This window comes from Rattus norvegicus, chromosome 4 (assembly GCF_021556685.1).
Source record: "Rattus norvegicus strain SHRSP/BbbUtx chromosome 4, alternate assembly SHRSP_T2T, whole genome shotgun sequence".
Classification (NCBI taxonomy): Eukaryota; Metazoa; Chordata; class Mammalia; order Rodentia; family Muridae; genus Rattus; species Rattus norvegicus.
The window spans coordinates 139267392-139411570 of NC_141537.1; positions in this window are offsets into that span (position 1 = coordinate 139267392).

Sequence of the window (144179 nt, forward strand, 5' to 3'; positions counted from 1 at the left end):
AAAGGAGAAGTGAACAGAAGAGAGAAGAGAGGAGGGGAGAAAAGATAAAAGAAGGCAGGGTGGGAGAATCTTTGAACTTGATAGGTTTATTATACCCCATTATTTTTCTAGTAAGATATTTTCAGATGACATGTTAAGGCATAAAATAATGGCTGATTGCATTCAAAATACTGCTTAGTGGAAATATTTTTATATAGTTTTTCTTAGTGTTTGAGAAACTCATCTGTGCAGATAATGTGTTTTGATAAGTCTACCTCCAAACTGGCCTCCTGTTCCTCCCCATACCATGTGACCTAGTTGTGCTGTTCTTGTGCGTATTCCTGAAGGATTGCACATCCTGCCATAAAAGCTTTTGAACACCCATATTGAAGCTGCATTCACCATCTCTGGAAATGGAAGCAGCCTAGATGTCCATTAACAGAAGACAAATAATAGTGGGGGTGTCTATATGCACCATGGAGTATCATTTTTCTGTTAAGGAATTCTCTAGGTGGAGCTAGAAATAGTCATTCTGAATGAAAGTAATCCAGACACAGAGCCAAATACGTCATGCACTCTTACATGTGTGGCTGAGCTTTAAATGTATAGATACATGTACTTAAATTGCAGAACCCACAGAAAAGGAAACTAGTAGCATTAAAGGAGGAGGTCTAAAGTGAACGGATGGAATATGGCTGATATAAGGGGAGGAAGGAGAGTGGCAGAACAGGAAAGGTAAGATTAGGTGGGAGATGGGAGGGCCAAGGAGAATGGAGGGTATGTGAACGGAGTACTAACATTAGTGATAGTTGAAAAAAAGCCTTGATGAAACCTACCATTATGGAAGCTTCTCCCGGTATACACAAACACATCTATACAAACAGTTCAACGTGAATTATTAACTAGTACCAGGAGAATGCCTCTCCCCAATACTATCAAATATAAAAGATGGAGTTTTAACATTAACAAACACCTTTTTAAAAAAAATTCATATAGGTGTCTACTCACTTTTCTTTGTAGATCTTCTTGCAGGGTCTTCTTGAGAAATTTGTCATGATTTCTAGTATGATTCAATTAAATATACTGTGTAATGCTGCAAAAGGAATTACAGAATAATCATTAGAGCATTAAGTGACAAATAAACAAAACCAAGTTGAATACTTTGTAAGGTATGGTGAATAAATATTGGGCCTTTTCAGACTTAAACGAGGCACATCCTCACCTAAAGGCCATCTTTTTATTTGCCTAGGAAATATTTTCCCCCTTTTATTTAAGTATCACTACTCACCACTTGAAGAGTTTTGTTTCTTCGATGAAGGAAAAATATGAACTCAAAATTAAACTTAAAAATTGATTTTAAAATTTCATGTCATATTTTTGAACCTATAAGTTATAAAAACAAAAGTATTCTTGGAATTTTTATCTAGTAATATAAATTAGTCATTAGAAAACCCTGATGAACCGGTAAACATGTCAAAACTGCTTTAAGATGATTGTCATTTAGTATGCTTTCCTGTACGCTCTCCCTCCAATTAGATGTTCTTCACTGTAAGAAAGGTGCAACAATGATTATTCATTAAAGTGGATGTTTCAACAAGATTCATTATTCTAAGATTTCAAATATATGGGATATATATGATGAAAGTATGAACTCGAGAAAAGATATGATAACTTGATGACTTTACCTTGAGTGTGCTACGATATGGTGGAATGGTGGGAAAGAACTGGATGAAAGATGAACAGTATTCATGCTAAAAAGAAGTGACCTGCTCTCCAAGAGTAGAAATGCAATGTCATAAACCAAGACTGCCAGACATCTTTCATCTGTTTTAGTAATTCCTTGTGACACTATTGCATAATTATCAGTTGATTGTATTTAACACACCATTTGGCTCAGTAGTAATTACCAAATATTTTTGGCCATTAATCATATAACTACTTGTGTTTGCCAGGGTCACCGTATTTAGTATTGATCATCAAAGTTTACTTTTTGATTCAAATATTGAAATAGAAAAGCTTGATCTTCGGAAAGCCAATGGCTGGCAATGGATTGAATTGTAAAGGAAGAGAAAAGAAATGGAAAAGAAGCTATACCTACAGAGTAATTCAGTCCACAAAGTTGAAAAGGACAAAGCTGAGGTCAATAGCAAAAAGAAAAGAAAAGATGACTGGGAGAAATTAAAACAGATTTCTGTCATGTTAATGTAAGTTTGTAATGTTGCTGAAAATTTTGAACCTATTGGAACAATTTCTTTAGGAATTAAAAGCCATTAATTAACATGAATGGTTTATTAATTAAAAGGTCTTAATAATAACCATAAGTCAGGATGTTCACCATAGAGAATTACAGAATCACATAACAATTATATAATTGTATAATAGTATCTGCCCACAAACTCCCTCTAACATCTATTAAGTAATTATATTTTAGACCCTGGATCATGAATGCAATCATCTTAACTTTTGCTTATTTGTTTGTTTGTTTATTTTGAGGTAGAAGCTTGCTGTATAGCTTTTGCTTGCACGGGACTTCTGAAGTTCACCTTGAGTTCCTGCTGTCTGTGCCTTCAGAGTCCTGGCATTTCAGGCCACCATGCCAACCTTTAAATGATATGTGTTAATTCATTCATTTCATTCTTATAAAATTTCAGAAGTTGGAGCTATTTATATTGCAGCCATGCAAGAGAAGAAACCTGGGAATGGAAACATAAAACTTCAAAGTATATGCTCTATTGGTGGTGCTAGCATTCCAAACCTGGTGATCTAATGACGTCTGGTTCCATTTATTCTTTGCAATTCTGTTTTGCATCTTTTGCCAATTAATAATCTATGCATCTTCGGTTGTTTTGTGAGTCAGTTGAGGATGCCCTACGAGTCCTGTGTAAGGAAATGTGGCTTTGAAAACTCATTCACAGTTCAGCTATGGCTGTCAAGTAATTGCGGGTCAGTGATTTATACTCTTGCTAAACTTGCTAAATTCCCTTATTTCTACCTCTGAAACAAATCAGCGTTAAGTTTCCCTGACAAATCACTGGAATTTTCATTCCCCTTGAAAATATATATGAGTTGTTGGTAATGTATATTAAACTTTCAGAAAAGTTGAGTTTGGATTTTCTTATAGTGTTTAAATCTAGAAGAGAACAAAAAAAATAATCACCAATTTATTGTCATATCTTAAACTTTCCTGTAGCTGACCTAGGAGCACCCACCCAGGAGTATAAATAGGGACATTTATATATCTGCATGATGATTACTTTTGTAATTTCCAGTAGGAAACACAGAAGCTATTTATTTGTCTCTGGGATTTAAACATTTAAAAGGAACCGCTCGCTATATTTATCATCCTTTACAGGAAGCGCAAAGCTCTTTAAGACAGACGATGAACAGATAGGTTCATAAAAGACACTGCAGATTTAATAAGCTATGCTATCTTTGCTGCTCTCCATTTACTATTCATGAGAATGGGATTTGGGTGACTTCTCTTACATTTTCTAAAAGGAATTTCAAAGGAATGAATGGAGAAAAACAAGCCTGAGCTTCATGCATCAGGAAAGTAAATTTTTAATTCACTTTCTCATTCTTTTAGCTCTATCTTTTATAATCAGAATCATACTTCCTTAGGGTGAGCATACTAAGAGTTGATATAGAGAATTGCATATATGAATATGGGTGCACTTGATGAAAACAATAGGTACACTTGGGGCATAATTGTGTGCTTCTATAAACAAACAAATATATGTGTGTGTATCATTAATTATACACATATGTGCCACAAGTTAATATACATTATATATTTATTTAATATATAAAATAATATATCATATAGTATTACTTTTATCTGTATTTGTAATATATCATTAGATATATAGCATGTATATGTCAAGGTAAAGGAATATACACTCCTTTCCCTTGAAAGGAGTGACAACCAGTCCACTCACATTTGTTCAATTTTCATTCACTCTCAGTGTTTTAAACTTCCTGGTTTAAATAACCTTTGAAACTATGAGATTTCAATAAATTTATACAAAAATAATGAACACAGGATGTCAGTGAAGTTCTGTTTCCTGTGTATAGAGGAAAAGCATGCTTCTTTTCTAAATACTGTAGCACACAGCATCTTTTTAAAATTCAGTTTAATGTTTATTTTTACACAGACTTGACAGGTCTCATCGTCAACATCCTAGAATATCTTTGATTTCCATTCTTTTTGACTTTGATTCATAGGATATTCCTTATTAATGTAAAATCCTGAAATTGATTGTTAAAATTTTTCTTAAATCAACTTCATTAAACATACCATATTTTAAATATTAAATATTTATCTAGTTTCTCTGGTTATGTAAGTTACCGTATAATTATCTTTTAGTTAATAGCTAATATCCACTTCCAAGTGAGTACATATCAAAGAACATTGGGAGAACTGAGAGGAGGAGAGAGAGGGAGGTTGTTGTCAGGATGTTTTGTATAAGAGAAGAATAAAGAATATGAAAATTTCCTTTTTCTTCATTTGATGTATAAGGCTGTTTTGCCTCCCTATTTATCTGTGTATCTCTGTGTGTCTGATGCTATAGAGACCAGAAGAGGACATCACATCATTAGGAACTTGAGTTAGAGATAATTGTGAATCATCATGTGGGCACTGGGAATTAATTGTATCCAGTATTCTTAAGCACCAAGCCATCTCTCTGGTCCGAGATTCCCATGTTTTTTAATGTCTGCAATTATTATAACCTCTGAGGTTATTTATGAAATAATATGACAAAGAGAAAATCAGTTGTCACTTTGCATGCCTCTGAAATTAACTGATGAAATTGTACATAGTAAAATGAGGATCATGGTATGAATCTTTTCAATTGGTTTTCTGATCTGTCAATCAAGTTCACTATAGCTTTTGGATTATGAGGTAATAGCTGATTAGTATTTAAATAACATCTGAAGTTTTACTCTTTGCCATTTACATATAAATTTTGACATATACTGAAAATAAAATTGACCAAATTGATACAATTTGACCCACCCACACACAGATTTTCATTTAAAATATATATTGATGTTATTAAAGCACTGTTTATTGTACCAGAGAAGAAACTATCACAATCTTTAAAGTTTAGAAATGTGGTTACCAAAATTAGGTCATGATTCCTGTTTATGGTAATGGGTTACACAGGGCTGGAGCTTCAGTTCACATTCTGAAAATTTGCCCCTTCCTGGTAGAACAAAAGAGACAATGTCTGATTACCATAATTACCAGCTCTTTAAACTAATTATTTCAATTTTGTTTATGTGGTACTTTTATTGATTGGGCTGTTTTAGGAGAATAGGGCTTCTGCAAACGGACTTAAAAATACCCACATGATAGCTTGTAACTGTCCGTTTGGATAAGCCCCTCTTCTGAACTCCACAGTTACTATGTATACCCATGGTACACATGTATATACATAGGTAAAACACTCACACAAATAAAATAAAAAAATAAATTTCAAATATGCCTGATGTTACTGTTGATAATGACTGAGGGTTTTCAGCAAGTGACAAAACTATTAAGAACTTGGGGAACACGAAGAGATTTATATTTTGATCCTTAAATTGGGAATTTATTTTCATTCAGGAAGATTATTGAATGTAGGTTTCATTAGTAGCTTTCTCATGAAATGTGGAATTTAAACACTGATGATAAAATTTGGTAACAGGAAACAGTAATTCAAATCTCACAGTTTCGTGGAATTTGAGAAGTTCAGAAGTCATTTATTTAAAGGCTAGTAATGGATCAAATTCTTTCCTTCCTTCCTTCCTTCCTTCCTTCCTTCCTTCCTCCCTCTCTCCCTCCCCCCTTCTCTCTCTCTCTCTCTCTCTCTCTCTCTCTCTCTCTCTCTCATCTTTATATTTTTTTTATTTTTTTTATTTTTTTTTATTTTTTTTTATTTTTTTTATTTATTTTTTTTATTAACTTGAGTATTTCTTATATACATTTCAAGTGTTATTCCCTTTCCCGGTTTCCGGGCAAAATCCCCCTCCCCCCTCCCCTTCCTTATGGGTGTTCCCCTCCCAACCCTCCCCCCATTGCCGCCCTCCCCCCATAGTCTAGTTCACTGGGGGTTCAGTCTTAGCAGGACCCAGGGCTTCCCCTTCCACTGGTGCTCTTACTAGGATATTCATTGCTACCTATGGGGTCAGAGTCCAGGGTCAGTCCATATATAGTCTTTAGGTAGTGGCTTAGTCCCTGGAAGCTCTGGTTGCTTGACATTGTTGTACTTTTGGGGTCTCGAGCCCCTTCAAGCTCTTCCAGTTCTTTCTCTGATTCCTTCAACGGGGGACCTATTCTCAGCTCAGTGGTTTGCTGCTGGCATTCGCCTCTGTATTTGCTGTATTCTGGCTGTGTCTCTCAGGAGCGATCTACATCCGGCTCCTGTCGGTCTGCACTTCTTTGCTTCATCCATCTTGTCCAATTGGGTGGCTGTATATGTATGGGCCACCTGTGGGGCAGGCTCTGAATGGGTGTTCCTTCAGTCTCTGTTTTAATTTTGCCTCTCCCTTCCCAGCCAAGGGTATTCTTTTTCCTCATTTAAAGAAGGAGTGAAGCATTCACATTTTGATCATCCGTCTTGAGTTTCATTTGTTCTAGGGATCTAGGGTAATTCAAGCATTTGGGCTAATAGCCACTTATCAATGAGTGCATACCATGTATGTCTTTCTGTGATTGGGTTAGCTCACTCAGGATGATATTTTCCAGTTCCAACCATTTGCCTACGAATTTCATAGACTCGTTGTTTTTGATAGCTGAGTAATATTCCATTGTGTAGATGTACCACATTTTCTGTATCCATTCCTCTGTTGAAAGTCATCTTTATATTTTAATATGAGCCTCCAACTCTGTGAAGGGGAGGCCTTCTTGGTATCCACCCCAATCCCCAGCATTTTAATCACTGCAGGACTAGGCATATCCTCTCTCATTGAAGCCAGACAAAGGCTCCCAGTTAGAGGAATGAGATCCACAGGCAAGCAACAGATTCAGCGAAAGCCCCCTGCTCCATTTGTTGTGGGACCCTCGTAAGACCAAGGTACACAGTTGCTGCATATGTGTTAGTGGCTGTGGGTGGGGGAGTACGGGGTTAGGCCTAGTTCCTGTTTGATCGTTGGTTGGTGATTCCATCTCTGTGACTGATTTACTCAATGAAATACTGCTCAGCTATTAAAAACAAGGATATAATGAGTTTTGCAAGCAAATGAATGGAACTAGAAAATATCCTGAGTGAGGTAATCCAGATCCAAAAGGACATGGAAGATATGTACTAACTTATAAGTGATTATTAACCATAAAGTAGAGGATAACCTTGCTACAATCCACAGATCAAATGACCCAATCAGCAAGAAGGGCCCAAGGAAGGATGGTCTTAACCCAAGAAGGGGTACTAACATAGTAATCCAAGGTGGATGGAAGGAGGGAACTGGGTGGCTTGAGGAGATCTGGTGTAAGGAGAACAGGAGAGAGAGAATAGATATCGGCAGGAGTCATAGGGGTCATCTCTAGGGCATGCCAAACACCTGGGTTGGGGAAGTCCCAGGGTGGTTATGGAGGTGACTCTAGGTGAAACTCCTTGCAGTAAGGGGTATGGATCCTGAAGTAACCCAGATCCACTTCCTGTAGAAAGGAGGATTCCCTGCGGAGGGTGGGATAAGAACAACAATCCATCTGCAAAACTTCCCACCTTAAATATGTCCTACCTACAAGAAGTGAAGAATTGAGAGACCCAAAGTATACAGGGACTCCACAGTTGTGAGACCAAATGTATCAATTTATCTGGACTCTTAAGGGATCAAAAAAATTTAAAACAATGTGTCACACAGGGTAGAGCTAAAAGTATTAGTTTACTGATTCTGATTCCTAATAACTCCAGAACGAAATTGCAGTCATATTTTTTATTTATAATGGTTCATTCACACAATAATGGGGTTCAAAATAAAAATAAATCTTAAAAGAGCATCCACAGCTTTATTGAAATAGTAGTCATAAAAATGGGTGGGGAGGATGTCCTACCTGTCTATTTTGAGTTTTGCTAGAGCTGTCAATAATGACTTTATTCAATGAGTAGAACACAAGTTTAAATGAGAATGAATTTGTACACAAGCAAGAAGTGCAATTCCTTTCAGAAAATGTGTGGTAGCATATGTAGCAGACATGCAGTTCAGTCTTTATGGCTACCCTGCCTGGCCCCAATTAGAGAGGATGCACCTAATCTGACAGACACTTGATGTCCATGGTGGGAGAACATAGAGTCCCTCTCTCTCAGAGGAGAATGGGAGAGGGTCTAGGGGAAGGGATTTGGTGATGGTTGCAACCTGCAAGGGGAGAAGAGTATTGGATGTAAATAAAAAACAATAGTATAAGAAAAGCTGTGGTTAACAGGAAATCTTTTCTTGAAAACAGGACCAATACACAGCTTGTAAATGTACTCTCTAATAACTTGCATTTCTCATTATCATCTATTCTGATGGAATATGGGTCAGACTGCTTCGATGCCACTTTTCAAAGCGCCATCATTTCTGGCCAAATGAAATGTCCCACCCTCTGTCAAAACTCTGCACGATCAATGATCATCAAAGGCAGTGAAAATCAATGCAAAGCATTTCCTGTAGGGTAGTAATAATAAGATGGCCTTCAAGTTGAAGCCATCGTTAGGAAAGCTGTGTCAGCATGGATATAAATCATTCTTTGCAAGACAGTTGGGGCTTGTCAAGATGGAGTTATTCAGCCGGCTCCATGTTGGAAAGTCTTCCTTTCCATGGGTGATGGAAAAAGAATGGATAGAGGAAGACTTAACTGTTACCCTGCCTCTAAATATCAAAAGTAAATGAGTCAGTGTGATGTAGCAAAACAGAAATGAGAGTGATGGAGAAATAATATTTGTATCAGTAGAGAAGATGTATTTTATGGTGATAATCAAAGTCAGCCATTCTGCACACTCCTGGAAGGATCTATTCTATGGGATAATTGATTTGTCTTAGTCTGTTTGCTGTGTCTACAGTAGATTACATACAACTGGATAGTCTATAAAGGATGGGAGTCTATTTAGTATATTGTTGTGGAAAGTGAGAAGTTTATGAGATTTTCTAATAATGCTACCTGAAGAATATAGAATCTATCTTCTGTGACAGAGGTAGTCAGTCATGTACACATATATATGCATACATGTATGTGAATGTTCATATGAATATCTGAACCTGGGAAGATTGAGAATACACATAAGCACGTTTGTGTATGTACAGGACAGAGATCAACCTTAGATGACATTCCTCAGACGCTAGTCACCTTTATATTTAGAGTCACATTGCCCTGGAATTCACCAAGGAAGTTGTACTTGCTGGCCAGAAAGTCCCAGGTCTCCACCTGCATATATTTCCCAATCACTAGGATTATATGCCAATTCTGTCTTTTTAAAAAAAATTAGTTGTGGGGGATCAAACTCAAGTCCTGCCTCTTTTGTGGGAAAGCCTCTTATTGATAAGGCTACCACTCTGTTTTCTAGATTCACTTTTGTAAAATCATTCTTGTAATAACTAACACATTCCCATGATAATAACATGTTGGCATGAATCCATTAATATAGGCAGAGATCTAACCATGTCTGAGTAATCTCTACTTCTCAGTACTGTGAGTGTACAGAAGGCAGAAAGATGAGGGCGAACTAAAATAAGAAGTAGTTGAAACCTTTTCTAACCGCCTTGTAACCACTAGCTATAATCCACTGGAGAGAAATTTTTAATTCAAGAAGGCATTGTCTGAATGCTGTCAAATGCCTCTCTCACATACCCCTCCACACACAAGCTCTGGGCTGATAAAGTATTCTAGAAATGCATGTTTGCGGATACTTGCACAGTAACTTAGCATCCTATGGGTCATGAGAATCTTCTCAAGAGGAATTTGGAACAACATTATCTCTGTTTCAGAACCCCTTTACCTTTAAGGGGTGTCTTACTTTGGATTTCCTGTTGTGAACAGATAATGTGACCAAAGCTGATCTTATAAAGGACATGTCATTGGGACTGGCTTGCAGGTTCAGGGATTCAGTTCGTTATTATCATTCCAAGAAGCGCAGCAGCATCAAGGCAGGCATGGCACTGGAGGAGCTGAGGATTCTACATCACCATCTAAAAGAAGCCAGGAGCAGGCTATCCACAGGCAGAGAGGAAGAGGGTCTCAAAGACCAATCCCAAAGTTATATCCTTCCTCTAACAAGGCCACCCCTCCTAATTGTGCCACTCCCTGGAAAAAGCATATTCAATCCACAAGAAAGTGAATTAATTATTTTCCTTCTTTGAAGTACAAAAAAGTATTGTAGTTGTCATCACTCTTGAGTAGGTGCAGGGAGGTGCTTGAGTCCAAATTGTTTATCTCTTTCTTTCTCTCTGCTTCCCATTCTCATTCTCTTCCACTCATTTCTCTGTCTCCTTGCATTTCTTTTTCCTTCAGAGAGATGTTAGTGCTAAGGAAATCCCATTTCTCATTTATTTCTTTATTGTAATTTAAAGTAATGCTACATTGAATGGAAAAAAAAACATAGAAATCTTTTAATATTCCCCCAGGAAGTGTTTACATTTCAGAAGAAGTGTTGTACTTCTCAGAGCTTATTTAGTTTCTGTTTAATTTGTACAGGGATAAAACAGGTTTCAAGAGTGTCACTGGGACAATTATGTGAACATCTAGAAAACAAAGCAAGAATCTTAGCTACTACAGAAGGGAGAATGGATTTTATATTGTATTTTTACAAAGAAAAAGAAATCTCCCTTCCTAAGTAGGATTGCTACATTATCTTCAAACCAAGGAAGACGACAACAACAACAACAAAATACAGAAAAGGCTGTGTTCATTTAGTTCTGAAGACAAATTTGTAAAATGACAGATTCTTTTCTACGATTTTAGAATTACCTGATCAAGGAGTTTGTATTTGAAAAAGAAAGGATATCAGTTGAGGTATTTTAGACCATGGGATGGGGTCTAGAAGATGCAAAAATCATCTCTAGAGAATTTTAAAAGTAACTCATGCATGTCAGTGCCTTTACAAAACAAAAGCACAGTTACAGCACCAATTCTGGATCAACTATTGACAGATAACACATTATTCTAAATATATGGAGATGTGCCAGAATTAGTGGAGACAATTAAAGAACAATTAACTATGTGCACATATGGAAAATGTTTTCATTCTTTCGATGTAAATAACAAAACACATATAAAGTTACAACTAGAAGATGCCATTTTAATATATATGGCTTGTATAGATTTTGTATGCATTTACATATACTTATCAATCACAAATACCTAGTGAGGCCTGGCTGTTATAATGGACCTGTTTTGCAAAAGTGTAGAAGTTGGTTCAAGAGGGTGTGTGTGTGTGTGTGTGTGTGTGTGTGTGTGTGTGTGTGTGTGTGTGTGTGTAGTGCTATCAGAGGATGAAAGATGAAATACTGCAGCGAGGTCTTACAATTTTAAATCAATTCTATTTCCTCTGAAACACACTGTTGCTTTCAATTTTATTTTATTTTGACATCTGCATGGATGAATGAATCTAGGGTCAACGGAAGTTACTTGGAGTTTAAAGAACAGTGAGTATGGATGGATGTTGAACAGAGGCTCCCAACATTTTTTATTCTTGTGGTAGATATGTGTACTCATGATTACTTCATGCTTCTATGTCTGTTCCTCCTGATATTTGTATCTTACTTGGCCATCACCCTTGATCACTGGCTCTCTGTCCTATCACCTAATAATGCTTGTTTCTGGTATTGAGCTAAATTTATGAAGATCCTAAGCAATGACTGTAGTAAATTATGTGATGGTTACTAGCTACTCATTCTTGATGTCCTGTAGTCAGTAGTGACTATTTCCATACATAGATTCAGGGTTTCATGTTAACCATCCTCTTCTTGAAATAAGTCTCCTTTCTCCCATCTTTTGCCGGTCTCCCCTTTACTTCCCTTTATTAGCAGGAATATCCTTATTCCCTACATAATACTTGGTTTATCTAGTCATTGACCTAAACTGTCTTTTTCAAATATACATTACTGCAAAGTCTGATGTCTCTTCTCATCACTGACTTTCTTAATCAGGAATTTTTCCTTCCTTGAACTAAAATTTAGGATATCATCTTCCAGCTCAACCCTAGTTCAATTCTCCACCTGAAACTTTCAAGATTTAACATGTGTCATAGATGGCTTCTCTCCTCATGACTGCACATTTACTTCTCATTAGCAAGTAAATGTTGAGTTTGTAATAAAAGATATTACTTTCTTTTCCTCCTGTTTTGAACTCACTTCTGAGTTGTACTCTAATGTTTAAGCTGTTATACACCCTGAGAGAAGGGTTATTTTCCTTTAATTTCTTATTAGGCTTAAATAAGATCTTGCTATATTGCTTCCTACTTAAGATACGTGTCATATCTTGAATGCCCTGGGTTTACTATGTTTTCCTTATTTTCCAACTTCTCTTGGACTCCCTGGAGATCACAGTCTTTTTCTCTTTGATCTTCCTTTTTAAGTACTTCAATGATGACAAGGGACTTGACTATAGCAAATTAATATTAGCAAATGCACACTTATACAAAACAACAAAACAGATGGCTCAAATGGCATTCAGCTTAAAATACGATTTCTGAGTCATTCACCGAGAATATAAAATTATACTTTCTGAGGGGGGACATTTGACAATTTTATTTATGCTTTTTAAAATGTATGCAGATGGAGAAACGGCTATTCCACCTTTGGGATTGAATACATGAGGTTATTTTCACAACTGTACATAGTAAAGGCCACAGTTCGTAGCATTAGCCAACCCTATGAAACTCTAGAAATAAGCTAAATGTTTATAGTGGGATATATATTTCATAACATAGCACATATATATGAGATTATTTTTTGTTATTCTATGTTCTTTATGCTTTTTAAGACAGCTGCCCCTCACCGAGTGCCCATGGCTGGCCTTGACATTAATAGGTTGCTCAGGTAAGTCTTGAAATTCCATTCTTCCCTCTCTGCCTCTAAAATTCTAGGATTATAGGTGTGTACCACCATGTTTAGTTTATGAAATGAAGTATTACCTAGCACATTTTTGATCAAATTATTTTAATGGGTCTCCCAATCATATTAAGACATCATTGTAGCAATCATGATTTCTGATATTTTTGATACATCTGATAATTACAAACATCAATAAGACTAAGTTATGCTGAAACTATGTTTTGGCTTCCTCGTGCTCCTGTGGCCTATTTCTGTAAAAAATTTAGAGAAGCAAGACACTAGTTTGACTGAAAATTAGGGGAGTAAACAGTAAGTTAAAATTCTCACTGTGATCACAATGGAATAAGAATGGGCTTGAGCACTTGCAGTAGAATTGTATCTAATTTATAGTGTAGATCACTTATGTGAAGTGTCACATTGTCTCCTAAGAGTAATTGAGAACTGTGGTCAAACATTTTGCTACTTTTATAAAATTGTCCTTAACAATTTAGGAAAGAAGAGTCTTTTAAAGTCAGATTTTACAGAAATTTTGTGAGTGTAAATTATCTATTATATGCAGCAAGATCTTTCCCTTTTTCCTGAATTTTCATCTACAAAGTCTCACGATTATCAGATAAGCCCTGGAAATATCAAGCAATCAGCAGTGTTATGTTGTGAGCCTAGATGTTCAGGCTCAAATTAGAGTATTTAATTCAAGAAATATTACTCAAGCTGTCAGAATCTGGGGATTTGGGAAACATTTGTTATTTATTGATTGATTGGTTAGACAGTTCATTCATTTTCATAACAGCCCTATTTCTTTTTTAAGGGATCACAAGAGTATTGTGAGAGCTGCCCTTAAACCCTGTCCCCATTTTCACACAATCTCTGCACCATTTCTCTTCAATCAGAATCCATTGTACACCATACAACTTTCTAATGAGCACACATGTGACCAGTAGAGCCCTATATTACATGGGTGTGTTTAACATTCCTATCAGATTTTGTCTGTCTTCTTCTGGAATGAATAAACTCTTGTGAATAAATGCACTTTAGCTTCATCTTAATGAGTGACAGGATGTCAATACAGTGGACATTACTGTTATTACTACTACTACTACTACTAGTAGTTTAGTAGTACTAGTTTACTACTGTCTTCAGGGATATTGTTATAAAAATATAACCAAAACAGTTAATTAAAACTCCAATGTCTAAGAATTTAGCATATAACCTTTAATTAGAAACCTTGTGCATATAACCCATTATAATGTAGAGGAGTAATTTATTGTTGATAACCGTATTCCCCAGACACAGGCAAACTGGATGCTATAGTAAACCAACCAAAGTTAGCAAAATGACAAAAGGATCCTTTCTGGGACTGTGAAGGGATGGTCTTTCCAACATCTTGCTTTTAGACTTCCCAGTACAGAACTATTGGAAGACAATTATATTATATTAAATTACTAAAATGTGTTACTTTAGAAAGTAACTGTAGAATACCAATACAAATTTATAACAGAAGTAAGTCACAACTATACTTAACTATGACACATCATAAGATTTTGATGATCTTTCTTTGATGAATAAGGTTTAGGTAATCTACCAATTGAAAATTTCTCATTAATTTTTGTAAATTTGCTTTGATAAATATAATTATTCTTCACTGTGCATTATGCTACTTTAGTCTGCAGAATATCTTCTCTGTGCCAATTGTCTGAGTATAGACAGCGTTCTGATCAAATCTTCATGTCCATTGTTTTCATGAAACTTAAGCAGATGGCATGCCCACTCCCCTCACACCTTTCCCACAGCCATTATTCTCAGGCAGAATGACTCAGATCCTACCATGATTTGCTTAAGATGTATTTATGGCCACTGCAAATGCTGGGATCCAATAATCCCATATACTACTGGAGATCAACCCTTTGCTTGCAAGATAAAATTTATTTTATAAATATCCCAGCTTCCATACTGAAGAGTTTCTATACCATTAACCTGAGTTTCTTTCCTGAAAAGGAACCAAATTTTCCATTGAGTAACAGTCTTGTCAGTTATACATTTAAATCAGATTCTTTCCTTCCTTGAACATTGTTTTTTTTTCTCAAGCACTTATTGAAATATCCAAAATAAGTTAGATGCAAAAGGCAAGGAGAGAAGCAGAGGTCAGGAAAAAGGGATGCTGCTGACTTATCTTAAAAAGTTTGTAATCAGTATGGAAATACCCAGAGATGCTTTCTCTATGGTACTGCTTACCTGTAAAGACTGATATTTTCTTACCTAAGAAATCACATCACTTAGTATGTTTGCTATTCTTAACGTTATGTTTTGAATGCATTTGGAAATAGGATCTGTCACTTTAATGTCAAGAGGTTTTCTAGGAGGTTTCAGAGGACAGTTTGCAAAATTAATGAATTAGGAGATATTGTTCAGTTTTAAAGCTATGCACTCACTGTGGTATGCTTTAGGATATTAGGATTCATATGGCAATAGGGAAGAGAAAAGAATGGAAAAAATAGACAAGAAATGTGGTATTATATGCAAGCAGTACATAGATTTCTCCACACTACATGAGGAGTATGGCATCTTATGCATAAAAACAAAAGTTTCCTTTTGTAAATGACAATGAGAACACTCTCCCAAGTTTACTCACGTGAATAGGTAAAACAGATAAATACATCTTTAGCATGTATTGAAAAGTTATGTAATTTTCAAGGCCTCAGAGACATTGTCTTGTTCTTTATTCACTCATTATGTGAGACACTGATAAAATTCTAAGGGAACTAGAAGGATGACGAATTACAGAAGGATTACAGGAGGGAGTATAATGCACAATAATGAGCACAGCAGAGGGGTTTATAAAATATTATCTATGAGGACAATAGAAACAACCATGGATTTCAATGATGAAGTTATAGGTAGTTGTTTACATGAATATTTAAAGATGATATATTTTTTAATAAAGGAGAAGGAAAAGAATTTCAAAGGAAGAAAATTATTTCTTTAATTAAAGAAGAATATTTATTGCAATTAAGATTCTGCTGAAATCATCACATTCTGGACTGTAATTTACAAGATTACATAGGCATTTGAAGGATTCGGGGTCAATGTTTACCTTTTTCTAAATTATATGCTTTATAAGGACCTGGATCTACTCAGAGTAAGGCAATTAAAACAGACAAGATTAATTAGTCATGAAATGTACAGATAAGTTAACAGGCTAAGAATGGATGAATGACCAAATGAACAAATGAAATAATATAGAAATACTAATCAATGAGTCAGCTTGTGTGTACACTGTATATTCAATCAGCTGACACTAAAGAAGAGAGTTGCAGAGTAGCTCAGAAGGTGAGACTACAAGTCTGGCAAGAGGTTATCTTGTAAAAATACCTATTCTGCTTCTTAGTTGTTTATCAAGTTGGGAAAAGATTTTAACTCAATGAATTGTATCCCAATAGAAAAAAATTAATGATTACAGTAGTGGTTGACTTAATGTGTTATGCTGAGGCTTGGGATATAACATTTTTAAATAAAAAAAATTATGCCAAGTTGGTTCTAAGTAGCCAATAAGATAAATAAGAAGAAAAATGCAAGCTGATATTGGGTGAGCAAACATTGTTGAGCAAAGCTGAGAACAAAAGCAATTAGGTGACAGCAAAACTGTGTCCTTAAAAGGATTTTCTCTGAGGGAATTTATAACAACGAGGAATCATGACATAGTAAATATGTTTTAGCTGTGTGGTAACTATGTTCTCCTATGACTTATGAATGCATATGGCAACAGAAAAGACGAAGGAAAATGTTTTAGGTATTAATATGAACTTGTCGAAGGTGAACAGGACATATTTGTCTTTGTCACCTCAAAGTCTAACACTCTAGATGGAATGAGGCTGCCGTGACAAGCGTATGTTATGATTGGAACACTTTTATAAGTGTACAGAAATGAAAAAAAAACTGAAGTAAAATGAATTCCATTTGGAATGTGCTAATCAGAATGCCATTCATATTGAAGACCTACTGAATGTTATGTATAGACCAGATGTTACATGATCCAAAACTTACAGAAGGAAAACTGCTGTCATTCAGAGAGGTGCATAGCTAAATGTATGAATGTGATAGATAAAGGGTAGATGCAATAGCCATGGCTCACCCTAGATGGACATAGAAATTTACAGGCATGAATATTAAAGGCAGATTTAGATGCTCGACAAAGCTTCTCTGTTTTCTTCTCTAACATATTTCTGAGTGGAAAGCCATCAAAGTTTTATACAAATGACCAAACGTGCATTCCCTCAATGGAATCCTTATTGTTGCTCTCTATCATGTTTAACTTGCACTCCGGGCCATGTGTGAGGGAATACCAATTACCTGACCTGGCTGTCACAGGATTGCTTTCGGTTATAGTTCCTCAGTCCCATCAACTCATGTGTTTGACTCATCCAAAAGGCTGTTTGTGTTACTTTAAACTCATAGATCTTAAATGTTTCGAATGCTTAGCCTCAATGTCACATCTGAAAAAAAAAAACAAGGAAGAAATCCCACTGTGTGTTTCTTTGTAACATCTCTGCAGCTACCAATGAACTAACACAACATGTACATATTAACAACACAAACACTTTAAAGATATAAAAGCATACTTCTCAACATTCTTTATGATAAACAGCAAACATGTGGCTTAAATCCACAGTGTATAGTGACTCCTTCCTTCTCCTTTCAGGATTGTCTGCCTTATCCTTCTGCCTGCTGTCTTCTTCCCTTATGAGTATGATGCTATTCTGCCTCTTTTCTTCTTTAAAAACAATTATTTCTATTCCAATTTTGTTTGTGGTTTAGGTTGTATAGTCACTTAGATGGTCCTGTAGTCATTAGAAGTGCCCAAATCACATAGTATTTGTGATCGTACTTAGATTCAACCCTGACTTTTGGTTACTGTCTACTTCTTAATCCCTGCCAAGAACCATTGACAACAATACTGTTTCCTTGGTAAATAACATTTTGTTTGTTGAGTCTGGGTCTAAACTTTTTTTACAGTCACTGTTAACTTTCACAGCTGGTCACTTTCCCCACCCACCCTTATCACTTCATGTGACTGTTCTTCCATGATATCATCAAAGCTTCTGTATGACATGCCATGACACAAAATACCCCTCAGATATTAAGACTGTGAAAGCTGTCCAAACATTCCTAAAATAGTAGCTGCTTTCTGGCTGTTCGGAATCCAGGATAGAGTACCACGATATATAAAAGAAGGGACTTGGGGGTCAAAATTGTGTGGATCAAATCTGCATTGACATGGAGAATGGACAGATGGATCGCCAGGTAAGAGCACGGACTTCTCTTGCTTAGAACTTGACTTTATTTACCAGCACCCAAATAACAGTTTGCAATCATTTCTAATTCCAGTTCAGAGAATCAGGTGCCTTCTTGTGGCCTCCACGGGTATCCATGGAGCACATACATACATTTTGGTAGAATATATTTCACACAAAACAAATTTAAATTGATCACTTTTTAAAAAATTCCATTTCTAATATTTACAAGCTATTTGACTTGAGAAAAGTCACCTATCCCCTTTCTGTTCAGTTCCTTCTTTTTGAAGTTAGTAGAATATTCTTAGTTTTAGAAACATTGATATACTAAAATAAAATACTACAAATTTGACAATAGAAACTAGTCAATTGGAGCTAGCTTGCACTAATGTGTATAATGTTTTGGAGATTTGACTCAATGGCATATCAACAATAACTTCCTCTTCAGATAGATAGTATCAAAGCTATATAAGGCTTTTAAATTTTTTAAAGTTATACAGTATTTACATTTCAATAATTAGAAGATATCTGAACTCATTGTGAATAAAAGACAATTTCTGGTCTCTGACATGGGGACATTTATCAAAGACACAATGGCCTTTATTTATTGCTCATTTGTCTTCATGGTTCATGAGCTTATAATGATTCGAGCTAACTAAGTATCTATTATCAATATGTATGCAAAAGCATAGAGTTAAGCATGAAAGGTATGTATTCTAGTATTACAGTTCCCCTTTTCTTTCTTGCTCACAATTATGTACTCTTTTTGAAGAGGAGGTTTGCTGTGGTCTGAACAAAGATTATGATATAAAATTAAATGATCATTTATGTCCCTTACTGTTCCACTCATAAATTATCTCTCTAATGATGATACTCTTTTGTATTCAGTGGTACATTCTAATATTCTTCTCTGGGTATAATTCATGCAGGGTATTGCACATAAATAGCTTGTCTTTTATAGCTGAAATGTGACTTTAGTCCAGGCCATAAGTGATAGAGAAGGAAAACGGAGTTCTTCTCCACTTCTAAACGTTCTGTCACTCATTGTTTCTTTTCCACATGAATCTGCATATATCATCAATAGTAGTGATACCAATAAAAACAAAGGAAAAAGCTGTTGGGTAACAAGATGAAGAGGGCATCTGTATGTTATAATCATGGTCCTCTAAAGAAAAAGAAACCAATGTGTTTGCTTCATTTTTTTAACTCTGAAGTAAATTTGCCAAGAGAAGTTGCATATTACAAACAACCTGAAAATTAAAAAAAAAATCTGTGAGTAAAACTCTGCTATATTTCTTACTTTTCAATTCTTTTTATAATTACAATATTTAGGCAGTTCTGGGACCATAGTTCTAACTCATCACATGCATTCAATGAATTCAGTGCAAAACGGCCATACCATACTTGCTGGAAATGCGAAAAGCTTGTATAACTAAAGGACTGTTAGTTTCTTTGGACACCACTTAAAGATCAGGCAAATTTGGTCATGAAGTCATTGCACAATGTTGAGCTTTAGGAAGAAGTTATATAATTGGTTGTGCAGTAATATATGTGAAAGAGAGTGTATTTGAACATGTGATTGGAGCAGAAATTATTGAATTATAAGGGGGTAAGACTGAATTTTTTTTAAATGAGCAAACACAGGACCAAGAGACTCCTAGAAGGGGAATGCCAAGGAGATGAGTTAGAAGTGGGTAGGTTTGTGGGGGAGCACCCTCAGAGAAGCAGAGAGAGGAGAATAAGATAGGGGGTTGTGGAAGGGAAACCGGGAAAGGGGTTAATATTTGAAATGTAAATAAATAAAATATCCAATTAAAAAAATTTTTTTCTGTACCCAGATCCTGCCTAGAGAAATCCTGTCTCCAGGAGCACTTACACATTTGAGAGCAGAGGTAAGAACACCACTTCTGCTCCAAGGGAGCTGCCCAGAGCCCTCAGGACACAGGAACCAAGGAGCAGTCTGTTACAGGATCCTCCCAGTTTCTGTAAATAGATACTGTACACAGATATCATGGGGAGAGAGCTGGTTTCTCATAAGTGAAAACAACACTGAAAGCATGGATGAGACCATCACTTCTGTTCAGATTCCTGGCCCAAAAAGAGCCCACGTAGAGCCCTGTGGACCCAGGAATGGAGGAGCAGTCTGCAACGGGATCCTTCTGGTATTTACCTGTGTGTGGAGCTGACACTGGGACACAGTTCTCTGTACCCAGGTCCCACTGGAAGAAAGCTGTGTTCAAGAGTGATGACACAGGATTACAAGGGGTCAAGCCACTGTCAGAGACAGCAAGACCAGCTAACACCAGAGAAAAGCAGATGACAAGAAGCAAGGGCAAGTACCTAAGAACAGAAACTAAGGCCACTTGGCGTCATCAGAACACAGTTCCCCCACCAAGCAAGCCCTGGAAGCCCCAATACACAGGAAAAGCAAAATTTTGGTTTAAACACAACTCATGATGATGATAGACGTCTTTAAGATGGATGTAAATAACTTCCTTAAAGAAATACAAGACAACACAGGTAAACAGATAGAAGCCCTTAAAGAGAAAACACAAAGATACCTTAAAGAGTTACAAGAAAATACAATCAAACAAGTGAAGGAATTGAACAAAACCATCCAGGATCTAAAAATGGAAATATAAGCAATAAAGATGTCATAAAGGGAGAGACAACCCTGGAGATTGAAAACCTGGGAAAGAGATTAGGAGTCATAGATGCAGGCACGATCAACAAAATACAAGAGATAAAAGAGAGAACTTCAGGGGCAAAAGACACCAAAGAAAATATTGGCAAAACAATCAAAGAAAATGTAAAACATAAAAAACGCCTAACCCAACACATCTAGGAAATCCAGGACACAATGAAAAGATCAAACCTAAAGATAAAATCCAAGGACCAGTAAATATCTTCAACAAAATTATAGAAGAAAACTTCCCTAACATAAAGAAAGAGATGCCCATAAGCATACAAGAAACCAACAGAACTCCAAATAGATTGGACCAGAAAAGAAATTCCTCCTCTCACATAATAGTCAAAACACCAAATGCACAAAACAGAGAAAGAATATTAAAAGCAGTAAGGGGAAAAGGTCAGGTAACGTATAAAGACAGACATATCAGAATTATGTCAGGCTTTTCACCAGAGACTATGAAAGCCAGAAGATCCTAGGCAGATGTCAATCAGACACTAAGAGAACACAAATGCCAGCCCAGCCTACTAAACCCAGCATATGTCTCAACTAACATAGATGTAGAAAACAAGGTATTTCAAGTCAAAATTAAATACACACAATATCTTTCCACAAATCCAGCCCTACAAAGGATAATAGATCTAAAACTGCAACACAAGGAGGGAAAATGCACCCTAGAAGAAGAAAGAAGTAATCTTTTTTCAAATAACCCAAAAGAAGATAGCCATGCAAACATAATTCCAACTCTAACAATAAAAATAACAGAAACAACAATCATCGGTGCCTAATATCTCTCAACACCAATGGATTCAATTCCCCAATAAAAAGACATAGATTAAAAGACTGGATATGGAAAGAGGACCAGCATTTTGCTGCATATAGGAAACACACCTCAGAGACAAAGACAGACACTACCTCAGCATGAAAGACTAGAAAACAATTTTCTAAGCAAATGGTCCCAAAATGTAAGCTGGGGTAGTCAAAATATTATCAAATAAAATCAACTTTCAACCAAAAGTTATCAAAAAAGATAAGGAAGCATATTTCATATTCATCAAAGGAAAAATTCACCAAGATGAACTCTCAATCCCGAATATGTATGCTCCAAATGCAAGGGTACCTACATTCATAAAAGAAACCTTACTAAAGCTCAGAGCACACATTGCACCTCAGACAATAATAGTGGGAGATTTCAACAGTGCATTGTCATCAATGGACAGATCATAGAAACAGAAACTAAACAGAGAAATAAAGAAACTAACAGAAGTTATGAACCAATGGATTTAACAGATATCTATAGATATTTCATCCTAAAACAAAAGAATATACCTTCTCAGCACCTCTTGGTACCTTCTCTAAAATTGATCATATCATCGGTCACTAAAGAGGCCTAAACAGATTCAAGAAGATTGAAATAATCCCATGCATTCTATCAGATTACCCTGGACAAAGGTTGGCCTTCAATATCAAGAAAAACAACAGAAAGCCCATATACACATGGAAGCTGAACAATGCTCTACTCAAGCATAACTTAGTCAAGGAAGAAATAAAGAAAGAAATTAAAGACATTTTGGAATTTAATGATAATGAAGGCACAACAGCCCCAAACTTATCGGACACAATGAAACCAATGCTAAGGGAAAAGTCAGAGCTCTAAGTGACTCCACAGAGAAGCTGGAGAGAGTGTATATTAGCAGCTTGACAGCACATCCAAAAACTCTAGAACAAAAAGAAGCAAATACATCCAAGAGGAGTAGATTACAGGAAATAATCAAACTCAATGCTGAAATCAACCAAGTAGAAACAAAAAGAACTATACAAAGAATCAACAAAACCAGGAGCTGGTTCTTTGAAAAATCAACAAGATAGATATATCCTTAACTAGACTAAGAAGAGGTTAGGGAGAGTACATTCAAATTAACAAAATCAGAAATGAAAAGGAAAACATAACAACAGAATATGAGGAAGTTCGAAAAATCATCAGATCCTACTATAAAATAATATACTGAACAGAATTGGAAACTTAGATGAAATGGACATTTTTCTAGACATATACCAGGTCTCAAAGTTAAATCAGGATCAGATAAGCCATGTAAACGTTTCCATAACTCTTAAAGAAATAGAAGCAGTCATTAAATGTGTCACAACCAAAAAAAGCCCAGGACCAAATGGCTTTAGTAGAGAATTCTATCAGACATTCATATAAGAACTAATACCAATACTATCCAAACTATTCCACAAAGTAGAAACAGAAGGAACACTACCCAATTCCTTCTACAAAGCCACAATTATGCTTATAACTAAATCACACAAAGACCCTAAAAAGAAAGAGAACTTCAGACCAATATCCCTTGTGAATATTAATGCAAAAACACTCAATAAAATTCTCTAGACCAAATTCAAGAATATAAGAAAATCCAAGAAAACATCATCCATCTTGATCATGTAGTTTTCATCCCAGAGATACAGGGATGGTTCAATATATGGAAATCCATAAATGTAATCAATTATATAAAAACTTAAATAAAAAAACACATGATCATCTGATTATATGCTGAGAAACCACTTGACAATATTCAACATCCAATCATGTTAAAAGTCATGGAAAGATCAGGAACTCAAGGAACATATCTAAACATAGTAAAAGCAATATACAGCAAACGAGTAGCCAACATCAAACTAAAAAGGGAGAAATCCCACTAAGGTGAGGGACTAAACAAAGATGTCACTGTCTCCCTAACTATTCAATATGGTACTTGAAGTCCTAGGCAGAGCAATCAGACAACAAAAGGAGGTCAAAGGGATGCAAATTTGAAAGGAAGAAGTCAAAATATCACTATTTGCAGATGATATGACAGTATACTTAAGTGTCCCCAAAAATTTGCACGGAGAACTCCTAAACCTGATAAACAACTTCAACAATGTAGCTGGACATAAAATTAACTCAAACAAATCAGTAGCTTTCTTCTACTCAAAGGGTAAACAGACTGAGAAAGAAATTAGGAAAATGACGCCCTTCACAATACTCACAAATAATATAAAATACCTTGGTGTTACTCTAACCAACTAAGTGAAAGATCTGTATGGTAAGATCTTCAATCCTTTGAAGAAAGAAATAGAATATATCAGAAGATGGAAAGATCTCTTACGCTCATCGACTGACAGCACAAATATAGTAAATATGGCCATTTGCCAAAAGGAATCTAGAGATTCAATGCTATCCCCAACAAAATCTCAGTTCAATTCTTTATAGAGTTAGAAAGAATAATGTGCAAATTCATTTGGAATAACAAAAATCCCAGGATAGCAGAAGCTATTCTCAACAATAAAAGAACTTCTGGGGGAATCACCATCCCTGACTTCAAGCTGTATTGCAGAGCAATAGTGCTAAAAACTGTGCGGTACTGGTTCAGAGACAGGCAGGTAGATCAGTGAACTAGAATTGAGGACCCAGAAATGAACCCACACATCTATAGTTACAAAGGAGCTAAAACCATCTAGTGAACAAAAGATATCATTTTCAAAAATTTGTGCTGCTCAAACTGGATGTCAGCCTGTAGAAGTATGCAAATTGAATCATTCTCGTTGCCCTGTACAAAAGATCAAGTCCAAGTGGATCAAGGATGTCCACATAAAACCACACACACTCAAACTAATAGAAGGAAAAGTGGAGAAAAGCCTCAAACTCATGGGCACTGGGGAAAATTCCCTGAACAGAACACCAATGACCTATGCTTTAAGATCATGAATCAACAAATGAGACTACATTATTTGGAAAGCTTCTGTAAGGCAAAGGACACTCTCATTAGGACAAAACAACCAACAAATTGGGAAGATCTTTACCACTCCTACATCTGATAGAGGGCTAATATCCAATATATACAAAGAACTCAAGAAGTTAGACTCCACAGAATCAAATAACCCTATTAAAATATGGTACAGAGCAAAAAAAAAAAAAAACCTGAGGAATATTCAATGGCTGAGAAGTACCTAAAGAAATGTTCAACATCCTTAGTCAGGGAAATGCAAATCAAAACAACCCTGAGATTCCACCTCATACCAGTTAGAAAGTTTAAGATAAAAAAACAGATGCTAGCATGGATGTGGAGAAAGGGGAACACTCCTCCATTTTGGGTGGGATTGCAAGCTGGTATAACCACTAAGGAAATCAATCTGGAGGTTCCTCAGAAAACTGGACATAATACTTCTACCTGAGGACCCAGCTCTATCATTCCTAGGCATATACCCAAAAGACTCTCCAAAATATTTCAAGGACACATGCTCCTCTATGTCCATAGCAGCCATATATATAATAGCCAGAAGTTGGAAAGAACCCAGATGTCCTTCAAGAGACATCTGGAATGGATACAGAAAATATGGTACATTTACACAATGGAGTACTACTCAGCTGTTAAAAAACAATGACTCCATGAAATTCAGAGGCAAATGGATGGAACTAAAAAATATTATCCTGAGTGAGGTAACCCAATCACAAAAAGTCACACATGGTATGCACTCAGTGATAGTGGATATTAGCCCAAAGGCTTGAATTACCCAAGATACAATCCACAGACCACATGAAGTGAAGGATGACCAAAGTGTGGATGCTTCAGTCTTTCTTAGAAGGGGGAACAAAAATATTCATAGGAGGAAATAAAAAGACAAAGTTTGGAGCACAGACTGATGTAAAGTCCATCCAGGAACTGCCCCACAAGGGTATCCAGCCCATATACCTACAGCCTCCAAACCCATACATTGTGCTGATGCCAAGAAGTTCATGCTGACAGCCTGATATAGCTGTCTCCTGAGAGTTTCTGCCAGAGCCTGACAAAAACAGAGGCGGATGCCCACAGCCAACCATTGAACTGATAACAGGATCCCCAATAGAGGAGTTAGAGAAAGGACTGAGGTAACTGAGGGGGCTTGCAACCCCATAGAAGAATAACAATATCTACCAACCGGACACCCAGAACTTTCAGTGACTAAACTACTAACCAAAGAATGAACATGGAACGTCCCAAGGGTCCAGCGGCATATGTAGCAGAAGATGAGACTTGTTGAGTATTAATGAGTATAGAGGCCCTTGGTCCTGTGAAGGCTTAATGTCCCAGTATAGGGGAATGCCAGGGCAGGGAGCCTGGAGGGTGTGTAGGGGAGCTTCCTCATGGAGGCAGGGTGTGGGCAGATGTGTTGTGGGTTTTCCAGAGAGGAAATAGGATAACATTTGAAATGTAAACAAAGAAAACATCCAATAAAATAAAAAAAAAAACATGAGAACTAGGAAGAATAAGTGATGTGGCATAGCTCAAATCCTTGGACATCTATCACTAGATATCTGTTACCTAGAAGTGCTTGGCTAGAATGGATCAAATCTGAGGTTGGAGTCCAGTACTTGTGTCACTTAATCATGATAGAACAAAGCAGTGCCAATGGAAATAATGTGAAATACAAATTCCTGGGGGTCAACTCATAGAAAACTCACCATGGAAACATGGTACTGTAAGGAACATTGGTGAAATTGTAAAATCTTCAATGAAACTGCCAGAGAATTCGTGACACTTTTTTTCTAAGTTATCCAATTACACTGAAAAAAAAAAGTGGGAAAGTTAAGAAAACTGCCAAAGTGTGCCCATTCCTTAAGTAAATTGCTCAGTGAGACTAGAGTCAGACCTGAGTTCAGACTAGAGAGTGTCTTCTTCAACTAGAGAGAGAAAATTTCAGCTTAAAAGTTTCTGAAACAGGAAAAAGTAAAAACTTTTCCTCTCTGAACCAATTCTCTCTAAGGGGGAAGAAAGGGAATTGAGTTTTGCAGAGTTAAAACGACAAGAAAATAAAGTTTGCATAGAGATGAATAAAAGAAACAAGTTATAAAATACAAAAGAAGTACAAATCAGGCATATATAAATATAACAGGACTTATCAAAATCTGATAGACAAATGTGACAAAGCAGCATGACACATAATGTCATCATTATAATCTTTGGTGATTTTAATGAGATCACCAACAGAATCTCAAAAGGCATTGTAATATTTTCTTATGAAAGCGGTGTTAAAATTCAATAATTTATGTGAGTCATAAAAATACCTCATTCTCTATGTGGTTCAGATCTTACATCAAGGTACAATACTCCCAAATTTACTTTATAGAAATGAGAACAAAAAAGGAAAGAAAGAAATCATATCTAGTCCAAATGAAATAACGATAGCAAAACATTCGCACTATTAAGCCCATATGTACATATCCTCATTAAAATATTGGGAAATGGTTGGAACTGGAAAATATCATCCTGAGTGAGCTAACCCAATCACAGAAAGACATACATGGTATGCACTCATTGATAAGTGGCTATTAGCCCAAATGCTTGAATTACCCTAGATCCCTAGAACAAACGAAACTCAAGACGGATGATCAAAATGTGAATGCTTCACTCCTTCTTTAAATGAGGAAAAAGAATACCCTTGGCAGGGAAGGGAGAGGCAAAGATTAAAACAGAGACTGAAGGAACACCCATTCAGAGCCTGCCCCACAGGTGGCCCATACATATACAGCCACCCTATTAGACAAGATGGATGAAGCAAAGAAGTGCAGACCCACAGGAGCCGGATGTAGATCGCTCCTGAGAGACACAGCCAGAATACAGCAAATACAGAGGCGAATGCCAGCAGCAAACCACTGAACTGAGAATAGGTCCCCTATTGAAGCAATCAGAGAAAGAACTGGAAGAGCTTGAAGGGGCTCGAGACCCCAAAAGTACAACAATGCCAAGCAACCAGAGCTTCCAGGGACTAAGCCACTACCTAAAGACTATACATGGACTGACCCTGGACTCTGACCCCATAGGTAGCAATGAATATCCTAGTAAGAGCACCAGTGGAAGGGGAAGCCCTGGGTCCTGCTAAGACTGAACCCCCAGTGAACTAGTCTATGGGTAGAGTGCGGCAATGGGGGGAGGGTTGGGAGGGGAGCACCCATAAGGAAGGGGAGGGGGGAGGGGGATGTTTGCCCAGAAACCGGGAAAGGGAATAACACTCGAAATGTATATAAGAAATACTCAAGTTAATAAAAAAAAATATTGGGAAATGAATTATAGCCAAGCCTGACAGTGATGGATTACCATTATCAGGTTTGTGCTGTTCATCAAAATAAAGGTTTTGAATGTTTGAAAATAAACTAGTTATGTCCACTATGCTCAATTATTTAAGGAGTGACCTAGACAATTATTTTAAAAATGATTTTATAATTTTGTCTCTACAAATCATCACTGAACATCAAAAAGATCTTAGCATGCCACAATAGAAGGGAACACCTTTGTATTCATCAGAAAACCCTGTGTGAAACAGTTCATTTTATCAGAGGAAGATGAAGAAATTTCTCTTTAAATCAGTAACAAGGAAAATGAGATTATTATCAGGTCAGTAATCATCATCGTATATCAGCCCTAAAATGTCCACTGAGGCAAACCTAGTGAACTCTAAAATGTACAAATATTAGAACAAAATAATAAGAAATAAGTTATGTAAATATTAGAAAGGAAGAAGAAAATGCCATCCATTTCAGAAAACAGCAAAATGAAATTTTCTGTAATGTTATTGTATGCTTACAAAGGAGAGGCAATACAATAAAAGATAAGATCTGCTGCACAATGGCCACAAACCTATAAAATTCATAACGATTACCCCAGTAAGAAATAAGCAAAGGGGTGGTATGGAGAGAACTGTAAAATTTTACTAAGGGCATAAAAGAAGATTTAAATAAAAGGTGAACCAAGCCATACTGTGAATGGGATGAGTTAATATTATAAAGATAAGGATATTTCTCCAAATTAATCTATAAATACACTGAAGTGTAATAAAAATCCTATTTGTGTTATTCATGAACTCAAAATGTTCCTTGTAAATTTAATTTAGAAGAGGGAATGTGCCAAAGGAAGTTTATGTAAGATAAATGAGGAAGGGAGCCAGACTTACATTCTATATATCAAGGCTTGTAATGAGAATGGGATAATTGAGAAAAGGTAAAATTACTATGGAAATAAAGAAGAAAAGCATGGTTCACAAGAGACCTGTGAGAATGTGGGGCAGAGAAGGAATGTATATTGAATTATTGGGAAACTAGTGCTCCAGCATTAAACATTTTTATGTAATTTTTCTATCAATTTGCTGCAGAAAAAAGCACATAATACATGTATATAAACTTTGAAATGTAAAAAACCAAAAATATAAGACCTTGGGATGGAAAGGTATCTCAGTGGGTAGAGACGCTAATCTGTGACCTCTAGATCCTCAGGTCACACAAGGTAGAAGAGACATACTGATTTCTGAGGTTTGTCCTTGGAACCTAAAACAAATATGTATGGCATGAGTCAACCTGTAAACACATGCACACCCAGAACCAGTCATACAAACATAGGCGCACGCATGTGTACACACACACACACACACACACACACACACACACACACACACACACTTTAAATTCACTCACAGTGATGCTTTAACCAGTAATTGAGCTGTTAAGTAGAACACTCCCTAAACAAGACTTCGTCCCCACTTAGAAGTTAGGTTATATGAATATATAATCTGCATGCAAATACATAAATGCAACCCATGTCATACAACATATACATTGTTATTTATACATTATAATTATTTAACATCAAATTATCAGGGTATGGTAATATTTTACAGGGTTTTTTCATTTTTTATTAGTTATTTTATTTATTTACATTTCAAATATTATACCCTTTCCCAGTTTCCCCTCCATAGACGTCCCCCCACTGCTACCCTCTCCCCCTGACTCTATGAGGGAGATTCCTCACCTGCCCACCCACTCTTGCCTCAGCGTCTGAGCATTATTAGCCTTCCCTGGTTCATCGAGTCTCCACAGGACCAAAGGCAATCCCCTGCTACATATCCAGCTGGAGCAGTAGCTCCCACCACGTGTACTCTTTGGTTGTTGGTATAGTTAGTCCCTGGAAGCTTACCATTCTTGTGTACATATTCCATAACATTGATTCTTTATCCATATCTTGGCATTTATATTTTAAGCCACCTCTAAGTCAAAACATTTGTAAAAATTTATTTCTGTACTAAACATCTTGAAACTATTTAGTAACTGTTCCCAAAAGAGCATCATACAACATATAATTTCTAAGCATTTACATTATAGTAAGTACAAAGAATGAGCTAAGAATTAGAGCATATGGCAGAATATACATAGGTAATATGAAAGTGCAGAATTTTCTTATTTCTAAAACTACAATCTTGTATATAAATATGAATCTATATTTACGTATTCACAAAACCATGGAATGTAATTTTTCTTCTTCATGTCCTCAACAGATCCTGAAATATATTTCTTGAGATAATTTTTATTGGCTATTTTATTTATTTATATTTCAAATGCTATCATAATTCCTAGTTTCACCTGTGCAAACCCTCTATCCCATCCCCTCTTCCCCCTGCTTCTACCAGGGAGCTACCCCACCCAACCACCCACTCCTGCCTCACTGCCCTAGAATTTCCCTTCTCCAGGACATCAAACCTCCACAGGACTAAGAGCCTCCCCTCCCATTGATGCCCGATAAGGCAATCCTTTGTTACATATGCAGCTGGAGCCATGGGTCCCTCCATGAGTACTCTTTGGTTGCTGGTTTAGTCCCTGAGAGTTCTGGGGGGAGCCTGGTTGGTTGATATTGTTGTTTTTCCTATCGAGTTGCAAACCCCTTCAGCTCCTTCAGTCCTATGCCTAACTCCTTCAACTGATGTGTTCAGTTTGACAGTTGGCGGCGAGCATCTGTATCTGTATTGGTCAGCCTCTGGCACAACCCCCGAGGAGACAGCTATACCAGACTTCTTTCAGTTAGCACTTCTTGGCATCAGCAATAGTGTCTGGGTTTGGTGTCTGCATATGGGATAGCTGCTTAGGTGGGGCAGTCACGGATGGCCTTTTCTTCAGTCTCTGCTCCACTCTTTTTACCTGCATTTCCTTTAGACAGGAAGTACTCTATGCTAATATTTTTGAGATGGATAGGTGGCCCCATCCTTCAATGTAAAGTGTAGGTGTTTCAGCCTTACTGAGAAGGGGGAAGAAAATAATCATGGGAGGTAGAGAGAAGGACTTGGGAGGGAGAGAGACAGGAGTGAAAAAGGTGGACAGGATCAAGTGTAAGAGGAGACAGCATTGGGGAAGAGAAGAAGTACTGAGGATCAGGAAGTTGAACAGAGATGTAGGGGATTGGGGAACTGGAAGTAGCTACTAGAAAGTCCCAGATGCCAGGAAAGCAAGAGGTTTCCAGGATGCAACAGGAATGACATTAGCTGAAATACCCAACAAAGGGGAAAGAGAACTTTTACAGACCATATCCAGAGGTTTGATTGAGATTTATATATATTTTTTCTTGATTCTCTGCCAACTACCTCTTCTAAGCAGAATATAAATTTGAGAAGAACGTAATTCATACTAATTTGTTACTAAATTGTTCTCAGTACCTGGGATACTGAATTAACAGGTAATGTTTTTACAACATTCATTAATGAATTGCTAACACATTTGGTGAGTAATTAGGATTGGTGACTCTGTAATGACACGTTATTATACACTGCATAAACACAGTATCTGTTAACATGAACTTACCACTAGAACATGCAAGTATATCACACACTCTTATCTATCATGAATTGATATCCATCTTTTCAAAAATTTCGATCATATCTATTTTGCTTAACCAGCGTATTTTGGAGGAATATGAAGGCAGAAAAGAAATAATATTTAAAATTATTAGAGCAGAAGAATGATTTATCTTTATATACTAAAGAAACTGAATTCTGTAAAATTTGTAATGAAGTAGCTGGATTCTAACTTTACATTGAGCAGAACAAAAAAGAGGAACGTCTAAGGATGATGAAGAGAATCAGGGTGTCTAGTTGGTGGCTTTATTTAAATTCCATTCTGATATGTCTACATTTTAAGAAACTTCGACACTGACAATTAGACATGCCACCAACTAGAACCCCCCAGTGCCAGGCACTGGCTACATGTGGTTGAGTCACTGATTCCAAATATTCCAGACTGGGACCAAGGCTACAGGTTGGTATTGCTAAAGACACAACTTATTTATGTAACCGAATATGGGGAAGTCAGGGCGGTGCCCAACTAAAGGCTTCATCCTTACTGACTAGTGTTTACAGTGCTGGACGCTACTTTGCGTCCTACTGGAAGAGAAGGGTGTACACATAGCTACAAATTCTGTGACATAAAACAAGGTCCTTTCTGAAAGGTAGACTGGTGCACTAGTAGCACAAATATAATGAAAACAAGAAACCATTCTTAAAATTGGACTAAAACCCACTCCATGAGACTAAACTTTCACCTGACACTGCTTAAGTGACTAAGAATCCAAGACTATCTAGATAATGGGCCTTAGACAAAACCTGTTACTATTATTCTTCTAAAGAAAAGTAGAACAAAAAAGTCCTAATGACATATTTCTATATATATAAATTAGTGTCCTACTAAACACTTATCAGAGAAGCTTCTTGAAGTACTTGGTAATTAACACAGAGATGCAAAACTGGAAAGTGTGCAAAGATTGGAAGATTCTGGAGTATTTAGTGTTGAAAATGCGTTGTCCTTATCAAATCATTTGCTGAAGGACTGGTGGTGTAGAAGGAGGAGGAGGAAAGACTTTAAGAGCCAAAGGTGATAACTAAAAAAAAAAAAAAAAAAAAAAAAAAAAACTGTGCCTTTCAGCCCCACAAGAGAGAAGCACTATAATCTCAAGAAGACTGTGGAATCAGAAACAATACATGCAAGGTTCACGCCAAACAGTTTCTCTTTACTAAGAGTGTGAGGTAGAAACAGGGTACTATCCCTAACTGAGAAGCTGTTTTTAAGTAATACCTCTGACAAAGGTAACTTTTTTTGTTGCCTAAGAGTGTGGCAAAGTATTATTCACATTCCAGAGTCAGTCCCACGCCCAAGAGCAGATGACCAACTGAAAACAAACTCCTTGATTGTTGTTTTTTTTCCCCGTATGCATGTTGGTGGTTGTACAAAGGTTGAACTTTTTGTTTCCTTTAATTTTTAAAATTTTTGTCTGATTAGGTTTTGTATTTGTTTCGTTCATTTTCATTGCTGTGGATTTTTGCAGTTTCGTTAGAGAGAAAGAACAAAGCATTGAGCGGGTAGGAAGAAGGGAAGGAGAGATGGGTCTTGAGGTGTTGAAGGATGGGGAAAACACAACCAAAATATAGTGTATGAAAAAATTTTAAATAAGAATACATCTAAGAAAGATGTCTGTGTTGTGTATGATTTAAGAAGTGACTTTACACACTGTCACCACCTTTGCATCTACAGGAAGGACAGGAAAGAAACTTCCAGAGTTATTGGAAAAACAGTAATGTGTTCTTGTTTTATTTACTATATTCTAGTTTAGAGTTTATAAAATACAAGCAGCCAAAAGGATTCAAAGGAAGCTAAGATACGAGTTACAATACTTACCATCTCTGTGGCTGTAATTTGGGGAGAGACATAATAGATCTATTACCAGATAGTGTAAAAGATTTAAATGGTATATTTCAGGGAGAGAGGGAGGGAGGGATGGGAGAGAGAGAGAGAGAGAGAGAGAGAGAGAGAGAGAGAGAGAGAGAGAGAGAGAGAGGTCAATTAGATTATTAATTATGAGAGTAGCATATGCTATAGCTTTAATACTGAGTGTTCCCCATATACTTATAGTTAGAGGCTGTGTCCTCAGATTGACTGTATTAGGATGAGATGGCACTTTTAAGAGCTCGCCTTAGGCGGGAGGGCACACCTATGGTCTTTTCCTTTCCCATAGCACATGTTCCTATGCTTTGACACATCACTTCACAGTAGTCCGCAAACTCATGGAGATACCCAGTGCTATAATGAAGCCTCTGCAACTGGAAACACAAATGGTCATTTTCTAAGTTGGTAATCTCAGGTGTTTAAGTTTGTAGAACTAGAAAACCGGTTAACATGATATTAACATGTGTCTCATTGACAGAGTTTCCCATCCAAACAACAGCAGTTGAGGTGGAGAAGAAAGAGCAATTTAGCCTAAGCTGAATGTCCTCAGTTATGATCAGAGCAGAGGACTAAAGTATGGTTAGATTTGCATTACACACACACACACACACACACACACACACACACACTTCTGATTTTGATTCTGCCTATTTAAGTACATGAAAAAGTTATGTAAGTGCGTAAATAATATTAGCACCAGAATAACTCAGTAATTTGAGAAAATTTCTTAAATATGCTTCAATACCATTTCTTTGACCACTGAAGTCTAACAATAAATGCCAAAGACATGTGACTCTTTTAGAGAACCTGTTTAGAGATAAATGTGACATTTACTGTTTTCGATGCTTTTCATCCATTTCTCACTGTGCATTTGAATATTAATACATTCTTTTACAACGAGAACTCTGCAAAATGTGGTACAAATTTTTAAATGGAAAAACTTATTTACCAAAATGTGGAAAAGCAGAATAATTTTCCATGTACTTGTTAATGTAGAGAACATGTTTACTGGGAGAAATCATGATGCTAGTGTATTTGGAGAGTGGGTCTGAATTTTTGAGTGAATAGACTATTCAATCCTGTCCCAGTCATTTGTTTGATTTGTGCTTTGCTTATTGAAGTAACAGTGCACTTAGCTGACCACAATCACAAGTGATCTGAGCATTCTGTATGGATACAAGTGGATACTTGGAAAAGATGTGTGTGTTCATATATATCTCTGTATGTGTATGGTATATTTATGAATAATTATTAGTAAGATCACCCAACAAAATTAGCTTTTGAACAGGCATGAAACTTTGGGTAGCAGATATCCCTGATCTATGTGCACAAATATGGCATTTAAAATTATGTTAGTGGATAAATCACCGGCTTTGTAAAAAATCAATGCCAAAAGATAGAGAAAACAGCCGCAGTTTGGCAGGCAGATGGAGAGTGAACTGTTAGGTCTCATCCATCTCCAATTCCTATGATTATATGATTAAATATTAGTGTCCAGAGACAAGCAATGGAAATGCCAGCCCTTGAAATACCAAGTATAGGCCAGAAAATACTGTGAATAAATACTTCATTGGATGATGTCCAGAAGATTAATAAGGTGGCCAAAAGCACAGGAAAGGGCTGTTTCCCAGGTAGCTAATTAGAAGTTTCTCAGAACCTGAAATTGAATGAATAGGAAAAAAGGTTACTCAGGCAAAGAAAAAATAATTTTGATATAGAATTGATGGCTAAAAGTAATTTTTGTCAACAAAGATTATTTCATGTCTCTTATATTTTATTTATTGCTGCACAGAGAAAAAGGAGACATGATATATAGACAGGTAAACAAACATCTTCTAAGGGGATTTATGAAGCGTGCCATAGACTCATCAACTCCATTCTGCCTGTTAAGGGGATTTGTAATCCTTGGGCTGAGGGAGAGAGCAGGATGGGAGTCTGGTGGAGGCTTTGTCCAGTCACTGTTATCTTTTATTCAGACTGTGGCATGTCCTGTGGCAAAGACTGTTTGCCCTTCTCCTCTTTGATTCCTATGGAGACCTGATCAGTAATAATATTATTGTAATGAATGCCTAAACCTTGCAAAGACTTCTTAAGTAGTCATCTTAAGGTTGGTACTTTGTGTAAAATGAATTTTTGGTTTAAGGGATTTCTTTTTTGTGATAAATTTTCATGTATCCCAAGCTGAAGATATCCTTGAACTGCAGGCCTTCTATGCATCTAATAACAATGTGCTACCATACTGGTTGGTATATACATAGTATGTGTATATTATATATGTATTATGAGTGTGCCATATATATATGTATATATATATATATTATACATAATTGCTATAATAACACTAGGAGATACATATCCTTACCAAAACACTGATGCTGATATAGTTTAAACAACCCAACCACCATTTTGGGTCATTAAATAAGCCAGGAAGGACAAAAATCTAAATTCAGAATATATCTTTGTGTCTATTGTCTTGTACTTAAACATATTTTGTTGGTAGAAATAAGAAAACTGAAAATTGAACATGACGGTATAAGTTAAATAAACTGGATACAACTTAGCATTGTAAGAATACAAAATACCACAATTTCTTAATATCTCAATAGGCTATAAAATTCCCGTGCAAGTGACCTCTGGGCTTTCAAACTCAGCACTGACTCTGTTAGTGTCTTTTGTTATTTATTCAACTTAGGTACTTAATAAAACCACTGTAGTCTTCTGCTCACTGTCTTTCTGCCTCTCCAAGTATCCCTAATAAGGGAACCCGTTATTTAGAGCTCTTTTCCTGGATATACACACATGCCCCCCATAGTACATAAACATACAAACACATGCATATACATATACAATACATACATATATACAAATGCAGGCACTCATATACACAGATATATACATACAAATTCAGATACACACACACACACACACACACACACACACACACAGAGTATCCTGATATTCTCAGTTTCTAAGACTTGAGACAATAAGAATTATTTTATTATTTGTATATGTCTCTTCCAGTCACATTTGTGCATTCATATTGAAAAGTTTTCTAAGGGCTTCCTAAAGGGAGTTTGCTCCTCCATTTCAACAAATATATGCACATATGGGTAAATTGATTAATAATTGAGAATGTCCCAAAATAAACATATGTATATATGTAAAGTTTCTATTATTCGCAGTTTTATTTCATTTATATATGTTCAATTAGAAGCTATATATAAAGCTTTACATTGATATAAATTATATATTTTATATACAATTAAGTACATAGATTTCTTCATTCAGGTTTATGAATAATGTCATAGTTCTCTGATTTTAAACAATGCTTCTAGAATTACAGCATTAAAATAATGTTAAAGTTAAATTTCCATGATCTTCTGAGATAGACATGGATGGAAAAAAATAAACATCCCCAAACCATTGGAGTCACACTGTAAAGCACAGTGTTTAAGCAATCTTAAACTTTGCCATTATAATTGCTCCAGAGTTTATAAACTCACACAAAATAATGACAGTTATCCGAATTAGCAATGCCATAACTGTGCTTTAAAACCGCAATGTAAAGGGTGAAATTCTGTTTGATTTATTTATTCTTACATTCTTATCTCTCTAATATATAAAAATATCAATGATGTCATATTTCTTTTCCCCCTCTTCAACTCCAGTATTAAATTTATTATTACTTAAGTTTTCTTATAATTACAGATGTTAGACCCTTTATACTCATCTTATTATATTTATTTATTTAATGTGAAAATACATTTTTTCACGTTATATAGTCTGAATATATGGCTTCTTCTCCACTGCCTCCAAGACCCTTCCCACTTCTCCGTCCACCCAAATCCATAACTTTGTCTCATTAAAATACTTACGTTCTTTAAATTCCTTATGTAGAAAATTCGAGATTGTCTTTAGGATAGCATTCATTGTTACATTGAACTCTGAATTGATTGTGTTCATGGAGTTGGTGGTATAGCTGTTCACTCTATACATAACATTTCCATTGGCTATGAGCATTCCTCACTAGAATGATGTGGGATAGGAACTTCATCTGAGATTCCAAATACTACCCCTTCTATCTTTTATGTTTAAGGTCTTTAACAGAGTTCTTTTGTCATATAGACTTTATTATAGATCACGCTTTAATTTTATTTATTTTTAATTTTGCGCATGTGGGTGTATTGGTATGTGGGTTTGTGCACAGGTGAGGGTGTCAAATTCCCTACATCTGGAGCTGTGAGTACTTACAAGCCTCCTGACGGATTCTAGAAGCTGAACCCAGGTCCTCTTCAAAATCAGTAAGTGATTGTATATCCACAGTCTCTTCTTCTGCCTCATAATTTGTTATTGTAATACTAATATTATGAATATATTTGTATGATTTATTTGGTCTTTTATAATAATCAAAAAATGTTTCTTTTTATCTCTTGTTTACTTTCTTTTTTAAGCATTCATAAGTTTTTATATGATAAATTGATTATCTCTTCAATTTTCTGCAATTTCCATTTTTATATAATGAGTATATTATCTATAATATATACCTTAAAAATTGTGTGGTATGAATGGCACAGTCAATAATATGAGTATGTAATTTAATACATAATATTTTAATAACAATTGAGCTATATGAAGATATTATTTATATGTAATAGAATTCACCAAAAAGATTTATATCAAAGTGTAGTGCAATTATCAGAATTCTCTCTGGTTTATGTTTTACATATTCTGAGAAATATTTTCCTTGCGACCTTGAGGTCGCAAATATTGATTTTCTGTTTTTTTCTTCGAGATATTTTCCTAATTTATTGTTTTTGGTTCAGTTTTTGTTACCTTTGGTGCTCTATTTCAGTACGTGATTATACAAGGGAACTCAGGTGCACTTACTTGTCTGTGTATTATTATCTATAATTCTTTCCCCAATCATTACCTTAGTAAGTAAACTATTCATCATTTAAACTTGTTTTTTCAGATTGTCTTACTTTAAAAACATATGAAAACACATTTAAAATAGAATGCTTTTAAAATTAAGACAAGTAGTTTCTTAATTAACCTCAGTGTTTTCATCATTTTCTCATTGTCTTCTTGGTTATTTTAGTTGAAGCGTTTTCGTATTTGGTAGTGATTCATCAGTTGGCAGTGAGACCTAACAGAAAGAGTGTGCATACACACTGAAATCAGAATGGTACAGAGAATCTCATTCTGCCATTTATGTTACTTGCTTGTATGTTAGATAGTAATTTATTATCTAGATTTATTCAATCAAAATGCAAACAATTTTTCATACCTCAGAGTTATACAGAATAGAATATCACTTAACATCTAATGTGGGTAGAGCTGCAAATTAGCATATAATCTCAATTACTTACTAGTATTTGTTGAAAGGCTCCAGCTCTTTGTGTGGTTTTTCCATCCGCAACCTTCAGGAGATGGTCAGCGAGAGCTTGCACTGTGTCTATTCTTAAATGACTTTGCTTTTAACCCTAACTGATACAAAGGAAGCAGGGAAAGCTGGTATACTTATCCTGGATCTGATCTATGGTTTTGTAAGAAAGGATCTGGCAAGGAAGTGGAGAAAGAGGAACACTCCTCCATTGTTGATAGGTTTGCAAGCTGGTGCAACCACTCTGGAAATCATTCTGGAGGTTCCTCAGGAAATTGGACATTGAGGACCCAGCTATACCACTCCTAGGCCTATACCCAAATAGCCATATGCTCCAACATACAACAAAGGCACATGCTCCACCATTCATAGCAGCCTTATTTATAATAGCTTGAAGCTGAAAAGAACCCAGATTTTCCTCAACAGAGGAATGGATACAGAAAATGTGATACATCTACACAATGGAGTACTACTCAGCTATCAAAAACATTGACTTCATGAAATTCATAGGCAAATGGATGGAACTAAAAACTACCATCCTGAGTTAGGCAACCCAATCACAAAAACGCACACATGGTATGTACTCACTGATAAGTGGATGTGAGCCCCAAATCAAATCCTAGATTACCCAAGATACAATCCACAGACCACATGAAGCTCAAGAAGAAGGATGACCAAAGTGTGGATGCTTCAGTGCGTCTTAGAAGGGGGAACAAAAATATTCATAGGAGGAAATAAACAAACAAAGTTTGGAGCAGAGACTGAAGGAAAGGCCATCCAGAGACTGCCCCAAGGGGGATCCAGCCCATACATACAGCCACCAAACCCAGACAATATTGCTGATGCCAAGAAATGCATGCTAACAGGAGCATGATATAGCTGTCTCCTGAGAGACTCTGCCAGAGCATGACAAATACTGAGGCTGATGCTCATAGCCAACCATTGAGCTGAGAACAGAGTTCCCAGTGGAGTTAGAGAAAAGATTGAGGGAGCTGAAGGAGTTTGCTAAAGAACACAATACCAACCAACCAGAGCTCCCTGGGACTAAACCGCCATCCAAAGAGTACACCTGGACAGACTCATGGCTTCAGCTGCATATGTTACACAGGATGGCCTGGTTGGGCACCAGTGGGAGGATAAGCCCTTGGCCCTACCAAGGCCGGACAGTGCCCCGCCAATGTAGGGGAATGTCAGAGCGGGGAGGTGGGAAGGGGTAGGTGGATAGGTCAGGTAACACTCTCATAGAAAAAGGGAGAGGGAGGATGGGATAGGGGGTTTGTGGACAGGAAACTGGGAAAAAGGGATAACACTTGAAATGTAAATTCTAAAAAAAACCCAACAAGAGAAAAAAGAAAGGACAGTAGAGATAATGTCACATACAGGACAATCAGAATGTTCAAATCTATTTACGGAAGGTTTTTATGTATATAAGTAGAATCATGTGGCAGTTAGGGGTGGGGAAGCTTCACCATGACAAGAAAAATAGAAGAGCTTATTGTATTTCAATCATTTACAGATAATGTATAGGACCCCCTATATATACTCAAAAAGAAAATACAATGCTTATTTCCCTAAAATGACAATTTTATAAGCATATCACAGTAATAACCATAAGATGTAATAGAATGATAATGTATTGTACAACAAGAGTGAGTTCCAACAGTATGTCCACTGATATACCACAAATATAATATGTCTTTGATATGATATGTCACATAGTCATGATTTTACAAAATGGCTATCTGTACAAATCTAGTATAAGTGTTTCCAGAGTTTGGAAGGTGGCAGATGTAATGATAAACAAGGGTCATTGTGTTTCATAAAAGAACAAAAACATCCTAAAATTGATGTTGGTGGTGCTTACACAATTTAAATTCATTAAAGCACATTTCATTATACATATTAAATGGGCGTTTTTTTGTACATGAATTAGATCTTAACATTGTCAAAATTTTTAATCATGTTAAATGCATTTTTGGTAAATCTGAGGTCTAATTTTGTTTACTAGTTTTCAGCTTTTTCTTGCTGCCTTAAATCATATACATATACAGGAAATGCTTATCAACATTTCTCACAATGGATTGGTTTTAGAAACTGAATTAGTCTACCTTATCATATAAATCAGCGCGTCGAACATAGCAGTAGCTTTTAGTATAAGGGACTCAAAAACTGGTGCATATTTTAATCTCAGATATAAGAATCATTCTTTGTGTGTTTGGTTGATTGGGGTTTGGTTTTTGAGACAAGGCTCTTCTGTGTAACTTTAGATGTCCTGGAATTCACTTTGTAGACCAGGCTGGCTTTGAACTCACAGAGACCAGCTTGCCTCTGCTTCCCAAGTGCTGGGATTAAAGTCATGTGCTACAACACCACAGCCTAGTAGAAATATTCATTTTTAATCTGAATTCTTTAGTGATTCTTATATAATAGCCTAATAATGAAGAAACTACTTGACGTAAAATGTGATTTGTTAGAAGAAAATGCTTCCTCTGATTTAACATTTTAAAACATTAAAATAAATATATAATATACATAAAATAATTGATCAGTGGCCTTTTAGGCTCCAGATGGTTATGCGTTGCACCTATACCTATTGGTACATTTAGTAAAGTCATGGACATTTTATACACATTTTATTGAAGATAGATAAACTTTTATTAAAGTCGTAGGGATTTCAATAGTATATGCTTTCCATTTCTTTCCTCTTCTAACTGCTGTCACAGAACTTGGCTTCCATGCAGCTTCAATATTCACAGTTTTCATACACTTGAGGTATTGCTGTTATCAGTAATTATAAAATGTAGATTGAACATGTATAGCAAATGTGTTATTGACTGATTAACAACAGAAAGAATAGGTGAGAATACTAGACAGAGCTCTAACACCAAATGTACTAACGGGAATGTGCCAGGAAATGTCTTCCTTTAGTTCTGCTCGTTACACATTCTTAAAGCAGCTATTTGAAACGTGACATCTATTAAAAACATTTTCTTTCCAAGATTGTTTTTGAAGGGATGTTGTATTTTTTCAAAGGCTTTTTCAGCATCTAATGAGATGATCATATTTTTTCCTTTTAGTTTTTTTATATAGTATATTACCTAATAGATTTCTGTATATTGAGCCATCCCTACGACACTTAGATGAAGCCTACTTGATCATAGAGAATGAACATTTTGATGTGTTCTTAAATTCAGTTTATGAGAATTCTATTATTTTTGCATTGACAATCATAAGGGAAATTGATCTGAAATTCTCTTTCTTAGTTGGACCTTTGAAGACCCAGCTATATCACCCAGTTATACCACTACTGGTCTTATATCCAAAAGATGCTCCAACATATAACATATACCTGCTACATTATGTTCATACCAGCCTTATTTATAATAACCAGAAACTGGAAACAACAAGATGTCCCTCAACAAAAAAAATGAATACAGAAAATGTGGTACGTTTACACAATGGAGTACTACTCAGCTATTAAAAACAATGACAAATGAAATTTGTAGGAAAATGGATGGAATGAGAAAGTAGCATCCTAAATGAGATAACACAGACCTGAAAAGACATAAAGGTATGTATATTAGACCAAAAGCTCAGAATACCCATCATACAACATGCAGACCATATGACGCTTAACAAGAAGGAAGACCAAAGTGTGGATTCTTCAATTGTACTTAGATGGGGGAACAAAATAATCCCACGAGGTGAAGGAAGGGACCTGGGAGGAGAGATGAAAGGAAAGGAAAAAAGGAGAGGTGGAACAGGTGTGAAGATATGAGAGAAGTCCAGAAGATCAGAAAAATGAATAGAAATATGCAGCAGTGGGGATTGGGTAGGGGGCCAGAAAAGTCCCAGACCCCAGGGAAGTCAGGGGCTCCCAGGATACAATAGGTATGAAATTCCCTGACATACCCAACAGAGGTGAGATAAAACTTGTAGAGACTACCTCCAGTAGCTAGGCATAGCCCCAGTTAAGGAATGGAACCATCTACCCAACTCAAAAATTTTACCCCAGAATTGTTCCTGTCTAAAGGAAATTCAGGGACAAAAAAATAGAGCAGACTGAAAGAAAGGCCACTCAGAGATTACCCCACCTTTGCATCCATCCCATCTTTAGACACTAAGCCCCACCAATAATGCTGATGCCAAGAAGTGTTTGCTGACAGAAATCTGATATATCTGTCCTCTGAGAGACTCTGACAGTACCTGACTCATACAGATGCAGATACAGCCTGCACTGAGTCTGGGGACCCCACTTGAAGAATTATGCAAAGGACTGAGGAACTGAAGGGGATTGCAAGCCTATAGGAATAACAACATCAGCTAACTGGACCCCTCATAATTCCCAAGAACTAAACCATCAACCAAATAGTATACATGGAGGGAGCCATGGCCCAGATACATATGTAGAAGAGGATGGTCTTATCTGACATTAATGGAAATGGAGGCCCTTGATCCTGTGGAGGCTTGATGCCCCAGCATAGGAGGATCCTAGGGTAGTGGGGCAGGAGTGAGTAGGTGGGAGTTTGTGGAGGAGAAACCAGTAAGGGGGACAACATTTAAAATGTAAATAAAATAACCAACAAAGAAATTAAAATTAAAAAAATTCTTTATTTTGTATTTGTTTACTCATTCATACATACAAATATATACATACTAATAATATTTTTTCTATTAGGAAAAGTGTTGTCCAAAACTATTATGAGGAGATTGATCCTAACGAATATTATTTCAAATGCTTTAAAATACCACTTCAATTGAGTAAGTTGCACATAGGTGGAAAAGACTTATGACTTCATTTTTCTTTTTTAAACTTTCCCCAGGAGTAGACCCTCTCCATGACCAGCTTTCTTAGTTGTCACTGGTTCTTAGTATATGGCTTTGGCTTGTCTCTGTCCTCTTTGACCACCATTTCCACTGAGGTTTAGTTCAGCTTATGTTTGAGCAACCACTCATTTATTAAACTAGTCTAATTCCCAACAGTAACTTAAAAATTTTGTCCTTCTACCCACAGATGTGGGTCTTCTCTCCACTTTAAGGAAATTTTGCAATCAATGAAGATGATCAAAGAAACTCATAACTAATGAAAAAGCAGGGCCCAGTGCCAGTGGGTATATCTAAAAACCCTTTCTTACCTAAGGCTAAGGAAACTCAGAAGAAGGGGAAGAAAGATCATAAGAGCTAGAGAATCAGGGCGTATACTGTGTGTTTGTGTTTCCTAATAATGCAGAAGCTACTACCCTAAAAATCATTGAAATTAAAAACATTTCTGGCCTCAGTGAGAGAAGATGCCCCTAACCCTTGAGACACTTGATGTCCCAGGGAGTGGCGAGGCCAGGTGGGGTGGGAGTGGTGAGTGGGAACATCGTCTTGGGAATGGGGGGCAAGGAGAGGAGGGGCGGCAGATCAGGAGGGGGATCAAGTTTGGACTGTAAAAAAGGATTAAAGAATAAAAATAAATGAAATATTATACTATTGGGGACTGGAGAGATGGCTCAGTGGTTAAGAGTACCAACCCACTCTTCCAGAAGTCCTGAGTTCAATTCCCAGCAACCACTTGGTGGCTTACAACCATCATAATGGGATCTGGTGCCCTCTTTTGGTGTGTCTGAAGACAGCTACAGTGTACTCATATACATAAAATAAACCTTAAAAAAACTCTTTAAAATATACTATTAAAAATAATAATAAAACATTTTATATCATGGTTCTCTATTTTATGATAAAAACATATGAATTTGTATGAATGGATATACATATATTTCTAATTAATTCAGTCATTCTGACATTATCTGTCTTGATTGCTGCTTGTTACAAAATAAATAGATCTTTAAAATAGAATAACTGGACCAGTTAAGACAACTTCTATTTCTCTGTGAGTATGAAATAGTAAGTATATCTATATACAGCTAAATATCTACTATTGTGAAAGCTGGGCTTTCTTCCTTTAAAATCCAGTTACTTCATGTATACCAGCTTGTTTTGTTATCCTGCCTAAAAATAAATATATTTCCCTAGTCTAAATGTCTTCTTTATCCTGAAGCTGAAATATAAAATTAATTAATGACCATTATTGGAACAGCACTAACTCAGTAATAAAAGTATTTTCATTTTCTAGCAGGAGCTCAGAAAACTTGAGAGTTTGCATCATTATTAATGGATTTAGGGTACGCTTGCCCATAAAATGTCACTGCTGCAGGAAGGGGATCCAGAGTAGGCTGAAAACTGTGACCCCATCTTCCTACCTGCCTGCCACAGGCTTGGCTGTGGCACTCGTCTGATCTGTGTGTGAGTCTATCGGATTCATCTGAGATATTGAACGACAATGGGTAGCTGAGCTAATAAAGCTAAGGATTAAGGGGCTTAGATTGCTATTTTGTGGTGAGCCATAAATGGGTCCGGTCCAAACAGATGACTGAGAGGCAATTCACAGTGAGATGAAAATGAAATCAAAGAGCTGAGAAGGATGAATGGAATGATAAAATGGATGTGCAGTTTTGAGAAATGGCAAATTAAAATACGCAATCCTGGTGGCTTCTCAAATTGAGCTATCCGAACTTGTTACCCTTCATAAATTTCTCTGTATTCTTCATTTAAAATATTTTGGCTGGCTTCTACTCCTTATAACTCAAAGCACTTTGTTAGGGATTGTCAGCAAACTGGGGCAATTGAACCGAGTATAATTAAATTAAAAGTTCCATAAAAACTCTTCTGTTAAAAAATTTATAGATTTCCATTTTACTTTTTTTTCTTTCAGAAAAAAAATGGGCAATGGAAACTTTATCTCAGTGGGGAAACATCTTCTCTCTTTAGAATTCAAGCAATAACAATTCTATGGGGTAATGATTATTCTAAATGCATTGTACCATGTAAATTAATCTATTGCTTTGGTAGCACTGATCCAAAACGCAGAGCGGGTGCTGAGTGCACAGAATGAACAAATTAATTAGCCCACCTACAAAATCAAATAAATCTCGCCGTGGTGACCTCTGAGTAGCACAGTGAAGAGAGACATGAAGTTCTTTAGTAACTTCCATTGGAGTAAAACCAACTCTGGTAGGACCAAGCAGTCCCGTGGTTCATTCCCGAGCCACAAGAAAGGTTTCCTGGTGCCAAGTGGGTAGGGTCTGGACAATAGTAGGGGGCTGAACGAGATGCGTTTGAACATAGTGAATTTCTCTATAAATGATCCCCCCCCCAAAAAAAAGCATTGCTGAGAAAAGAAATAATTTGTTCTTCTGGATGAACAAGTCCTGGTCCTAGGATAAGTCACAGAACATGAACAGATACTCTTTCATTACAAAGAACTCCGCTGAAGTAGAAATCCAAGTGCATTCTAAAGACCTGGGTGCATTTCTTTGCATCTATAGTAGAACTGGAGGCAAACTCTAGGAACAACAAAAACAAAGAAAGAAATGAAAAGATACAGGAGCTGAGCTCAGCACATTTTAAATGTCTTATACCAAATTCATGCTGCCCAATTATAAGCGTCTGGGAGCACAGTGTCCATATGCCCGAGAAATTCAATCTATGATGGGGATTTATGCTATGCTAAAGAACTGAGAAAGTCTCATTAACAACATCTGTAAGTAAATAAAGGCAGCAGGTTCAGGCTAATGGGCATGTTGATTGGAATTCATTTATGAGCCTCAGCTGCTGTCAAGGGGTGTTGTGCCACTAGGCTAGACTTTTAAAGCTGTGCCAAATTAAGATCCAGCTATCAGGCCTTAATGCAATCACACCAATGAGAGTGTGTGTGTGGGCTCACTTTGACAAGGGTCATAACCTTTATTAGTGCAGCTACTATTGGCTGATGGCAGTATTTAAGAGACACAACTGTAAGCCACCAGCAGCTTGCACTTGAAATGAAAGTAAACAATCATTCCTGAGGAAAAATCACTTGGGGGGCACCAGTGTGACCATTACCGTCCATTCTCTGTAATTCTCAGAAGATTCACTTATTTTGCACACTTCTCCCAGTTTCTAGTATGCTCTCAGACACTAGATCAATCAGCATGCGGAAGGTTTGCATTGTACTTCCTTATAATTCCCATTTCTCACATTTGCAGTCAGTACTATGTCTGGGATTCACTCTTTCTCTTCCTCCTTTCAGTCTGCATTTCTCTCTCAGTCTGGTTGTTCTCTAGTGTACAAGATTGTTTAACTAACAGAGTAACACTGACTCTGATGTGTCTGGGACTGTGGTCAGCACACGCATCTCAGCCAGATGCTGATGGCATGCTTCCTTATCATAAAATGTGATTTACAGGCCACCAAGTGACACTCACTATGTCATCCAAGCATGGAATTTATTCATCCCTGAACAATTGGATTGTAACAGTCCTATGCCATCTTTATTACCAGGGTCAAGTACTGCTAAAATGTGTTGACACCTTTCTCTACTTGCCAGTCCCATGGCATGCAGCCTCATCCAGATGGCAGACAAAGTGTCACTTACAACAATTTTTGCCCCTAACTCTGACACTCTGATAGAGAAAAAATAACATTAAGAGTTCGCAGTCATGGATAACATAAATGATCCCCCCCTCTCTCCTTTTCATTTTTTTAAACCACACTGGCATAGAGTGTTAATGACCCATCGACATCATGGTCATATACAAGCTTCCAAACCTCCTTCACTATGAATAACTGCTTTGGTTTGAGAAAATGGTTCTGAGTCTGTTTGTTTGGCAAAGTAGTATATGCTTATGTGCCAGCAGTAAGCAGAAGGATCGGGAATTTGAGGCCAGCCCAGGGTATATAGTTAATAGTAATGTACTCAGGACCTCACAAGGAAACCCTGGTTCAAAATTATCTCAGAGAGTCCTATGATTAGATTCTAATAAATTTATTGATTTCGTCCTCTTCCACCCATTCTGCATGCTGCAAAGGTAACCCCTTATCTTCAAAATTCACCAACCCTGATCATCTTCAACTGTCCAAATTAGATTTAATGTCATCTGTTTGTAACCAATGATCTGCATTTGTCCTAGAGACAGATTTACTTCAGGGGCTCATAATTACTCTCTATTGCTAGGATGTGGATTGCTCACCCTGAGATGTAGCTAAAATTGTTTTCCTGTGAGGAAGCCTATCTTAGATCTGTGTGTAGTCCCAGCATCATCTGACACAGAGGTCATTTATGACAAAGGCTGACATCATCTACTGACCAAGTCTTCAGTGTGTGTGGGTATCTGTGGCTCTTACATTGCAAGCATCTGAAGTGAGTGTTTTCATAGGACACAAATTATCTCCTCAAACTATATTCGTTCATTTGTCCTTTTCTCGGATCTTACAGGATTCTGGTAAGCTATTGGCCACTGGCCTTATATTGATGTATTTGTGTATTTTAGGTTGAATACATTTCCAAGTCACCTTCATAGCCACCCTACAACACAGTTCATTGCTAGCACTGAATCCACTTTTTTCTTCTACGGCAGAAACAAAGATGTTTGCTTTTGGCTGTAGTTTTGTGTAGTACTAAGTGAACATCACTGAATATAATGAGACCTTGCCCATGCTCCTTTCTTCTAAAGGACTCTCCCTGAGTAGATATGTGTGTTTCAAGGGAGTATCATCATTAGATGATGAAAAATAGTTTTCTTGGGATCCCAATTTTGTGATTAACTTAAAACCATTTGCCCTTGCCTAGTAAACGTTAACTAGTAGGCATAACTCTTGGACAGGTTCTTTTAGATTTTATCTCCTACCCTTTCTGCAGAATGTTTATCTTAAATCTCAAAACATTTTACCACTTTTTGATTACTGGCTCTATAGATCGTGGCAGGATATGTTATTCCATGGCAAAGCTCTGGTATAAGAATTTGGATCATCTATTTTTATAGTGTTAAAAAGAGAACAGGTTGGATAAACTACTGGCCATGTACCATGTGTGTATGTGAAGCAATGTTTATATACTTTTGTCACATGCTGATAGAAAAGCTCTGTTCCTGCTATCTATGTTCATGGATGTTCATTTTCATCTTCCATTTTACAACTTTTTTTTAATGTTGTGCCTAGCCTGTCTTGTTAAGTGCTTAAGCATAGCATCAGCAACAACTGTCATTCCACCAGATTATAATTGCTCAATGTTTCCAGTATGGAGACGGGTAGATACTATTCTGTGCTCTGATACTTCCAACCAACATGAAGCTGCTTATCACTACAAAACAATCCCATGTTAGTTGTATAAATATGTGAGAAAAACACCTCTACTAGAGTGAGTACTCAATTGCACCCTATCATGGACTCTAATATTTAGTACATAGAAATCATATAAAGGTGAATTTTGTGTCCACAAAAGGTCTTGTTGCCCCTTTATCTTCAGTGTATATATTTCTGCCCCTTAAAATGTTGGGTTTAAGGAAAGAGTAGATAGTGTCTTGCATACTGATGTCTATGGAGGTAAGGACTCACTCCACTAAGATCTGATTTATCTTCAATGAGAATATACAACCAGTTGGAGATCTAACTGGGGATTAGAAACACTGTTGAAATAATGATTCTGATTTTAGGATTAAATACTTTAATTAGTTTTGCTTCCATAGACAATGTGACTCTTGAGGATGACAACGTTCTATTCACCACCCACACTTTAAACATCTGGTCTCCAGGCAGTCCATTGACCCTGTAGGACCTTGATGCTTATTAACACAATCATATTATATTACTCCCTCCTGACAGTCACTAGTTCTGTTTTATCAGGCTTCTAATTTCAACTATGTCTCCTATAAAACACTCATGTCCTCACAGGGTATCTGACAAAGCTTTTCATGGTGGCGTCATATTAGCAATACATCACTTACCATTTAGCTAAGCACAAGATCTAATATACTTTAATTTGGCTTTAGATGTTATTTACTTGGAATGTTTTCCAGGTTCATCTAGGTAGATCTATATTGGCATTTCTTTTCTTTTTATTTTCCAATAGTATCATATGTAGTGAAAAAAATCATTTATTTTATAAGGATTAGTTGTTTGTTTCTAGTTTGGAGAATTAAAAACTGAAATGCCGCGCCCAACCTCGACCAGCAAGAAAGACATGACCACAGGAGATCTTCTTCAAGCAGTTTTACTCAGGAATCTTGATACAGTCTTCTGACTTCTATCTCTTCTGACTCTCTCTCCTCTCTTCTGACTCTCTCTCCCTGGGGAACGTCCTGCACCACACTTAAATAGCTAGCACTGGCCAGTCCTAGCAAGCCACGTGGGTCATGTAGATAGGCTGTCACTTTGCAGAAGCTAGCAGGCCAAGCAGACATAGCCAAATAAGGACTTGTTTACTGCAAGGAGTGCTCACCGTTGGGAGGGTGGAAGGCGGAAACCAGCACCATCTTTGAGGTGCGGCACATCTCAGCTCTCTACAGTTCCCCCTTTTTGTTTAATTAATCAAGCAGGCAAAGGCACCGCTGAGCATGCCAACCCCCCCGTCTTAGGATCATCCCTTCATTAAACCCGTAGTAGGACACCTCATCACCCACAAGGTTCCATGCCTTAGGTAGAAGAGAAGTTGCCCTTCGCTGGGCAAGGTCACTCACATATACTCAGGGGCGAAGTGCAACTAGGTCTTCTGAATGACTGTAAGCCAGGCTTGAGGGGACTGTCCTGCTTCAATGGCTGTAAGTGTCTGTATCACCATAGCCGCGTGCCGCCTCTGAACAAACCTCATTCTACAGAGACACCACAGGCTCCCTAGGGAGACCAGCAGCAAGAATCCAGCTAGGGCTCCCATACCTGCCCACTGCCTCAGATGATTCATAGCAGCAGCAATCCAAGATGACAATCCCATAGCCAGTCTAGCATCTGCACATGTGGAGTTCACGGTCACGATGGCAACACGTAGCTGATCCATTAAGAAATCGAATTCTCCAGTCCAATTACCTAAAAAATAACTTGACTACTGTTTAGACAAATTAGAAGTGTGGGCTTAAAGGTCATGACGTATCGGCATGAGTCTCGGGAACACCAATAGTTGGCAGCAGCCTATTCATTGGCATATTCAATTAGAAAAGCTTTCCAGTCCAAATACTGTCCTGGACTAAGACAGGCCTGAGCAAGGTTAGTCCAATCACTAGGAGTCATGCAAAATCTGTGTAAGGCCTCAACCTGAGCTATGGTAAATGAGGCCGTAATGCCATATGTCCTGACTGATTCTGCCAGGGACTTGATCACCTTAAAGTGTAAAGGCTCATGATACCTTTGTTGATCAGCATCCTCATAATCAGGATAGGCCAGATGTAGTTCTGTGAGGACTGCCTTCCACACTTCTGGGCAGAATGTACTACCCGAAACTCTACTTCCTCCCTCTACAACATTGCAGGGAGGAGGAGCCGAGGGGAACCACCCAGGAGGTTCCTCCACCATTTTAGGCTTTTTCCTTTTCTTCTGTCTATTCCTTAGAGACTGTTTCCACATTTGATCTATCAACTCATGAAACTCTTCTTCTGAATCTGTTTCGTCTGTTTCCTCCTCTGTATCTGTCTTTTCTGAGTCTGTCTCCTTTGCGCTTCCCTGCTTTTCTGACCTCTCCTCTTGAAGCATTTCTAGGGCAGCTTGCCCCTTCTCTATAGCTGCCTGACAACATTTCTGATCCTCAAGTCAGCTATGCACTAAGCGCCATACTGTACGGACCCCAGGTCTTAGAGTCCCCTGTTCCCGGGCAAAATCAAGGTCTTTCCCTAACTTGTCCCAGCTCGCCACCCTGAGATTACCAGAGGCTGCGAACCAGGGTGCAATGGCATCGCATTCGCTCAAAAATCTCTCTATGGTGCTTCTTTTTATTTTTAGTTTCTTTTGCTCAAACAGCTCTTGAAGAGCCAGAAAAATTGGACGAGACTGTGAGGTCCCCATGACAAAAACTTTCTATGCTGCTACAGCTAAATTCACCGCGCGTCTTGCTACTTTTGGTTCACTGCTACCGTGAACTTTGCTTTCGTTTTGCTGCTCCTGAATAAATTTTTCCGGCGGTCTACCTCTATCAAATCTGATCAGTATGACTCTGTGAGGTTTCCAGAGCCTAATCACACCTTTTAAAAGCACAAAGACAAAATCTTTCTCCCAAAATACTGTGTTCCTTAGTCTGAAACCGGAAAAGCTTGTATCTTGTACTCTCTCCCAGAGTAATAATATAACCATAAAACTCAAAGTCACACCCATTATAATATCCACTTGTTCCTGGAGCAAATCGACCCTTTGATACAGCAGCAAAATTCTTGTTTTCAACTGACTATTAATATTACCCCGAACATCTAAAGCTTCTGCAACACCTGCGGATAGATTACTTACAGATGCGGATAGATTACTTACAGCTGCCGCAGTCTGTACTACCGAGGTATGGGATATGGCTGCAGCAATGGCTGAGGCGGCAGAAACTGCTATTAACAGTAACAATGGCTGTAGTAATGCAGAAAACTCCAGATTTCCGGGTGTAAGCTACGTCCCTTTTAACTTGTCCCAAAACCGGGAACCTTATACTCTCAATCCGAGAGCTTTGCGACTTGTCCCAAAACCGAGAACCTTATTGTCTCAATCCGAGAACTTAACCCTAGTCCCAAAACCTGGGAACTTTATTGTCTCCTTTTGGTTCGCTGCTACTGCGAACTTTACTTTTGGTTTGCTGCTACCGCGAACTGGTACTTGCTTACTACCCTGAGACTTTATAGCCGCTTATTTCCCGCGGTCCTTATTGTCCCACCTTACCTTGGGAACTTTCTAGCGCTGCCCTGACTGCAAGAAGTTCTGATCTCGGAGAGAGTTGAGTCCCTTTACAGTGGATTCGAGTATTCCCCGCACGTGCCACCACTTGCCGCGCCCAACCTCGACCAGCAAGAAAGACACGACCACAGGAGATCTTCTTCAAGCAGCTTTACTCAGGAACCTTGATACAATCTTCTGACCTCTATCTCTTCTGACTCTCTCCTCTCTTCTGACTCTCTCTCCCTGGGGAACGCCCTGCACCACACTTAAATAGCTAGCACTGGCCAGTCCTAGCAAGCCACGTGGGTCATGTAGATAGGCTGTCACTTTGCAGAAGCTAGCAGGCCAGGCAGACATAGCCAAATAAGGACTTGTTTACTGCAAGGAGCGCTCACCGTTGGGAGGGTGGAAGGCGGAAACCAGCGCCATCTTTGAGGCACGGCACGTCGCAGCTCTCTACACTGAAAACCATCAATATTTTTATGCATATACTGTATTTGTATTTATGCTTGCTTATATTAGAGAAACCACAGAAAGTGTATTTGCTAGTATTAAAAATGAAACATATGTAACTTTTATGAGAATGTCAAAGTTTGAAACAAATTAATGGACACATTTGTATATTTATAGAAATTTTGTAATAATCTAATAGGTGTATAATAACAAATGGATATCATTTTTACCTACTGAAAACCTTTAACCTTGCTGTTTTGAGATTTGTTTTAAAATATAGAATAAATCTCTATAAAATGTAAGGTAGCCTAACATACTGAAAAGGACTAGAAATTATTTCTCTCACACTGTTTGGGGGGTTTGGTATCCATTACCCAACCTTCCTACATCAACTCTTATGCCCTTCCTTGCTTTAAGTGGCCACAGTCTTTTCTACCTCTGTATGGTAAATTCTGAGCTGTAAGCTTTTCTATGAGTGCTGATATATGATAATTTTCTTCATAAGCCACTCTCATTCCATCGTTAGGTTAAATGACAGGGAGAAATCGGACACATTTTTCAAAGGTATTATACTACTCTTCATCCCCAATAGAAATGGGGAAATACTCCATTTAGCACACTTTATCTCCAGAAGTTGGTGCTGTAATTTTTCTTTTCTTTTATTGGCTATGTTCTTTATTTACACTTCAAATGTTATCCCCTTTCTTGGTTTCCCCTCTGGAAATCTCCTATCCCATCCCCCTCCCCCTGCTTCTATGAGGCTGCTCCCTCATGAACCGCACCACCCCCTCCAACCTCCCCTTCCTGGCATTCCCTTACACTGGGGAATCTAGCCTTCATAGGACCAAGGATGCCTCCTACCATTCATGCCCAACAAGGCCATCCTCAGCTACATATGCATCTGAAGCCATGGGTATTGTTTGGTTGGTGGCTTAGTTCCTGTGAGCTCTGGGGTATCTGGTTGGTTAATATTGTTGTTCTTCCTCTGGGGCTGCAAAACCTTTTAGCTCCTTCAATCCTTTCTCTTAACTCCTCCATTGGGTACCCTGTTCTCAAGCCAATGGTAGGCTATGAGCCTCTACCTTTGGCAGAGCAATGCAGGAGACAGCCATATCAGGCTCCTGTCAGCATGTACCCCTTGGGACCCGCAATAGTGTCTGGGTTTGGTGACTGTATATGGGATGTATCCCCAAGTGAGCACTCTCAGGAAGGACTTTTCTTCAGTCTCTGTTCCATACTCTGTCTCCGTATTTGGTCCTGTGAATATTTTGTTCCCACTTCTAAGAAGGAATGAAGCATCGACACTTTGGTCATCATTCTTGAGCTTCATGTAGTCTATGAATTGTATCTTGGGTATTCTGAACTTTTGGGCTAATATCCACTTATCACTGAAATGCGTCCCATGTGGGGTTTTGTTGTGTTATTGGATTACCATAATCAGGATGATATTTTCTAGTTCCATCCATTTGCCTAAGAATTTCATGAAGTCATTATTTTAATGCTGTGAAGTACACCTTTGTGTGAATGTACCACATTGTCTGTATCCATTCGTCTGTTGAAGGAAATGTGGGTCATTTTCAGCTCCTGCCTGTTACAAATAAGGCTGCTATGAACATAGTTGAACATGTATCTTTGTGATATGTTGAAGCAACTTTTGGGTGTACACTCATTTAGTGGTATAGCTGGGTCCTTTGTCCAATTTTCTGAGGAACTGCCAGACTGATTTCCAGAATGGTGATACCCATTTACAATCCCACCAAAAATGGAGGAGCCAATTTTGCCAGCATCTGCTGTCACCTGAGTTTTTGATCTTAAACATTCTAACTGGTGTGAGGTAGAATTTCAGGGTTGTTTTGATTGCATTTCCCTGATGACTAAGGCTGTTCTTTAGGAGCTTCTCTGCAATTTGGTATTCCTCAGTTGAGAATTATTTCTTTTGCTCCGTACCTTATTTTAAAAGGGTTATCTGATTCTGTGGAGTCTAACTTCTTGAGTTATTTGTATATATTGGATATTATCCCTCTATAGGATGTAAAATTGGTAAACATCTTTTCCCAATATGTTGGTTGCCTTTTTCTCCTATTGAAAGTTTCCTTTGCCTTACAGAAGTTTTGCAAATTTGTAGGGTTCCATCTGTCAATTGTTGATCGATGGGAGATCTTTCCATCTTCTGAGATCTTCTTTAATTTCTTTTTTCAAAAACTTGAAGTTCTTGTCATATAGATCTTTCACTTGCTTGGTTTGAGTCACACCGAGATATTTTATATTATTATTTGTGACTACTCTGAAAAGTTTCATTTCCCTAATTTCTTTCTCAGCTTGTATTTCCTTTGAGTAGAAGAAGGCTACTGATTTGTTAGAGTTAATTTTATATCCAGTTACTCTGCTGAAGTTGTTTATCAGGTTTAGGATTTCTCTGGTGGAATTTTGGGGGTCACGTAAATGTACTATCATCTGTAAATAGTGATATTTTGACTTCTTCCTTTCCAATTTGTATCCCTTTAGCCTCCTTCTGTTGTCTAATTGCACTGGTGAGGACATCAAGTACTATGTTGAGTTGGTAGGGAGAAAGTGGGAACCCTGTTTAGTCCCTGATTTTAGTGTGATTGCTTCAAGTTTCTCTGATTTTGTTTGATGTTGGCTACTGATTTGCTGTATATTGCTTTCACTTTGTTTACATATGGCCCTTGAATTCCTGATCTTTCCAAGACTTTTACCTTGAAGGGGTGTTGAATTTTGTCAAATGAGTTTTCAGCATGTAACCAGATGATCATGTGTTTTTTTTCTTTGAGTTTGTTTATACAGTGCATTATGTTGATGGATTTCTATATAATGAACCATCCCTGCATCCCTGGGATGAAGCCTACTTGATCACGATGGATGATCATTTTGATGTGTCTTTGGATTCAGTTTGCGAGATTTTTATTGAGTATTTTTGCATCAATATTCATAAGGAAAATTGGTTTCTTCATTTTTTGGTCTTAGTGTAGTTTAGGTATAAGTGTAATTGTAGCTTCATAGAATGAATTGGGTAGTGTTTCTTCTGTTTCTATTTTGCAGAATATTTTGAAGAGTATTGGTATCAGCTCTTCTTTGAAGGACTAATAGAATTCTGCACTAAACCCATCTGTTCCTAGGCTTTTTTTGGTTTGAAGACTCTTAACAACTGCTTCTATTTCTTTTGGGGTTATGGGAATATTTACGTGGTTTATCTGATCCTGATTTAACTGGTATCTGTATTTGTACCTGGTATCTATCTAGAAAATTGTCCACTTCATCCAGATTTTTCCAGAATGCACACATATATTCATCAATATAGCATTGTTGGTCTATATTATGTTACTTCTATGTATATTTTAAGAACTGTCTGTTAGGTATCTGATTGCTGTCTTCTTCCCTGGGAAAGACTATTTCTCTATCAGCAGTCCTTAGTTGCCTACAGGTCACCTATAGGGCAAACACTTCTATATTTCCCCCTGTCCATGTGTTACACCTCATTCATCTATGTTTAGTCAGTCATGTTGCTGAGATTTCATGGCTACAGCTTAATTTTCCAGGAGACATAATCTCACAACAATCTGTTTGATCCCCTGGCTCTTAATATCTTTCTGCCCCCTGTTCCGCAAATTTCTGTGATTCTTAGGTTTGGGAGCATTTTGTAGGTATGTTCATTGGGAATGGTTTCACACTCTGGATTTTGAATGGTTGTAGCTATCTGTAGTGGTTCCTTTTGGTTGCAAAGAGAACTTTCCATGTTGAAGGGTAAAGACTATACTTATTTGTAGATATAAGGACAAATATGTCAAATGTGTAGTTAACAAATATGCTGTTTTAGTAAATTGATATTGTAGATTCTACTTCAAGATCCATGAATTCATTAGCTCTGGACAGCTGGCTAGATTTCCAATACCTAGCATTGTACCCTCATACTGAGTGGGTCATAAGTCCAACAAGAGAGCTGTTGGTCACCACGAATGTATGACTGCTACAACTTCACCCATAGTGTAGTAGTTTAAGTCATTAACAAAAGTCATAACTGAACAGCACTTTGGCCTGTTCCCCTCCTTTGAGAAGTTTCAAGGCATATTCTGGTATCACAAAAGCTAGTCCTCAGGAACGAGGTTAGAGTTGCTTTGTTGTTGTTTAAAATTCATTGTTATTCACCAACTGAAGTCAATGTTGAAGTTCATTTTTTCTCATTACAACCCTGTAGTCCCAGAATCATTTGTGAAAAATGTCTGTTCTACTCACTAAATTATGTATGTATAACTTAGTTTATAAAATTCTGGTCTGTTCCTTGAGCCTATTCTACTACTATACACTATATCTTTACTACTAAAGCATAATAGATGGCATTGAAAACAAGCAGTAGAAGTCTTCCAACTTTGTTCTGAAAACAATTAGAAAACAGTTGAATGTGGTTCCATCAAATACGTCATAAATGTTTACAATTAGCTTCTCCTTCATTTCTTTAACTGAAACAAGATTTTCTGTAATTCTGATGTGGGTTGATATTCTAAGTCCATTTGAGAATAATGAATAATAGTGTAAATTTTTGGTCTGTGATACTGGTTCATTGCTTCATTTATTTTTAATATTTCATTTCTCCAATTTGTACTTCACAATGTCTAGGTCTTTTACACTGTATGAATTTTGTTCTTGTTCATTGTGCACTGTGTTTGAAATATCATTGATTCTTAAAATGTATTTCTGAGTATATGTTTCTTATGAGACCAGGTATTTTTGTATATTGTACATGTATCCTGAAATTTTAGGAATACACATAGTTTTCATTGATAGTCTTTAATATTTTCATACATGTAAACGATGTATGTTGATCATATCCCTTCCTCTACTTCCTCAGTGGCTCACCACCTCCCCCTACAAAATTATATTTCCTACTTTATGACAATATTTTTAGAGTTCTCCACGTGTCTCTTGGTGTGTTTTCAACTACTGGGGCATAGGATATGAACTACTGGACGTGCCCTAATAAATACTGAGTCTGCTTTCTCCAGGAGCCTTCAACTGCCAACAGTTCCTCAACTGTGAGTGGAGCTATGGAAGCTCGCTGCCCCTTCTCCATAATGGAACTTAAAGGTATTTGGGTCTTGTTGTTTTAATAGCTTCACTGGTCTCAATGGTTTTGGTAGGATTTATACTAGATTTTATCAGAGTAACTATTTGACTATAAACTATGGAAGTTTCAGTATTTCCAATTTGTTCATCAGTAATTACTTTGCCCTTCCCCCTCTCATCTCTGTTCCTATCTCTCCTATCTCAAATCACCCAAAAAGTTCTCATAGGATAGTTGTAGACAACTTAGACAATATTTACTTGGCAACAATAATCTGAGAAAAAGAGGGCAGGTTTATTTATTTTTCATTGAAGTATAATGTCCATTAGTCTTAGTAACTTACATAAACTTTTATTCATCTCATGTTTTGAAAAACGTCAATTCCACGGGATATTTAATTTTTCCCTGATCAGTTTCATATATTTACATAATAAGATAATCTTTCCTTTTGTTCATGAATGTAGTTGAGCTTACTTTGCTGTACTTAAGTAAACTTTGGCCACTTCTATGATTTTTAATTACGTTCCTTGATTCCTCCATTGGGGTGACTTTCTTACACTGTATAAAGTGTATCTCTGTATTTTCAGGTGTTAATTCTGTGCCAGCAGAGAGCTAATTCCGGGAAGTATTTTGCTATTGCCATTTCTATGGCCCATCACAGGCTTTATATCTGTAAATGTTTGTCATTCCATGCCTGCCCAAAAGATGGTCAGGCATTCCTAACTTGTTTAGGTAACCTTCTTTAGGTAAGAGTGTTCTGACATTGTCTTACTGCTGACTGATTTAATAAAGATCTGATAGTCAAAAGCAGAGGCAGAAAGGATGAGGGTAGAATTTCTGGGTAGATGGGGATGATGCAGGGAGAAGCTAGCTGAACTAGGGGAATCAAAGAGACACAGAAAGGCACAGAACAGACTAGAATATGAGCAGTGAAGTAAAGAGCTAGCCATATAATGAGGGTAGGCCAGGAAGTCAGGTTAAGTTAGAGGAACTAGTGGAGAGACTTACCCAGCTCAAAGCCAGCAGCTTTAAACTATATAGAAGTTTTGGTGCCTTATTTTATTTTAAGCATGTCTGAGAAAGGCCCACAATACTACTTTATCTTCCTCATATTTTGTGAAGTTTGTTTATATTTCTTCATAGGAAATCCTGGGTTCATATTCGTGTCCGTTTGTGTCCGTTTGTTTATATTAAAGTAGTAATTCGTTAAAGATCACTCTCTATCATGTAATTTGCATATTTCAATGTGATTCATGCAATTCAAACAACTCATTTATAAGCAAATACTTTATTTTTCAGGTTTAAGAGAAAAAACGGAGAACAAATGATTTTACAAAAATATGAGCCCTAATAATTTTATTCCCATGAACATAAAGTTTAGAACATAACTACCATTTTATATTTGGAGCATACAAGTGGGAGATTAAATAAGACATAACATTGACTCTCCCAGATCTATTGGGGGTGGTTATTCAAAGACCCCCTGAGTTACCAAAGGCCCCATAAGGATCCTGATACATCTTCTATAGCATGACATGCTATTTGTACATGCCAATCAAATGTATTTCATACTCTTTCAGTTATCTCTATGAGACACATAATGTTTTTGACAATTTATTTGTTATGCAAAGAGTTTCCACATTATATTGGTTACCACATTATATTGGTCATAGTTAATAACAAGTAAAATTATTTAACAAAATTGCCATCACTCTTCTTCCCCCAACAAAAACTTTTTCATACGGAGTTGTTTAAATCCATAGAGACAGATCTCAAAGATTTAAAGGGTTGATTTTATGTTTGTGTATGAGCGCACACAGTGCCTTAAATATTCTGTTGGGTCTGACACTCTGTGAAAGAAAACTATGTGAGCTATTGTGCCCGGGAGGGTACAAGAAAATTAGATGTCTTTTTATGCTTTTGTGACTTGGATGGCATATAGAAAAGCATTTCAGTTGTTTCCTCGCCCAAACAGAACCCTGTAACTTTCACCCACCATTGACTTTTCACTTCTTCCTTGCAGCTCTAAATAGGACACACGTGTCTATGCCCCACACACAGTAGCACAGCTACAAACATGGGGCTACTAAGTCACATACCTGGTAGCTTCTCCTTCCAGTGCGTTGAGCAGAAGGCCGGCCAGCAGGGACAACATTTAAGCGAAGTTTTCCTGGTGCATCATGGTTTTCACTCTGCAGAAGGCCCTTGCCACATAAGTGTGACATTCACATTAGATAAGGGTTTCATGACTCTAGGTGGGGCTACTCCTGGTAAATGACAATGTGTTCTAAAAATACAACTGTGTTTTTATTTTTTGACATTGGTACATACAGAAAAATTGTAAGCCAGATGAGGTTATACTCACTGTGATTTCCTCCTGCATAATTACAGTGTACTCTGCTGACACCTAAATTATTCAGCTCAAAGCAATCCAAATATTTAAAGGGACACAAACCTAATCAATGCCAGATTATCAGTAAATGAGGTTGTGTTTGTAAACAGGTACAGTAAGGTTCTCCATTAATTTGAATGCTGGAAAGATCTTGTGGTACTGAGGGGAACTGGACTAACAAATTTACTGTCATAGATTTATAGACTGGACTTCATCACTCTGCATAAAGTATTGATAAGTTAATGATCAATGATTCTCCACAACATATTGCATAATCAATATGAGTTTGGGGAAGATATAGGAAGACATTAATAATGCACATTTTATGCATAAGTCTGTTTTTAATGATTAAAGGCTTTATAAATCACATAGGAGCCAGGATATAGTTAGAATACAAATAAAGGATCACTTTAGTCAGTCAATATAACATTTATATTTAAAATTTTGCATGGAGGAGTCTCACAATCCCCACACTCCCCACCCCCATAAATGAAACGGCAATCAATGGCTGCTGAGAGCTGGTGAATGAGACTTCTGCAGGGAAGAGTGCCCTAGTGTTTAGCACATATAGATTCTATTATAAAGTAATCCCTATACTAAGAAGAATACTTATCTATAAGTATGTATGTTAGTCTGTATTTGGATGAACACACACATGATTGGTGTTTTTAGAAGCTAAAAGAATCAGACTGGCCAGGAGTGGAGCAGTTCTAAGCTAGCTAGCACTGATAGGAAACCAGTCTCAGCCCTCTGGAAAAGCAGACACTTCTCTTAATTGTTGAAACATTTTCTAGCAATAAAGTAGATCTCTTCATCCCTTCCACTATTACTGTGCTTCTTTGTGAGGGCTGGGGGGGTAGAGAATACGGATTATCCCTATAAATCATGTAGACATCAGGATTTTTCCATGGTTCACAATCATTTTCAACAATCTCCTATAAACCTTGAATAGGAAAAACAGAACAGTTAGTCTGGTGGGGTGAAATAGATTTGCATTTTCTATAGTATCTCCATATTAGACCACTGACTCACAAGAAGCACACCACAAACTCTACTAATTTCTGGGGTTTTTTTGGGACCACTTTGTCAGAAGGATGCTTTGTGACATTATATTTGCTTGCAGGGAAGGAGCACAGGTGATCCTAACTATCAATCATAGCATTCATTGTGAGTGCTCATGGGAACATATTGACTGCCCCCAATATCAAGAAAATTCTAAATACTAATACTTGTTGGAAGGAGTCTTTCATTGTTCTAATACCTTATAATATTCATAATCTCTCAAAAATTTTGTCATATATTCTAATGTGAATTTCTTATTGGAACATTTATCTACTTTTAGATTCTGCCCTGAAGATTCATAGGTTATTTTGTTTAAATCCACTTAATTTGTAAGTATTTTGAAATACACCTCTTATTTTATTTCTTGAATCATTCTAAACAAAGGTAGACATTTTGTAATATTAACTTCTAAAGATGAGTAATAAGATTTTAGAACTGTGGTACTCTATGTTTAGAAAATACATAATAGATTGTATTTTTATTACTAAAGGGACTTTCCAAACTCTAGTTCTCAGATTTGCTTTAAAAATTATTTGTACTTAATTTACATCTTCTGATTTAAGTTTTTATTTCTTAAATAGATAGCATTTCTATGTATTTTCTTCAAATACTTATTGTGATATTTAAGGAGTTGAACATTTAAATGTAAGGCCTGGAGAGATGGTTCTGCTTTTAAGAATGCATACTGAGAGACACAGCCAGAATACAGCAAATACAGAGGCGAATGCCAGCAGCAAACCACTGAACTAAGAATAGGACCCCCGTTGAAGGAATCAGAGAAAGAACTGGAAGATCTTGAAGGGGCTCGAGACCCCATATGTACAACAATGCTAAGCAACCAGAGCTTCCAGGGACTAAGCCACTACCTAAAGACTATACATGGACTGACCCTGGACTCTGACCTCATAGGTAGCAATGAATATCCTAGTAAGAGCACCAGTGGAAGGAGAAGCCCTGGGTCCTGCTAAGACTGAACCCCCAGTGAACTAGACTGGTGGGGGGAGGGCGGCAATGGGGGGAGGGTCGGGAGGGGAACACCCATAAGGAAGGGGAGGGGGGAGGGGGATGTTTGCCCGGATACCGGGAAAGGGAATAACACTCGAAATGTATATAAGAAATACTCAAGTTAATAAAAAAAAAAAAAAAGAATGCATACTGCTCTTGCTGAGTGTCCAAGTTTAATACAGTCCACACTGGCAGACAACTTACAAGTATAGTTCCAGAGGATCTCATATGCTCTTCTTGACTCCTTGGGAATCTGAACTTATGTATGTGTACATGCACACACAAAGACACAAATGTACACACACATAATTTTTATACTTCAATAGAAATAATTTTTAAAACCTTAAGCCTACATAAGAAATATAAGTATTGCTTTGATGATGTTCTAGATATTTTCCCTTGTTTTTCAGTTCAAAGAGTTTCATTAAATAATTTTAATCCCAATTATGATGGCTAGCTTCTCTGGGTTTTCTGCCCACTCTTAACAACTAAGAAAAACTAAAATACAGTTTATCTATATCTACTAAAAAGCATGGAGTCTCTTGAGTAAATCCATTGTTTTGAACATTTGCGAATTTCTTATTTTGAGGGAAAGGGGATTAGACTGGACATGCTACACCTGAAGTGTGATTCTGTGGTGACAGAGAATGGCTGGAGAATAATGGATCTGCAAGGCATTATGCTTATAATAGTCATGCATGCAGCTATAGTCATGGAGGAGCCTTGGGTTTAGTAATCTGGTTACTCTGCACAGAACAACAGAGACAGAGGGCTCTCTCTCTCTCTCTCTCTCTCTCTCTCTCTCTCTCTCTCTCTCTGTGTGTGTGTGTGTGTGTGTGTGTGTGTGTGTGTGTGTGTGTGTCTATTTCTGTGCTGTAATGTCAGATGATGAGATAATTTTGAGAGCTGAAAATCAGCAACATGGACTTCTGCTCCCATTCCTGGCCCAAGAGGAACCTGCCTTGTGCCCTCTGGCCACAGGAACCCAGTAGTAGTCAGGGATAGGATACTTCTGGTTTCTGCCTGCCCCCAGAGGGGAAAGCCAGTAGCCAGGAGTGCTGACATGCCTGAGAACAAATGTAAGACCAACTCTTCTGTTACAAGTGACCTTCCTGGAGGCCTTGGGACACAAAAATGCAGGGGCAGTCTGAACAGGACCCTTACTGTCTCTGCCCATCCCTGGAGCTGACCTGGTCCCAAAGCTCTCTGTACCCAGATTCAGTGGAAAGAAAACAGGAGTGCTGACATATAGGCTTAAAGGAGGGTCAAGTCACTGTCAGAGACAGCAAGACAAGCTAACACCAGAAACAACCTGATGGCAAGAAGCAAACACAGGAAACTAAGCAACAGAAACCAAGACTACTTGGCATCTTCAGAACCTAGTTCTCCAACCACAGCAAATACTGGATATACAAACACACCAGAAAAACAGGATTTGGATTAAAAAATTACATCTCAAGATGATGATAGAAGACTATAAGAAGTACATAAATAATTCCCTTAAAGAAATACAAGACAACACAGGTAAACAAGTAGAAGGCTTAAAGAGGAAACACAAAAGTCCCTTAAAGAATTACAGAAAAGCACAACCAAACAGGTGAAGAATTGAACAAAACCATCCAGGGTTTAAAAATGGAAATAGAAACAATAAAAAAAGCACAAAAGGAGACAACCCTGGAGATAGAAAACCAAGAAAATAGATCAGGAGTCATAGACACAAGCATGATGAACAGAACACAAGAGATGGAAGAAATAACCTCATGGGCAGAAGATACTATAGAAAACATTGATACAACAGTCACAGAAAATGTAAAATGCAAAAGGCTCCTAACCCAAAACATACATGAAATCCTTGCAAGGGAGTATTCTCCATGCAAGGGTCCCAAAAGAAGAGAGCCACACAAACATAATTCCACCTCTTCCTAGAAAAATAATAGGAAACAACAATCATTATTCTTTGATATTTCTTAACATCAATGGACTCAATTCCTCAATAAAAGACAAAAACTACCAACTGGATACAAAAAGAGGACTCAGCATTTTGCTCCATACAGGAAACATGGGAAACACACCTCAGAGACAAAGACAGATACTATCTCAGTGTAAAATGCTGTAAAACAATTTTCCAAGCAAACGGTATGAAGATAAAATGTTACCAAATAAAACAACTTTCACCAAGAGATATAAAAAAGATAAGGAAGGACACTTCATATTCATAAAAGGAAAAATCCACCAAGATGAAAACTCAATCCTAATTATCTATGATCCAAATAAAAGAGCAGTTATTAATAAAAGAAACCTTAGTAAAGCTCAAAGTACACATTTCACCTCACGCAATAATAGTGGGAGATTTCAATACCCCACTCTCAGCAATGGACAGATCATGAAAACATACACTAAACAGAGACAAAGAGAAACTAACAGAAGTTATGAACCAAATGGATTTAACAGATATTTATAGAACATTTCATCCTAAAATCAGAGAATATAACTCCTTTTCTGCACTTCATGGTACCTTTTCCAAAATTGACCGCATATTTACTCACAAAACATGCCTCAACATATAGAAGAAGATTGAAATAATCCTATGCATCCTAGGATAACACCACGAACTAAGACTGGTCTTAAATCACAACAAAAGTGACAGAAAGCCCATATACACATGGGAGTTGAACAATACTCTACTCAATGATAAATTGGTCAAGGAACATATAAAGAAAGAAATGAAAGAATTTTTAGGATTTAATGGAAATGAGAGCACCAACATACCCAAAATTATGGGACACAATGAAAGCAGTGCTAAGAGAAAATCTCATAGCTCTGAGAGCCTTCAAAAAGAGACTAGACAGAGCATACATTAGCAACTTGACAGCACACCAAAAAGCTAAACAACAAAAAGTAACAAGTACACTCAAGAGGGGTAGACAACAGGAAAAAAATCAAACTTAGGGCTGAAATCAACCAAGTAGAAACAGAGAGAACTATACAATGATTCAACAAAACAAGAGCTTGTTCTTTGGGAAAATCAAAAAGATAGGAAAATCCTTAACCAGAATAACCAGAGGCCACAGAGAGTATATCTAAATTAACAAAATCAGAAATGAGAGGGAGACATTACAACAGAATCTGAGGAAATTAAAAAAAAAATCATCAGATCCTACTCCAAAAGCATATATTCAACAAAACTAGGAAATCTGGATGAAAGGGACAAGGTTCTAGACAGATACCAAGTACCAAAGTTAAATCTGGATCAGGTAAACCATTAAATAGTTTCATAACTCCTAAAGAAATAGAAGCAGTTATTAAAAGTCTCCCAACTGAAAAAAAGCTCAGGACTAGATAGGTTTAGTGCAGAATTCTGTCAGATCTTCATAGAAGACCTACTGTCTATACTATTCCAAAAAAAAAATAGATGGAACAGTTCCCAATTCCTTCTATGAAGGCACAATTACACACACACACACACACACACACACACACACACACACACACATATATACATATATATATATATACATATATATATATATATATATATATATATACACCACACAAGACCCAACAAAAAAAGAAAACTTCAGACCAATTTCTCTAGTAAATATCAATGCAAAAATACTCAATAAAATTCTCACAAATCAAATCCAAGAACACTTCAAAACAATCAGCCATCATGGTCAAAGAGCCTTCATCCCAGGGATGCAGGGATGTTTCAATATATGGAAATCCATTAATGTAATCCACTACATAAACAAACTCAAAGAACAAATACACATGATCATCTCATTAGATATTGAGAAAGCATTTGGCAAATTCAACACCATTTCATGTTCAAAGTCTTGGAAAGATCAGGAATTCAAGGCACATACCTAAGCACAGCAAAAGCAATATAAAGCAAGCCAGTAGCCAACATCAAGCTAAATAGACAGAACCTTGAAACAATCACACTGTAATCAGGACTAGACAAGGCTGACCACTCTCTCCCTATTTATTCAATATAGTTTCTAAATCTTAGCCAGAGTAATCAGACAATAAAAGGAGGTCATGGGGATAGAAATTGGAAAGGCAGAAGTCAAAATATCACTATTTTCAGATGATATGATAGTACACTTAAGTGACCTCAAAATTCCACCTGACAACTACTAAGTCTGATAAAAAAAAACCTTCAGCAAAGTGGCTGGGTATAAAATTATCTCAAACATATCTGCAGCCTCTCTCTTCTCAAAGGATAAACAGGTTGAGAAAGAAATTAGGGAAATGACACTCTGCACAATAGTCACAAACAACATAAAATACCACTATGTATCTCTCACCGAACAAGTGAAAAATCTGTATGACAAAATCTTCAAGTCTCTGAAGAATGAAATTGGAAAAAGATCTCAGAAGATGGAAAGATCTTCCATGCTTATGGACTGGCAGGATTAATATAGTAAAAATAGCCATTTTGCCAAAAGCAATCTACAAATTCAATGTAATCTGCTTAAAAAGTTCAACTCAATTCTTCATAGAGTTAGAGCAATTTGACAATTATTTGGAATAACAAAAAACCCAGGATAGCAAAAACTATCTTCAATAATAAAAAAACTTCTTGGCGAATGACCATCCCTGACCTCAAGCTATATTACAGAGCAATAGTGATAAAAATTGTATGGTATTGCTATAGGGACAAGAAGGTACATCAATGAAATAGATTTGTAGACCCAGAAATGAACCCACATAGCTATGGCCACTTGATTTTTGACAAAGGAGCTAAATCCATCTAGTGGAAAAAAAGATAGCAATTTTAACAAATGTTTCTCATTAAACTGGAGGCCAACATGTAGAATAATGCAAAATGATTCATTCTTATCACATTATACAAAGCTGAAGTACATGTGGACCTCCACATAAAACCAGATACATTCAAAATACTAGAAGAAAAAGAAGGGGAAGAGCCTCGAACACATGGCGCTGGGGAAAATTTCCTGAACTTGCTGCAAGATGAAGAATCAACAAATGTTACCTCAAAAATTGCAAAGCTTCTGCAAGGCAAAGGACACTGTCATTAGGAAAAAATCGCAACCAACAGGTTGGGAAAAGATCTTTACCAATCCTACATCCAATAGAGGGCCAATATCCAATATATACAAGAACTCAAGAAGTTATACTCCAGAGAGTCAAATAATCCTATTAAAAATAGGTTACAAAGCTAAATAAAGAATTTTCCACTGAGGAATACTGAATGGCTGGGAAGTAACTAAAAATATTCAACATTTTTTCTCATCAGGGAAATGCAAATAAAAAAATAACCCTGAGATTCCATCTCATACCGGTTAGAATGGCTAAGATCAAAAACTCATGTGACAAGAGATGCTAGTGAGGATGGAGAAAAAGAGGAACACTCCTCCATTTTTGGTGGGATTGCAAGCTGTTGCAACTACCCTGGAAATCAGTCTGGTGGTTCCTCAGAAAATTGGACATTGTTCTATCTGAGAACCAAGCTATACAACTCCTTGACATATACCCCAGTATTGCTACAACATATAACAAAGACACATTCTCCATTATATTCATAGCAGCCTTATTTATAATAGCTAGAACCCAGAAAGAACCCAGATATCCTTCAACAGTGGAATGGATACAGAAAATGTGATATATCTATACAATGTACTAACATCAGCTATCAAAATCAGTGTCTTCATGAATATTATAGGAAAATGTATGGAACTAGAAAATATCATCATGAGTGAGGTAACTCAATCACATTAATACACACATGGTATATACTCACTTATAAGTACATATTAGCCCTAAAGCTCAAATTACCCAAGATACAATACGTAGAATACCTGAAGCTCAAGAAGAAAGATTACCAAAGTGTGGATGCTTCAGTCCTTCTTAAAAGGGGAGCAAACATATTCATAGGAGGAGATACTGAGACAAAGTTTGGAACAGAGACTGGAGAATGGCCATTCAAATCCTGCCCACCAGGGGATGCAGCCCAAATATATACAGCCACCTAATCTAGACAATATTGATGAAGTCAAGAAGTGCATGCTAACAAGTAGAGCCTGGTATAGCTGTCTCCTGAGAGGCTCAACCAGAGCACAACAGATACATAGATGAATGCTAGCAGCAAACCACTGAACTGAGAATGGGGTCTCCATTTGGAGGAGTTAGAGAAGGGATTGAAAGACAGTCCCCACGTCTGTCCCTTGAGTTTTCTATCTTAGCCATTTTGTTTGGTGTGCAGTGCATTTTCAAGGTGCTTTTGAATTGCATTAATTGATGATTAAGGGTGTTGAGCATTTCTTTTTCTAAATCTTGGCTATTTTCTTCATTTACATTTCAAATGTTATCCCCAACTCTCACCTCCCTGCCTTGACATTCCCCTATACTGGGGCATTGAGCCTTGGCAAGATAAAGGGCTTCTTCTCCCTTTGACACCCAACAAGGCCATCCTCTACTACTTATGCAGCTGGAGCCTTGGGTCTGTCCGTGTGTACTCTTTGGATGGTGGTTTAGTCCCTGGGAGCTCTGGTTGCTTGGTATTGTTGTTCTTATGGGGTTGTAAGCCTCTTCGGCTTATTCAATCCTCTCTCTTAACTCCTTCATTGGGATCCCATTCCCAGTTTAATAGTTGGCTGCCAGTGGCAGAGCCTCTCATCAGACTATATCAGGCTCCTGTCAGCATTCAATTCCTCAATTCCTCCTACTACCTCTCCCCCCTTTCCCTCTCCTATATTGAGATCCCTCTCCCTTTCTTTAAAGTTCTTAAAGTTTTCTTAAAGTTAAATTTCTCCAGCTTTTCTCATGTGTCCCTTACCCAATATCAGTGTTCTGCTTTTGTTCTCTCTAAAACACTTCTCGTATATATGTTTTACTTTCCTAAGGTTTGATGTGTGTGTGTGTTTACTCCAACAGTTATTCTCATATGTGAAATTCAGGGCTAGAAATGTTAGATAAAAGAGAACTCTTGGCATTTATTTTTTTCTGAATCTAATTAACTTGCTCTATATAATAGTTTGTGGTTCCATCCATTTACCAGCAAATTGTATGATATTTCATTTTTTATAGTTTTGTAATTTTTCTAACCATCTATAGACTATATTTTCTTTATCTAATCAACAATTGAGGGACATTTTGTTATTTCTGTTTCCTAGCAATTGTGAATAAAGTAGAGAAATAAAATGTAGAGTAGTTATTTGGAAATGTGATAATAAGAATTGCTATAGCTGCGTCACATGGTAGACTTTTTATTTTTTTCCATTCTGAGAATGTCTACACTGATTCCAGAGCAAGCATGCCAGCATTGAATTACAAGAAATTCAAAGTGGGTTTTCACTATGTCTACACTATTTATTGGTGCTTCTTTTTGTTAATCTTATACATTAGAAGAGAAAAAACTTATCATTGTGTTGATTCATATTTCCAAAATTTCTGAGAATGATAAATATTGTAATTTATTTTCTTTTATTCATTTCATTCTCTTCTCTTGGGAACTCTGTGTTGAGATGCGTGAGTGTGTCATCTGTTTTCTTAACTCTTTGTAATTTTGAGATCTTTATCCATTCTGGTTATTAATCCTCTGTCATATTTGTTGTTGGCTAAAATTAGCTAGAATTCTGTGAAATCAAAATTCCCATAACATTCTTCATGAAAAAAAGAAATCTTCATATGGAAGTACAAAAGGCCCAAAGGATAAGCATAAGAAAACAATCCAAGCAAGTGCTGCAGGAGTTATCATTCCACACGTGAAGATAGAGCACGGAGCCATTGTTATTGAGAAATAAAGCACAGCATAAGCTGTGGATATGATTAATTTGACTAGGAATAAAGAAAACTAATTTTCAAGTGGCTTTATAAAACTAATAAGGTTTAGGACAACTAAGAAATAACCAAGTAAAGAGAAACACTTTTTTTGAGGTTTTATCAGGAAGAAAAGGGAAATGATGATTCTAATGATGTAAACCGTATATTTCGGCAGATTATGGGAATTATTAGGATAGAGGATTGTAGGCTCATGACCTGATTATTTATTTTTATAAATCGATAACATAATTTTAACTAATGGGTTTTTTAAACTGTAAGACCATCTTTGTTTTCCCTTTTCACTCATTAATTTCCTCTCTATTGTCTAATTTGACTGTATACTTACCTGCTCCTTTCTGAAGAGGAAATCTAGGTGGGGTAGATTACAGGGAGTTACAGGGAGGTTGAAAGGCAGAAGGAGGGAATACTCTGATGGGGTTGTATTGTATGAGACAAGAATCTTCTTTCAATTTTAAAAACCTGAAGTTCAATCAGAAATAAAACGAGGAAATATGTGTGATTCTCAAATGCTGTGAGTCAATTATTTTTAATCATCCATTGGTATGCTGTCTTTCCCAAGTAATAACACTGTACAGATTTATAGAAAACTACTCATCAGAAAAATACAGCAGATCAAGGTAAAGAACATAAATATCAAAATCAGATGTGAAGCAAGGCAAAGGGATTGTTGACTGGATGCTTGACTCCATGAAGAAAAGAAGAGAATTTATATAGAAGGAAGGTTTCTGGGAAAAGTCAGGCTGTGAAAACACATCTCTACTTATCATTGTGATTATGTTTGTGGGCCCAATGCACCTTTTTATAATTTTGGATGCTGATTAATGAGCCTGAGAATTTCTTACAGTTGATCCTGTATTTCAAGATTAAATAATTTATCAATGATAAATCTTATTAAAACTTGTGAAAATAATTGTTTGAAAATATGTTTTAGGAAGAAAAGCACATAATATAGAATACATAAGAATGGATGCCATGGATGTCATCAGTAGTAATGAAAACCTAAGAAAGCCCCAACAGATAGAAGCTTTCAGAGGGCTCCCAGAGTGACCCTCCTCTTCCTTATTAATAGAGACATAAGTAGACAAACATATGATGAAAATCAAAGTCCTCTCTATTTCTATAAGTCATATGTGCCTGATTCATAGGTTATTCCAGTAATTGAAATATTAACATTTGTATATGTATTTATTTTTCTTAAACTTCAGCCAATAGCAGTCCAGATGGAGAGTGAGCTGAACTAAATTCTTTTATGTGCAGTATAAACACAGAAAATTAAAAGGAAAGACATACTATGGAAATATTTTACTCAGCATACTTAAGTTTATGTGTTACACTTTGAACCACTTACATACCAATGGAAGAGTAACACAGATGAACACAGATCTTCCTAGACTGCAGAGTCTGTTTATGTGGATCCAAGAACATATGGTGTGGTTGGGGTCAGAAGACTAGGCAGAAGGGAATTCTCTGCACAAGTGTTCTCTCTTTATCCATAGAAAAGGAGCACCTGTGAGCACAGTGTACAGCCTGAATCGTTGTCCACATGTAAAATCAGATTGTCACACTACCTTTAAGGTCAGTGACCAGCAGAAAACCTTAAGGAGACAGCTCACGGGTACCTATTTATTCCATAAAATCATGAACCAAGATGACCAGTGTCAAGTCAGGTGTGGGTGTATTCCTTCACTACTGCTGGGTCATAAGGTATAAAATGTCAAGGGCAAAGAAAATCCACTGGTTCTTTCACAGTGTAATGCTCAATACCTTTGGAGGGAGTGGATGAAGGAAATTGGAGGATGATGGAGGAAGAGGAGTGAGATGAACCTCAGATTTATGCAGGTTTATTATTTGTAGCATAAACCTTCAAAAATACCACAGAGGATGCACTCCTGTGCCGTACTTCCATTTCTCAGCCAAGATAAGAGTCCTTTGAAGTCTGTCCACATGATAAAATGACTGTGCATCACACAGCTTTAAAATTGTGGCACCTGCAGTGTCACAATGCTGTAAGCTAGGAAGGGGGTTTAGGCCTGAGCTGCATACAACATAAACCTAAAAAAAAATGTCAACATCTCCAACCTCAACTCCTCTTGCACAGCTAAAAAGCTATAGCAACCAAGCAAACTCACAGACACATTCAAGGAATTTCCTAATCCAGAAAGAGAAAGTGAACAGTAAGTTTAGATACAAGAGTAAAAAGTAAATAGTAAAATTGTTAGAGTTAATAGACCTGTATAGAGAAATTAAAAATCAGCCATTAATCAAGAAAGGGATATACTAATTTTGCTCATGTAAGGAGAAACAAAAAACATGATTAAACTGGATGGTAACATGATAAAGTATGTGAGGAACAGTGATTCAAATGAAAACTTTCTAATAGATAACAGATAGAATTTTTCATAATTATTCCGAATGCATGGGAAAACTGCAATGCAAACAAACCTGAGGAACTATCAAAAATAGCCTAAAAGTCACAGATACATACATAAACATTTTCCCTACTTTAAATGTTGCTGATATTCGGGGCTTTCTATTGAACAGTTGTCCACAACCTTCCTAAAGCTGCAACCTTTTAATACATTCTCTTCTGTTGTGGTGACCACCAATAATAAAATTATTTTGTTGCTACTTTGTCAATGTAAGTCTGCAACTGTTAGAAATCATAGTGAAACATCTGATATGCAGGACACCAGATGTGTGCCTTTGTGGACTCATTACCTACATATTGAAAGCCAGGGCTACATAAATTCATGATGTTTTTCTATAATTTATATTTTTGTTCACATAACATCCCAATTCCAGCCCCATCTCCTCTCCTTTCAGTCCTGTTCTTGAAAATCCCTACCCTCATATTCCCATTACTTCCAAAACTTTTCCTCAGAGAAGGGGAAGCTCCATGTGGGTATCACTCCACACTAGAACATCTAGTTCGGGAAGGACTAAGCAACTCCTCTCCCCAAATTGGGGAAGGAGATCCAATGACAGGCAACTGAGTCAGAAAATGGCCCTCTCCAACATTTAGGGAACCCACACAAAGACCAACTGAAAATCTGTTATAAATGTGGGACCCTAAGTCCAGCCCATATATGCTCCATGTTGGTGGTTCACTCTCTGTGAGCCCGCATGGACCCAGGTTAGTTTACTCTATGAAGCTACGTGCTCGGTGGGAGAGGACAACCTTCCCTGAATTGAGGATGAGAGCAGGACTGGTCCTCAGGGGAAGATGTATGCGTCACTGTGCTCCTCTCTAGAACATCCTAACAAGTTCTCGAGGTCCATTTTTTTTTTGGAATGTCTTCATGTAGATTGACATTGATTTGATTATGTGAAATTATGTCATAAGACTTTTTTGAGAAATTGTTTGGAGTTGAAATTTCTCATTTCCTACCAAAATGATTATCTGCTAAACAGTAGCCCACACATCCTCTAACTTGTTCCCTACATGAGTTCACATATAATCCAACTGTCTACCTTATTTCCAAATCGACACACTATACCAAATTTTACTTCTTCAAGTTTGAGTTTCATACTAATTAACAGCTGTGTCAGTTATCTGAGCTTCACTTACACAGAAAAATCAATGTAAAAGAAATTATTTTTGTCTCTACCCCATACACTTTACTTTATGGTGGTTTGACCCCATTTAGCAAAAATATCATTATTTTCCCAGTTCAGTTTCATTTACTGTGATAAAAGCAAAAAGGCACTTTGGAGAGAAAAGGTTTTATTTCGGTTTTCATATCTTCATCACAGACCATCATGAAGAGAGATCAGGTCAGTAACTCAAGGCAAGAACCTGAAGGCAGGAATTGATGCAGAGCCCACGGAAGATGCTGCTTACCGTCATCATCCACATTACGTGATATCCCTGCTTTTCTATATATCTCAGAACCATATGCCTAGGAGTGACACTGTCACCAGTGAGATGAAGCCTCCCACATTAATCATTACACAAAATAAATTCCCCAGAGACCTGCCTACTGTACAATCTTGCATAGGCATTTTCTCGATTAACATTCCTTCTCCCATGTCTATGTTTCTGTCAAATTAAAATAACTGACATAGTCATGGTTTGAACAAATGGGGGAGCATGCCTCATGGCAGCTGAGGAGCAAGAAGACAAGGAAAATAAAGCAGATTTCCAATATCGTCTCTATGAGCACATGGTATATGTGTGTTCCTCAGTACATGGACTATGAAAGTCAGAGATAAATATTTAGTTCTTTTATCACTTTCTAGATTAGAAGCACTCTAGATGAACTTGGAGCTCTTGGTTTCAGCCAGTCTGGTCAGATACTGAGCTGTAGATATCTGCCTACACTTACCCACCCTAGCACTGAAGAAACCCAAACTCGAGTCCTCATGCAGTAAGCACTACCTGCTCCATTCTCTTTTCAGTTCTTAATAGGTTCTCTACCTTGACATGCTTCCAAGGACCTAGTTCCTTTACCTAGGCTCACCTCTTAATAGCTCTAACATCTCACCTTGAGGAATGCTATCAACTAAGGCTTCAAACTTATACGTATGAATTTTTAAGTGGATGCTAAAAATGAATTGTTTCTAGATGAAGATATACAGGCATTCACTCACTTCAGAGAGAAAGAGAATTTGTTTTATTCTAGGCCATGCTCCTTCATAGGTTATACAGTCCTAAGTAGCCAGCCCTAAACATGTATACCTACAACCAGCATTAAATGGAACCAGTAGGTTTTCTGTGTGTATGTAGGTAAAATATAATAAAGAAGAAATTTGAAATTTGAAAGCAATTTGAGGCTACGTGTATATTTGAGTCAGGGAAGCTAGATAAAAATGACACAAGTGGGGTTGGGGATTTAGCTCAGTGGTAGAGCTCTTGCCTAGCAAGCGCAAGGCCCTGGGTTCAGTCCCCAGCTCTGAAAATAAGAAAAAAAAATGACACAAGTACTTCGAAATATTTAAAATAATGAAATTGTAATAACAAATAAAGTGCATTTTATAAACCCCCAAAAACTCTCTATGTAAGAAACAGATTTATTGTCATACATTTTGATTGTTGACCTATAAACGTTTTATTAAAGACACTCTTTACAGAGGAGAAATCTTGTTAATAAATCTCCTATTTGTGCCTAGTCTGTATGTGACATGTCCTGTGTATTGCATGTTAGAGTTTATTATGAGCTGTTTGTGACAGTGCTTTAACTTTATTGGGTTTAATGGAGAGCAAGAACAGAGAATTTATTATGTAGTATTAGTGTCATAGCAATAGCATTCTACAGCCTGGGGTATTGCTGAGTTTGAACACATTTGGTTACTACCCATGAGGCCCTGGGTTTCATTCCGAGAACCATAAAATCTTGACATAGTGGTAACAGCCCGTCCTCCCAGCACTTAATAAGTGAAGAGAAATAAACTCAGTTCATCATCATCCTCCTAGAGTACACAGTGAGTTTAAAGCTATATTTGAATGGATATAAGATATATAAAACCCTGCTTCAGAAAACAACAGCAACAACAAAAATAATTTTTAAGGAAAAGTATTGCCAACAAGATGCAGAGTATAAGGTTCATGTTTGAGACTTCTGGATTCTGAAAAGAACAAAATAACAACGAACAAAAAATACATGTTCCAAGCCTAAAAGACTGACTCATCCCTAATAAAAGACAAAAATAAAACACTGAATGGTCTGCCAGATTGTGAAATCTTAGGGTATTAACACTGTTTGTGTAAATGAATCTGATAAATATCGTTAAAGGCATTTTACTTCAGAATGGCTCAAACCTCATTTGTGTCTTAGAATAATCAGTTTTGAATCTATGAAACACTTGAAATAATTTGGAATAAATTTATTTGTTAAAATTGATTTCAGTACTTTCTGGGACTGTGGGGAAAAGGAGCTATCTAAAATTATTCCTTTCAGAAGTCAACCTATGGAGATTAGATATATTTAGTTGTTTGTAAAGCGAAGCTATTCATGAAAATGGAAATTCGAAGTGTCTTACACCCTTAGGAATTTTGATGCTATCAAGTTTTGCTGAAATAAACACAGAGATTTATTCCAAGTATTTAAATATATTCATTAAAGTTCTCAGTTGGATAAAAGGAACACTGGGATGCTACTGTGGCTTATGTTTTCTCTAAATGTTAATACTTATCACAGTTTATATCCTGCCTACCATAAATATTAAGGTTTTCAATCATTTCCTGGAATAGCAAATAGCTGTAGAACTAAGTGTTCTTATTGTTTTAGTAGAATGTAGCCCAGTCTATATCTTTGGATAGCTTTTATCAGCATTTGAAAAAGAATGCAATGCTCATTGTAAAATTAGCCAGATAAGTTGCAGCTAGCATTTATTGATTCTCTCTCGGCACAAAAAACTGCACTGAACACTTTATACACACCATGCCATTTAATCCTCCTAACAACCATAATCTTAATATCCCCAATTGGTAAATTTGATGGCTCCCTGCTTCTGTTCTAACAAGTTCTCACAAGATATGGGTTAGAAAATACTTATTATCATGTGGTATTATGGAAGACAAAATTGGAAAAATGGATCTCATTGGAATGTAATCATAGTGTCAGCTGGAATGGGTTTCTATGATTTAAATTAATTGCATTTATCCTTTTGAGTGTATATGGGTGGATGTGTGGTATATGTGATAAGCATGGATACCAGAGTTTATATTTGGAGGTAAGAGGACAACTTTCAGGAGTCTGTTCTTTTCTACTACTACATGGATCCTAAGATCCAAACTCAGCTTGGTAGATTTTACTGCAAGCTTCTGTACATAGTGAACCATCTCATTAGACCTTGAAATGTGCTGTTTCTAACAGGCTCTGGAGCTGTTTCTTCCTTTGCGTTTTTCAGTTTCCAGAGGCTTCCGCAACTCTTCACTCATGCTCTCTTCTTCCAAATTCAGAGGCACTGACTATAGGTTAGTTCCTTTACAGGCAACTATTTTTCTCAATGTTTCTCAAACTCAGTTTCCCTAAAACCTTTTAAAGGTCTGAGGATCACATGGAGTTTTCCCAGTTAGTGCAAGTTACAATGCAATGACAGCTAATTACAACACTTTTATCTACCTTATAACTTTCTTAGGCTTTGCAAGATTTATTTCACCCTGTTGCTTTAACTCAATACTACAGGTTGACTGATTATTAATGAATAAAATCCACTCAGTTTATAACTGTGGAATTTGGGAAGTTGAGGTCCAAGAGCCAAATTTAATTAGGGTTTTCCCATAGGGTGTGGAAACTGTGTTCTGGAGCATGGGAGATAGGCATAACATTGTATGAAAGAGTTATATAGGGGCAGGTGTGAACTGTTTTTTATGACAATCTACTTTTAAGATATCTCATTAATCCACTAATATAAAAATGCAATAATATATTCTTTTGTTTACCCTGTTCATGATTTAAATAGATTTTAAGACAAGTTTTGGTTGAGTATTTATTATATGCTTACATTAGTTCAGTGCTTATAACGTTTTGATTTATTTTCATGGAGTATTACCATAGTTAGCTCCATTTTACAGATGAGGAATTTGTCACATAGAATGGCAAAAAATTTGCTTGAAACCACATAGACTATGCCTATATTTCAACCTAAGAAAAGTTGCTGCAGTGTTTAGTGGGCAAATATCTTTACCACTGTGTTCCTTTCCTTTCCTTTCGTATTTTTAAAAATTCTCTGCTACCTTTTCCCCTCAATAATTTATTTCTACTCACTTTATATCTCCGTCTGCCAAGAGAAGGGGATCTCCCTTGGATACTACTGTACCCTGGACATCTAGACTCAGCAGAACTAGTCGCATCCTCTCCTATTGAGGTCCATTCACACAGTCCAGGTAGGGTGAAGGAGTTCCAATGGCAGGGAACAGAGACTGACAGACCCTTCTCCACTTGTTGGAGAACCGACATGAAGACCAAGTAGGACATTTGTGACAAATGTGGAAGGAGTCTGGGTCTAGCTCCTGCATGTTCCCAGGTTAATGGCCTGGGCTTTGTGAGTCACCATGGTCCCAGGTTAGTTGACTCTGTAGGTTTGGTTGTGGTGTCCTTGATCCCTTTGGCTTACTCATTTCTACCCAAACTCCATTCTTCCGGAAGACTCCCAGAACTTCATCTGATGTTTTGCTAAGGGATTTGCATCTGCCTCCATTCACTGCTGGATAAAGCCTCTCATGAGATAGTTATTTTGGTTTCCTGTCTATAAGTATAGCACAATATCATTACTAGTGTCAGTGATTGGTTGCCTCTCTTACATGGGATTAGTCTCAAATTGGGGCAGTCATTGGTTGGCTGTTCCTTCAGTCTCTGCTCCATCTTTATTCCTCCACATCTTATAGACAAGTTAAATTTGGGGTTGAAGGTTTTGTGGGTGGAATTATTGACATTCCCTTCCCTCCTTGGGAAGACCTGACAGGAGGTAGTCACTTCAGTTTCTATATTACTCAAGTAGGAATCTCAGCTATAGTATCCCCATAGATTTCCTGTACCCTCTCTTGTCACAGATTACCAGCCAGTCACCACACATTCTTCCTGGCAATTTCCATTCTCACTCACAGCCCTCCCACTCCCCATGCCACTCCATCTCCCCACAACTGATAGCCATCCCTGTTCTCCTCTTCACTCTTCCCTTCCCAGCTCCCTCTCTCTATCCTCCTCTGATGACTCTTTAGTTTCCTCTTCTACTGAGATTCACATGTTCCTGTTACCTCCTTTTTATACAGATATTTGGGTATATGTGCTGAAGCATGGTGGTCCTGTGATTTATGGCTAATGTCCACTTATAAGGAAGTAACTTTCTGGGCCTGGACTACCTCACTCAGGGTGATATTCCAAAATTCTATCCCTTTGCTTGCAAAATTAATGATGTATTTATGTTTAATAGTGGAGTAGTATTCTATTATGTAGATGTAACATACTTTCTTTATCCATTCGTGAGTTGAGGAACATCCAGGTTGATTCCAGTTTCTCATTATTATGAATAAAACTGCTATGAACAACTGAGGTTTGTTTATTAATGCTTCACAGTAAAAATCATTGTCCTGAATCCTTTTTGATGGGGGAAAATCAAGCTTGTAGCATTAATGTAAACATATTCAAAGGTTATGGGATTTAAGATGTGAGCATCTCTTAGAACCATTATTTTTCTAGCTATTGAAGTATGTGGAATGAATAAACACTCAGAAAAAGGAAATGTTAATTATAAGTATAGCTAACCCAAGAATAAAACTCAACTCTATAGAAACTTATAAACTTCCCCTGTACATTCTCTTAGCAGAAATTTGCTCATTTTTCACATAGGCAGAAATTTAGATAATCCAGTTGAAGGTTAAATGCAACTAAATAGAAGGCAGGAAATAATCAAACTCAGAGCTGAAATCAACCAAGTAGAAATGAAAAGTACTATACAAAGAAACAACAAAGTCAGGAGCTGATTCTTCAACAAGATGGATAAACCCTTAGCCAGACTAAGTAGAGGTCACAGAGAGTGTATCCAAATTAAGAAAATCAGAAAGGAAAAGGGAGACATAACAACAGAACATGAAGAAATTAACAAAATCATCATATCCTACTACAAAATCCTATATTCAACAAAACTGGAAAATCTGGAGGAAATGGACAATTTTCTAGACAGATACCAGGTAACAAAGTTACATCAGGAACAAATAAATCATCTAAACAACCCCATAACTCCTAAAGAACTAGGAGCAGTTATTAAAAGTCTCCCAACCAAAAAGAGCCCAGATACAGATGGGTTCAGTGCAGAATTCTATCAGACCTTCATAGAAGACCTCATACCAATACTGTGCAAACAATCCCACAAAATTGAAACAGGTGGAACACTACCAAATTCCTCTACGAAGCCACAACTACACTTATACCAAAACCACAAAAAGACCCAACAAAGAAAGAGAACTTCAGACCAATTTCCCTTATGAATATTGACACAAAAATACTCAATAAAATACTAGCAATCAAATCCAAGAATGCATCAAAATGATCATCCATCATGATCAAGTAGGCTTCATCTCAGGGATGCAGGGATGTTTTAATATATGAAAATCACCAACATTATCCACTATATAAACAAACTCAAAGGTAACAACCATATGGTCATTTCATTAGATGCTGAGAAAGCATTTGACAAAATTCAACACCCCTTCATGATAAAAGTCTTGGAAAGATCAGGAATTCAAGGCCCATATCTAAACATAGTAAAAGCAATATACAGCAAACCAGTAGATTACACGACCTGAGAGCTGTACCTCTCTTAGGCATATACCCAAAAGATGCTCCAACATATAACAAAGACAAATGCTCCACTATGTTTTTAGCAGCCTTATTTATAGTAGCCAGAAGCTCGAAAGAACCCAAATGCCTTTCAGCAGAGGAACAGATTCAAATTATGTGGTACATCTACACAATGGAGTAATTCTCGGCTGTCAAAAACAATGACTTTATGAAATTCATGAGCAAATGGAATGAACTTGAAATATCCTCAGTGAGGTTACTCAACCACAGAAAAACATACTTAGTATGCACTCTTTGATAAGTGAATATTAGCCAAGATGCAATCTACAGACCACAGGAAACTCAAGAAGAAGGATGACCAAAATGCAGATGCTCCCACTCCTTCTTAAAAGGGGGAAAATATTCATAGGAGGTGATATGGAAGCAAAGTTTAGAGCAGTGACTCAAGGAATGGCCATTCAGAGCCTGACCCACATGTGGCCCATAAATATATAGCCACCAAAACTAGATAAGATTGATGAAGCTAAAAAATGCATGGTTAAAGGGACTGGATATAGATCTCTCCTGAGGGACACATCCAGAGCATGTCCAATACAGAGGTCAATGCTAGCAGCAAACCATTGAACTGAGAATAGGACCCCCTTGGGAGGAATTAGAGGAAGTATTGAAAGAGTTGAAGGAGCTTGCAACCCCATAAAAACAACAATGCCAACAAACCAGAGCTTCTAGGACTAAACCACTACCAAGAGACTATACATGGACTGACCCAGGGCTCCAACAGCATATGTAATAGAGAATAGCCCTGTTGGGGCACTAGTGGAAGGGAAAGCCCTTGGTCTTGCCAAGGTTGGACCCCCAGTGCAGGGGAATATAGGGGGGTAGTGAGGGGGATGTGTAGGAGGAATACCCTTATGGGGGAGGAGGAGGGGAGGGAATGGGGTCTGATGGACAAGGAAACCGAAAAGCAGAATAACCTTTGAAATGTAAGCAAATAAATATATAATAAAAATTTTAAAAATTGCAAAATCAGAAAAATAAAATTATAATCACCCTTTGGACAGTTGCTGATTTTTATGTGGGGGAATTCTTTTACAAAGAATAATATTTTTAGATTCATCTAATATTTGATATATTAAAGTTCACAATATCTGACTTAATTCTTCTGCATGAGTTCTTATTAGTTACACACTGTGAGAAATAGCAATGGCAACTAGTACTCTATTTAAAATATATAATACAATCAGCTTATGAAAATAAGTTAGCAGGAAAAAAGTACTTACCCTACATGAACTTTACGAAATTATATATATATATATATATATATATATATATATATATATATATATAAAATATTTGAGTTTCAAAGCTAATTTGACTGACTTCTTTCTTTTCGGGGAAGTGATATTGATCAATATCATTTATACAGAATGACCTATGTTACTATAAAAATAGTTATTGAGTACATACTGGATCTTTTGAACAATATATTCAATAGAATTGTTCTCAGTTTTGGCTCTCCCATTAGTTGTTCAACAGTCTTAACTCTTGTAAACTTTAGCTTCTCCATTTATAAAGCAAGATGATCAGAATGTCATCTCTTACTGATGATGAGTACATTATAGTCCTGTGTGTACCTCCAGAAACAATGCAAGTATGAAATCTCTATTGTCAGAGCTTAGCCATTTATTTAGACATAAAATAAACCTGGTTGATTGTAGTCATTACTTTTCCAGCAGCAAAAGCTCTCCTGCAAACTAACATTCTGTAGGATCATATTCAGCACCTCTTCTTATATAATTCTTTCTTACAGTTAACAAAGAATATGAAAAGAAAATATCAGAGGATGAATATTTTTCATCTTTGATGTATGTTGACTTTACAAGCATAAATCATGAATGCAAGTGAATAACATTTACAAATATTAGATAATGGGAGTTGATTTCACCTGCTTTAGTGTGGGTGGTAAAGATTGTATTCTGGATGTAGCTTTCACTTTATAACCTATAGCATTCCTCAAAGCACATAAAATGATCACATGATTACTGATTATATTTAGTTCTTGGATAATAAAGAGCACCATGTTCTGGGTAGGATTACTAAATGTTCTGTGAGCATTTGTGGGGAGTTCCATATCTATTTAAAGTAATGTTAGTTGCTTTGGGGTATTCAAATTGCATGCAGATGTATTATGGATTGTCCAAAATATTGTCTAGATAGTAACTTTCTTCACAGCATCACTTCAACAATTGCTTACTTTCTTTCCATGGACTTAGGACAACTGCAGTCAGTACAAACCTGGCTTAGCCTTAGCTATCTTTCTCTCTTAGTTATCAAGGGGAAAAAGAGACACAATATTAAAGTAGTTTAAGAGAATGATGGAGAAGAACATATTCCTCTGTCGCTTTTATGTTGTTTGAAAAGGTTCCAAGTGGTAGAACCAAGCTATCTTGTCACTCGTCTGGGACAGACTCTGCTCTTATGAGACCATCTGAGGAACATTTAGTGTTTCATAAAATAGAGGAGGTAAGTCCTCCCCAATAAGATGAAGAATGATAACAGGAAGGTACACTATACCTGTCCAATTATCTTATAGAGCTGATAGTGGTCTCTATTTCTCTGTCCTCTGTTCTTGTTTCTCAATTAACCTTGAACATGGGAACTACATAGGTATGCCATCAAATATACCACTTTCCATTCATCCATTGGAACAAGTTTTCAAACCTGTTAGTCTTTGTTCAGAAGTATAGAAAGAACTTTCATTATTCTTTGCAGATGTATTTATTCTTAGAAATTTTCACCTTTCTTATGCTTTGTTTCTCCTATAGAGATGTCCCAGTTTTCATGGAAAAAAATCAAAATTTAATTATAAATCATAGTTATTGTTGATAATTTATAAGAAATACTTTTTATATTTTTATTGGATTTTTTAATTTACATTTTAAATGTTATTCCCTTTCTGGTTTCTGGTTCATAAGTCCCCTATCCCATCTCTCATCCCTTTCTTCTATAAGGGTGTTCCCCCTCCCCAACCATCACCTTCCCGCCTCCCCACCCTGACTTTCCTCTACACAAGGGGGTCCATCTTGGTAGGATCAAGGGCTTCTACTCCCATTGGTGCCCAACAAGGCCATCTACTGCTACATATGCAGCTGGAGACATAGGTGTTTCCACGTTTAGTCTTTGGGTTGTGGTTTAGTCCCTAGGAGTCTGGTTGGTTGGTATTGTTAATCTTACGGGGTTACAAGCTCCTTCAATCATTTCTCTAACTCCTCCAATGGGGACCCCGTTAGAAATACTTATAAATCCAGGTCAAGTAAGAATACTTATCTGCATCTCTGTGTGTATTTGTCTGTGTATATACACTGGTACAGAAATAATATAAATATATATACAAGCATAACTTAATATAATATTATGATATCTTCAATCTATAGCAAGGGAGCAAAGAAATCATCCATTGCCATCCTTTTTTCTTTCTTCCCTATCACTGCAGCAGTTTTCTTGCTTCTATTCAAAAGAAAATATTCATGAAATAGAAGTTATTTTAACTGAATACTGTCAAATTTAGAATTTTTGTACACCTTCCCATGGTCTGCTAGCATTCATATAAAATTAAAAAAAAACATATTAGCAAAAGTACATCCTTTTTACTCTTTGTAATAAAAACTGCATAAAGAAACCAATAGTCACTGCAGCTCTTTTGTAGTTACAATTATTTCTTTTAGTGAAAAATGCAATTTTATTGTGTTGGCCTGACAATCCATTCTGTACAGATCTTAACCAGAAAATAATGCTATGTTTATTTACATCTGGAGGTTTCTTAAATAGGCGAGGGAGAAAAACTCCAGTATGGCGGTCATTTTGGAGTGTTATTCTCCTGGATACAGTGATCATAAGGAGGTATCTGTTCATCAGTATACAAGCGGACATTTTTCTTTGTTCTTTATTTATACTGCTTTTCCAAAAGACATTACAAAAGAAAAATGTTCCATATTCCATACCTAACTTGGAGGTTATCTTTCTTTAGACTTCATTACAGTGGTTTCCTATTTCAAACCAGTTTGTACTTGTTCTTGTGGCTATATTTGCAGTTTTTCCAACCTGCATCTCAATTTTAGTCCCAGAAGAGACTGAGAGACAAAGTCCAGCTACTGAAACATGCAGCTGAGCTGACACCTACTTAAGCAAGCAGAGCACCTTTTAAACCACATATGCAATATAATAATTTATTATTTCCATAAAAAGACTATACTTTATACATCTTTGAGTTTGTCTGAAATTTTTAATGCATTGTAATTTTAAATTTAATTTTATTAATATATAATTATATTACTTCCCCTAATCTCTCTTTCTCCCTTCACCCTTTACCATGCCTTCTCTTCATCTCCAAGAATGCCTTCTTTTTCTTTGATTATTAAAGCTGCATACACGTGCACACATAACCACATGTACACATCTAATATATACACAAAACTTGCTCAGCCAGTTAAATGTGTTTTGTGTTTATGTGACTGCAGGGCTAAAAAAAAATTGTAATGAATATACTGTGAGATGGTTTGTCCCTGGGAAACTCTAATCTCCTCAGTGTTTAGGCAGCCATGTTGTTGAGATATGACTATAACTTTATTGTTATTTCTGGTAGATACCATCTCATAAGATACTTTTTTTGTTTTTAGAATCTTTCTGCTCCCTACCATTTTTATAATATGCCCTTAGTGTTATTTACAATAGTTGTAGTCAAAGGCTCAGTCCTGCAAAAATGCCCATTTCAGCTGTCAGTTCCATGGCCTGGGTTATGATAATGCTACTTCTGAACTATGACCTTGCAAAAAGATAATCCTGGAACACCCTTCTTGTATCTAAATATGCAAGCAAAACTCATGGGTCTGCAAGAAGTACATGCTGGTGTATTATGTTGAATATGAGTAAGCATACAGAGAAGCACAAGACCAAAGTATTGACAGAGGTGAAGGATGTAGGGTGTTTCATACAATATCCAGGACTTCCCTGGGTAGTCTCCATGAAACTTTACATATATCATTATCTAGAAACTTTCAGAACTCACTCAGTATCTCCATGGCAACCTTTTGTATAATCAAATCACTGGTCATAGGTGACCAATCAATACAATATAATGATAAAATCAATGTGAACCCCTCCCAAAAGTTGAAAGTCTAATCATGCCTTGGTTTTTCTTGAGGACTAGACTTAATCTTAAAGGTACATGGTATATTTCAGTGACCATTTGGCTCATTGATTGTCCATACTATTGGTTTAAAGGATTTTAGGACCTGTGTACTATGATACAAGGGAAGAAATCAAATTGCATTTCTTGGTATGTCACTGCTTCCTAGTACTCCATGAAGCACCTTTGCAAGTTCTTCTGTTCCTACTTAACTTAATATCCTCGCCTATACGATTTGAAACTGTAGTTCTTTGTTTCTGTAAATAGGTGAGCTCTTAAAAAATAAAATATATGTAGAGTTATATTTACTAGGTTGACTTAAAAATTAGTTTTTCCATTTTCTCATTCAGAAAGTGCATTAGAGACTGCAGATATTTAAAGTTAATTTTTTTAGCTTGTGAAGTTGTACCTGATGCAATAAATTAATGTATTACTTTCACAGAGGGATTTTAATTCTATTCGCTGTTTACCTTGGGATAAATATTTAAATTTAATATAAATATATAAATGAATATGCAATCTTTTTATAACATTACTGATAGTAAACCGTATAAGAGACTTTATTATTTATATAATTTTGTTTTTGTAGAATGGATTTAATTTGAAACCCTTTCACAGACCTTACTTCACTCCCTGCGCTGTATAGCCCTGTGGAATGGGGCTAAGATAAATGTTTTTAATTCAGTTTCCAGAACTACTGATGCTGACGGCATTGTAATTTTTATATGACAGGTATCAGATCAAAATTTACCATGCCTATTCCACTTAGTATGACCTCAAGCCATAGGGTTATTATATTTTAATTTGACTGATGTGTGATAAGCTTTTATAATCTCTTTTTTAAGGATGAAAACAAATACTTGCAAATTCTAGTCTGTAAGCATCTCAAATCTTTTAAGACTTTTAAGGTTAAAAGGAACACTCATTTCTTTTTTAAAAAAATTATTATTCTTTTCTAATCAGTATGGACAGAGGCAGTTCCAAACAATAGATAAGTCACATTATGACAATGGCAATATCAGATTTTAAAACATCAATATTCATGTTTCCTCAGGATGAGAGGACTATTTTCATGTCCTTAGTTGATTTACAGATGACATGTACTGACTAATGTATTAAACATCTTAATAAGGAAAAGGGATTTTATCATGAAAACAGTGCCAAAGTCCTAAGTCCAATAAATATCACAAGGGTATTAAAGTCTTATGTCTTGCACTGTCCTCTAAGTTACGAAAGCTGTTTAGACTCAATTTCTAGCAGAATGTGATTTTACTGGATATTGAGTGATTAAATACCTTGTTGCTATGTATTTCTGGGCAGATTAACTATACTTAACTGAATTCTTTCTCAATATTTGTTTCATATAATTCCCCAGACTGTCTTGGCTTATGTTCAAATAACTCAAAAACGATTCCATGTGGAAAATCAGGAAATTTAACTTCAAATTTCAGTGTTATTAAGCTTTTCTTCTTGAGCAATCTAATGATAGGGTGTCAGTGTGAGATGTTACCAACAATTCGAAGAACACTTAATGAGTGTATGAATATGCACAATGGAAGAACAAGAATCTTTATAACAACCCTGAGCCTCTCACAAATCTACTTTTCCCTAATTTAATTCCAGCAACAATATCTACAATGCCATTTTGTAAGATACTCTTCTCAAGGATGATATCCAAACATCTCAATGTACTGGACGTGTTTCATTACACAATTGATCATCTCATCTCATTTACCATGTAAAGTGCAGAGAATTAGCCAAGATAGAGAAAAGGAAAAGAAACAAATGAGAAATCTGCCTCTTTTTATTGTATATTTTATTTATTTACATTTCAAATGGGTGGAGGGCCACCCTCACATCCTCCATTGTTTGATGGCGCCGATATCAGGCAGGATGCACCTAGTAAAAGGGCAATACGCAAGCGCCTGGTAAATTCCTCACTCAGGGGGACACGTATGCTGTGGTACGTCATCTGGCATGTTTGGCAGCGACCAGCCAGAGAGTGACACGTCCTAGGCGAGGATAGTTTCCTATATAAGGGATGGTTTTACCCTCACTCGGGGTCTCCGTATTGTAAGCTTATACTCTCGCTCTCAAGATGCATTAAAGCTTTTTCTGCAGGAGGATCCTTTGTGTCCTGCGTCATTCTTGCTGGCGAGAAGTAGCGTGGGACACAAATGCTATGTCCTTTCTCAGGTTCTTCTCTGCAAACCCCTTTCCCAAGCTGCTTACCCTGTTTCTATAGGGTGCTCCCCACCCACCCACCCAATCCTGCCTTATCACCCTGGCATTTCCCTACACCTGGGCTCTTTTTTTATTTTTTAATTGAGTCAGTCCAGGTTCCATCTCCCCGTGGTTGGGCATTTCAGCTAAGGTCACCTACATGAGTCCTGGGTACCTCTCACATTCCAGGCCTCTGAAACTTTCTAGACATTTCTTCCACTACCTTCCCCCAGCAGCTGCAGGTTTCCATTCACTCTCCTGGTCTCCTGGGCTTATCGTGTTTCTCTCCTTCACCTGATCTTCTCCCTTTCTCCCTCCCCCTCCTTTCTCTCATCCATGTTTCTCCTTCCCTCACCCTCCCATTTTTATTTAGTTTTCCCTTCTAAGTGGAATTGCAGCATCCTCACTTGGACCTTTCTCTTTGTTATACTTCTTCTGTTCTACCATTTGTCTACATTTTTGGGCTGATATCCACTTATCAGTGCTTATCAGTGAGTACATACCATGCATTGTTTTTTTTCTGTCTTGGTTACCTCATTCTGGATGAAAATTACTAGTTTGTCTGTAAAATTCACAATGTCCTCTTTCTTAATAGCTGAATAGTATTCCATTGTGGAAAGGGTACCAGAAAAAAGAGGAGGGGTACAATATATGCCATGTAAATAAATAAGATAATTATTTTTTAAGAAAAATGAGTGAACTGAAAGATTTGCAATTTTGTTAACATTGTTCCTATTATTCTTACATTTCTAATGATAATTTGTTTTTTAACTGATATGATTTTAATTCTACAAAATATGCATAGCATGTAATTACCTGTTTCGGTTTGATCAAATGGACTAAAAAAAAATCCTTATTGTTCTACAACTTTTAATATCTTGTACACATATCTTCAATTTCTTAGAGTGAAATAACATGCCTCCTTGAGAATTATTCCCTACGTTCTTAACCACAGAGCAGGATAATCTGTATTTTACATTGTCTTTATGACTCTACTTACTCTAAAATTGTGTTTAAAATAAGAGAAATTTGCCATAATTATCTACTTTGACTGTTTATGTAACAGCAAATGTATTCAAAACTCAAACATGTTTTAGATTGCCAAAATATATATTTTATTTAAGAGGAACAATAATGAGTTATGTCCACTTGCTACATTTTGCTCCGTGCATTCACTAATGTGTCTCCAGGTTGCTTTTGCCTTTTTATTATTACTGTGTATAATTATTGTTTAGACATAGTATACAGAGTTATGTTCTTGCTTTCAACTTTGTCTATATACCCAGAAGTGGGACTGCTGGGCAATATGCTAACATTGTGGTTGTGCCCACACTCTCATTGCTTGTACATTGTTGCTCTATGTTTTCTTAATAATAATAGTGTAGTCGTATGTGTGTATGTGTGTGTTTGAGTGTGTGTGTGTGTGTGTGTGTGTGTTTGAGTGTGTGTGTGTGTGCATGCACGCAAGTGTCTGCTGATATTTCGTATGAAATTGTGCTGGACTTACACAAAAGGAAAACCTTTTATGGGAAGCAATACTTGGTAAATCTGTATCCTATATCAAAGAAATGGCTATTTTAGTCATTGTCTAGTGTCTGTTGTTAAGAAAACAATTGCAAGATTCTGGATGACACTTAACAGGCCTTCTGATTCTCAGACAATTTCATTCATTCAACGAGTCTCAAAAAGTAGCTTTTTACCTCTTCCTTAGCAGTATAGAGATGATTGGTACAAGGTACTTACAGAGCTTGACAACATGAAAAGTAACTTAAGGTATCATTGTGCAGAAAGTCCTTGTGCTTATAGAATATGCAGGTAGACCAGTACACTTTATCTGGGAAAGCTTTGCAAACCTGTATTTTTAATAATTTATTTTTTAAAGATTGCAATACATAACTATCCTCTTTCCTTTTCTACCTCTAACCCTGTTATATATAATTCCTTGCTCTCTTTCAAATCCATGACTGATGCTTTCACACATCCTGTGTGTGTGTGTGTGTGTGTGTGTGTGTGTGTGTGTGTGTTTGAGTGCATGTCTGTAACTAAGTACATATATACAGTCTATACTCTAAGCAGTATTACTTGTATGTTTATTTTAAGGGCTGACTACTCAGTATTGGATAACCAGTTCATGTTCTCCTCCCTGAGGACAACTATTTCTCCCACTCTCAGCATTTTTGGTTGCCTGAAGTTCTTTGTATAGAGTTGAGGACTTTCTTTTACCCACATTATCATGTTCATTGTTGTTGTGCTGGTTTATGTCACTTTAGATAGTCTTGTTAGTGACACTTTATGGCTTTGGCTTCTCACATCGCTAAGAGGACTCTCTCTCTCTCTCTCTCTCTCTCTCTCTCTCTCTCTCTCTCTCTCTCTCTTTTTCCCTGGCTCTTACAGTCTTTCCATCCCTCTTCTGCAATGATCCTTGAGTCTTAAGGTATGGGAGTTAATTATAGATGTATCCTTTGTAACTGGGCTTCACAACACTAAATTGTGATTGGTAGTGCTTTTCTGTAATGGTTTTTGACTGTTGGAACGAGAGGTTTACTTGTTAAGGGGTAAAGGCTACTAATTAGAAAGTCTTATGTGGTATGAGGAAAATATTTAGAATGTAGTTAGGGATTATTGTGTTTTAGTAAAATGGTAGTTGCGTGGTTTTTTCCCAACATTCATGACTTCACTAGCCCTGGAGATTTGGCTAGGTTTCCAGTACTAGATGTGGTCATGTTCAGGAGATCTTAAGTATAATTAGAGGATTGTAAGTTATGTGAATGTCACTCAGGTATGACACTGCCACTGCACTGTTATGGTAATAGTGTCCTGCTGTTTGTTGCTGTGGCTCATAAGTGGCATAGTTGGTTAGGACTGTTGTGTGCTTACCGCCTTTATTGTACCATGTACATGTATGATAAAGTAACATGCAAGCTGGTTCTCAAGGAGACTTTCAAGTTAGTTCTAGTTCAGAGAACTGACCCAAGCATACTGAGTGCACACATTATCTCTTCAGCAATTACAACTTACTTTCTACCCCTGGGGTACCACCAATGGTATTAGCAATAGCCTTTAATCTCTTAGACAACCCTTTCCAAAATCTTAAAGAAAGGCTCCTCATTCTGGGTGTTAGGGATTAGGTTAGATGATCTTTGGCTCTTTGAGGGAGCATCGTTAGTTCACATGGCAAATTTTCATGCAAACTCTGTACGTCTGTTTATGTGATTTATGGGTAGTTTAAGTATTTTAGTTAGATCGTTAAAATAGTAATTACTTATGACTTCTCTTATAATTATTTTGTCTTCTTCCCTGTTTCTATGCTTATATCTTCTCTCCTGCCTAGCTAGAGAACACTGATCAAAACTGTAATTTTCTGTACTGAATATATTGTAGGATTTCAAGGTTTACTGGTTAACTGGGACAATACACTGAGTAGTAAGCTAAGCACAACTGAAACTAATGTTTACAAATAAAGGATATTCAGGTAAATGTTCCTTTGATTCATTTACGGTGTAGAGTTGTTTTGGGAGACACAGGGTCTCATTCATCCCAGACAAGTGCCAAATTGCTATGTAGTTGCAGGATTTCTTTAAATATTGATCCTCTGGCCTATACCTCCCAAATGTTAAAATTACAGGTATAAAGCCCCGTATCTTGTTTATTCAATGCTAGGAATTGAACACAGGGCATTATGTTTGCTAAGTAAGCAATCCACCAAGTGAAATACCTTCCAAGACCTGCCTCATTGATTTTTACATCTATATGCAATTCAATAATTTTGTTTTTTTAAGGATAATATACTCATATACAGAGTTTTTGTTTTCATCTTTTCTTTTTCACGTGAATGGACACTGTTTTCAGTGAAAATAGCTCTCCCGGAAAATGTTTTAGGAGAAATAGTATCCTTGTTAACATGTAAAATTGAAACCTGAACACACCATGGCTTGGAACTGTCATGTAAGAACACTGAAAAAAAACCCTCATATTAAACTTGGTCCATGACTTCTGGTACTTTTGGAGAAAATTCTAGCCAAAAAGAGGTACAGTACAAACATACCTGGATTACAGAGACAGTACCAGATATGTCTTCATAATAAAGACAGATCCTTTTACTAGGGTTTGTGAGCAGCTTTCTACTACTGTAATATCTGGAAATAAGTAACTTAAAAGAGTAGTTAATTCTGATTTATGGTCTCAGAGGTTTTAGTGTGCAGTCACTTGGATCTGTTGCTTGTGGTCTGTGATAACAAGTCCATCAAGACAGGGATAGGAGACAGAAAGAGAAGGGGGTTGGAATAGGTTGTATCTCAACATACTATTGAATATCTTTCTCCTTTCTGATAATGAGAGTTAATTTTCTTGTACTAGGATCTGTCTCCCACATGTTCCAGAATTATACAGATGCATAGTAATCCAAGTGTGGTACTTACAGGACCCTGCTAGCTAGAGCACTTAAGTTTCATTTTTTTCATGGTATTTATCTCTCCATTGCTTGGTCAAAGAGAAGACCAATTCGACCTAAAAAAGGAAGTTTATGGTGACTCAGTGTTTTCAAAAGTTCAATCCATAGTTTTTTACCTTTGGTATTTTGGGGCTTGTGGGTAAGGTATAAGTATATGACCAATAAAATTGTTCATTCATCCATAGCCAGAAAGCAAAGAGAGGATGGGGTAGAGTTGGGAAAAGAGACAGAGGAGACAGTAAGAAATATGGAGCATAGAAGAAAAAAAGAGGAGGAGAAAACAGAGAAAGACGGGATTCATGGCAGAGAAAACAGAGAATGCTAGAAACCAAATAGCTCCCCAAATATGCATGTAAATGTCTCAAATTCCCTATCATATGTCTATGAGGCTCCACTTTCTAAATGTTGAACATTTCCTAGCAATGTCATAAGCTACTAACCAGGCTATTGACAGAGAGACTTTCGGGGGATATTTATGATAATAAGCATAGCAGCATCCCTAAAAGATAAATGCCAGATATAAGACAAGACACAGAAGAAGCAGTGTGTCACAGGGGCTTCAAAACATGAAGGAGACACTGAGGAACTGCTTGAGGAAAACCCTAGAAATAAAAGCTAATCTTACAAGTGAAAGAGTTCAGAGTAATCTATATTGCAAAACAAAAAGGAGCATGACATCGGTCTTCCCTCAGCAGCCACCAGTTATGGAGCTCAAGGGGATTACCCCTTCATTTCAGCCTTTGGGATCATGGAGAGTAGTTCATGAAACCAAGCTGTGTTTCTGCCTTAAAGAAATTAAAAATGAACAACCATATTTTAAGCTTTTCTTCGATATTGTCATTTATTGTACAACATGAAAAAAAATTATACAGTACTTAATGTAGGAAATAAATGAGGCGTGGGGTAACCAGTCAAAAGAATTAATGTACTAGAATGTCTTAGAAATTGATCAATAACAGTATTTAATAAGACCATCCAACGTTTGTAGAAGATTCTGCTTTGTGTTGAAGAAATCACTGTGTCACATACCTATTTTAAGATATTTACCCTTTTGTAGCTTCCATTTTAGGTCCTTGTTCTAAACTGGAAGAGAAATTGTAGACAAAGTTCTCAAAGAAGATGCCTGTTAGGGTGTGGACGACCTACTCATAGGACGGAGTTGGCTTAATGTTCTCTAAAATCAACAGAAAAGGAGATGGAGGCATCTGCATTGATTAAGCTCCTCCGCTCATGTTGCACTCTGTAAAATAAGGCATTTGATTCCTACAGAGAAATTCTTTCATTTTTTGTAAAGCTAAAGAAAAGAGTAAGGAATGCTGATGGAAATTCCCTGCTGTCAAGCACCATTCAACAGTGGAAGCAGAATGTAGGGCTCACTGGAATAGAATTATTCTTTCTAGAAGAGTCATCTTCAGGGAGCCAGATAAAGTGGTACACTTAATCGTTGATCAGAACTCCTACGCAGAAAGATCAATAATTAAAAAGGAATTATGATTATTGTATTACTATTTCCATTCCATTAATGACTTTCTTATCTTAAGAGGTAATGTATATTTCATCAAAGGTTAAGTCATTCTCTTGAAGTCCACTCAACTAAAGAACACTTCCCTGTCATAGGCAGCCAACAATTTCTTCCTAGAGACACATCTGGGAGCCATTGAATAAATGGATTTGCTTTGAGTGAGGAAGGTAATAACATATTCAATTTGATAGGAAATGCAACCCTCTGATTCTTCCTTTGTAGTTAGAAGGCAATGTTGGCAGTTTTCTGATATTTGAGTACATAGTTTGTCACATTCGTTTTTCTCCTTCGTGACAATCAAGTGCTTTATATTTTATTAACAGTGTATAATAGTTAGGAAGAATCATGTGTCTTGATCCATTAGTTTCATCTGGCCTAAGGATTATTGAAATTCATTCAGGTTTTCTTTCTTTTGTCTATAACTCTAGTGTGTTATCCATTGGACCATCCAGCAAGATTCAGGTTTCTAAATTCATGGATATTATAATTTTTAACATGTTTTTCACAATTGAAACTATTATCATTTTGAAGGGTTTTTTGAAAAACTAAGATCATCTTACTACATTTAGCTATTTTGGCTTGTATTTAAACAGAAATAAAAACTCTAAGAGATAATAACCAAGTATGACAAAACTATATATAGTAAGATTAAAAAAATTCAGATTGAGGATTCAATACACAACCCAAAAGAAGGAAAATGGCCTTAAAAGCAGGAAGACACTAATTAATCCTCTTATTCAAACTAGTATAGTTATGTGTATAAAAATAAAATAAATAAATAAACTCTAAGAATTAGCTTTATGATGTGTCCATATATTCACATAAAGTAACTACTTCTTTAAAAAACATAGCTTATATTAATTTATAGCTTTCTTTGGCAGACAATTAGAAAATTCATGTATTCAGTATTTTGTATATCTTTTGATGAAATATGCAAGTAAGAACATATTCCTTTTATAAAATTGTCCTTTTTAAGGATACAACAGAAGTTACATTTTGCATAGCTCATCTGTTCAGGTGATCAGAAATTGCTTTCTAAATGCAAACCTGAGACTTGTCCTGAGTTCAAGGACTTATTTTGAAGAATGTGTCAGATGGTTGTCTAGAGCGTTATGGCCATAGGGGATCATGTTGGTGAGTAAAACAGATCTGTCTTAATCGACATATGGGATCTCATAAAACTGCAAAGCTTCTGTAAGGCAAAGGACACTGTTGTTAGGACAAAACTGCAACCAACAGATTGGGAAAGATCTTTACCAATCCTACAAATGATAGAGGGCTTATATCCAAAATATACAAAGAACTCAAGAAGTTAGACTGAAGGGAGACAAATAACGCTATAAAAATGGGGTTCAGAACTAAACAAAGAATTCACAGCTGAGGAATGCCAAATGGCTGAGAAACACCTAAAGAAATGTTCAACATCTTTAGTCATAAGGGTAATGCAAATGAAAACAATACTGAGATTTCAACTCACACCAGTGAGAATGGCTAAGATCAAAAACTCAGGTGACAGCAAATGCTGGTGAGAATGTGGACAAAAAGGAACACTCCTCCATTGTTGGTGGGATTGCAGACTGGTAGAACCATTCTGGAAATCAGTCTGGGGGTTCCTCAGAAAATTGGACATTGAACTACCTGAGGACCCAGCTATACCACTCTTGGGCATATACCCAAAAGACACCCCAACATATAACAAAGACACATGCTCCACTATGTTCATAGCAGCCTTATTTATAATAGCCAGAAGCTGTTCAACAACCTAGATGTCGTTCAACAGAGGAATGGATACAGAAAATGTGGTACATCTACACAATGGAATATTACTCAGCTATCAAAAACAATGACTTTATGAAATTCATAGGCAAATGGATGGAACTGGAAAATATCATCCTGAGTGAGGTAACCCAATCACAGAAAAACACACATGGTATGCACTCATTGATAAGTGGATATTAGCCCAAATGCTCGAATTACCCTAGATGCACAGAACACATGAAAATCAAGAAGGATGACCAAAATGCAAATGCTTCACTCCTTCTTTAAAAGGGGAACAAGAATACCCTTGAGAGGGAATAGGGAGACAAAGTTTAGAAGAGAGGCAGAAGGAACAGTCATTCAGAACCTGCCCCACATGTGGCCCATACATATACAGCCACCAAACAAGATAACATAGATGAAGCAAAGAAGTGTAGGCTGACAGGAACCGGATGTAGATCTCCCCTGAGAGACACAGCCAGAATACAGCAAATACAAAGGCAAATGCCATCATTAAACCACTGAACTGAGAACGGGACCCCCGTTGAAGGAATCAGAGAAAGGACTGAAAGAGCTTGAAGGAGCTTGAGACCACATATGAACAACAATGCCAAGCAACCAGAGCTTCCAGGGACTAAGTCACTACCCAAAGACTATACATGGACTGACCCTGGACTCCAACTACATATGTAGCTGAATAGCCTAGTAAGAGCACCAGTGGAAGGGGAAGCCCTTGGTCCTGCCAAAACTGAACCTTCAGTGAACGTGATGTTGAGAAGAGGGCGGTAATGGGGGAAGGATGGGGAGGGAAACACCCATAGAGAAGGGGGGGAGAGGGGTTAGGGGGATGTTGGCCCAGAAACTGGGAAGGGGAATAATAATCCAAATGTAAATAAGAAATACTCAAGTTAATAAAGATTGAAAAAACAAAACAGATCCGTCTTATCTTTTACCTGTCATCTCCCATCTCAGGAGATGCAATCAGATATGGATTTTCTAAAAAGCAACCAAAAGAGAAAGAGAGAAAGAAAAAAATATGGAGCCTATGGCAAGACAGAACACAGTCCCTAATGTAACACAAGGTTCCTATTGTAACAAAAGCAGTTATGCACTGTCTACCTACAATTGGGAGTGAATTGCTCTCCTCAAGATGCCACAGGCCTTGTAGTCTGATGACCACTACAGAGTTCTACGCAGTCCACTTTCAATACATTGTATAAAGATGCAATTTCCAAAAGAGACCGTTAGGGGCATTTAAACAAATGCTTAGCTCCAGCCAAGTTAATAATTGCAATTTTTTCGCCATGACATTAAGAGAGAACCACTGTTATTTCCTTTTAGAGGTAAAGAAAGAAAGCATAGACCTTAACATGGGCAATCTAGTACCCAAGACTTTAGAGAGCTGAGACCTGACCCCACACAGTATAAACCTGACACTGTCAAACTATTCACCAGGTCATTTAGAATTTCAATGAAACAGTCAATAATCTTAGGCTAAAAGACAGTTTAAAATGTCACCGCATCTAACAACAATAGCAAGTGTTTCATAGAACATTCTATCACCTTTACAGTGCGGAGAGTCAGGCTCACACATTGCTTTTGCCTTTTAGCATCACCAACACCAATTTTGAACATGAATTAATTTCTACTGCGCCATTGTAGCATTACTAGGTCCTTCTTCTGGCATAGTTCTCATGGCTGGAGATAATACAATGGTTTGACCTACAGCATACAGTTTTATGCTCCAATCAACTTATTAAAGACCTCTTGTTCCAGATATCATACTAAATTCAACACAATAAAGAAAACCTTGAGTGTCAAATCATGAGTGCTTTGGTTAATTTAGTTTAGATTAACATTATTTTTACAATTTCATGATACATGTTAATAGTGTATATATTACGATTGTATATGGGCAATAGCGTGAACTCATCAAATCCATTTATGGTTGTTCTGCTACAACCCAAACACACACACACACACACACACACACACACACACACACACACTCACACACTCACACACTCACACACTCACACACAGAGACAGACAGACAGACAGACAGACAGACAGAGACAGAAACAGAGAGATAGAGAGGGGGAGGGAGGAAGGGAGAAGGAGAGACAGAGGGAGATGGAGAGCAAGCTTGAAAGCAATGTGTTGTTCTTGATCTCACAAATCAGGTTAAACATATGAAGAGATTTTGTGATATTTGTCTCTCTGTGCCTGGCATACTTCACTTATTACAATTATTTGAGTTTCTTTCATTTTGCTACAGGATTTAAATCTTCCTTAAGGCTGAGTAATACTCCGTCATATATGCATTTATTTGTATGTGGAGGAATAGGTATATTCACACACATGCATATTTGTGCATATCATTTTCTTTAGTCAACTGTTAATGGCCACATGGGATAATTTCATGTCTCTAATGTTTTAGTGAACAGTAGCACAAGACAGTAGCTCTTCAGATATCATTTTGTTATACTAATAAAACATTTGTATGTATGTCCAAAGTGTAGATACCTGAAGACATACCAAATGTACTTCTTAGTGTTTTAAAAACTGCTTCTATTGTTTTGTGTGAGGGGTACTGGTGAGCATGGGCCACATGTACTTATGGAGGTTAGAGGCTAACTAGTGGAAGGTGCTTTGCTTCCTTGACCTTATGTTTCCAAGAGATCAAACCAATTTCATCAGGATAGGTAGCAAGTGCATTTATTCACTGAGGCTATCTTTCTCGATTTCTGTTACTGTTTTGTTTTTTTGTCTAATTTTGTTTTCTTTACTATTTTTGTTTTCTTGACTAGAATACATAAAGCTTTTCTCAATAGCTATACTAATTTACATTCTTACCAATGTGTGGAAAAGGTCAATTTGTAGTTCTCCACATCCTAATTAGCCTCTCTAATCCTTTTATTATCCTTTCTTTGTATGAGAACCATTCAAACTATGTATGATGTTGTGTCATTGTGAATCGACATTCATTTCAATGATAAGATTCCTGCATATGTTCTTGAGTATGCACACAAATACATTCAATTAGAGCTCTCCTTTGAAAAGTGACTATTTGAGATCATTGTACATTAACCTTTATATTGGCTGTTGTTTACTGCTTACCCTGTACAGGGTGAACTGCTATCACATTTTCTCCTCTTCTGTGGGTATCTATTCTTTCTTTGTTCCTTTTGTTCATGTTAAGGTTTGTGATTTGATATAACCATCAATGTATTTTTCTGTTTTCTGTGTTTCAGAGATACTTGCCAGAAAAATAATAGACTGTACCAATATCTCCAAGAATGTCCTGAATGTCATCTTTCTTTACTTTAAGAGTTCTAAGTATTAGTAGTGATAGCACTCCTCAGTAACTTATTTTCTGCATTAAGCTCATAAAATGAAACTGGATATGGATGAAAGAGATTATGAGAGCCACAGGACCAAGATAACTGTAGATAGATACTGTTTCCTAGACAGAGAAATTGTACCCATTAAATATCAACAAAAATGGTTACAAAATGAAGACCAGTACAATAACCTTACCAATCTAAGTGCCAACTTATGTAGGGAAAAATTCACAAAGCCTCACTACTAGATGAAGAGCTAAAGGAAACCAATGAGTGTTAACAAAAAGAATGAGTTTTTACAAGGGAAGAACTCTTGATAGTTATCTAATACCAAGTGTTCAAGGTTATATACATGTACATATAAGCAATGTTAAATGAACTCAGTAGGTTAAATATTTGTGCATGTCTATATACATTATATATTTAAAAGCAATAATTGAAGAGAGCATAAATTTGAGAGAAAGTTAAGAGAGGACACTGAAGGATTAGAAGATGGGAGGAATGGTGGAATGCTATAAATTCAATTTTCTCATGCAAATATTTCAAGCACTAAATTTAGGTATGTGATTCTTTTAGGGTGGAATGGGAGATCAGTGATCATCCAAGTTTCAATCTTTTATATCTGAATACCTTGCTTACTCAGAACCACCTATTTAAGAGGCACTCAATTCTCTATGATTGATTTCCTTTCTCTAAATTTAGTTGGCTGTGAGAAAGTTTTATTTCTACCATCCAATTGGTTTATATGTCTTTTTCAATGCCAATACCATACCAAATAATATATTGCAATGCCTGTCATTTTTCCTACTTATCTAGACTTCTTTGGTTATTTGTGGTTCCATATGCACACTGGAAATACTGTTTTTGTCAATTCATTCCTGGCATTTTCTCAATCAGTGAGCACTTTGGGGATGCTTTTGCATGCTATTAAGAAGATATTAGGTGTTCCTTGGAGAAAGTGGGAAAACCATTTTGAAAAAGAGAGTCCATCAACTACTACAAAAGTAGAACCAATTACTAATTTAAAAAGTGCCTTTTTCTATAATCCTACACCAACCCATCAAACATGTGGCATATGTACTTTTATTATTTCATGTATGGCTTTCAAAAACAGGGACTTTTTCATGGTATCAATAAAACTTTCATGAGTTTAATGGCTAGTAAAGTAAGAGGCAGTTTTTACACACTATCAACATATTTTGAAAGTTGAAATTCTATCTTCTCTTCTCTCTCTCTCTCTCTCTCTCTCTCTCTCTCTCTCTTGTTAAGTTTTCCTTTTTCTCTAAAAGAATAATTAAAGGAATGGGTTCATAATCCAATGTCACCAGTGCAAGAGAGAGAAAGCACTGGAGAAAGTCCATGCTTTGAGAGCTAGGATACTTGAGTATAGAAAACTAAAACCCATGGAAAGCTGTGTGCAATAATGGGAGCCTCTTCTGCCAATGCTCCTATAGTGGGATGGATGGCAGAGATAGGAGAGTCTCCAAAGTTTACAGAACAACTAACCTATCATTCATAGCAGGGAAATAAGAAAGACACCCAATCTCAACCAAGGTGAAATTTGTTAAACTTTATTCAAGTTGTTTTTGACATGAACATGTGTGCTTTGGTTTATATACATATCACACACACATATCTATATCTATATCTATATCTATCTATATCATCTATATCTATATCTATATCTATATCTATATCTATATCTATATCTATATCTATATCTATATCTATATCTATATCTATATCTATCTATATCTATGTCTATATCTATCTACATCTATATCTATATCTAAATCTATATCTAAATCTATATCTAAATCTATATCATCATTTATATCTATATCTATATCATCATCTATATATATACATAAAATTAGTTAAATATAAACTATGGCACAAAGAATAATGAGATTGTTGAACAATGAAGGAGGTTAACAAATGAAAAGAGATGAGATGGTTTGAGAAAAGTTAAGGCTGTTGACTAAGGTAGAATGGAAAAATTTGCTGCACGTTTAACAAAGGTCTTTGAACCATAGAATATAATGAAGAAAAGTTGGGTATAGTGACATAGGGCTATAATCCCAGGATTTTGGATTGACACAAGAAGTTCATTTGTTCTGGGCAAAGCCATGCTGCAGAATCAAACTCTCTCACAATAGCAAACAGAATTATAATATTTTCAAATACACATCACATGTAACGAAATATATGAGAAACTATAACATAAAGTAGGTCAATCTCCAAATGGGACACTATTTTAGTCTTTGACAATAATAGTTTTGTATTAGTGTGACAAAATTAATTTGAAAATCAACTCTAGTATGTGGGATCACATTGGAAGGTAGGAACTCACTGATATACTAAAGGAACTATGAAAAGTTCGTCATGATCAAGATTCTTCTTCAGAGGTTTGCTAGGTAACTATTTCATTTGTTTGATTTTTTTTTGTTTTATCAACTTGACACAAGCCAGGGTCATCTAGGAAAAACAAATCTAAGCTGAGAAAACATTTCCATCAGATTGGCCTCTAGGAAGATTAATGATTAATGATTTAAATAAAGTATTTTAATATAAATGTAAGCAATAAATTAATCCAGTGACTCTACTTATTTACCTTTACTAGTAACCTATAACCTCACAAAGAAACAATGGTTTATTTAAAGCTGTACTTCAATAGCTGGGGAGTTAACTAATGTGTATTAACACCTAATGGTAATCTGGCTACCTCCCAGCCATAATCCAATATTACTTGCATATTATTATTGATCTGTGTCTCTCTGCTTCAGATGTGTCTTTCCAAGTGACTAAGAATATATATTCTTGAACACTTTCCTCATGGTTTCTTTTAAGGTCTCTCTCTCTCTCTCTCTCTCTCTCTCTCTCTCTCTCTCTCTCTCTCTCAGCTCTCCTCTCTGTCTCTCTATCTCTCTCTCCTCTGTCCCTCCCTCCCTCCCTCCCTCCCTCCCTCCCTCCCTCCCTCCCTCTGTCCCCTCCTGGCTGGCAAAAGCTTTCTCCCTATTTACCCTCTTCTTTCTTTTGCTTAACCATTGGGTGATCAACATTTATTGAAGAGGCAGAGAATAAATGGTAAAACTGCTTTACACAAACTTTTTAATTATTTTTATTAATCATTCCATTTGTTTATATCTCAAGTGATAACGCATTTCCCAGTTACCACACTACCAGCCCCCCATTCTACATCCACCCTCTCCACTCCCCTTTGACTGTATGAGAGTGCTTCCCCCCACACACACTTTCCTGCCCTATGCTGGGGTACCAAACCTTCTCTGGGACCAAGGGCCTCTCCTCCCACTGCTGTCCAGCAAGGCCATCCTCTGCTACATATGTATCTGGAGCCATGGATCTCTCCAGGTATACTCCTTTGTTGGTGGTCTATACTCTGGGAGAAGTGCATGGTCAGACCGGACTATGTTTTTCTTCCAATGGAGTTGCAATCCACTTCTGCTCCTCCAGTCCTTCTGCAAGCTCCCCCATCAGGTTCCCCGAGCTCAGTCTGATGGTTGGCTCCAAGCATCCACATCTGCATTGGTCATTTGCTGCTGGACCTCCTCAGGAACCACCACACTGGGTTCGTCAGTAAGCACCTCTTGACCATGGCAACAACTTGAGACAGATTTTAGACATAAGCATTACAAGATATGAGGGCAGAGAAATCAATATTGGAATAACACAAGGATAAGCTTTATCCAGTGCACAAAACCATCATGCTAAGACTGATGTGGGAGTGCTTAACACAACACAATGGGAGAGGGAAGGGAAGAATGCTGAGTAAGTCTTAATAACTAGTCAGTAAGTACCACTCCTCCCATGGCCTCTGCTTCAGTTCCTGCTTCTAAGCATCTGGCTTGAGTTCCTGCCTAGCTTCTATTTATAAACTGTAAGAAGAAATAAACCACTGTCTTCTTAACCTGTCTTCAGTCATAGTGCCTCAGCATACCAATGGAAAGGAAACTAGAACAAAGGGCTTGATTAAAAAGATGCAATGGCTCATAGAATAAGAAGACAGTTGTAATAATGTCTTCTCCTCTTTGTCTTGAATAAGATCTTTTTAACCAGGTGTAAGTGATGGAACTATCTAGAAAGAATGTTGCACAAAAATGGCCATAATCTTGATGTAAATCTTTTTTGCCATTGAAATTTTAAGTTTTGTTCCTGATCAAATTAGAACTATGAAAGCTATAACCAGACAGTAATAGATATAAGATAAACTCAAGTATGACAGCTTACACAAGCCCTCAGCTCTAGCCAGACAGAAGCTCAGCTTGAGATGTGGAAATAGGCATGAATTTCCTCCCTATTTGAAAAGCTATTGAAAATTTGAGAGCTGCTGGAAGAGGAAGAGTCATTTTTTAATGTTGTTGATTCTTTGAGTTTTATATCACATACTCCATTCCCACTCATCTCCCCATCATATCTGCCCTTTGCCCTTGTGTCCTTCCCCTTCAAAACATAAATTCACACACACACACACACACACACACACACACACACACACACACATACACAGAAAGAGAGAGAGAGCATAGAAAACATCTCAACATTGTGATGAAGTACAACTGCCAGATGATATGTTGAGATGTTTTCTATGCTCTCTCTCTCTCTCTCTCTCTCTCTCTCTCTCTCTCTCTCTCTCTCTCTCTGTCACACACACACACACACACACACACACACACACACATATACACTACCAAGGTCATCTTTGCTGTGCTGTTCAGGTGGAGGTGCATGACCCACTTTCCAAAATGGTACAGCTGATAAGGGGCAGGGCAGCATATCAAAAAGACAACTGGTTGGTAATGTTGATCTTACATCAGTCAGGGACAAAGCAATTGGAAGTTCTTTGTTTGTCCTAGCATGATACCTTGCTTGGTAGATAAAGCTGTTTTATACTTAGGACACAAAAATATCAAATCAAGTCCATTTTCTTAAGGGGCATGATAGATCTGTATCTATGGTCCAGGGTACGCTCCCACTCAAGAGTATTTAGTCAATACAAATTGCATCTGGTTGAAGAAGAAAAGTAGAGTGCAGATATGGTTCTATAGTCATGAATACTGGCTTGTCGTCCAGAGAAACAATCTCAATTCTTGCACTGACAAGGCAGTTCAAACACATGTGTTTCCAAATCTAGATCTGACACTTTCTTCTGGCCATGGTGGGTACCAGGCCCTGCAAAGAAGTGCACAGGCAAACATGTAGGAAAAGCACATATACAAATAGAACAACATACGAACATCTATGAAACACAGGACAAAGCCTGAGAAGATAGGTTGAAGAGGTGAGGATGAATCTGGAAACAGCTGTGGAAGGCAGAGTAAATAGTAAAATACATTGTATGGAATTCTCCAAGAATTGACATAAAATGTTTTACAAATCAGACTTCAATTTCAATAGGAGGAAAAACAGCTCCCCTATGATTAAGGCTCAGTTATAAACACAGGATGAACACTCACTTAGGAATTAACAGCCTTGGAAAAAGACAGTACACTGGTTCGAGGATGGAATTTTAGTAAGTGGAAACATCGAGTCTAGGGGAAACCAAGGCTAAAGAGACCTGACAGCAGTCATGCCATGAGTTGGCAAGAGGAAACAACCTCTTGGAAATAGGGGGAAGTTTTTCCTAAATTTACTCACCCTAGCTCTTGAAAGATGTGCCTGATGGGAAAGGAAATGAAGATAACCCGATACATTATGCTCAAGTTGAGAAAACTCAAAAAATCCTCACTGGAATTTCATAAAAAGGGAGAGTATCTTTGTTTCTACATTAATCATCATATCCATATTTAAATGTTTCATGTACTGGATGCTTGGTTGGCTAATTTTAATTTTAAGTATTATTTATTTTGAATTATTAGTCTGTTTGAATTATTTTATTTCATTTTCCTTTTTGTTCTGAAGCAGAGTACCACATATCTCAGGCTGATATCAAACACCCTGTATAACAGAGAATAAATGACTCTCAACTTATAGTCCTTCTGTCTACACCTCTTAAGGGCTAGGCTTGCAGGCTAGCACCAAAGTACCTAATTTACACAGTGATGAAGATAGACTTTATGGTTATGTGCATGTTAGGCAAGCACTGTACCCTCTGGACTATAGCCATACCACTGCTTCATTTTTTCCCATAAAGCCCCATAGAGAGTAACCTCAATATGCAACTCAAAAGCACTATGTAATGTTCAGCAATGTTAGCTGAAATATGGGAAGTTGCCCTCTATTAAACAACAAAAACTGGAAGGTCTTCCTCGCTGTCCATTTGAGCTTTTTAAAGGAGACCTAAAACTTTCGGCCTGGTGAACAGGAATGTCTTCTGCCAATAAGAAGCCTTGGACAAGTGACGATCTGCCTAGAATCCAAGAGAAAGCAATACTACCCAAGAGAGGCCAATGGACCACAGGAACATTCTTTGCGAGTCTCTCATAGTTGCCATCATTCCATTGGGTCCTGTTACCACTCAATCCACTTCTACAGGATGGCCCATAAAAATACAGCTTTCTTGGGGTGTACCTACTATACTAAGGGTCCTGTGTCATTAACATTGTAGTAAATACATCTGTATGTTACTTCTGCATATGTCCTGTTTTACAGAGTACACATCTGTGATACACAGAAGGAAAAAGTCCTGCTTTCCTCCTTCAGGTTTCTGGTGCCTGTCACGCACTGCAAACCCACCTCTGAGCAAGAGCCTTTCTCAGCACGGAGCTGGTTTGTTTTAGTATCACTTACAGTGATTATAAAAATCACTTCTAACTGTTTGCCAAAAGATCTTTCTTCATGTCATATTTGAAAACTCTGTTTGACAAATAATAGTTTTTTTTTAACTAATGACAGCATTTCTATGCCATATACATCTCAGACATGTATTTTGCAAACATTTGGTAAAATTATTTGACTCACTGTTTGTGTTAGAATGTATAAACAAGAAATGCATCCCCTATGTACTTAATGACACAATTACATTTTTTGAAGTAGCACATGATCTTCAAACACATTATATTCATTCATCAGCAGAGTTATTTATGGAAAACACTTTTTGTATATAAATTTATAAATTGATGAGACTTATTTTAAAAGTAGAGCTTGATTAGGCCGCATTGTCACATGTTCAGGATAAACATATCTTCAAGTTCTTCAAGAAAAATCAGCATTAATCTATCAGTCAGCAGCATAGGAATAAGTTGAAATGAAATTTTACTTTGGTCTAAACCAATTAATAGAAGTCTGGTATTATGTTTCTTTTCAAAATGCAGCTAATATATATATATATATATATATATATATATATATAATATTATATATAGCGTAGCCAAATGCTTCTCAAACTCATTAAAAAAAGTCTACAACATTCATTATTATTTAAAAATTAAATTCAAGGGAGGTAGAAAAACTTAAAATAAAAACCATGAAGGTGTCACAAGGGAAAGAAAATGGAAAAGTCATTTATTACAAAGGTAATAATGGTTACAACTTTAAGATACTTTATTCTGGGAATTTCAAAGTCTTTATTAAGTTTTAACTCAGAAGACTTTACACATGTTCATTCATTTAATTCCTTTTTCCTGACACTTTAAAGGGTTATGGTGACACAAATAGAATAGAATTACTAATTTCAGGGACAAAAACATCAGTATATTTGGTGACTGGTCATATTTCTAACAAACAGAATTTAATTTGGGAGCATATAGATACACATACAAAGATGTAAGTATATGTATGTATATGTATGTGTATAGATAGATGATAGCTAGATAGATGTGTGAATACATATACAATATATATTTATACATGTATGTTATTATAAATGTATACATACATATATATTTTAAATGTGTTAAGGATGGGGCAAAAAATGAGAAAATGCTCCTTGCTGAAAAATTATGAAGTAGAATGAATAACAAGTTAATGGCTCCCGGGGGAATGCCACGGCAATTAGATTTGAAAGAGGTAGCACACTGTGGACTGCAGTTGCCCCTTTTGAAGTCCTACTTTCTCTGAACATTGACATAAAGCACACCTCTGGGAAACACTTCTCTTTTGCAGAGCTCCTTAGCTCCCAGTGCAGAGACTAGAAGCAAAGAGGATTTAGATTTGGACTCCAAAGAGAATTAGAAATAGGAAAGCTTCTCCCAGGGTAGTTTCGAACAATGAAAACCTATGGAGTTGCTACACAGGCAATAACAATTAATAAACCTCAATGCATAGTGAGTTTAAAAAATGGAATATTGGAACCCTGTTGAGTGAAGCAGAGATCAAACACTTGCTTTGGATACTACAATTCAACTGGAAATTTAACTGTCTGTTGGAGAAACTGCTTGGGCAACAAATTCTGCTTGTTAACCAAAGTACTTCAGGAAAAGACATTCGGGGTAGTTAGTTCTTTGGGACTCTTCTAACTAGGAAGTTGTAATTTAAAGTTATTAGCTGCTGATGCCTATAAAGACTATCTTGCATAGTTGGGGCGTGTTTAACTGTTTCCTTAAGTAATGTAATGTTCTACACCGTTTTTTTTTAGTTGTATGTGAGAAGCTTCCTAGATTATAACACATGAACAAATCACATAACAGTGCAGTCTATAGCCATCAATTTTCTGCAAGTGTCATAAAGTTCATTTTTCCTTGTAGCTGATATAAAGTTTCATGGCAAATATACATCTCATTTTCTTTATCCATTCATTTGATAGTGAACCTCTAGGCTGGTTTTATATCTTGCCTATTGAAAAATGTAAAAATATACATTGTATATTTGCAAGCATAGCTATACTATACTCACTAGTGTCTCTATAAATGCAGTTACTAGTAATTGTTTTATTATCTAAAATTTTAATCTCTGTGTTATGAAATCTTGTAATGAATACCTTGTTTGAATACTGTTATATCTTCCTTATTACTTCAATTTCTCTTCTCCATGAGGGAAACCCTTGCCTTGGTCTCATGGTCAAAAATCATAAACAATAAATATGTTGACTATAGTTAGGCAATGGAAATGATCTAGGTTGGAAGGACATTATGCCAGTGATTAAATCTACCTAAATATTAAAGTTCAAAATAGTCCTCAGATATAGCTGATGTCAGAAAACGATTATCTTTTGCAATCAAGATCTGAGTCTACATGCTGACTTCAATGTTTGTAAATATTGTATGTACTATGTTATAGTCAGAAGCCATTGTTGGGCCATTCTTTGTACGTTTTTAGTTTAACACATAAATAACGAAATTAAAACACAATGTCTTTATCACCTTGTTGAGAATAGGGATCTTACCACTGTGAAAGATTTAATTAAAAGTTGATGATTTAATAGGCTGTTTCCATCTATTGCTTACTCTGGAGGATAAGATTCGATTTAAAAAGGGATCCAAATTTCATTTTGGAACATCATCCTTGTCATCAGCTGGCAGAAAATGTCCCAAAGGAAGCAGAAATGCCACTGAATGGAGACCAGTGGTTCTGAAGGCTAAAAGCTGCGAAAATCTTAAATAACAAAGCTTTTGAACTGCTTTGGAATAGTGAGGATCTAGGCACTCAGTTGTTGATATTTAATTGCATGTTTTAACCCATGATCACATGCCTGCTATTCTTAAGTTGTGTATTTCTCTTAACACTGAAGATTTCCACTGATATTAAAAAAAATAAATTTCTTGCAATACAACATTGAATTGCTTCAAAGGTAAGCTTCAGGTTTTTTTTTCCTACATGTAGTTTGAGAGTAAGAGTAAGGAAAATTATTTTTTACTATATAAAATTATTTCAGATACCATTCAATTCAAGCTAGGAATTCAAAATGGCATCAGAAACATTCTTACCTTTGAAGATTCTTTGTTTTGTCCCTTAGCATTTGCTATAACCATGAAAGAATACCTACTACATTCAATTTTATTGTTGTCCTGACATTGGTATATAGCCACAGTGTCTTTATTCCAGCTGATTGGTCTAACAAGGACTGTAGAACATTTCCTCTCCCTGTAGCTAATCCTGAACCTTATTTCTCAGTCAAGAAAATGAAAGCCATGAGAAATGTACTAAATTAGTACACGCGAATTTGTTTACTGATGCGTATTTCCAGAGCAGCTATATCATTAATTGTAGATTTCTAGAGTGTAGCTATCAATACTTTAACACCAGGATTTTGCTTTCCATGGTATTTGATTTTGAAAGCACTAAAAATGTTGATTTGCTGCAAATGAGAAGTTTATCTGTTGGTTGTATTGCTATTGAAATACAATTGCTACATCCTAGCCCATGGATTAAGAAATTATGTTTTAAGAAGATGGCAGTGACCCTCGGATCCCGGCCCGCAGCAGCTCTCTGCTCCCAGACCCCGTGGGAAAGAGACCTCACCGCCTGGTCAGGTGGGCACTCCTGAGGCTGCAGAGCGGAAGAGACCACCAACACTGCTCACCCCTGCCCACATCCCTGGCCCAAGAGGAAACTGTATAAGGCCTCTGGGTTCCCGTGGGGTAGGGCCCAGGAGCGGCAGGACCCCTGCCTGAGACACCGCCAGAACCTGAAGGAAACAGACAGGATAAACAGTTCTCTGCACCCAAATCCCGTGGGAGGGAGAGCTAAACCTTCAGAGAGGCAGACAAGCCTGGGAAACCAGAAGAGACTGCTCTCCGTACATACATCTCGGATGCCAGAGGAAAACACCAAAGGCCATCTGGAACTCTGGTGCACTGAAGCTACCGGAAGGGGCGGCACAGGTCTTCCTGGTTGCTGCTGCTGCAGAGAGCCCCTGGGCAGCACCCCACGAGCGAACCTGAGCCTCGGGACCACAGGTAAGACCAATTTTTCTGCTGCAAGAAAGCTGCCTGGTGAACTCAAGACACAGGCCCACAGGACCAGCTGAAGACTTGTAGAGAGGAAAACTACACGCCCGAAAGCAGAACACTCTGTCCCAATAACTGACTGAAAGAGAGGAAAACAGGTCTACAGCACTCCTGACACACAGGCTTATAGAACAGTCTAGCCACTGTAAGAAATAGCAGAACAAAGAAACACTAGAGATAATCTGATGGCGAGAGGCAAGCGCAGGAACCCAAGTAACAGAAACCAAGACTACATGGCATCATTGGAGCCCAATTCTCCCACCAAAACAAACATGGAATATCCAAACACACCAGAAAAGCAAGATCTAGTTTCAAAATCATATTTGATCATGATGCTGGAGGACTTCAAGAAAGACGTGAAGAACTCCCTTAGGGAAACACAGGAAAACATTAATAAACAAGTAGAAGCCTACAGAGAGGAATCGCAAAAATCCCTGAAAGAATTCCAGGAAAACACAATCAAACAGTTGAAGGAATTAAAAATGGAAATAGAAGCAATCAAGAAAGAACACATGGAAACAACCCTGGATATAGAAAACCAAAAGAAGACACAAGGAGCTGTAGATACAAGCATCACCAACAGAATACAAGAGATGGAAGAGAGAATCTCAGGAGCAGAAGATTCCATAGAAATCGTTGACTCAACTGTCAAAGATAATGTAAAGCAGAAAAAGCTACTGGTCTAAAACATACAGGAAATCCAGGACTCAATGAGAAGATCAAAGCTAAGGATAATAGGTATAGAAGAGAGTGAAGACTCCCAGGTCAAAAGACCAGTAAATATCTTCAACAAAATCATAGAAGAAAACTTCCCTAACCTAAAAAAGGAGATACCCATAGGCATACAAGAATCCTACAGAACTCCAAATAGTTTGGTCCAGAAAAGAAACACCTCCCGTCACATAATAGTCAAAACACACAACGCACAAAATAAAGAAAGAATATTAAAAGCAGTAAGGGAAAAAGGTCAAGTAACATATAAAGGCAGACCTATCAGAATCACACCAGACTTTTCGCCAGAAACTATAAAGGCCAGAAGATCCTGGACAAATGTCATACAGAACCTAAGAGAACACAAATGCCAGCCCAGGTTACTGTATCCTGCAAAACTCCCAATTAATATAGATGGAGAAACCAAGATATTCCATGACAAAAACAAATTTACACAATATCTTTCTACAAATCCAGCACTACAAAGGATAATAAATGGTAAAGCCCAACATAAGGAGGCAAGCTATACCCTAGAAGAAGCAAGAAACTAATCGTCTTGGCAACAAAACAAAGAGAATGAAAGCACACAAACATAACCTCACATCCAAATATGAATATAACTGGAAGCAATAATCACTATTCCTTAATATCTCTCAACATCAATGGCCTCAACTCCCCAATAAAAAGACATAGATTAACAAACTGGATATGCAACGAGGACCCTGCATTCTGCTGCCTACAGGAAACACACCTCAGAGACAAAGACAGACATTACCTCAGAGTGAAAGGCTGGAAAACAATTTTCCAAGCAAATGGTCAGAAGAAGCAAGCTGGAGTAGCCATTCTAATATCAAATAAAATCAATTTTTAATTAAAAGTCATCAAAAAAGATAAGGAAGGACACTTCATATTCATCAAAGGAAAAATCCACCAAGATGAACTCTCAATCCTAAATATCTATGCCCCAAATACAAGGGCACCTACATATGTAAAAGAAACCTTACTAAAGCTCAAAACACACATTGCACCTCACACAATAATAGTGGGAGATTTCAACACCCCACTTTCATCAATGGACAGATCATGGAAACAGAAATTAAACAGAAAAGTAGACAGACTAAGAGAAGTCATGAGCCAAATGGACTTAACGGATATTTATAGAACATTCTATCCTAAAGCAAAAGGATATACATTCTTCTCAGCTCCTCATGGTACTTTCTACAAAATTGACCATATAATTGGTCAAAAAACGGGCCTCAACAGGTACAGAAAGATAGAAATAATCCCATGCGTGCTATCGGACCACCACGGCCTAAAACTGGTCTTCAATAACAATCAAGGAAGAATGCCCACATATACTTGGAAATTGAACAGTGCTCTACTCAATGATAACCTGGTCAAGGAAGAAATAAAGAAAGAAATTAAAAACTTTTTAGAATTTAATGAAAATGAAGGTACAACATACCCAAACTTATGGGACACAATGAAAGCTGTGCTAAGAGGAAAACTCATAGCGCTGAGTGCCTGCAGAAAGAAACAGGAAAGAGCATATGTCAGCAGCTTGACAGCACATCTAAAAGCTCTAGAACAAAAAGAAGCAAATACACCCAAGAGGAGTAGAAGGCAGGAAATAATCAAACTCAGAGCTGAAATCAACCAAGTAGAAACAAAAAGGACCATAGAAAGAATCAACAGAACCAAAAGTTGGTTCTTTGAGAAAATCAACAAGATAGATAAACCCTAAGCCAGACTAACGAGAGGACACACGGAGTACGTCCAAATTAACAAAATGAGAAATGAAAAGGGAGACATAACAACAGATTGAGAGGAAATTCAAAAAATCATCACATCTTACTATAAAAACCTATATTCAACAAAACTTGAAATCTTCAGGAAATGGACAATTTCCTAGACAGATACCGGGTACCGAAGTTAAATCAGGAACAGATAAACCAGTTAAACAACCCCCCCATAACTCCTAAGGAAATAGAAGCAGTCATTAAAGGTCTCCAAACCAAAAAGAGCCCAGGTCCAGATGGGTTTAGTGCAGAATTCTATCAAACCTTCATAGAAGACCTCATACCAATATTATCCAAACTATTCCACAAAATTGAAACAGATGGATCACTACCGAATACCTTCTACAAAGCCACAATTACTCTTATACCTAAACCACACAAAGACACAACAAAGAAAGAGAACTTCAGACCAATTTCCCTTATGAATATCGATGCAAAAATACTCAACAAAATTCTGGCAAACTGAATCCAAGAGCACATCAAAACAATCATCCACCATGACCAAGTAGGCTTCATCCCAGGCATGCAGGGATGGTTTAATATATGGAAAACCATCAACGTGGTCCATTATATAAACAAACGGAAAGAACAAAACCACATGATCATTTCATTAGATGCTGAGAAAGCATTTGACAAAAATCAACACCCCTTCATGATAAAAGTCCTGGAAAGAATAGGAATTCAAGGCCCATACCTGAACATAGTAAAAGCTATATACAGCAAACCAGTTGCTAACATTAAACTAAATGGAGAGAAACTTGAAGCAATCCCACTAAAATCAGGGACTCGACAAGGCTGCCCACTATCTCCCTACTTATTCAATATAGTTCTTGAAGTTCTAGCCAGAGCAATCAGACAACAAAAGAGGTCAAGGGGATACAGATCGGAAAAGAAGAAGTCAAAATATCACTATTTGCAGATGATATGATAGTATATTTAAGTGATCCCAAAAGTTCCACCAGAGAACTACTAAAGCTGATAAACAACTTCAGCAAAGTGGCTGGGTATAAAATTAACTCAAATAAATCTGTTGCCTTCCTCTATACAAAAGAGAAACAAGCCGAGAAAGAAATTAGGGAAACGACACCCTTCATAATAGACCCAAATAATATAAAGTACCTCGGTGTGACTTTAACAAAGCAAGTAAAAGATCTGTACAATAAGGACTTCAAGACACTTAAGAAAGAAATGGAAGAAGACCTCAGAAGATGGAAAGATCTCCAATGCTCATGGATTGGCAGGATTAATATAGTAAAAATGGCCATTTTACCAAAAGCGATCTACAGATTCAATGCAATCCCCATCAAAATACCAATCCAAATCTTCAAAGAGTTAGACAGAACAATTTGCAAATTCATCTGGAATAACAAAAAACCCAGGATAGCTAAAGCTATCCTCAACAATAAAAGGACTTCAGGGGGAATCACTATCCCTGAACTCAAGCAGTATTACAGAGCAATAGTGATAAAAACTGCATGGTATTGGTACAGAGACAGACAGATAGACCAATGGAATAGAATTGAAGACCCAGAAATGAACCCACACAACTATGGTCACTTGATTTTTACAAAGGAGCCAAAACCGTCCAATGGAAAAAAGATAGCATTTTCAGCAAATGGTGCTGCTTCAACTGGAGGTCAACATGTAGAAGAATGCAGATCGATCCATGCTTATCACCCTGTACAAAGCTTAAGTCCAAGTGGATCAAGGACCTGCACATCAAACCAGACACACTCAAACTAATAGAAGAAAAACTAGGGAAGCATCTGGAACACATGGGCACTGGAAAAAATTTCCTAAACAAAACACCAATGGCTTATGCTCTAAGATCAAGAATCGACAAATGGGATCTCATAAAACTGCAAAGCTTCTGTTAGGCAAAGGATACTGTGGTTAGGACAAAACGGCAACCAACAAATTGGGAAAAGTTCTTTACCAATCCTACAACAGATAGCGGCCTTATATCCAAAATATACAAAGAACTCAAGAGTTTAGACCGAAGGGAAACAAATAACCCTATTAAAAAATGGGGTTCAGAGCTAAACAAAGAATTCACAGCTGAGGAATTCCGAATGGCTGAGAAACACCTAAAGAAATGTTCAACATCTTTAGTCATAAGGGAAATGCAAATCAAAACAACCCTGAGATTTCACCTCACACCAGTGAGAATGGCTAAGATCAAAAACTCAGGGGACTACAGATGCTGGCAAGGATGTGGAGAAAGAGGAACACTCCTCCATTGTTGGTGGGATTGCAAACTGGTACAACCATTCTGGAAATCAGTCTGGAGGATCCTCAGAAAATTGGACATTGAACTGCTTGAGGATCCAGCTGTACCTCTCTTGGGCATATAACCAAAAGATGCCCCAACATATAAAAAAGACACGTGCTCCACTATGTTCATTGCAGCCTTATTTATAATAGCCAGAAGCTGGAAAGAACCCAGATGCCCTTCAACAGAGGAATGGATACAGAAAATGTGGTACATCTACACAATGGAATATTACTCAGCTATCAAAAACAACGACTTTATGAAATTCGTAGGCAAATGGTTGGAACTGGAAAACATCATCCTGAGTGAGCTAACCCAATCACAGAAAGACATACATGATATGCACTCATTGATAAGTGGCTATTAGCCCAAATGCTTGAATTACCCTAGATGCCTAGAACAAATGAAACTCAAGACGGATGATCAAAATGTGAATGCTTCACTCCTTATTTAAAAGGGGAACAAGAATACCCTTGGCAGGGAAGAGAGAGGCAAAGATTAAAACAGAGACTGAAGGAACACCCATTCAGAGCCTGCCCCACATGTGGCCCATACATATACAGCCACCCAATTAGATGAGATGGATGAAGCAAAGAAGTGCAGACCGACAGGAGCCGGCTGTAGATCGCTCCTGAGAGACACAACCAGAATACAGCAAATACAGAGGCGAATGCCAGCAGCAAGCCACTGAACTGAGAATAGGAACCCCCGTTGAAGGAATCAGAGAAAGAACTGGAAGAGCTTGAAGGGGCTCGAGACCCCATATGTACAACAATGCCAAGCAACCAGAGCTTCCAGGGACTAAGCCACTACCTAAAGACTATACATGGACTGACCCTGGACTCTGACCTCATAGGTAGCAATGAATATCCTAGTAAGAGCACCAGTGGAAGGGGAAGCCATGGGTCCTGCTAAGACTGAACCCCCAGTGAACTAGACTGGTGGGGCAGGGCGGCAATGGGGGGAGGTTTGGGAGGGAAACACCCATAAGGAAGGGGAGGGGGGAGGAGGATGTTTGCCCAGATACCGGGAAAGGGAATAACACTCGAAATGTATATAAGAAATACTCAAGTTAATAAAAAAAATTATTCACAAAAAAAAGAAGATGGCAGTGAAATTGTCATGCCAGGATATGTAAAGGTATGCCCACCTTTCACAGCCTTTTTACTAAAGTCACTGTGATGAACATGAAAAGCCCCTACTGAGAACCTATTTCTGAGACCCTAACCCCCAAAGAGACTCCCTTGAGTTTCAGGAAATAACAAATGGCCATTCTCACCTCCCAGAGCAAATTTGCTGTCCCAGGCTCCCTAGGTCCAGATAATTAGAGGTCTACTGCTATGACAGGTCTACTTGGACAAGAGGAAGAAAGATACCCTATTCCTCACTCTAAGTCCTGGGAATGAAATGTTTCTTCTCCAGAATGCCTGAATTTCTACTGCAGCTACCCAGGAATAGGAGTCAGCCAGGCCAGTGTTGTGAACTACTCTTCAAACAAGTTAAATGAAATTGCATTCCTCTGGGATCTAAAAGAAGAGATTTCTACTCTGCCTTGGAGGCCTGAACGCTCCTTAGAGTGCCTGTTACATGGTTGGCTGGCTGTGTGTCTGACTTTGGCATTAATAATCCTTCAAATAAACTATCCTCCTCCTCCTATGAGGACAATCCTATTCAGAATTCCCATTGAACCCTAAATCTGAAAGCTTCCATGTTATTTCCCGAAAAATGTACAATAATCCTAGTAACAGTGGTTGGCTGTGCTGACTGACACCTTTGATGCTTTCCTGTTTTTGTCTGGGAGAGATCATCGCTTGCAGTGTTAAAATCAACATTCACTCTTTTGATTTGGACTTTACATCTCTGAAATTTCTCAGAGTAAATCTGTCTGGATGTGGTATTTTGCATAAAGCTCAAAAGACTTTTCTGTTGTCATCCTAACTAAACGAGGTCTAAATTACCTTGGTGTTGTTGCTCTTGCTTTTCAATACTTGCATCCAGAGCCAGGCCTTCCAAATTAAGTCCCACGTGCAAGCTACAAGGACCCCCATTGTGTGCCCCAGACTCATCTCAAAATAACGGGCAACCTTTTCATGCTGCCAACTTCACTGTCTCTCTTTAAAAGAGGGAAAGAAAGAATTTTACCCTGGCAGGATGAATAGTAACCAAACCAATAGCTATCAAAATGTTCAGAGAGGGAGCAGATGAATAGGAATTCAGAGAGATCAGTAGAATCGAATAACCCTGAGTTCAAAACTTGCTTCTATGATTTACAAGCAGTGGGCCCTGGGGCAAAGACTGTCAATGTTGCATTCTTCTCTAATACATATATATATATATAATATGTATACATATCTAATACATATATATATATAATGTATTCTGAAAGCAAGCATTTATTGCACCCTTGCTGTGCTATTCTGTACATGTGGTGGATTATAGACATTGTATTTACTCCATTCAATGTTTTTTTATGGTGTAGGTATTCACTCTTAAGTTTTTATTTGTTTAAATGTGCTTGCCAAAGCTCTATCAAGCAGAAAAGCCAGAGACAGAATTAAATGTAAAAAAATAAAAATCATAATGTGCAATATAGTAGTTTAGATTTATAGCAGGTAAACAGGAAATAGCTATTTAGGAAATTAAACTCCATTTTAAACTCCTAAATTTCATCACTTTCTCCCACTCTCCTCCTTCTAGGTCTTCTCAAATCCTTTCCCTCCAACCCCTTCATGTCCCCTCTTCTCTCAAATTGATGGTATCTTTGTCTCTGATAGTTAGTGGTATGTACACATATATGTAGATATGTGCACAAATGTATGAATATAACCTGTTGATCTATTTTGATTTTATATGTTTTGGGACTTACCACTTCATATTGGAGAACCAATTAGGGGAGCTCCTCCACAGGAAAGGTTAATTGTCCCTTTCTTAGCAGTGATTAGTTGCCTGTAGTTCTTTGTATGTGGGTGGAAGCCAGTGAGATTTACTTCTTCTTTAATATGTATTTTGATAATGCCAGTAATAAATTATTTTTTATGCAGCCATTTCTAGGGAAGACTCTTTCACAGCAGACTTTCTTGTGTGCTGGCTCTTATAATATCCCTGCCCCCTATTCTGTGGTATTTGTGAACTACAAATGAACAAGATGTAATGCAGATAAATTTGTTGGGGCTAAGCTACTCATGATCTATTGATCTCTGCATTGAGTCCAGTTTTGGCTTTCTGTATGGTCTTTATTGTCTCTAAATAAAGATTTCTTGATGAGCAGCGATAACTACGTTTATCTGTGGGTAAAAGGATAAGAGGTTTTATTGGGTATTTTATGTATTTACATTTGAAATGTTTCCTGGTTTCCCCTCTGCAAACCCCCATCCCATCCCCCATTCTCCGTGCTTCTTTGAGGATACTCCCCTACCCACTACAGCATCACCACTTTAGCCTCCCTCTATGGTGGGGCATCAAGTCTTCACAGGACATATGCAGCTGGAGCCATGCATCCCTCCATGTGTACTCTTTGGTTGGTGGTTTAGTCCCTGATAACATTACACTGTAAGTATACTTTCCTAGGACAGTGAAGGCAATAGATTCTCTTCTAGAGCTATATAGCTTTACTGGCCTCAGGGAGTTGGCTAGGTTTCTAATACCAGACATGATTTCCTGCCTATTGTGTAGGCCTTACATTCTACTAGATAGTAGTTGGTTACCAGCACATTATGAGTGTGCCTTATTGTAACTTAGGATATCTTGCCATGTTGGTCATTGATTTGGTTCATAGGTTTTTAAGTAGGATATGACTGTGACTTGCTTCCCTCTTTCGGCAGCTTGCAAAGTACCTCTGGTATCATGAAAGTTAAACCTCAAGAAGAAAGCATTCAGATTGTATCCAGCTCGAATCATCTGAAAGCTTTCTCCCAGGTGTTCCAGGCCTTTAGCAATAGAGCCTTCTCTTAAACATCGAAGAGGCAACCAAGAATATTAATGGCCTATTTTGTTTTGGGAGTCATGTGTTGGACTACCAGAACCAAATATTCAGAAGGAGATAATGAATAGCATAAGAAAGGTGATACCATTCAGTCTCAATCCACCAATAAATTTCTTACAAGATTGTGTTGGGTTTTCACTCCCCCAATGTACATAGGCCTCCCAGGGAAATGAAGACTATTAACTGCAATGTTGCAACTTTCATTGGGTTTGTGTCAGACACCTGGCTTCTGTGCCTTGCCTTGGAAAATGTTCAGTTCACAATGAATAAGTTCTTGACTAGCTAACCTCACACTTGTTACTACTCATAAATAAATAAATAAATAAATAAATAAATAAATAAATAAATAAATAACATATAAATGTGTGTGCCTGTGTGTGTGTGTGTGTATGTGTGTGATAGGAATTTTATTTAAAATCACTCCATCACCTATACATTACTGAGTTAAAAAGAATATTCATTATTTTAAGAACATGTAAAGAATTCTGTGAATTATGGATAAAAAGTACATATACATATATACATACTTTTCATTGTTTATATTTATAATAATATCAGAATTTGAAAGGATATTAGAAAGCGATTATTCTGATTGTTTTATAATAAGGCAGGTTCAATTTTTTTAACTTTTCAAACAAACGTCTATATGTTTTATTTTCAAGTACAAAATTGCAAGTATTTTGTTAAAAAACACACCTCAGAGACAAAGACAGACACTATCTCTGAGTGAAAGGCTAGAAAACAAATTTCTGAGCAAATGATCAGAAGAAGCAAGCTGGAGTAGCCACTCTAATATCGAATAAAATCGATTTTCAACCAAAAGTCATCAAAAAAGATAAGGAAGGACACTTCATATTCATCAAAGGAAAAATCCACCGAGATGAACTCTCAATTCTAAATATCTATGCTCCAAATACAAGGGCACCTACATACATAAAAGAAACCTTACTAAAGCTCAAAGCACACATTGTACCTCACACAATAATAGTAGGAGATTTCAACACCACTCTCATCAATGGACAGATCATGGAAACAGAAATTAAACAGAGACATAGACAGACTAAGAGAAGTCATGAATCAAATGGACTTAACAGATATTTATAGAACATTCTAACCTAAAACAAAGGGATATACCTTCTACTCACCACCTCATGGTACTTTCTCCAAAATTGACCATATAATTGACCATAAAACAGGCCTCAACAGATACAGAAAAATAGAAATAATCCCATGCTTCCTATTAGAACACCACGGGTTAAAGCTGCTATTCAATAAAAATACGGGAAGAATGCCCACATATACATGGAAGTTGAACAATGCTCTAGTTAATGGTAACCTGGACAAGGAAGAAATAATCAAAGAAATTAAAGACTTCTTAGAATTTAATGAATATGAAGGTACAACACACCCAAACTTACGGGACACAATGAAAGCCGTGTTAAGAGGAAAACTCATAGCTCTGAGTGCCTGCAGAAAGAAACAGGAGAGAGCATATATCAGCAGCTTGACAGCACACCTAAAAGCTCTAGAACAAAAAGAATCAAATATACCCAGGAGGAGTAGAAGGCAGGAAATAATCAAACTCAGAGCTGAAATCAACCAAGTAGAAACAAAAAGGACCATAGAAAGAATCAACATAATCAAAAGCTGGTTCTTTGAGAAAATTAACAAGATAGATAAACCCTTAGCCAGACTAATGAGAGACACAGAGAGTGTGTCCAAATTAACAAAATCAGAAATGAAAAGGGAGACATAACTACAGAAACAGAAGAAATTCAAAAAAATCATCAGATCCTACTACAAAAGCATATATTCAACAAAACTTGAAAATCTGGAGGAAATGGAAAATTTCTTAGACAGATACCAGGTACCAAAGTTAAATCAGGAACAGATAAACCACTTTAAAAAACCCCATAATTCCTAACGAAATAGAAGCAGTCATTAAAGGTTTCCCAACCAAAAAGAGCCCAGGTCCAGACGAGTTTAGTGCAGAATTCTATCAAACTTTCATAGAAGACCTCATACCAATACTATCCAAACTATTCCACAAAATTGAAACAGACAGAGCACTACTGAATTCCTTCTATGAAGCCACAATTACTCTTATACCTAAACCACACAAAGACACAACAAGAAAGAGAACTTCAGACCAATTTCCCTTATGAATATCGATGCAAAGGTACTCAATAAAATTCTGGCAAAATAAATCCAAGAGCACATCAAAACAATCATCCACCATGATCAAGTAGGGTTCATCCCAGGCATGCAGGGATGGTTTAATATACAGAAAACCATCAATGTAATCCACTACATAAACAAACTGAAAGATAAAAAACACATGATCATTTCACTAGATGCTGAGAAAGCATTTGACAAAATTCAACACCCCTTCATGATAAAAGTCCTGGAAAGAATAGGAATTCAAGGCCAAAACCTAAACATAGTAAAAGCCATATAGAGCAAACCAGTCTCTAACATTAAACTAAATGGAGAGAAACTTGAAGCAATCCCACTAAAATCAGGAACTGGACAAGGCTGCCCACTCTCTCCCTACTTATTCAATATAGTTTTTGAAGTTCTAGCCAGAGCACTCAGACAACAAAAGGAGAGCAAAGGGATACAGATTGGAAAAGAAGAAGTCAAAATATCACTATTTGCAGATGATAAGATAGTATATTTAAGTGATACCAAAAGTTCCACCAGAGAACTACTAAACCTGATAAACACCTTCAGCAAAGTGGCTGGGTATAAAATTAACTCAAGTAAATCAATAGCCTTCCTCTACACAAAAGAGAAACAAGCCAAGAAAGAAATTAGGGAAATGACTCCCTTCATAAAAGTCCCAAATAATATAAAATACCTCGGTGTTACTTTAAGCAAGCAAGTGAAAGATCTGTTTGATAAGAATTTCAAGAAACTGAAGAGAGAACTTGAAGAAGATCTCAGAAGATGGAAAGATCTCCCATACTTATGGATTGGCAGGATTAATATAGTAAAAATGGCCATTTTACCAAAAGCGATCTACAGATACAATGCAATCCCCATCAAAATACCAATCCAATTCTTCAGAGAGTTAGAACAATTTGCAAATTCATCTGGAATAACAAAAAATCTAGGATAGATAAAACTATCCTCAACAATAGAAGGACTTCCAGGGGAATCACTATCCCTGTACTCAAGCACTACAGAGCAATAGTGATAAAAACTGCATGGTATTGGTACAGAGACAGACAGATAGACTAGTGGAATAGAATTGAAGACCCAGAAATGAACCCACACACCTATGGTCACTTGATTTTTGACAAAGGAGCCAAAACCAGCCAATGGAAAAAAGATAGCATTTTCAGCAAATGGTGCTGGTTCTACTGGAGGTCAGCATGTAGAAGAATGCAGATCGATCCATGCTTATCACCCTATACAAAGCTTAAGTCCATGTGAATCAAGGACCTCCACTTCAAACCAGATACACTCAAAGTAATAGAAGAAAAAGTGGGGAAGAATCTCGAACACATGGGAACTGGAGAAAATTTCATGAACAAAACACCAATGGCTTTGCTCTAAGATCAAGAATCAACAAATGGGACTTCGTAAAACTGCAAAGCTTCTGCAAAGGAAAGTAGACTGTTGTTAGGACAACATGGCAACCAACAGATTGGGAAAAGATCTTTACCAATCCTACAACTAATTGCAGGCTTATAACCAAAATATACAAAGAATTCAAGAAGTTAGACTGCAGGGAGACAAATAACCCTATTAAAAAATGGAGTTCACCTGCAAACTGGTACAACCATTCTAGAAATCAGTCTGGTGGTTCCTCAGAAAATTGGACATTGAACTACCTGAGGACCCAGCTATACCTCTCTTGGGCATATACCCAAAAGATGCCCCAACATATAACAAAGACACATGCTCCACTATGTTCATAGCAGCCTTATTTATAATAGCCAGAATCTGGAAAGAACCCAAATGCCCTTCAACAGAGGAATGGATACAGAAAATGTGGGACATCTACACAATGGAATATCATTCAGCTATCAAAAACAATGACTTTATGAAATTCATAGGCAAATGGAGGGAACTGGAAAATATCCTGAGTGAGGTAACCCAATCACAGAAAAACACACATGGTATGCACTCATTGATAAGTGGCTATTAGCCCAAATGCTTGAATTACCCTAGATGCACAGAACACATGATACTCAAGGATGACCCAAATGCAAATGCTTCACTACTTCTTCAAAAGGGGAACAAGAAAACCCTTGGCAGGGAATAGGGAGGAAAATTTAGAACAGAGGCAGAAGGAACACCCATTCAGAGCCTGCCCCACATGTGGCCCATACATATACACCCACCCAATTAGATAAGATGGATGAAGCAAAGAAGTGCAGGCTGGCAGGAACCGGATATAGATCTCTTCTGAGAGATACACCCAGAATACAGCAAATACATAGGTGAATGCCAGCAGCAATACACTGAACTGTGATCAGGACCCCTGTTAAAGGAATCAGAGAAAGGTCTGGAAGAGCTTTAAGGAGCTCAAGACCTGCTATGAACAACAATGCCAACCAACCGGAGCTTCCAGGGACTAAGCCACTACCCAAAGACTATACATGGACTGACCCTGGGCTCCAACCTCATAGGTAGCAATGAATAGCCTAGTAAGAGCACCAGAGGAAGGGGAAGCCCTTGTGTCCTGCCAAGACTGAACCCCCAGTGAATGCGATTGCTGGGGGGAGGGCGGTAATGGGGAGAGCATGGGGAGGGGAAAACCATAGAGAAGTGGAGTTGGAAAGGTTAGGGGGATGTTGGCCTGGAAACCAGGAAAGGGAATAACAATCGAAATGTATATAAGAAATACCCAATTTAATAAAGATGAAAAAAATCACTGTAAAGTAATTTTCAGAAACATTTAGAGAAAACTGATCTTATAAATGAGTATCAACCATATGATTTACATTTCTAGTCAAGTAAAGACACACATTTAAATGCATTGATGTTTATGCTACAAATTTTGGGTCCAATCATTTCCCTGTTGATTCTGATAGTTCACTAAATGATGTACTCTTGCTCCAATCTGAGTTCAGCTTGGACAATTTAATATACATTATTAAATACATAATGTATTTAATATACATTATGCTGCGAAGCATCTGGTTAGCTTCTCTGGATATATGTTCTGTCATAAGGTCCAGTGATAGTGGAAGAAGATATCTGGTACCCTGCTTGCTTTTTGTCAATGGACACAAATGTAGACCTATGAGAGAAGTGACAATCTTAATTGAGAAAATGTCTCCATAACACTGGCCTAGGGGCAATGTCTGTAGGACATTTTCTTGATTAATGGTTGATATTGGAAGGGCCAATCACTGAGTCATTGCCATCCTTGTGCATGTGGTCCTGGATGTCCTATAAGAAAGCAAGCTGTGTTAGCCAGTAAGTTCATCTGTGGCTTCTGCTTAAGTTTTTGCTCCAACTTCCTATGATTATGGATTACCTAGAAGTAATATATTATTTTATATATCAAATAAACCCTTTCCTCCCCAAGTTGCTTTTGTTCATGGTGTTTCATTACAGCAAAAGAAATGCAGCTAATTCAGGAATGTGTACCCAGGCCATGGAATATTGCTGAGACAAAACTATGTTGTTTTGCGGAGGATTACTGAAAGTCTTTGGGACTTTGGCATAAGGAAGTTATGAAATCTCAGACACTAATAACCTGTTTATGGAAGCTGAAAGATATGGATGGATACTGAAAGAAATACAGAGAAGGACTGGCTTGGGATGTTTCAGAGGGAAGCAAAAACCCTTTTCAAGGCTATTTGTTTAATATTTTTAACTGAAAGCGTATTATACCTCTAGGGTGGAGTAGAAAAATGAGCTATGATTAAAAAGAGACCAGCCCAACCAACATGAAATCTTTGCTTAGCTGGGGCAACCAATGATGCCTAGTGCCAGCCACGATGACTAAGAAGACATTAATATCATTAGGGTGGTAGTTACATGAAGGAATGCTCCATTTAGTTTTGTGGGATTCATGGAAATTTCTACTTGTGATCATTTCTCCTACAATTTACATTCATTTGTTTATATATACATACATAGTTATATTATTCACTTTAATATAGTAAGATGTGCAAATAAAATAGCGATTTTTATTCTTTTTATGCAATATATTTCTTTGTTTACATTTCAAATGTTATTTCCTTTCCCACTTTCCTGTTCATAAGGCCCCTCACCCCTCCCCCTTCTCTCCCATAAGGGTGCCCCCCCTTTACCTGGGACATTGGAACCCTGGGTCCATCCATGTATAGTCTTTGGGTAGTGGTCTATTTCCTGGAAACTCTGGTTGGTTGGCATTGTTGTTCTTATGGTATTGCAAGCCCCTTCAGCTCCTTTCAATCCTCCCTCTAATTCCCCCAAAGGGAATTCCCCCTGTTCTCAGTTCAGTGGTTTGCTGCTAGTATTCACCTCTGTATTTGACACAACTCTTTTGGTTGTGTCTCTCAGGGGAGATCTATATTTGGTCCTTTTCAGCATGCACCTTTTAGCTTCATCAGACTGAAATCAGCAGCTTTTCTAGCCTTATATAAAGTTTAGGTATGTTAAAATTGAAATTTGAACTTGTGTGATTGCTTCGTTTGTTTCAGGCTTGTGCTAAAGCTCTTTCTACAATGATGGACGTATCCTATTATGACCTGTCCAATTCAGTGGCCATGAGCCTCATCTGTCTATTGAACCCTTGAAATGTCACTGGTATAAATGAGCAATTGAATATTTAAGCTTTATTTAATTTTGAATAGCTAATTACCATAGTTAGTTCAAATGTATGCATTTATTTACTTTGCTTGTTTTTACTGCGTGTGGGTACTGACAACTGTATTGGGAGACAGGGCTGTCTGTCTTACATGCCATATCTCTCCACATCTTTATAATCTTTTCCTCTACCCCTTAACCCACCCCACATCTTTCTCATGATGCTTGGCATTATGAAAAATAAAAATAACCTCATTTCTCTCCCACTCCAAATTGAATATATCTAATATGTATTAGAATATCTAAAATGTTTTTCTCTTACCCTTTCAAGCTTTATTTTGGTAACATGTAGCCTGAATAACTAGGAAAGGACATCGATTTAACAGCTCTGTGGGTTTATTAGATGACATACTTGACTTGAAGATTGCCTTACCTATTACAACTTTATAAAACTTTTTAATAGGGTGTTGTTTTAATGCCACATTCAGAAAAAGATATAGGAGGTAGAAAAATTGCATTCTGAATCAGTTGTGACCTCAATTGCAACAATGTTAATTTGAGAGATCTTCTCTCTGGTGCTAAGAAAACAACTGCTATTATATACTGAAAATAAAGTTATGATGCCCTGAAAGACACAATCAATTGAAAACTCTAAGCTTTAAGTGGATAATATACCTCAAATGTACTTTTTTAGGGGCAGATTTTAGGTATTCTAATGACCTTGTGGGTGTTTCATATCTTCAACACAACACATACAGTGATTATATACCGTTCATTAAAACATCATTTCCAACACAGATACAAACATTTCTAAAAATCAGGAACAAGAGCTCTTTCACTCTGACAAAGCTATGTACTCTTCACATCATAATGAGGGCTTGCTGCTCTGAAGTTAACAGCTAAAAAATGAACAGGAATTGGCAGAGATTTAGAACAAATATATAAAGCTTAGATTACAATAGTATATTATATTTCAGCTTTCCTGAAATCCAGATAAATAGACAATAAATCAAACTTTGTAATATTATTCTTTTTCTGTGAGATTAAATGTGCAGAAAATAAAGCCAACAAATGTCTTGAGTATATCTAAATAGTTAGCTCGTATAATTGTGTTATGTAAAGGCTTACATTGGCATATAGATGTTAGGTTGTAATTCCTCCATGTTCTAGAAAGCTTAAATTGCCTGTATGATGGAGATCTAAACTTCAATTCTATAAATTTAATTAAGGTATTAATTTTAATTAAGGTATTTTACCATTTACCCTTAATTTTTAACACTATTTATTTCTTAGATGTTCCTTAGAGCTAAAAAAAATGAGCATTATATTAATGTCACTGGTTATCCTCTCTGAGACTGTGTGCGTGTGTGTGTGTGTGTGTGTGTGTGTGTGCATGTGTGTGTGTGTGTGCATGTGTGTGTGCATTCATGCATACATGTGCATATATTTGTAGTTGTGTGTGTGTGACACATGCATGAGTGTAAAGATATGTATGCAAGTGTATATATGTGTGTATAAATGTGTGTGTTGCAGGCAGAATAGGATTTATATGTCCTTAATGTCAAGTCAGTTTACTCTTTTTGAGATATGAGCTCACATTCTACCTGTATCTAACCATTTTCATCTAGGCATGTGGCCAGTAAGCCCCAGCCCATGCTGCCCTGATGCTGGCATTGCATGTATTCCCAGCCACTCTGGACTTTGAAAATGCACAACGGCTATGGGAATACGAATTAGGTCATCATGTTAGGTCCGCTTGTTTGCTCAGCATGCATTTGCTCTCCACAGCCTAGTAATTATTTTTTTGGCTACCACATACTAAAAGGATTATGGTCTTGGGTAGTATGTGTTGATGTTTACAGAACTTATCATTTGTGCATGTTTATTGGTATTCACAGTTACTGATACTGTAAATTTCATGGTGTTAGAAAAACTGGAGAACATCTGAAATAACTATTCAATGGCTATCTAATGAATATAACTTATTGATAGCAAATCACTTCTAAGACAAACGGAACCATTTCCTATCAACAACTTTTAATTCTTCAGCTGCATCATCATGCACATTTAAGTAGAATAGATTAGATGAAAGAAGATAACATTGTGTAATATATTAGTGACGGGAGATATTTTAGGCTTTATTTTTTTCTTATATGATCGAGAAAACATTTAATGATTCAAAGACTTCTATTGAACACCCTGTAGAAGCTACGGATGACAAATTTATATCAGAATAGCTGAAGGATCAGAGTATGATTACATTTTCAAGAAGATTCCAAAATTATTTGTTAATGGAGCCTTACATGTTACTCTACACCAATCAAAGAATGTACATAGATACTCCAAACTGCTCAGAGATCGCTATCTGAATTATAAAAAGCAAAAGGACAATTCTGGTATGTTTATAACTCTATGTATTTTAGTCATTTATGTTCCTTAGGAAGCCTATTTTATTCACAGATTTGGAGATTTGTTGAGACTCGGGGTGTAAACACATCAGAAAATTAAATTTTGAGCAAGATTCACCTGCAAAGAGCTAGCTAATATGGGTAGCAAATTGCAAGTTCTGCAAGGCAGTTCACTGATACTAAGTTGTCTGCTACAGAGAGCCATGCACACTTCATCATGTTCTGTGTTACTCAGTCCTCAGTAGACATATTTGCCTGAAATATGCAATTGCAGTCTGATTCTGAATTGCTCCCTGACAAGGTTCATCTATTCAAAATCTTGTCTCTATCACATGGTGTTTATTTATGGTGGTTTTGCAGTCTCTGATAGATTGAGTCTAGCTAGGATTTTCGCATAGGTCATGAAAGTGATCCTTTGAAGCGTAGACCCAATTATGATTCCAGCTGCAGTCTCTTCTTCTTGTCGCCAAGTGGATTGCAGCCCCAGACCAAGGCTCCTACCTCCATAATCATCACCATACCTTTTTAGAATATTATGGGTTGCAAACTTTCTAATGCTGTGAATTGAAATAAATTCCTCTCTCCTTTAAACGGTCCATTTAGGTGTTCTATCACAGCAATGAGGAAAACAGCTATGCTGCTGCTGCTACTGCTACTACTACTACTACTACTACTACTACTACTACTACTACTACTACTACTCCTCTCTGTGTGTGTATCTTTGTCTGTCAGTCTATATGTCTCTCTCTGCCTCTCTCTCTCTCTCTCTCTCTCTCTCTCACACACACACACACACACACACACACACACACCACAACATATACGCAAACAACTTAAGTTTTACGTATAGGAGAAAGGATACAGTGTCCTTGTCAGTCTGGCTTATTTCACACAGCATAATGAGTGACAGTAGCATTCATATTTCTGAAATGTAGTGATTTCATTTTCCTTACTCCTTAAAAGAAATATGATATTTATACATGTCACATTTTCTATACAAATTTATCTGTTCATGGACATTGTGGAGATTTACATATGCTTGGCCCAGGGAGTGGCATTATTTGGAGGTACGGCTTTGTTGAAGGAAGTGTGTCACTGTGACTGTGGGTGTTAAGTCCCTCTTCCTAGTTGCCTGGAAGCCAATCTTCTAACTGCCTTCAGAATAAGAGGTGAAACTCTAATCTCCTTCACATCACATCTGCCTGGACACTGTCAGGCTCTCACTTTGATGATAATGGACTGAACCTCTGAATTTGTAAGCCAGCCCCGATTAAATGTTGTCATTTATAAGAGTTGCCTTTGTCATGGTATCTGTTCACAGCTGTTAAACCCAACTAAGCTAGACACTACTTACCTTTTGTAAATAGTGCAGCAATGTACATTGATGTATGGTTCTGTCCTGGTAGGACTGAGAATGCTTTTGGTAATATACCCAGGAAAGTTATAGATGAAACTTACAGTAATTCTGTTGTTATTTATTTTTGAGATATTCACGCTGATTTTCATAGTGGCTGCTCCAATTTTTTATTTTGACTAACCATGTAGTATGGTTCTTCCCACACTATTTGTGTTGGGTAATTTTTGGACTTTTTTTGGGAGGGGTAAGTTATTTAGCAAATACTAGCTTTACTTTTCAGAATAAATAAGATTTTGCATATTGTCATTATGGTAATTGTATATGTTACATATTCAAATTACAGATACATGGGTATGTCATATTTTGCTTGTCTCAATCTTCGTTCTCACTGAAAGGCCAGGTGTGACACCAGAGTAATTTTTTGAGCCCACACTTGGTACAACCTAGCAGTCACAGGAGTCATCAATAAAAGTTCACAGTAATATTTCCACAGAGAGAAACGAAAATGGAATGTTGGCACCAGAAGCCCTTCAGGCTTCATTTGTGAGAACCTGTTGGAGATAGTTTGGCCCAGTAGAGAAATATGTGACAAATATGAAGTATTTTCTCTGTGCAGAAAAGCTTTAGCCCCTTTTTGCTGATAGAGTTGTAAATTATTTACATAACCATCATATAACAACTTATTGACTTCAAGATTCTAAAGTACCCTATTAATGTTTTAAGCATTTCCCTTTATTTTAACACGACTAAATTATTTAGGCAATGTTAAAGTGTTTTATGCTTTGACTAATGAGTAGAAACAGTGTATATCATATCTTATTTTAATTGGCTGTTTACCTTATCCTGTGGAAATCATGCATTTATTATATCTGACATAATTAACTATGCATATACTCCCTGATGGATCTGTTTGCCATTTTTACTCACACTGTAGGCATTAAGACACATAACTGTACAGATAATTGTTAATTGGAGAATGTCACTTTTTCCCTCTATAGCAAGTTACATTTCTCACCTACAGGCAATGCAGAATTTTGACTGTATATTCTTTCCACATGCCGTCTAACTTTGTCTTTTCTAAGCAAACCAAAAAGAAATGTACCTTACCTACTCAACAAAAATCTCCTGATAGGTTTGTAGATACCATAAAAACAAGTTCATAGTTTAAGTTGACAGTGAGTACATTCACAGTATTTCTACTTTTTGCGTGATGAGATAGTCAAGGAAAAGGATGGCGCCCAAAACAATAATCCACATGACCTGCAAAGTCAATGCTTACTTTCATCCTATCAAGTCATAAAATGCCTGGTGAGGTAATGCTTTTTCTGAATCAGGAATTCAAAGCAAGAGTTATATTAGAGTAGCATAAAACAAAACCCTGTCTTGAATCTCCTTTGGTAATTGCACACCACCTTTTTTTGTGTGTGTACTATGAGAGAATTTATGCAGGGCTCACATGCCTCACTGCGTCATGGAGAAATAAGAGCATCAGTAGCTCTATTTCCACCAAGATTCACAGTAAATATGTAAGCTTCTAAAAGCAATGCTTCATACTTTGGAAGATGGTCCTTTGGAAAAGAAATTATTTCAGCAGTAAAGATTTCTAAAAAATAGATTACATTCTTTGATTAGTCTGAAGTTGTAGCTTAGAGATATGCAAGGACTTAGGTTTGATCGCTGTGTAGGAAAGATGAAGGGAAAGAGGAAAAAGAGGAGGAAAAAGATGAGGAGGAAGAAAGAAAATGAAAGTATATTATGCTGTCTCCTTCAATTAAGTCATGAAAGTCAAAGGTTTCTGTATCAGGCTCTCTGAGACTAGTGTCCTAAAATCACATATGAGCTCAAATAAGTAGGGCTTATATATGAGATGATATTTTCCTTCTTAGTAGCCAAACATGTCTTCTCTGTAGTAGAAAACACAGAATACCCTTTAACTTTTTAAAATGAAAGCCCCAAAATAAAATACGTACAATCTCCTCTTTCTTCATTGAAAAATAGTATATGTTGGATTTTGCAGTAAATAGAGGAAGACAAGTCTGACGTATCTATCAATATTTATACAAAAGTTTTATGCTAATCATTATAAAGTATTATAATATTTTACAAAATGTAGTTATTTTCATCTTAATTCCTTACTCAAGTGAGTTAAATGCATATATACACATATAACATGCACCTCCATGTTTATCATGTGTTTATTCAAAAATGCTGAAATTTAAAAATTACCAAGTTGTCATTAGAAGATACATAGATTAACCCTGAAGTATTGCCACTATGAAATATTTATCAGCACTGAAAATCCATAAGCTATCAAATTATGAGAAAGAATGGCATGGCACTGATAATATACTGAGTATATGATTCACACTCAAGGAGAGGCCCCAAGATCAAGAGTAGTTAATCAATGCTATAGGTTCCAATTGTTGTGAATTCGATATTGTATTGTTTTTATTTTCTGGTGTTTATTGTTCATTAGTTTGGTTTTGTTGTTGTTGAGTTTTGTGTTGTTGTTGTTGTTGTTGTTAGAGAGAAAGTACTTGAAGCTGGGTGGTTATGGAACAGGGGACAGTGTGGGAGGACTACAAGGAGAAAATATGTTCAAAATATATTTCTATTAAAAATAAAAATGTAATAAAATATATTGCAGTTCTTAATGTGTATCACTGGGTGAAAATGAAAGGCAATGAAAAGAGTTGTTGCCATGATTTGGTGGGTAGGGAGAAAGAATAGCTAACGTATGCAGTTTACTTAGGCTAGAAAAAAATATACAATTAAATCCATGTGAACAATTAAAATCCATGTGAACTTTATTGTGCAGTATAAAATTTTGGGATAATAATGCGCAGGGCAGGTTCAGTATTTGTAGAAAGAGTGCTCCTCTTGGGTGATGACAACTGGGAGCTTTATGTATGTGTGATAACAAAAGAGTGATGTTTATAACTAACTAGGAAAAAGAAGTCTCACATAGTAATAATTTATAAAGTAATAAAGTTTGCTAATTTTTTCTATGGGTTTAGAATTCTCCAAAGTAAAGTATTTCATAGGAGGAATGAGAGTGCAGTCTGTCACAAAGAACCTTGTAACTAGAGGTAGCCTCAACTCTGGCCCCAGTACTAGAAAGATGGGTGTCTGTCCTACTGCTAGACAGAAGAATCCATAATTTTCTTTTGTATTTAATATACAAAAATATGAATTAGTATGTAGAATTTTGAAGCAATTTATGGAAGGCTAAATTCCTATTTGAGAGTAAAACATGTATTTGAGTAACTACAAAAGATTTATAACTCTTTCTAGGTATTTTAGAGGATCACTGGAATGTATAAAGACAAGATACTCTCACAAAGTAAGAATGAAGTTATATTTATTCCTCACACTTGGTTAGGGTGACTAAATTTCTCATACTAAATTAAACATAGGCTGTTACTTTTAATCACAGGCTCTTACCTATATTCAACCTTAAATTTTAAGTGTTTTTAAAAGATTCCTTGAGAACTTGAAAGAGGATCCTTTCCTTAGCTCTATAGCACACAGAAAATGGAACCTAAAATCAAGAGGCAGAAACAGTTGTAATTGGTGATAGAGCAACAGAAAGCTGGGTTGTTATGGGCAGATTGATTCTGTCCATACACTTCTTATGGCTGCAGTTAAGTAGACAAGGATTCACAAACGATCCCTTCTTTTCCATTGTCACAGGTATGTCATTCAATTGAAGAAATCCTTTGTGACTTCAACCGATGAGTAGGAAAGCAAATGTTGTCAGCCAATATTGTCCTTGTGTTAGTTAGATTATTATAAACTTGATACAAGCTAGAACCATCTGGGAGGTAAGAAGCTCAATAGAGAAAATGTCTGCATCATGTTACCTGTAGTTAAATCTGTTGAGCATTCTCTTCATTAATTATTGATGTGAGAGAGTACAGCTTACTGAAGGCAGTGCCATCCATAGGCAGGTAATATTGAAAAGCAAGCTAAGTGAGTTCAGAGAAACAAGTCAGAACTCAATGCTCCTTCAAAGCCTCTGTTTTAGTTCCTGTCTCCAGTTTCTTGCCTTCAATTCCTGCCTTGATTTCTCTTCATAGTGGACAGTAAGTAATGCGCCAGATTAAAAATTATCTTTCTCTATTCCTGTGGTCATGTTCTTTTATTGCAGAAATAGAAAGCAAAGTAAAATGATCCCCAAATAGCAAATAGCAAATTTAAAGGAATGCTTCACTATGCTCTCTGTTGCCGTGTGTGTGTGTGTGTGTGTGTGTGTGTGTGTGTGTGTGTGTGTGTGTGTGTGTGTATCGATCACCTCTATACTTGCTGACAGGTGTACACATGTTTCTCACTATCATCCCAATGTTCTGGATTCCTGAAAGAAACACAACACTCAGCCTTAGATTTTAAATATCTTAAACAGCTCAGTTGCTGGGTCACTCTCTAACTCCATGTGGCTAACACACACTCCCACACACTCCCCTTCAATATTCCTGAGTTAATACTAAATCTATATTTTATCTTTGCTGCTGCATACCCTGCTGGGCAGCTCTTCTGTGGCCGCTTTCCCTCTGCACCTGCATGTGAGCTGTCTCACCCTCTTGTACCTTTCTGGAGTGGTCTGTCTCCTATGCCCTAGTCGAATCCCCTCTTCCTCCTTCCTCAGTCCCTTCTGAGGAATCCTAAACGTCTCATCCTACCCAGTCATTAGCCGCTGGTAACTTTACTGACCAGTCAAAAAACACCTGGGGACAGGCTTCCTCTAGTCCCATGTGTGAAACACTGCAAACAGGTTTTTGGGTCACGTAATTAGCATGAAAACATGAGCTTCTACAGCTCTCAAACTAAATAAAAGAGATGTCTATACATGTGGAATCAAACATCCATTATTCTAGAGTGTAGGATGGCAGGGAACCCTCACATGTCTACCAGAACTACAAACAGTTTGTAGATGGGTCTATGTATTAGTAACTGTACATTTAAATTTAATTTCCACAATTCCCAAGTACATTAGCTTTTAGGGAGCTTTGGAACACAGCTGGTATCTTTTGCAGACTGCACAGCTTGGGATCATGCTTTAAAAAGGATTGCTGACAGTAGTTGTGATATCCATGAATTATAAAGCATTTTCCTAGATTTCTTCAGGTAAGTACTAAAGTTCCCACTAGTCAGGAAATGTTCATTATCAAGTTTTTGGAGCAAAAAATCCCATGGATATCCCCCTACTCTTTCTTCATCTATATTTGAGATTATATTATAATTATATCATTTCTACCCTTCCCCTTCCTCTTTCTACCCCATTATTTATAACCTCTCAAAACTTTCAAATTTGTGGCCTCTTTTTTTGTAACTATGTACTTTTTATATATATTCTTAATACAAAAGTATAGAACTTTTAACTGTCAGCTAGCATCGCAAGGCAGTGGGATAGGGAGAAGACTTTACCAAGTACACAGAAAGCTAGAGTTACTGAAGCTTATAGATATTGAAACTACTACTGCTCTAAAACTATAGGATGCTGAAGGAGAGTGTGGGTTAGACAGAGAAAGGGAGTGAAAACACACACACACACACACACACACACACACACACACTGGTGAGAGGGCAGCCGTAGGGGGAGAGAAAAGGAGAGAAAGAGTGAGAGGGAGGAGGGGGAGACCAAGGGTTGTCAAATAACTTGTAAGACATACACAAGTGCAGTACCTCTGAACACATTTAGAGCCCAAATGATAACCTGGAAGAAAGATGGTCTAGAATTGCTGGATAAAATGGTTTGGTTCTGACTGTTGGTGAAGGTTAAGAGGTCAAGAATATGCTTTTTGTTGTTTTATTTTGGAAAAAATGTCACTCTTAGATCAATCAGAACCCATAACTACAGGTGAAGCCTGAAGGGCTATTAGGATTCTTCTGTCCTTAGGACTATTGTTCTGATCTTACTGTGATTTAATGGATTATATCATTTAAGTTTAGAGCCACTTCATGCTTTTATTTTTAACTGTACCAGAAAATGATATTTTATAACTTTTCAACCAACTTTGAGAAATAAATACATGTTCAATGTAGTCAATGTAAACATATAAATATACATAGCTACATATGTATATATGTTTACACATATTTATGTTCATATGCATGTATATGTTATATATACTTATATATAAACACATTACATATGTTTATAAATATGTATATATTTTCCAACCTAGACATACTCTCTAAAAACAAAAGAACTAATTAAATTCAAATGGAAAAAACGTTTTATCATCTGTTAACTAAGAAATTCTTTGAAATAAAATTGCTTACAATATAATAATTTGAATACTTAATGAAATTAAGCTATGTAATAATCTTTCACAGGCTATTAATTGTGTGTTAGTGAGTTCATGTTACAATGAAGTACAATTGGCCAAGAAGATTACAAAAGGGACTCATACCTCAGCTTTGGGGGCTTAGTAGTTCATGGATGGGTGTCTGACATCAGTAGTTTCTTAAGGAATGTACATTTCTGGGTTTTACACCACTATCTTCTTACCTACTAAGAAAAATTATATCTTCAGGGCTTATCCTTTTTAAGCACACTATTATTTTTATTAGGAAGAACATTGCCCTTGGTATGTAATTACTACCCCAAGGAGTTCTGCATTCTTTTATTTTTTAAGTTAACTTTAAATCCTGGTTACAGCACATACACACCCATCCTTTCTTCCCAGTCCTACCCTTACAAATCCCTTCCCCATTTCCTCCTTTTCTACTCAGAGAAGAGAGGTGTCACCACACCCTGGGGCATCTAGTCCCAGCAGATCTAGGCACATCCTCTCCCACCTAGGCCCAACCAGGCAGTCTTAGTAGGGTGGCAAGAGGATCCAATGATAGGGAACAGAGACCAAGAGAGCCCCCATTCCACTTGTTGGGGAGAAAACATGAACACCAAACTCCATATTTGTAGGAAGTCTAAATCTAGCTTCTGCATGTTTCCAGGTTGGTGCCAGAGCCCAGAGAATCTCCATTTTATTGACCCTTTGGGTTTTCTTGTGGTGTCCTTGACCCCTTTGGCTTGCTTACTTCTATCCCCAACTCTTTCAAAAGACTCGCCAGACCCAGCATGATATTTGGCTGTGGCTCTCTGTGTCTGCTTCCACACACTGCTTAATAAAGCCTCTCAGGAGATAGTTACACCAGGTTCTTGTGTGCTAGCAAAAGTATCATACATAGTGTAAGGGTTGGCTCTCTCACACAGTATGGGACTCAAATTGGGGCAGCCATTGGTTGGCTATTCCCCCAGGCTCTACTCCGTCTTAATACTTGCATATTTTGTATGCAAGACAAATTTTGAGCTGAAGGTTTTACGGGCAGATTGATGTCCCCATCCCTCCTCTGGAAATCCTGCCTGTCTACAGGAGGTGGCCATTTCGATCTCTATATCCTGCTCTGGTAGGAATCTAAACTAGTATCATCCCTGTATCCTAGGCATAGGCATCCCTGTACCCTATCCCATCCCAGGCCTCTAGCTAGTTACCAGAGATGAGCCCCCATTTTCCACTCTCACTCCCAGGCCTCTCTCACCCACTTTTCCCCACACCTGATTACTATCCTCATTTCCCTCCTCCCTTCCTCTCCTACGTAATTCCCTTTCTCCATCCATTTCAGGTGACTGTTTCTTTTGCCTTTCTGAGTCAGATCGGGGCATGCTACCCCAGGAGCTCCTTATTACCCAGTTTCCTTGGGGCTGTGGATAGTAGCATGATTATCCTGTACTGTTCGGCTAATAGTACTTCCATGTTTTAACATTATAGTGTTAGGATATTTACATATGAATTTTAGAAGAACACACAGTTCAAGCTATAAGGGTCAATACTAATAATAGATACAAGTGATGGCCTGTTTCTCCTTGCCTTGGTTTACGATGATCGTAGCACCTACATAGAAGCTTACTTTTCAATGACAGTGAAAACATCCTGTATTAATCTGGCTACCTCTCACTAATCTAACTCTAAATAGACACCACCACAAGGGAAATGTATTTTCTGACACTAACTATTGAACACCTTGCTTTCACAACACACCACACGTTGAACCTCACTCGCAAGTGTGAACGGTGACAGAGGCTTACTTCTGTTCTCCAACTTTGCTGAAGAGTATAACGAAGCATTTCACTAGCCCAGGAAAAAAAGCATTTAAGTACCTTGTGCTTTCTATTAAATGCCTTTTGCCTATCACATTGTAAAATCTTTTACATGTATCAGGGACCCTCTCTTCTATTTTATGGGCAACGACATTCTAAATTTTATTTGCAGATGGTTATAATATGGTGATGTTGTTTCAAAAGAAAATGGGTCAGAGATTGCTTATCTCTGTAGGTGAGTGTCAGAAAAAAATGACCAGAACATTGAGGACAGGGTGTCTTCCCCTTCTCTAAAAAGAAGGGAAGAGAATAATGGAGGGAGGGATTTTTAAGGGTAGGACTAGGAGGAAAGAATGAAGGGGAACTGTGATTGGGATATAAGCTGAATAAATAAATTAATGAAAAAAAAACTTGGACAGAAAAGTATATACAGAAAAAGAGATAAAATATGGTTCAATAAGTAGGGAGAAGGGTTCACGGAGAGGTTCATATGATGACAGACTCTCTTTATGATCTCTCTCTTAGATGCCTTCCTAGATCTTAGCACATTTTATGGACCTCGAAGTCCTAATGGGAGGACATCTGTTTTACAGCCAATGAATCAAACAAATGATTCCCAGAGGGCTCTAAAAGCTCAGAGTTTGCTTTACAATTTGTGTCAAATGATTTTAAGTAGATTTGCTATCTAAATGTAAGACTCCAAAACGAAAGCATAAAATGGTTGTATGTGACTGTACAGGGAGTTATGCTGTCTTGACTCCCTAACCTGCTGCTATCTTCCTACCAAAGACAATTGGACATATTTTAACAATTGCCGAAAGTATACTTGCTCCAGACTGAAATTTACTAAGTAGTATAAGTTTAAACCTTACCTCCTAATAATTTTCCAAAAATATTGATTATATCCGAGAGCAGCAACTGTTTCCATAATGGGTCAATAATCCTTTTCACTCACACAAGCAGTGTAAGATCTTCCATTGCTGCCTCCTCATAGTAACCAGCCTTAGAAAACTGACCAATGAATGACTCTGGCCAGGTTTCAATAAAAGTTTAAATAGAAAATAAGTAATGTCCTGGACTTACTTACAATTGTAGTATAGAGACCATCCATTTTCAAGTACAGTTTTAATACATGAATTAACAGATTCATCAGGATTTGAATAATAGTAGTAATAATATCAATGATAGTAGCAAAACCCTACATCTATTGAAAAATAATGATTTAATTGTTCTAATGTCAAATCAGTTTTCGTGAATATTCCATCTCATTCACATTCATGTACTTAGATATCGAGGTCCAGAAAGGAAGAGAATTATAAGAAATGGCAACAGTTATACCGTGATTTATCATTTGATTTATAAGTAAACCAAACTTTAGTTTATGAACAAATATAGTCATATCATTGTACATAAATCTTGCATTTTTACCAGTGAGTCTCAAATTCTGAGGAAGTTTTACCAATATTTAAGCATTTAAGAGATATTTTAAGCAAATCATGAAAATCAAATTTATCTGATCATTCTATGACCTATTGTTTTACAAAATATTTCATAGTTATGACTTGAAGAATTTTGCTTCTTGTTGAGTGGGAAGTGCAAAGCAAAACTTAGCAGAATCTCTGCGCAACTTCTGAAGCAAGTTTTCCTTCAGCTTTCTTAACCTCTTCCTGTCTAAAAACAAGCACTGTTGGCCCTTGCCACAGAACAGGAATTTTAATGCAGCATCTAAAGTCGGAGAACCAGGTGTGTGAGTTTAGGCAAAATATATACATTTCTGATCCTCTATTTTTGAGTGAGAGCTAGTAATAACTAATGACCTAGGTATGTTGCTTACCCAACACCAAAAACAACTTAGGGAGGACAGCGTGTATTGGGCATACATATCTGTGGTCACAGTCAATTGAGGCAGAAACCTGGAGGCAGGAGGAAAGGCAGAAGCCAGGGAGGAGTGCTGCTTACAGACATGATCCTCATGGCTTGTTCAGGTTGACTTACTTGTGTATACTACTTAGGAACACCTGCCCAGGGGTGACACCTCCCCCACTAGGATGTGCATTCGCTTAATTAGCAATTTAAAATGTTTCACAGAACTAGCACACTGGTAATCTGATAGAAGTATGAGATTCAGAATCTAGGGTATGTCAAGTTGAGAAAAAAAATCAGAACAATGAGGATAAAGCTTCCTTGTTTTGTGAGAAGAATTAATTTTCACAATGTCTAAAAAGGTTTTTACTAGTACCAGGCCACTTAGCATTCAGAAAATATTTGATGTTAGGTATTAAAATACCTAGTTTACATAATATTGGAATATACATATATATATTATACTAGTTCTAATCTCCAGTTAAAAGCTTTACATGAGAATATTTTCAAACAAAGTGAGAAAATATAGTTGTTATCTTAAAATATTAATTTTATTTTACATTCTTTGATAAAAAGTAAGTGAAAAATTTTGAAAGAGCACTTGTGATTCCATTTCAAATGGTCACTATGTCCGTAGTTAAAGCTAAAAGAGTAGAGTTTTTAAAAAGTTTATTGCAGTAATTAATCTACACATCCTATCAGATTCAGGGGAATGCCAATAACACCAGTAGAAAGGCTCATGTCATAGATGTGGTGTGTAAATATTACACAACTTTTGCCTCCAATTTGGATATGAGATGTAAGAGAATAAATAATTTATGGGCCTTCTAGAATTTCAGTCAGGTATGCCTGGTCAAATGGAACTGGCATGAAGTGTTATGGTACAGGTTATATGAGAAAACAGCATAAAAGCTAGGTTGGATATAAAACAGTTTGGCTTTATGTATATTCATATTTTCACTTGACTAGGATGCACTTTCCAGTTAGAGGCTAAAACCTAATCCAGAAATAGTTGCCCTTCTGCATCCCAATTTTCAATTCCCTTTATGAAAAAATAAAAAAATGTTCTCAGTGTTTACAGCAAACATTTCCTCACATAGTATTTCAGAAACAAAACATTATAACTAATTATGTCATTTATACTAAATTGATGAAAACAAATAAATAAAATTAATAATGGGTAAGTAATGGCAACATCTGGTCCATTTTATACAGAGCTACACAATAGGATGTGTATGTAGGTTAAAAGCAGTATTATGCTTTTTAAGATATTGAGTACATATGCATTTGACTATCTTGTGAGGGTAGTGAGAAGTGCTATGGAAAATAATTGCTCTATAGATAGAGATTAGGAGTGACATCTATGTGAAAAGCAGGTATAAAAGTGATTGAAATATAAGACTAACTGTGTAAAGGAGAATATCTACTTTATCTGTGAGGACCTGGTTCCCTTAATATAAAGAGTGAATAGAGTAAGTCATGCAAGAAAAAAATTACTCTTTGGACTAAGCGTTTCACCCGGCCTTCCAGTTATTCTGCCTTACAGCTATGATTTTCATATGAACAGCATTCGAAAGCCAGTTGCCTTTGGAATAACGCTTACCAGCTCCTTCTTATTAGATCTACATCAATGGCTACTTTTGGCTGGTAGGGGAATCAAAGATGTGGAAGTGTCAGGTTAGAGGGAGTAGAGGTGATCTGACTGCTTACAGATTTTAGGGATTTATGAGTCTATGTATATTAACTATATCTTGGAATTTAATAAGACTGTGCAAAGTGAGGACACAGAAAAGACCTTAATGGTATACATTTAGAAGATATTCAGAGAGAAAGACTAAAATGAAAACACAAAAGAGAACAGCAGCTAAGAAAATAGTTGGAACAAGAGAAAATAAAATACTGGAGGCCAAATAAAGTAGAAACAGAGATTAGTCTATAAATTATAAAACACATAAATGGTTTAGAAAATATTTTTGCATCACTTGAAATGATTCTTATAGACAAGGAAATGGACACATTGTGACCCAACAGTAGATTTTAACCTCAAGCCTGCATTCTGGAAAACAGCTCACAAGAAATCAATGAAATTAGATGTGCACAAACTGAGACCCAACCCAAGTATTCCCCTACTTACTAATTTGTGAGTCTGGAGAAAAGCTCATACACTGATCCATGGGGCATCAAGCACACAATGTTCTTTGAAGCATTGTTTCTTAGAAACAGAGAACTGAAACAACCTAGCTCTCTTGAGAAAGTAATAAATAAAATAAAGTATATTCATTAAATGTAGTGCAAAAAAGTAGAAATAATGACTAACAGTTATACATACTATATGCATTAAACCGAATAATGATGTTCGGTGGAAAAGTATGAAATCTGGGTCAATGTTACTTTTCCAATGAAGTGGGAACCAAGGAAACTATACTATGTGTTTAAGTGTAGACTGGATGCAGGTCACATGATCAACATTTTCTGATGACCATCTCTGTCATCAGATGGGGCATACAGATACAGAGGAATTTAATTTATAAAATACTAAGAGGAAATTAATCTGTCAGAGACAATGAGCATAGCTTATATGGACTTTAGAGTATGTGAAGATTCAGGTGTGTGAGAGAAACTTCTTTAAACTACATTCTTATAGCAACCTTTTAGATCCTTCATAATTTCATCAATGTGACTTCCTGTTTTAAAGAATTTTATTTTATTTTTTTCTTTTATTGGGTATCTTCTTTTCTTATATTTCAAATGTTATTCCCTTCCCCAGTTTCCCCTCCAGCAACCCCTATCCCATCTGCCCCTGCCCTGCTTCAATGAGCCTGGCATTCCCACTGGCCATCTAGCCTTCACAGGACCAAGGAACTCTCCTCCCAAGTGTGTTCACAAGGCCATCTTATACTACCTATGTGGTAGGAGCCATCTGGCACTCCATGTGTGCTCTTTTGTTGCTGGTTTAGTCAATGGGAAGTCTACAGTGTCTGGTTGGTTGATATTGCTGCTCTTCCTATGAGGTAACACACGGTTCAGCTCCTTCAGTCCTTTCTCTAACTCCTCCATTGAGGACCCTGTTCTCAGTCCAATGGTTGGCTGCGAGCATCTACCTCTGTATTTGTCAGGCTCTGTGAGAGCCTCTCAAGAGACAGCTATATCAGGCTCCTGTCAGCATGTACTTTTTGGCAAACACAATAGTGTCGGGATTTGGTGAATGTATATGGGATGGATCTCTAGGTGGGGTAGTCTGTGGATGGCCTTTGTTTCAGTCTCTACTCCACATTTTGTCTCTGTATATCCTACTATGAGTATTTTTCCCCTTCTAAGAAGGAATGAAGCATCCACACTTCTTCAGCTTCATGTGATCTCTAAATTGCATCTTGGGTATCCCAAGCTTTTGGATAAATATCCATTTATCAGTGATTGCATACCACGAAGTTCTTCTGTGACTGGATTACCTCACTCAAGAAGATATATTTTAGTTCCATCCATTTGCCTAAGAATTTCATGAAGTTGCTGGTTTTTATAGCTGGTAGTAATCCATTGTGTAAATGTACCACATTTTCTGTATTCATTCCTCCATTGAAGGACATCTGGGTTCATTCCACAATCTCAAGCATGTGTCCTTGTTATAGATTAGAGCATCATTTGGTACATGCCCAGGATTGGCATATACTAGGTACACGGGTACTATGTCCAATATTAGGAGGTGCCACCATACTTAATTTCAGAGTGGTTGTACCAGCTCACAATCACGTCAATAATGGAGGAGTGTTATTCTTTCTCTACATCCTCACCAGAATCTGCTGTAACCTGAATTTTTGATGTTAGTCATTCAAACTGATATGATATGGAATCTCAGGGATGTTTTGATTCTCATTCCCCTGATGACTAAGAATGTTGAACATTCCTGAAGTGTTTCTCAGTCATTCCATATTTGTCAGCTGAGAATTCATTGTTTAGCTCTGTACCCCATTTTTAATTGGGTTATTTGATTCTCTTGTGTCTAACTACTTGAGGACTTTATATATATTGATTATTATTCCTCCATCAGAAGTAGGATTGGTAAAGATCTTTTCCAAATCTGTTGGTTGCCATTTTGTCCTATTGACAGTGTATAGCCTAACAGAAGCTTTGCAATTTTCTTTTTGTTGATTCTTCATCTTATAGCATAAGACATTGGCATTCTGTTCAAGAAATTTTCCCTTGTGCCCATGTGTTTGAGGCTCTTCCCCACTTTCTCTTCTATTAGTTGCAGTATACTGGTTTTATGTGGAGGGCCTTGATCCACTTGGATTTGAGCTTTTACAAGGTGATAAGAATGAATTGACTTGCATTCCTCTACATGCTGACCACCAGTTGAATCTGTTCAACCATTTGTTGAAACTGCTGCCTCTTCCCCCCACTGGATGGTTTTTAGCTCCTTTGTCAAAAAGATCAAGTGATCTTAGGTATGTGGGTTCATTTCTGGGTCTTTAATTCTACTCCATTGATCTACCTGTCTGTCTCTGTATCAATACCTTACAGTTTTTATCACAATTGCTCTGTAATACAGCTTGAGGTCAAAGATAGTGATTCCCCCAGAAGTTCTTTTATTGTTGAGAATATTTTTTGCTATCCTGGGATTTTGTCATTCCAAATGTACTTGCAAATTGCTCTTTATAACTCTATGAAAAATTGAGTTTGAATTCTGATGGGGATTACATTGAATCTATAGATTGCTTTTGGCAATATGGCCATTTTTACTATATTAATACTGCCAATCTGTGAGCATGGGAGGTCTTTCCATCTTCTAAGATCTTCTTCAATTTCCTTCTTCACAGACTTGAAGTTCTTGCCATAGGGATAATTCACTTGCTTAGAGTCACACCAAGGCATTTTACGGGGTTTTTTTTGTCTTAAAATTTATGTATATACTAATGTACAAATCTACAAATTTATAGATGAAAATGCAAAATAACAGTGTATTCCCTTACAATCTT